The 144,147-nt window shown below is 36.5% G+C and overlaps 5 protein-coding genes, 1 non-coding gene and 1 pseudogene across 17 annotated transcripts; 1 reads left to right on the forward strand and 6 right to left on the reverse strand.

The window, feature by feature from the left end:
• Positions 1–2,378: 2,378 nt before the first annotated feature.
• LOC123818526 (caspase-12-like) lies at positions 2,379–15,578 on the reverse strand. Of its 3 annotated transcripts, XM_045838771.1 has the most exons (12): positions 15,354–15,578; positions 13,926–14,174; positions 12,566–12,622; positions 12,318–12,395; positions 12,029–12,106; positions 8,875–8,969; positions 8,309–8,482; positions 7,314–7,548; positions 6,747–6,893; positions 3,539–3,648; positions 3,046–3,165; positions 2,379–2,462 (listed from the first exon to the last, which is right to left on the reverse strand). In XM_045838771.1, exons 1-11 carry the CDS (start codon positions 15,358–15,360, stop codon positions 3,067–3,069), a joined length of 1,329 nt encoding a protein of 442 aa, XP_045694727.1. In that variant the 5' UTR covers positions 15,361–15,578; the 3' UTR covers positions 2,379–2,462; positions 3,046–3,066. The 3 variants fall into 3 exon arrangements, with proteins under 3 accessions (XP_045694727.1, XP_045694742.1, XP_045694735.1); XM_045838786.1 differs by lacking the exon at positions 12,029–12,106; XM_045838779.1 differs by lacking the exon at positions 2,379–2,462 and having other exon boundaries at positions 3,045–3,165.
• Positions 15,579–22,321: 6,743 nt separating this feature from the next.
• On the forward strand, positions 22,322–22,428 carry LOC123820067. The gene has a single exon (XR_006785880.1). It is a non-coding gene; the product is annotated as a U6 spliceosomal RNA (small nuclear RNA).
• Positions 22,429–30,231: 7,803 nt separating this feature from the next.
• On the reverse strand, positions 30,232–41,878 carry LOC123819902 (caspase-13-like). Of its 9 annotated transcripts, none has more exons than XR_006785869.1 (10): positions 41,803–41,878; positions 40,886–41,152; positions 38,805–38,905; positions 37,838–38,011; positions 36,216–36,450; positions 35,012–35,155; positions 33,755–33,864; positions 32,144–32,247; positions 30,597–30,721; positions 30,232–30,342 (listed from the first exon to the last, which is right to left on the reverse strand). XR_006785869.1 is itself a non-coding variant. In XM_045840502.1 (9 exons), exons 1-8 carry the CDS (start codon positions 41,807–41,809, stop codon positions 32,149–32,151), a joined length of 1,137 nt encoding a protein of 378 aa, XP_045696458.1. In that variant the 5' UTR covers positions 41,810–41,878; the 3' UTR covers positions 30,232–30,342; positions 32,144–32,148. The 9 variants fall into 9 exon arrangements, 4 of the variants coding, with proteins under 4 accessions (XP_045696458.1, XP_045696481.1, XP_045696470.1 ...); XR_006785864.1 differs by lacking the exon at positions 30,597–30,721 and adding an exon at positions 31,833–31,890; XR_006785867.1 differs by lacking the exon at positions 30,597–30,721 and adding an exon at positions 31,833–31,890 and having other exon boundaries at positions 32,080–32,247.
• A 5,090-nt stretch (positions 41,879–46,968) lies between these two features.
• Positions 46,969–65,864, reverse strand: LOC123819792 (caspase-13-like). The gene is made up of 9 exons (XM_045840406.1): positions 65,781–65,864; positions 59,768–60,022; positions 56,251–56,351; positions 55,287–55,460; positions 53,664–53,898; positions 52,461–52,604; positions 51,214–51,323; positions 49,604–49,707; positions 46,969–47,077 (listed from the first exon to the last, which is right to left on the reverse strand). The coding sequence occupies exons 1-8, from the start codon at positions 65,785–65,787 to the stop codon at positions 49,609–49,611; spliced, it is 1,125 nt and encodes a 374-aa protein (XP_045696362.1). The 5' UTR covers positions 65,788–65,864; the 3' UTR covers positions 46,969–47,077; positions 49,604–49,608.
• A 1,337-nt stretch (positions 65,865–67,201) lies between these two features.
• On the reverse strand, positions 67,202–79,276 carry CASP1 (caspase 1). Its single transcript, XM_045840240.1, has 10 exons — positions 79,095–79,276; positions 78,198–78,464; positions 76,033–76,095; positions 72,774–72,871; positions 71,929–72,102; positions 71,290–71,524; positions 70,717–70,860; positions 68,270–68,379; positions 67,718–67,821; positions 67,202–67,307 (listed from the first exon to the last, which is right to left on the reverse strand). Exons 1-9 carry the CDS (start codon positions 79,222–79,224, stop codon positions 67,723–67,725), a joined length of 1,320 nt encoding a protein of 439 aa, XP_045696196.1. The 5' UTR covers positions 79,225–79,276; the 3' UTR covers positions 67,202–67,307; positions 67,718–67,722.
• Positions 79,277–91,648: 12,372 nt separating this feature from the next.
• On the reverse strand, positions 91,649–98,344 carry CARD16 (caspase recruitment domain family member 16). 2 transcript variants are annotated; one of them, XR_006785855.1, is made up of 4 exons: positions 98,220–98,344; positions 97,349–97,615; positions 92,383–92,471; positions 91,649–91,928 (listed from the first exon to the last, which is right to left on the reverse strand). XR_006785855.1 is itself a non-coding variant. In XM_045840252.1 (3 exons), the coding sequence occupies exons 1-2, from the start codon at positions 98,230–98,232 to the stop codon at positions 97,350–97,352; spliced, it is 279 nt and encodes a 92-aa protein (XP_045696208.1). In that variant the 5' UTR covers positions 98,233–98,344; the 3' UTR covers positions 91,649–91,928; position 97,349. The 2 variants fall into 2 exon arrangements, 1 of the variants encoding a protein (XP_045696208.1); XM_045840252.1 differs by lacking the exon at positions 92,383–92,471.
• A 28,732-nt stretch (positions 98,345–127,076) lies between these two features.
• Positions 127,077–142,300, reverse strand: LOC123817450 (annotated as a pseudogene).
• Positions 142,301–144,147: the final 1,847 nt, after the last annotated feature.

A 144,147-nucleotide genomic window follows, 5' to 3' on the forward strand; every position in this document is an offset into this window, starting at 1 on the left:
TCCCTTATAGTCAAAGATTCCTTAACATACATACTAAAATCTAGTATCTTTATTTATATCCTCCAAAAACAAATAGCCCAATGTTAATGTTAAAGACAATATCACATCTGTAAGAAAATGACACGTGATTTATATAGTACATATTTACATTCATTGAAAAAAATTCAATAACAGCACTTAGTTTTATTTATTATTTTTAATTATTTTTTATTGTAGTTCAAGTACAGTTGTCTCCATTTTCTCCCCCCCACATCCCCCCACCTCAGCCATCCCCACCTCCCACCCTCGATCCTACCCCCCTTTGGTTTTGTCCATGTGTCCTTTGTACATGTCCCTGAAAACCCTTTCCCCTTTTCCCGGCATTCTCCCCTCCCACCTCCCATCTGGTTACTGTTAGTTTGTTCTTCATTTCACTGTCTCTGGTTATATTTTGCTTGCTTGTTTGTTTTGTTGATTAGGTTCCATTTATAGGTGAGATCATATGGTATTTGTCTTTCATAACCTGGCTTATCACATTTAGCATAATGCCCTCCAGATCCATCTATGCTGTTGCAAAGGGTAGGAGCTCCTTCTTTCTTTCTGCTGCATAGTATTCCATTGTATAAATGTACCATACTTTTTGATCCATTCATTTACTGATGGGCACTTAGTTTGTTTCCAGTACTTGTCTATTCTAAATTGTGCTACTATGAACACTGGGGTGCATAGATTCTTTTGAATTGGTGTTTCAAGGTTCTTAGGGTGTACATCAATAATATCCTTAATAACAAAAATCCATAGCTCACAGCAAAGAACTTATATATATTTTAGAGAAGGATTAAACAAATCTTAAAATAATTTTAAAAAACTATAGATGAGTAGTATTTAAATTTGAAAAAGAGAAGCAAACAGAAACAAATGTAAATGAATTACTAAAAATTTGAGTGTTTTACATATATCATACATGGAATTTATTACCAAACAACTAACAAAAAAATGCTTGCTAATCTATGACCATTAGCTGAAATGTTATTAAACAGAAAGTTCCTACAAAAGTTAATTTAAAAATGCATAAAACATGTAACAAAATAAAGAACATACAAACTAATAATTTACATAAAAGTAGATAATAAAAATGTTAAAAATCCAATAATAATAAAAATCAATGAAATTTACTATTTTCATCTATTACTGTAGTAACTTTATTAAACATTTTAATTTTTTGTCAGTCATTATCAGATATTTTATGTGCATATAATTTGGCATAAACTTTTGACAATAAAATGTGTAAAAATATTTTATATCTACATCTAGAAATTCCACTTTTAGAAATACATTATAAGAAAACAAACTTATACTTAGACAAAGTAAAAGTATAAAAATAATCATATCACACAGTGTATAGAAAATAAATATTTCAAAGGACATTAAAAGTAAATGAAGTTTAGCCCTGGCTTAGTGGCTTAGTTGGTTGGAACCCTGCCCTGTACACCAAAAGCCAGCAGGTTCCATCACTGGTTGAGGTGTGAACGGGGCAACCAATGCATGCTTCTCTCTCTCCTTCTCTCCCTATTTCTCTGTCTCTCTCCCTCTCCCTTCTCCCGTCCTGCTTCCTCTCTTTCTAAAATCAATAAACATACCCTTGGGTGAGGAGTTAAAAAAAGTAAGTAAAATATGAATAATATATGTTATAATGCTTGATAGAATATTACAAAATCAAAAATAATATTTAGGACATTTTTTACTGTGACTAGTGAAGGTTGTCCTGAAAACAGAAACCGAACTGACTGTCCAAAATTAAGGAAATTTTATAAAAGTTAAGTTGAGTTTTTTTTAACAAAGTTGAGTTACAAAAAGATTAAGAAGTGTTATTTCTTCATTAAAAATCTTTTTATGTTTCTCTATACTTAAACTTTGTTTTTCAATGAGTATAATTTACCTTTTTGATAAAATGAGAAGACAAGCATACTTTTAAAGGAATTTTATTGAGCATTAACTCAACAACAGTATGATAATGACTTCAGCCTGGTATTTGTGGAGGATGGGCAGTTAGGAGTTTGGTACAAAAACTTTCTCTTTTTTCCTGTTTTTACTGAAATGTATTTTGTAACACTGGTTAACAAAATTTTACAGGTTTCAGGTGCACAATTCCACAATACATCATCTGTACACTGTATTGTGTGTTCACCACCGCAAGTTAAGTCTCTGTACAAAAATAGCCTTGATCAAAAAAAATCAACTTTTAGTAAAAGATAGAAAATTGTACTTCAACAACAATTAAAATAAAATTTAAAAAATTTTAAGTAGAAACAAAAAGTTGTGGGGCGGGGGGCTGGGTGGGTGGGCTGTGATGGGAGTAAAAGATAGAAAATTGTACTTCAACAACAAAATAAAATTAAAAAAATAAGTAGAAAAAAATCACTTTTTAAAGTAATAAATTCTTTAGTAAAAAAGTAGAGGCCTTAATGCTTTCATTTTTTTTCCTGGAAAAAGTAGAAAAATAATATTACTATTAGTAACTGGAAGTAAGATATAAATAGAGCTAATCTTCACTGTGAGATATATCTTCACAAAAGGGCTATGTATATGGCAATCGTGCTCAAATGGGAATATGTGTACTAAGTAAGACCTGACTGCCTTAGCTTGGATTCTTCAGTAGTCAGTTACACTGCTGTACTAGCTGGCCTCCTCACAGAGTAGGGATGTGACTCAGTAAAACTGCCTTCTTGGAAAGGAAGCCAAACACTAGCTGTATAAAACCTGTCAAATTATTTTCTTTTGTGTATACATCAGATCTAAATAGTTTCTACTCACTGAGAAGGTTTTTGAGAGAAATATAGAGTGAAGGGTTTTCTATCTGGACTTTTAATTTCTTATGCAATCATCATATTGTGGTCAAAGGCAAACAGAACCAGGGTTTTCCCTGGGGCCATTAAAAAAGGCAGATAAGGAGAACTTTAGTGATGTGTGCACAGCACCACTCTGTCCCTGTCCTCCATTCTATCTGGGCCATATGTATAATCTCTGAGCAGGAAGCACCCAAATCCACTTCTTGTATACATTTACCTGAGAAGTTTCATAATAGCTTTAATTGCCAGGGAAGAGGTAAAAATACCGTGTCATGGACACTCTTTCAATGGTGGGCATCTGAGCCAGCACACTTGGTTTCTCAAATGAACGTTGAACCTAAATTAGTAAAGAAATCCTTTAGAGATTTTTCTAAACAGGAAATCTGAACTTCTCACTTGGAAACAAGAAAATTTATTGTATATATGAAGGCTGTTGCCAGATAATACAAACAGAAGAAATATTTAGCTTTTCCTTCGATATAGTGGGAACTAGTACAAACACAAACATTTGCTGAATGAGCAATTCAGGAAATCAGGATTGGAGAAACACTGATTCTGTGCAGTATTTCATAAAACTTCTTCTTTAAATAAACCTGGGTTACAGGAAGGAGCATCAAGAAGACCTAAAGCTTCAGGACTATAAAAATGTTTTGCAAATCTTTCTACAAAGTTTTCTGGGGCATAGATTAAAAGGACAAGGAGATCCTTACCTTTCGAAAAATCTCCTCCAAATGATGACACCAAGAATATTCTTTGAAGTATTGGATAACTTGGTAAATGAAGAGAGAGCCATTTGTATCCATCCTCCAAGAACTATTATCTGCAAATCAAAAGTATAAAAATATTCAGGGAAGTGGCTTTTGTTTAAGTGTGGAAGATACCTAGAGCCATAGCTTTTGGTTAAAGTTTGATTTTGATGCTTTTGGGGGAGAAAGAGAGGTCAAATCTAGATAGAGCTGGGACTACAGGTTTACAGAACAGCCCTAAGAAAACTATCTTGGACCCTCAATTATTATCCCCTTGACTTTCTTACTATCAGGGCCAAAGTTGTGACTCTTAGGATTGCTAGTAGTATAAAAGACTATGTTTTTTCAAAACTTACCATATATATATATATATTATTTATTTATTTATTTATTTATTTATATTTATATATATATAAATTCAGCTCTTGACATTCTTTGATTCTAGATCTTCTCTTCATCCATAATGTTTCCTAGTATAATTTTTTACCCTTACTGTTTTGTTATATGAATAACTTTTGAGTTACTACTTCTTACCATTGCAATGTGATCAAATCTCCACTGTCATAAAAAAGCAAATATTCTAATTATCAGTTTATCTGCAGCTACCATCCTATTTTTCCTCCCTTTTAATAGTTCAATTTCTCAAAATATTCTATTCACCAACTTCATTTTCTCCTCACCTGCTCACACCCGTCAAGCTTCTCCCTCCCACACTATATTTACCAAATGACTTTCTGTAAGGTTATCCCTGTTCTCCAAGTCATTAAATCTGATGGTAATTTATTGGGCCTTACTTTACCTGATTTGTTGTTCACATTAGAAACTGCTTTATCTCTAGAAGATTCTTTCTAGGTAACTCTGGCAACGCATGCTCTGACCATGTCTTCTGAGTCTATTTTGATGATTAAATCAAACCTCTATCTCTAGTCTTGAACTCCAGACATCTGCAAGCCTCACATACTGTAGGATCTCTTCTCACTCTGTTCTCCATTTCTAGATAATGTTACCTATTTTTAGAATATTAAATATCATCTTTAAGTGAGCATTTCCAAAAACTCTGACACAGATCTCTCCTCTGAAAAATACAACTGTGTAATTCTTTACTCTTCATTTCACCTTAAAATATGCCAAAGGAATCTTATTTTAAGGAATACATCACAGTCATCTATTTTTTTTTTAAAGATTTTATTTATTTATTTTTAGAGAGGGAAGGGAGGGAGATAGAGAGAGAGAGAGAAACATCAATGTGCGGTTGCTGGGGGTTCTGGCCTGCAACCCAGGAATGTACCCTGGCTGGGAATCGAACCTGGGACACTTTGGTTCCCAGCCCGCGCTCAATCCACTGAGCTATGCCAGCCAGGGTACAGTCATCTATTTGTAAACTTGAATAACCTCTATTATCTCTTCTTATTTACCTGCTATAACCACTAAACAACTAAGTTATATTAATTTTTATCTACTAGTTATTTCTTGGATCCAACAACTCACTGCCTTCCAAGACTATCATTATCACCTGTAGCTTGTAACACTGTCATAGCATTTAAACCTGTTTCCTTATGTTTAGTCTTACCAGACTATAATTCATTCCCCACAGAATCCTGAAAGTGATCACTTAGAAATAAAAATATAATTTCCTTGCTTAAATTGCATCAAAATTTCCTATTATTATTAGTGTACAATAATATTAGTAATACAGTACACTAGTATAAAAGACCAAATCCTTCCCTAAGATGAGACCTCAAATTGCATGACTCCTGCCTACCTCTTCAATCTTTTCCTTGGTTGCTCTCCCATGGCTCCATGCTCCAGCCTTACTGGTCCTGTGTTCCTGGCTCCTTTCTTTCTCAGGTCCTCTGTGTACACTGCTTTTTCTGTCTAGAATGTTCCTCTCTTGACCCTGACATGGTTAACTCCTTCATTTTTCAAATGTGGGCACATTTTCTTCTTTAAAACCCTTATCATAGTTGGAGATCATTATTTATTTCTGTTATGTCATATGGATATTGTCCCACCCCCAATTAATTTCTGACCCTCTGGCTTGAGCATACACTCTGTGAGGTACAGTAACCATGTCTGCTATAGTTGTGTATTATGTGTCCTGCCCCCAGCCCAGTGCTAGCACATAGTCGTATTTATTAGAAAGGAATGCAGGAAATTTATATATTAGGCTTTATTCCCTTAACTAAATTAAACAACCTATTAGAGTATGTGACTTTAATGTGTAACTCTTCTTTTAAGTATATAGTTTCCAAAATATAAAATACACTGAAGTAGAACTATTCCAGATGTGCAGGGGCCTGCATGGCCCACTTTCCTATTTCTCCAGGCTAGACTCACAGGATCCTCTCGTTTCTTGCTACTCACTTTTGGTCATGGACCAACAGCACTGGCATCACCATGGAGAGTTTCTGAAAGGTAGAATCTCAGGCCCTGCCCCAGATCTGCTGAATCAGAAATCTACATTTTAATGAGACTCCAAGGAATTCCTATGCACATTAAAGTTTGCAATTGCTACACTAGAGCACTTAAAGCTGTGACTTGTGTAAACTCAGTTTTAAAAATTGCTCTTATTACCTAAATGATTACTGAAACAATATTGTGGATGGCTGTTAAACAGATTTTCTACAGAAGATACAATGAACAATCAAGAATGGCTTTTGTTTTTACCTTTTACTCTTCTATGACTTTTCTACCAAGAAGAATTTTTAATCATTGACTAGATTATTCTGAAGGCAGGCAGTTGAATGTTAACTAATTTCCTAAAAGACTATATTTAAATAAGAAGCCAATATGTTCTAGGATGTGTGGAACAAGTATTACTTTTCTTGGCTCAGTTAATTGCTAGTACAGGATCAGGTGGACCAAACCATAAGAATATGATACATTTCTGTGTGTGGGTATATTTAAAGAGGAAAAAAGAAACCTCTTTATTTATAGTAAGAGTATTTTAAGTCTGGATCCTTACTGAACTCCTGTTTAGTTTGAACGTTTCCTCCAAAGCAGACTTAACTGTTTACTTATGAAAAAAAATTAATATTTTAAATGTATTTACCACAGAAAATGTCTCATTAGAGAGGAAATGTTCTTATATTAGTGATAAGATATGATCATAGCCTAGCCTGTAGTCTAGAAACTAATTGATTAAGAAACTATTCTTTCTGAAGCCACTTACGTGGAGTTGAAGATTTGAAGGCAATGAAGTCCTTCTCCACATGGGTCTTTGTAACCGCATCACTCCAGATGTAACACTGAAAGGTATGGTCATATCTACATGCAGGGGCTCTTCCCATGTCAGTCACCCAAACGGTCCCATCACCTCCTGAGAGAGAGACATCCATGTCATATGAAAGGTGTTATATTTAAACACATACACAGACCCACAAAATCTTTTTTTACCATTATACCATCACTTCAGTACATTTTAATATATCATTTATTAAAAATGAAAGTATCTTACTACTAGAAAAACTGCCTCACTGACTGTGAACCATACAGAGCCCACTTAAATTTAGAATAAATTTGTTGACCTTCTGGTTGCAAGTAATCAAGGCATTCTTAATTATTCTAGGCTGCTTATCATTTCTTTAGGAATGGTACAGAGTTAATTTTTGGTGTGGGACTGAGTAGTACTAAAATAATGTTTTTCTCACTCTTCTCTAGGAAAAAGAAGGCTAGATATCAGGCTAATAGAAGAAAGAAAGTGTAAGGCCACTCCCTGGGTTTCCCAACTCAGACTCACTGCCTCTGCATGCTTGCATGATGATGACTTTGGGTTTGTCTCTTAGACTCTGGCAGTTACGGTTGTTGAAAATCTGGAAGATTGTATCATCGTGAAGTATATCTGGCTCTTGTTCTGAGTGCTTTATCCCACAGATTCCTTCCAGGACACCGTGAGACATAAACACCAAGAATGTACTGTCCGCTGATTGGTGTTCTTTCCGGGCAGCAAACTGTAAGAGCTCTGTTTCCATTTCCTAAAAGAAACTCCAGAATTATTATGAAGACACTCTCCATATATAGCTTGTACTCAAACAGTACAATAGATGAAGTAAACAAAAAAGGTGCAGGCACCAAGGAATCAGGTGATTTGAACTTAAGAAGATGCTAGGGAATGAAATATGATGAGGGGGCAAGCGACATGACAACTCTTCAGTAGGAAGACTTAGCTTTCATCTGTTCTGTTTGTTCGAGTTCGTATAAGTTTTCATTCCAAAAGACAGACAGTTTTCTACTGACAAAAACTATAAACACTTAACAATTTTCTTTAAAATGGAACAGCAGAAAGTTATGTTTAAAGTGGTTTGTCTAAAGTCACCCAAAATATATTAGGGAGAGCCCAAATCATAACTTTGTGTGTATATTTTTTTACTACATACATGGTTTCACATTTATACACATGGTATGAAAATGATCAAAGTCTCAAGAGCTCATAATGTAGGTATCAGGCAATTTAAGGGCCCAGGTCCTCCATCTCACCCATACTATCAAATAATAGATGTCACTCAGACTGAGGCCTTTAGAAAGATGCAACATTTTTAGTGAAATATTAGTACATAAAGGCGCTCTAAAACTATAATGTGAGACTGGGCATTGAGGAGGCTGAAATCCAGGGGATCTTATTCTAGGGCAAATATAATCCCAACAATACATATTTTGTTCTTATAGCTGTTAAGGAAAAAAGTTCAAGACTGTTTAGGGTTGTAGGAAGCTTGTCCCATTCTCCTGGGTCATTACCAGAGCTGTAAGATTCACTTTTACAACCACTGAGTATCCAAGGTTTTCAAGTAGGTCTTGCATCCCCAAAAGATCAACTTCAGAACCATATCGGTTATGAAGATAATCAAACTCTTTGTTGCAGATGATGAGGGCCAGTCGTGTTCTGCCCTCCTTCTCCATTACTGGGTATATCTGCAATTAACAGATACAGAGTTAGTTGCCCCAGGCCTCCGCCCTTTTGCATAAAGTCCATACAAAACAAGCCTTTAAAGTTATAGAGTGGAAGGTCAGAGAGCTTGGGAATGGAACTATGTCCTCAAGAAAAAAGAGACAGAACCATGACTGAAAACATGTAGTGGCAACTTGGCTTTGGTTGGGTGGTAGATAGGAGTTCAGAGTGTGTTCCAGGATGAGGTGGAAGAAACAGGAAATGTAATGTAAGGATCACTTAATTAGATAGCATTCTACACCGTTTGTGGTAGAATCTGACGCCCTTTATAACAAGAACTAAAATTCCCAGTATGTCCCCAGTATCTTTTTTGAGTGGGCAAATTTATGTGTCTCCCTATTCCAAAGCAAAATACCTCATCTGCCTTTGTTGTCTTTAGTCTATGGAGAAGATCAGGAGGACAAAGCTTTAACTTATGATTGGGTTGGGAAGCCTGGGTTTCCAGGGGAGCTAAAAGAAAAAGAAAAAGAAAACCTCACTAAGCAGTAATATCCACTGCTTTGCAATCACACAGCCCTTTTGAATGTATTCCCATTCTTTGGAAATGCTTACTGCCATCCCACCAAAATATTTTATATTTAAAATGTCTACAACCAAAGTTTGAATATTTCTCTTTTTTTCTTTCTTCCTATTACTGAACCCACTATATATTTCTGCTTTTGTTAGTGGTCACGGCATTAACTGATCTTTCAAAGCCAACACATTAAACTCACATAAACACAGTATCTAAGATTTAGAAGGAATCCTAATGTTCATTTAGCCTAGTCAAGTCACTATTCAGATATTTGAACTCAACTTTCAATATCCCTAGTTTATTATTACCACTCTCTGAAATAATCTCCACTAACAGGGAACTTAAAACAGTCTAAAGCATTTTCGAACCATTTTGAAAGACCTTCTAACTCCCAGTATGTATTTCCCACGCTGGGACCATTAAAAAAAAAGATCTAATCCCCCTCCCTGTGAAAGCTCATGAATTCCTCTATGATGTCAATATGTCCCCATTATTTTATATACATGCCTCATATGAACAATTATTGTATTTTATCTTAATAGTGTTTATTATACTATAAGCTTAATTAAGACAGGGAAGGCATCTTTAATCTTTGTATTTCCAGAACCTGGCATAGTATCTGGCACAGATTAATGTTATCTCTCACAGTTTATAACTGCTTGTCAATGAACAGTTGCCTTCAACTTGACAATAGGTATCAAGTATCTCCTGATTCTTTGTTTTTTCTTAGGGCAACAAGCCTCTGTTCTTTTTAATGTTTTTTTTTTTTTTTGCATGAAAGTATTTAATCTTTTAACCAACAAACCCATCAGTTTACCTACATCTCTACCCACCTACTCTATTTTTCCTCCTACTACAAAGACAGACATGATCTTCCTCCTATGTGAGAGTGATACCTCCTCTACTTATGCTCTGAATTCCATTTTCTCTCTCACCCTCAAGGACTTTACTCAAGTAGTCATTTAGTTGTGCCTTCCACTTCATCAGTTTCTCTCACTCTTCCAACTGTGGTATCCCCATTGACATATCAGCCTGCCTTCATATCAGGGTACCTTTTAAAAACACCTTTGCCTAGACCCTGTTTTTTCTCCAGCTGAGGAATTGTGCTGAGGAGTGGGGCAGAGTCTCTGCTGACTTCCCAGCCTAATTCCTTAAAAGCTTTGTCTATTTTCCCTATTTTAATTTTTTTTTCAACTCATTTTTTCTTCTGGATACAATATAGACTGGCTCTTATCCTAATCAATTAAGTGAGGTACTTCTTATCAAGTTTACCAATTTTTTATTTCACATTTAACATGGTTGAACACATCTTGTTTCTTGAAAAAAAAATGTTTTCTAGGCTTCTGTGATGCTGCATTTTCCAATCATTCTTTCTAAATTTGTCTTCAGTATGGCTCTTCCTCTTCTTCCAGACATCCAAAAGTTGGGTTGTTCTACGTGGGGACCTTCATTATTCTCTAATTGTATTTCTCCCCAGGGCCTCTTTCAGTTGCATCATCTTAAATCTATTTATATGCTGATGAGTCCAAACATTTATTTCCATCCCTGATTCCTCTTGTAACTCCTCAGTAGAACATCCACCTGTTTATACAACATGTACCCTTGTATGTGGAACATATTTCAAATTAAACATGTAAAAAGGGCTCCTGATATTTGTCCACAGCTTCAGATCTGTTTCTCCTGACTTTACTATCAGTCACAAGTTTTCTGTATCTCAGTATCTAGTTGCCAAACCAAAAAATCCTAGAATCACTGTCAACTCCCTCATTTCTTTTATTAACGCACACCCAATCCACCTGTATTTCTGTTGATCTTACCTCCCATATAGATCCCAAATTTAACTCCTTGTCATCATCTCTATTACTACAACTCTAATCTAAAAGCTATTATCTCAACTGAAACATACAAGCAGCTTTTAACTAGCCTTTTTGACTCTATGCTTGTTTATCTCTCCTCCATTTAAAAATTTCTAAAAGGTTTCCTACTGCAAATTAAATTCAAAATCTTCCCCACTTTCTGAAAATCCCAAAATTGTGAAGCAATGACTGTCTGACTCTTTAGCTGCTCCTCCTACCACGTTCCCCCTGATTTCCAGGTCTCCAGCCAGGCTGGCCTTTTCCATGACCAGATCATTCCAGACTCAGAGCTTTTTTTCTTGCTCTTGTTTCCGCTTTCCATGGAATGCTTTTGATTTGAATTTTGTCACAACTCCCTCGTTATTGTTCAAGTATGTACTGAAATATCATCTCAAAGGAGTTCTCAAAACTATCCACTCTGGCTCATGTACCCTTCTCTTATCCCAACAACAGCATCTCTTCCTATGACCTAATCCTCTTTTCTCTTGTATGCCCCCTGAAATTGCACTATTGATTTTTTGCATGTTTCTTATATATCCACCCTCACTACAGTGCAAACTCCATGTAAGCAGGATCTTTGAATTGCATTTTGCTATAAACCCAATAATTAGAATAGCATATAGTAGGTTTTCAATTAATGTATGCACATATATAATATGTAAATATATATATATAAATGAGTAAAGATTACAAAGTTTTTATTCTCTCATAAAGAAACTTTGAAGATATGACTCTCAGAAGACAACACTGTCACAACTCTGTGTCTAGACACTATTATTCTTTAAAGTGGCCATACATGTCATCAGGTTCTTTGGTGACCATATAGTATATATGATTCATACTGGTTTTTAATGAACTTTTCTTAATCACACCCTTATTTGGTTTTGTGAAGTTGGTAGTTGCTCATATCATAGATGTTTTATAGATCCTTTTAAAGATATTATTAATCCCATTTAAAAATATGAACCTGAGACAAGCTGAGGTATATATACACACACCAGAGAACATGGTTAGACAATGGCAGATGAGCTTAATGTATAGATTTCTTGTGTTTTACCCCATTTCTCTTTCCATTACACCACAGAGACTTTCTTACATGCCTTAATTTAAATAATGTTATTATGTGTCCATGATATTACCGGTCAGAGGTAGAACCAATGCCTGGCACAATCCAGCATGCTTCCCAGGTTTAGCATCTTCATTTTCACTCCCAGATTCTTAAGAGAATTAAAGACCAGGGATGTATGTGTTAATTTTACTTTTGTTAGGGGCAGAAACTTTGTTAGGGCCAGAAGGAAAATACCTGATTTGTTAAACTTAAATGTTGTGGTCTTTTCAGGACAGACAACATAGGGTCCCTGTATAGCTGCCTTCTCCCAAGTGATGTATGAGGGTTCCCATGAGTCATTGGGTTTTGATGGCATTTACCTGTTGGAGGGACAGCCAATGCCTGCAGTGATCCAGCTTTTTGCTCATCTTCATTTTCTTCATTTTCATTTTCAGATTCTGAGTTGGAATGAACAAGAAGTTAAGCATCAGTGCTCTACTTCAAAAGTTATTTCTAAAGATAAACATTGACTGAGAACATGCATGTCCTAGATCTTTACTAGAATACATTCTGACAACACTAGAAGTCCAAGAGTTTCCAACTATGATGTGAGTTTGAGGGCAGGTACCTGTCAAGGAAGAAGATTCACTGTTCTCAGGCTCATCATCCTCATTTTCAGGATGAGCTGAAATAAAATAAAATAAAAATTTGTTAGCAGAATAAGTTTCTCACACCTATACACTTCAAACTCTTTCCCTTGCACTGATAAGGAAATGACTATGTTCACTATAGGGCTACCTTATGAAGCCTGGAAGTTTGGCTCATTCCCCAAACTCCAGGTTTGTTTGTTTGTTTGTTTTTAGAGAATTATAATATTCTGTCAAATGAAAGAGGAGGCAGACTTTCTGAGAAACAGGGAAGAGTTCATTATCTTTCTGTTTATATACTACAAGGAATACATTCTTTCATCAAGGCTTTTCTGTAAAAGCATTTTTTATTCTGAGGAGCAAAATCACACGCCTTTATGAAAGTTAGTCTTTTGTTGTCTTTCAACAACAAAAATGTAATACTGGAGGGATATTTCAAGGATTTGGAATATACCAATGTATATATTTTACTCTAAAGTAGGGATCAGCAAACTATAGCTTGAAGGCTCAACTCAGCATAAGACCTATTGTAAATAAAGGTTTATTGGAACACATTCACACTCATTTTATAATTACTATACAATATGTTGCAGATGTCATGCTACAACAGAAAATCTGAGTCATTGTGACAGAGATCATATGGTCCACGATGTTTAAAATCTATCTATCCTTTCAAAGCAAAAGCAAGGCCAACCCATGCTCTAGAGAGAAAGATACATTTATGTTCTAGCCTCAAATTACCTACAGTCCTCCTTTAACAAGGAGAAATATAGGTTCTTAGAGATTTAATCCTTGGGATAAGCCATTGCTAAGCAGAAGATGATAGATTTTTTTTTGTATTGAATATTATATGTTTGGGAATGACTCTAATGTCCAAAGTGTATGGGCAGGGTATCCCAGATTAGATAAAAATTGTAATTAAATGTTATACAACTCCAGTACCATTGATTCATTTAACAAATATTTACTCAGCACCTGTCAGGGGCCATTTCTATGAGTTTGAGATATATTCCTGAACCAAGCAAAGATATGTATCTCATGGAATTTACATTTTAGTGGGTAGACATATAATGAATAAGTAAATGCTATAGAATGCTTGAAGATGACAATTGCTAAAAAAATTAAAAAAGGAAAATGTGCATCATTGTAAAGTGATTGGGGATGTTGCAACAGGGATGAAAGTATATCATGGCATTTTGAAGTATCAAATGAGAAAGTCAGGCAATGATTTTAGAGATGTAGATAGTTTGTTCTCCACATGCAATCAGAAATAAGAAGACAATGGGTGTAAATATAGTAAATGAAAAACAAGTTACTAGCCCTTTGGCCTGAGCTACTTACTTAATCTCAGCTGTTTCTTGGTGTTGAAGAGCCGGTCCACAAATATTTTGCCTGCCATTTCAGTTTTCTCAGTGACATCATCAACTAGGCTTTCAGTCCTGTTCACGATGAGTTTCACTCCTTCTCCTAATCTTCGTAACTCATCTCCATTTAACACATTCTTTTCCATCAAATCATCAAAAATGCCATCAAGGAAGTTCTTTGCAAGTGACTTCACCATGTTGATAGGATCTTCTTGAGATAGCTTGTCTGTGAGGAAGGTAGGATTTTAGATGTAGACAGGACCTTCAATATTTGGTTCTAGGCCAGTGGTTCTCAAATTTCAATGTACCAAAAATAAAGCTTGATAATCACAACTCTCTGTACCCCATTCATAAAGATTCTAATTTGATAGGACCTGGCCGAGTAGCTCAGTTGGTTAGAGTGTCCTCCTGATACACCAAGTTGTGGGTTCAACAGTCAGGGCATATGCAAGGAGCAACAATGAGTGTGTAAATGGAACAACAAATGATCTATCTATCTATCATCTGTCTATCTATCTATCATCTATCTATCATCTGTCATTTATCTATCTAAAAAAATTAATCTGATAGATCAGGGTGGAGCTATCAAATTTTCATTTCATTTTACTTCATTTCCTTGAATTTTCCATGAACCCAACAATTCCTGAGATGATGCTGAAGACAACGTTTAAAGTAACACCTACCGGTATCTTGTTCAAGCCTGTGCCTTTTTATAGATGGTGAAACTGAGTTTCAGAGACTTGAAGCAATTTCACTAAGGAGGTTAATGATGGCCGACTTCGTTCAGTCTTTGTATTGACCATCATCTATTCACTTCCTGTCACATTTATCAATGCTTAATTTAAAAACACATTATATTCCATATGTATACCAGTAAAGCATGAACAAATTACAGCTCTAAAAGAATGCATTTTATTTTCATGTGCAGGGCTGAGGGCAACTCTTCAGAGATTGAGAGAGCAAACCATAGCTGGTATGCTTGATGCTGCAAATGAAAGGTCACAGAGAGAACAGAAACATGGAGAAAATGAAAGTCACTCTGTTCCACAGCAAGGCCTTTCACCCGAACAAGAGGACACTCAAAATTGGTGAGAACTCTGGGTGAGTATGACCACACAAAAAAGCCTAAAATCACAGGAAAGTTTTAAGAACATAGGTACAGATTTTTTACACTTTCCCTTCTTTGTAAGAAGCTGTGACTTATTAACTAAAATAGTTTGTGTTATCATAGTCATTACTGTGGCCCAAACTCCTATCATCCACATCCCAGAGCAAAATAGTTTTGCCTGGTTAGTGCCCCCCTCATGGATCTTTTTCTCTCCCTGACCCCATCCTCCAGAGCTGCAACCCCCCACTCCAAAAAAAAGCAGCCATAAACAATGGAAAAAAAAACATAGCTACTCACCAGCCATTGCTGCTTGGGCTCCCTGGACAGGAAAAGCAGTGAAAATGAAAGCAACCTTCTTCCTTCTTTCAGTGGACTCCTGTGTTCACATTGCCTAAATGGGAAACTGCAGCTTCTCAAATTCTATTCTCTGCTAAGATAGAATTTGACTCCTCAGATTTATAGCTTCTTTTCTTTGGAAAACAGCAAAACCTGTCTTCTCACTTTGATATAACAAAGTCTGCAGAATGAAATACACACACATAAAGTTTTTGTTCTGTTTTCCAATCTATTTTTACCACACTTAATAAATCAAATTGACCCTTATTTGTCTGTGTGCCACCCCTTAGCCACTAAATTGGAGGGAGGACCATTCAACCCTGGAGGGGAAGTATTAATGTGGTAAGCTTAAGGGGAGCAAGAAACCAACTGAAAATTGCTGAATTTAGTAAGTGTATCACTGTTTTAAAATCCCAAATAGATAATCTCTTCTTTCTTTCTATTTTTTAGAAAATAAAAAACAACTTTACTTTGTACATTGAAAAAGATAAGTTCCATTTTAGTGAAATGTGCATAAAGATTATTTCTCAGTTTAAATAATAACAATAAATAAGAGAACCTCAGAACTATTACACTGTAATTAAATTCAATTGTATCTGCTGAACAAGAACATTGGCGTCTTCATGTATTTGTAAGAAAATTCCAGTACTCATTTTGAAAATAAATGTTTAGATTGTGGTTTAAAAAATTCAGTTTAGATTTATTAAGCAATTACATATAACAATACCTAGAATAGTGCTTAATTTATAGTATTTGATGAAATAAGATAGTTCATTTCCCCCTAATCAATGAAACTTAGGCAACCTTTTCTCTTTCTTTTCTGATCTCCTTAGTTGTCAGTTCTGGATATTGTTTATCTGCATATTCATGTGTATATTTTTTCTTTGCTGAATGCAAAAAGGACTCTTCCACTTAATTAAAAAAGTAATAGCTTTGCTATTAAAATTAAATAATAGAAAATTTTATAAAATGGACTATGATCATCTAGCTCTTTTCTTTTTGTTTGTATCAATTAAATATTTTTAAATGTCTACATCATTAATATACTTATTTATTTCAAAAACCTACATGCATACATACATGCACACACACAAAAAGCATTTCCATCATTTTATACAATGTTCATTCAGATTCCTCAATACATTAATTTCTTTCTTTGATCTTCATTCCTTCTTGTATCTCAAAAACATGTTAGTATTTTCTTAAAGCAGTTTGCTGGTTTCAACTTCCTTCAATTTTTCTTTCCTAAAAATATCTTTATTTTACCTTTCTTCTCTTTTAAATTTATTTTTATTGTATTTTTTCCATTACCATTTATCCCCCTTATACCCTCTTCCACCTCCATCCATCTGCCTTCCCTAATCATCTAGCTTCTTTAGTCTCACATGACAAAGTTACCACAATTATATGTTTACTTTGCATATTTGTGAATTTTTCCTATGTTTTAAAAAAACACAAAACAATACTGATTTTAGATAGTCCCAACAATTGGCTTCCTTGGATCCATGCTCTTGTCCCTGACTGCAGGCTGGTGTTATGACTTGGTTTAGGCCAACATGATGTGGTAGTGGGACATTGTGTAATTCTGAGCCCAGGTCTTTGGAAGCATTATGAATCTCTCCCTCATGACCACCTGAGCCTCCATGAAAATAAGTCTGCTCTAGATAGCTGAAAGATAAGAAACATCACATAGAGAAGAGCCCAGCTGTGTCAGCCGAGGTTACCTCACCCTACATCACATTTAAGCCAAATGCTTTTCAAACATCTGAGAGATCCCAGTTATTTCACAGAGCCCCAAATCAAGGAGTTACTTAAGTGTTCATGATATTAAAACAAAACAAAACAAAACAAAACACTCAGTGGACTAGCAGATGTGGATATGCTGTTTATAACTCACATACAGGGGAGTGCACCAATGCCAGCGGATTGATGTGAGAGAGACCACACCTCCTCTAGACTGAAGGTCATTATAAGGGGTCTAAGACAAAGGTAGTGTGGGTCCAGGTTGCACAGATCTATGTGTGGCCTGGAACTACATTACATGAGTGTGTATGTGCAGATGGAAAGGGTCAAGAAGCTATCACAGGACAAGAAACCACTCCCAAAAGAAGAAAAGGAAGGAGTTACAATCCATTCCCAAAACAATACAGATTTCTTCTCACCAGAGGCCCTCTGACTACCCTCAGTCACATGAGGGAGAAGGGCCAGGTATTGACACCACACCAACATCAGTGGAGATACCTATCCTATATGCAGGTGATCTCAGACAAATGGGTGATGCCAGAAACAAGAAGACCCACCCATATGACTGGTTAACTTGTGAACCATAGTAAATACCTATTGATATAAACTATTAAGTTTTGGAGTAGTTTGTTATTCAGCCATAAATAACTGACAAATATATACTTACCTATGCCTTTTTTCCCATAGTATCAATAATGTGTTTTTCCAAATTTGACAACAGATGAAAATACTTATAAAAGTCAAAACTCTAAGAACTATCTCAATTTTTGATGATTACATGGTATTAAAAGAGTTTCCAGGTTATACTTTTAGAATATTTTATGAAATTAATAGATATACAACACAATTAATCCAGTAGTACTGAAAAGAGCATAATGAAAAGCATATTCCTCAGTACAACTCTTTCCATTTTTAATCCCACATCCTACATTTCATTTCTCTAAAATATTTTTGTTTTTTTGTTTTCTGGTGCTAGTCTTCAGAACTCTCAATAACATGCTTATTTTATCTTCTTATTTCCTGATATTAAATTGAAACAATGTCTTTGGTACTTTATACAAAAAAGAGATGTAGTTTTCTTACACTGCCTCACCTCTACCAGCTCTACCTAAAATTTGATGATTTGATTTGAATTATTTTCTTGATTAATTTTTCAATACTAAATAGCATTTAACCCTCATTTTTTCTTCCATCAGTGTTGCTCAGTAACAATTCTCCTCTATGTAAGTTGATGATAGTTGCCTACATACAATTCCCTCCATCTTTTCTCACCTCCAATTATACCACCATTTTAACCTATATTTTATTTTACATTATTAAAATTATTAAAATTTTCATTCAATTCTTTATTCACTACCAAGTCTCCTGTGCTCTGTCCATGCAATAACTAAATGTTATTGCAATGAAAAACATGTATATTAGTATTGGAGATATCTCTATTTTATATCTATATATAGATATAGATATATGTAGATATATAAATAGATTCTGTATATATATATGTATCTATATATAGTCTGTCTGGCAAAGTGATACATTAGTACTACATATCCTTCTCTTTGAGCCCAATCTCACAAATATTTTTCCATTCAGAGAAGAATATTTCTAGTCTCAATATCTACCAACTTACCATTACCTGGTCTCATGTAGTTGGGCTTCATTCCTGCAATTCTATCTAAGGCTAAGCCATAATTGTTTATTCTATTCCTTCACCCTCACTTAGTCAAGAACATCCTTTAACAATGGTCCCATTGCTCTTGCATCTCATTGTTTTCCCCCTTAATTATTTCATTGCTATAAACATAAAAAACACTATAGTTCCTCTTTATTAAAAAGAACTCACTTGATCCAATGACAATATTTCGAATGTCTAGTAGTCCTCTCCATTTTGGCATTCCCTACCACCTTTAAGAGTATAATCCTATTTTATTTGAATTATTAAAGCTACTTTCATCCTTCCAGTTATTCAGAGTAGATCTTTCTCAAAACTTTATTCAATTTTGTGGCTTTTCCTTCAAAACATGAAGGTTGTTCACTGCCTTCACTTCTTGCATCCTGATCTTGCATCCTACCATCAAATCTGAATTTTTGCAATAGCCTTCTAAGTATTCTTTCTGCTTCTCATGAGTCCCTATTATTGTCATTTCATCTTAACCTTATAGCTAGAGTGATACTCATAAAATATAACTCCAATAACTAGTTTTATTCTTCTGCTCATAATTTTCCAATAGTTTTTTAACTTTTGAGTAAAAATGAAGTCTATTACCGTAATGGTACCTTGTATGCTGTGGACGTTGGTCCCCTCACTGATCTCATGTCCTAACTTTTCCCTATGCCCTTTGTTCTCCGATTCTAGACAGACTAATTCCCTTGGTATTCCTCAAACACCCCAAGCACATTCTTATCTCAAAGCATTCTTACTTGTTTTCCCTCTGTCTGGACTGTTCACCCTTAACATATCTCATAGCTGGTTATACCTCTTTCTTCAGGTTTCTTCTGATGATAAATTATGTGTTTATTTTATTTTTGTCTATTAACTCGCTCTTCCCTGTTAGGCTTCATATTTTCATGACTTTTCAAAGACAAAGGCTTTGCTTTTTTTTAGATAGCAAATTCCTGATATAGAGTCAATTTTTAATATTTGAGGTTGATTAAATGAATGGATCTTTTGTTGATTATGTGCATTATAAGAGATTCTTCCCCTGGTTTCTACAGCTTGTCTCTTTTTTCTATCTACCATCTATAAATTCACTTTTATTTTTATTTTTTAAGTTTTTTCAAGGTATAGTTTATAAATTAAACATTGCATTTATTTAATGTAAACATTTCAATGAGCTTTGAAGTTTGACTACACTCATGATACCATCACCATGAAGTTTAACATTGTACACAGTGCTCTTAAATCTTATCATAAATTTATTTACAGGTTTCTTTATGCAATGTGCTTTCCAAACCTTATTGGAAAATTCCTCTACATGAATCATATAAAGATACTTTCCTATATTTTTTCTCCTAACAACTTTCAAAAAATTATTTTCACCTTTTGGTCTTTACTGAATCTGGAATATTCTTTTGTGTATGGCTTGAGGTACAAAATATGTGTGTTTTTCTACAAAATAATTTCTTGAATCATTTATTATTTTACTTGTGCAGCATGCCATGTTTTATATTGTTCATTCTAGCCTTTGCATACTTTCCTGTGTATCTATTTGTCTACCCATGTGCTAACTGATGTAACTTTACATTATGTCATGATATCATGATTTGTGTTCAGGTAATTTCTCACCACTTTTTAACTATTTTTTCTAAGCTATTATTACTTATTTACCTTCTAAACAAATAGTATAAGTGAATTGTCAAGTTTAAGAAAATACCTCATTAGATATTCTTTGGCATTCTATTGTGTTTATAGATCAATTTGGGTGAAAATAGAAAATTTTACATTTATTTGTTTTCTCATAAATGGTGGGTCATATTCCTCATGCTTCTTAAATCTTCTTTTATGTCACTCAATAATTCTTAAAATAATTTTCTCTATATATTATAACTATAATTTTCTTTGAGCACCTTTTTAATATTTATTGCTATTGCAAATAGAGGCTTAAAAAGCAAAAATATTTCCTACTTGGCTGTCTTTTGAATGCCAAATGCTATTAAATGTATATTTATTGGAATTTTTGTGAATGTCAAGACTTTATATTAAATTCTAAGAAATTTCAGTGAGGACTTTCTGTCAAGATGGTAGCATAGGTAAATGCAGTACATAAATCCTCCTACAACTTCATCAAAATTATAACTAAATTATAGAATAACTACCATTCAGAACCACCTAAAATCTAGCTGAATGGAAGTCTTACAACAAGGGATGCAAAGAAGAAGATACATCAAGACTGCTAGGAGGGGTGGAGACATGGAATGGCCACTGATGTGTGGCAGATAAAAATTGGGTGGGATGTCTCTGCTGCAGAGGTCCTCCCTGAGGAGTGAGAGGTTCCATCCACCCATCATCCCTAGGATTCCAGTGCCAAGAATAGAAGTCTCGATAATTCCTTGCTGTAAAAACCAGTGGAGATTGTGGCTCAGGGAAATGATGGCTTCTATAGTCCCAAGCAGTTACTTTTAAAGGGCCAGTGCATGGACTTACTCAGACTCACTGGCTCTAGCAGCAGCTCAAAAGTCACCAGGGACATATGGGGAGGGACTGAATTGTCTGGCATAGGGGCAAGAGCTTGGGGGCAGCTTTCTGATGGAAAAAAAGTGCTAGCAGAAGCCATTGTTCCTTTTCTGAAAAACCCTCCACACAGCTGTCAGAAAGGCACCATATCTGAGTCTCCATCAACCTGTCTCACACAGTTAATCTGGCCCTGGTGATTCCCTGAGAACTAGCCCCACTTACCTTGCTGGCCCACCCAGACCGTTTCCAGTGGCTTTTCCATACATCTGGCCTTTCTTGCCTCATGCCTCAGACTTTCTTAAAACCCTCAAACAAGCATTATCTGGCTTCTGTATACCCTGCACACCTGGCTAAGTGGTCTTAGGCCCAGCACTAGTGGCACCCAGCCTCGGTTCACAGCATGGCCTTTCCTGAGCACCTGTGAGCCCAGCACAAACAGCAGTCATCTGCAGATCACTCTGTAGCTAGTGCCAGGTTTCCCCATGCAGGGCATAGGCAATAGCTGACCTTGGACTTCCTAAAAAGTTCCAGAGTCAGGCCACCAAGTGAATAGCTTTAGACCACACCAGATTACAACCCTGTGACTTCCACAAGTGAGGAAGAGGACAGAGTTGGTGAGCACTAAAGGTCCACTGAAGCAAATCCTGCTTCATTGGGTTGATGCTTGCACAGCAGCTCTTCCACTATAGTTGCAGCCAATCCTTGCAGAGGCAGCCAATAGCACAATTAAGGCTCAAATGCAATAGGGCAGTGCACACAGCCCAAATAGGGATGCACCTGGAGCATCCAGCTAGAGTTGACTGGGGAAGTTGAACCACAGTGCCCTACTATACAAAGCCACTCTACCAAGTTTGGGAGATACAACAGCTCTACCTAATATACAGAAACAAAATAGGGAAACAGACAAAAAACAGGTCCTAAATTAAAGAACAGGGCAAATCTCCAGAAAAGAAAAACTACCAGATACAGAGTTCAAAACAATGGTTATAAGAATGCTCAAAGAACTTAGTGAGTGCTCACTTCAGAAGCACATATACGAAAATTGGAATGATACAGAGAATATTAGCATGGCCCCTGCGCAAGGATGACAGGCAAATTCATGAAGTGTTCCATACTTTTAAAGGAAGGAAAAGAGAGAGAGAGAGAGGAACACACGTACATAAAAGACAATGAATAAGAACCTATCAATAATAACCTTAAATGTAAATGGATTAAATGCTCCAATCAAAAGACATAGAATAGCTGAATAGATAAGAAAAAATGACCCACACATATGCTGCCTACAAGAGACCCACTTCAAGATAAAAGACCTGCACAGTCTGAAAGTGAAGGGCTGGAAACAAATCTTCCAAGCAAATGGACAGGAAAAAAAAGCTGGGGTAGCAATATTCATATAAGACAAAATAGACTTCCAAAAATGGTCCATAAAGAGAGACCCAGAGGTCACTTCATAATACTCAAGGGAAGAATCCACCAAGAAGACAAAATATTGTAAATATATATGCACCCAATGGACATATCTTCCAAACAAAATATCAACAAAGATATTGTGGCACTGAACAACACCGTAGATAAATTGGACTTTACTGATGTATACAGAGCCCTCCATCCCAAAGAAGCTAAATACACATTCTTTTCAAATGTACACAGGACATTTTCAAAGATAGACCACATGATAGGACACAAAGCAAGCCTCAGCAATTTCAAGAAAATTGAAATCATACCAAGCATTTTCTAAGATCACAAGGGACTGAAGCTAGAAACCAACCCCAAGGAAAAAAACCCAAAACACTCAAAATCATGGAAATTAAATAGCATGCTATTAAACAATGAATGGGTCAAGAATGATATTAGGGAAGAAATTAAAAGGTTTCTGGAAACAAATGAAAACGAACTCACAACAACCCAAAACTTATGGGACACAGCCAAAGCAGTCCTGAGAGGGAAGTTCATAGCGATACAGGCCCACCTAAAAAAGTTAGAAACATTTCAAACAAACAACCTAACCCTATGTCTACAAAAACTAGAGGAATAACAACAAAGACAGCCCAGAGCAAGCAGAAGGAAGGAAATAACCAAGATCAGAGCAGAATTAAATGACATAGAGACTAAAAGCACAATTTTAAGGATCAATGAATTCAAGAGCTGGTTCTTTGAAAAGATCAACAAACCTTTAAGCAGACTCAACAGGAAAAAAAGAGAGAATACCCAAATAAACACAATCAGAAATAAAAGAGGAGAGATTACAACAGATACCACAGAAATACAAATGATTGAAAGAAATTACTACAGAGAACTGTATGCCAAGAAATTTGAAAAGCTAGGTGAAACTGACAAATTTCTAGAAAAATATACTCTTCCAAAACTCAATAAAAAAGAAGCAGAAAGCCTGAACAAACCAATAACAGCAAAAGAAATTGAAGCAGTAATCAAAAAACTCCCAACACACAAAAGCCCTGGATCAGATGGTTTCACAGGAGAATTCTACAAAGCATTTAAGGAAGAACCAACCCCTATCCTTCACAGACTATTTCAAAAAATCCACAAAAATGGGAGACTCCCAAACTCTTTTTATGAGGCCAACATCATTCTAATTCCAAAACCAGATAAAGACACAACAAAGAAAGAAAACTTCAGGCCAATATCACTGATGAACATTGACACTAAAATCCTCAACAAAATACTGGCAAACCGCATCCGACAGTACATTAAAAAGATTATACACCATGACCAAGTGGGGTTCATTCCAGGGATGCAAGGATGGTACAATATTCGCAAATCAGTAAATGTAATACATCACATAAACAAAAGCAAAGACAAAAATCACATGATCATATCAATAGATGCAGAAAAAGCATTTGATAAGGTACAGCACCCATTTATGATAAAAACACTCGGCAAAGTGGGAATAGAGGGAGCATTCCTCAACATAATAAAGGCCATATATGACAGACCTACAGCCAACATCATACTTAATGGGAAAAAATTAAAATCTTTTCCACTAAGATCAGGAACAAGACAAGGCTGTCCACTTTCACCACTTCTATTCGATATAATGCTGGAAGTTTTAGGCACAGCGATCAGCCAAGAAAAAGAAATAAAAGGCATCCAAATTGGAAAGGAGGAAACAAAATTGCCACTGTTTGTAGATGACATGATAGTGTACATAGAAAATCCTATAGACTCCACCAAAAAACTGCTTGACCTAATAAATGAATTTGGCAAAACAGAGGGATACAAAGTCAATATGCAGAAATCAAAGACATTTCTGTACACCAACAATGAAACAGCAGAAGCAGAAATCAAGAAAAAAAATCCCATTTGAAATAGCAAAAAGAAAAATAAAATATCTAGGAATAAACCTAACCAAACAGGTAAAAGACCTTTATTTAGAAAACTACATAACACTCAGGAAAGAAATCAAGGAAGACACAAACAAATGGAAACATATACCATGTTCATGGATTGAAAGAATATCATCAAAATGTCCATACTACCGAAAGCAATTTACACATTCAATGCAATTCCCATTAAAGTATCAATGGCTTATTTCACAGACATAGAACAAACACTTCAAAAATTTATATGGAATCATAAACAACCCCGAGTAGCTGCTGCAATTTTGAGAAAGAAGAGTAAAGTAGGAGGGATCACAATACCTGACACTAAACTATACTACAAGGCCACTGTAATCAAAACAGCCTGGTACTGGCATTAAAACAGGCAGATGGACCAATGGAACAGAACAGAGAGCCCAGAAATAAATCCAAGTCTCTATGGTCAATTAATATTTGACAAAGGAGGAAGCAACAGACAATGGAGTAAAAATAGCCTCTTCAACAAATGGTGTTTGGAGAACTGGACAGCTATGTGAAAAAAAATGAAACTCGAGCACCAACTTACACCTTATACAAAAACAAATTCAAGGTGGATAAAAGACTTAAATATGAACTGTGATACCATTAAGTCCTAGAGGAGAACATAGGTAGGAAAATCTCAGATATTTCACACAGAAACTTTTTTACTGATATGTCCCCTAGAGCAAGGGACATAAAGGAAAGTATAAACAAATGGGACCTCATCAAAATAAAAAGCTTCTGCATGGCTAAAGAAAACAGTATCAAAATAAAAAGAGAACCAACTGTATGGGAAAACATATTTGCCAATGAAACCTCAGACAAGGGTTTAATCTCCAAAATATATAGAGAACTTACACAACTCCACTCTAAGAAGACAAGCAACCCGATTAAAAAATGGGCAAAGGATTTGAACAGACACTTGTCCAAGGAGGACATACAGAAAATCCAAAGACACATGAAACGATGTTCAATATCGCTAGCTATCAGAGAGATGCAAATTAAAACCACAATGAGATACCACTTCACACCAGTCAGAATGGCCATCATAAACAAAGCAAGAAACAACAAGTTTTGGAGAGGTTGTAGAGGAAAGGCCACCCTAGTGCACTGTTCGTGGAACTGCAGACTGGTGCAACCACTATGGAAAGCAGTATGGAACTTCCTCAGAAAACTAAAAATGGATCTGCCTTTTGACCCTGCAATTCCACTGCTGGGACTATATCCTAAGAACACTAAAACTCCAATCCAAAAGAACCTATGCACCCCGATGTTCATAGCAGCACAATTTACAATAGCTAGGTGCTGGAAGCAGCCTAGATGCCCAGGGTAAATGAATGGATCAAAAAACTATGGTACATTTACACAATGGAATTCTATGCAGCAGAAAGAAAGAAGGATCTCCTACCCTTTGCAACAGCTTGGATGGAGCTGGAAAGCACTATGCTAAGCAAAATAAGCCAGGCAGTGAAAGATAAATACCATACGATCTCACCTTTAACAAGAACCTAAACAACAAAACAAAGAAACAAGCAAAATGTAACCAAAGACACTGAAATAGAGGACAGGCTGACAGTGACCAGAGGGGAGAGAAGAGGAAATTTCAAGGGAGAATGGGAAGGGTTTACAGGAACAAATTTAAAGGACACATGGACAAAAACTAGGGGGAGGGTGGTAATGGGAGGGAAGTGGGGAGGGTTGGGTGGGTGGTCTGGACTGGGAGTAAAAGGGATAAAACTGTACTTGAACAATGATTAAAATTTTAAAAAAGGAAAAAAAGAAGTTAGTGAGAAATTCAATAGCATAAAAAGAAAAAACAGAGAAACCATAAAAAATAACCAGTCAAACATGAAGTATACACTAACTGAAATGAAGATGATGTTACAGGGAATCAATAGTAGAGTTAATGAAGCCAAGAATCAAATCAGCAATTTGGAATACAAAGAAGGAAAAATTTCTAATCAAAACATCAAAAAGAAAAAATGGACCCAAATAAATGAATATAGCATAAAAGCTTCTGGAACAACTTCAAATATACCAGTATTTGTATTGTAAGGGTGCAGGAAGGAAGAGAGAAAAAAATGAAAACCTACTTGAAAAGATAATAACAGAAAATTTCCCTAACATGGTGAAATAAATAGACATACAAGTCCAGGAAGTATAGAGACTTCCAAACAAGATGAACCCAAAGAGGCCCATGCCAAGGCATGTCAGAAGGTAAAGGTTAAAGGTTAAAGACAAAGAAAGAATCTTATAGCAGCAAGACAAAAGTAGTTACCTACAAGGAAACTCCCATAAGACTGTCAGTTGATTTTTCAACAGAAACTTTGCAGACCAGAGGGATTGGCAAGAAGTATTCAGAGTGACAGACAGCACCCTGGCTGGTGTTGCTCAGTGGATTGAGTGACAGACTGCATAGCAAGGGGTTGCCAGTTCACTTCCCGGTCAGGGCACATGCCTGGGTTGCAGGCCAGGTCCCCAGTTGAGGCTGCATGAGAGGCAACCACACACTGATGTTTCCCTCTCTGTTTTCCTCCCTTCCCCTCTCTCTAAAAATAAATAAATAAATATTTTTTAAAAAATTGATGGAAAGCAAGGACCTACAATCAAAATTATTCTACCCAGCAAAGTTATCAGTTACAATCAAAGGACATGTAAAGAGCTTCCCAGACAAGAAATAGATAAAGGAGTTCATTACCACCACCAAACCTGTATTACAACAAATGTAATTATTTGTTATTAAATTATAGTTGCGCTCCCAGAGTAAATTCTAACTATCTAAAAACATTAATACTATAAGATATGTGCCTGGATTTGATTTGCTAACACCTTATTTAGAACAGTTATATCACTGTTTCTGAAAAATCAGACTAAACTTTTTTAACTTTGCCTCCACTTCTCTAGTTCTATAGCAGTGTTGTACCAGCACCATGAGGAATTTAAGAAAGTTACTTCTCTTTTTATTATCTGGAAGTATGTATATAAATTTGAGCTTATCACTTTCTTAGAAGTTTTGTAAGACATTACACCATTCATGTCTGTTAACTTTTTTTTTCAGGTAGATGTGACAAAGAAAAAGTAATCTATTTAGTGTTTATGGATTAATTTGGCTTTTTATTTCTCCATGGATTAATTTTGCTAATTGCTTATCTAGAATTCCACCTATATGTTGTATAATAGTCTCATGTTTTTTCCATACTTGTGTTTGTGTATAGTGTACTTTTTTGTCATCCATACCATCCAAGTGCTAATTCTAATTTTCATACTCCATCTTGCTAAATATCTGCTATTAGTCCTTTCAAAAGCCAGGTTTTGCTTTTAGTGATCCACTCAATATTTTTATCTCATTACCATTTCATTGATTTTTCATTTATTAATATTTATTATTTTCATTTCTTATTTTATTATGAATTTAGTATTTTTCTGACTGGTCAAAATTAATGCTAGGTTCATTTTTTTCTTGTTTTATGTGTATATATATAGATATGTGCATATACAGTTAACATATGTATGTGAAACATAAATATATGCATGTGTCCCTGTGTGTATTTTTTCCAACTATGTGGTGATGTTTGAAAATCTTTATTTTGGCTTTCTACTATCATCATGCAGCAGTAGAATGAAGTCTCTAAAATATATATTTTTTAATCTTTGTTATGTGTCTTGTGTTTCCACATGGAAAAGCTAAGTGACCCACTAATATAAAAATCATGAATCTTTGTACTACTGGTAACCCTTATAATTTGAAATTCAGTTAAACCTCTGATTCAGAACCTTATAATTTCAGTTTTTTATTCCTTTTCAGAAGTGCAGTACCATGGTTCATAAGTCAGGTCCTAGAGCAACTCAAATTGCATTCAAACCCTAGTGTGTTCACCTATAAACTGTGTGACTTTGGGCAAGTCACTTTGCTCTGTATTCTTTTGTTTTGTTGTGGGTAAATGGAGATATTGATAGTAATTACTTTATAGGGTTGCTGTGAATGTTAAATTAGTTGTTTGTATATAAAACCCTTAAAGTACTCAACATCCTTAAAATAACCTTGATATACATTTAATATCCATAAATATTGATGATTATGGCTATAATTTGACACCTAGAGCATTCTCTTATTTTAACTCATTTGAGCTATATACTAAAATAATTATCCAGCATTCTGTGTGTATGTAACAGAAGCGGCACATCTCCTTACTGAGAAGCTCTGATAGCCATGTTGCCAAAATTCCTCTACCAGCATCCACCTTCCCATAAATTTTAACATTCTCTCTTCCATTGCTGACACTCCCCATTCTCTTTCTGTCCTTTATCTGATGATCTTTCTATTTCCATATAAATACAATAAGGTTATACCATCTTGAACCAAAAGCCAAATTATTTTAGACAATTGCTCAAGGCTTGTGAAAGAGTAAACTTTTCCTGAAGTTTGGGAATAGGCACATATCTGGAAAGAACATAATCAACAAGATAGTGTATTTATTTTGTAGAAAGAAGGAAAGAAGAAAGAAAGGGAAAGAAAGAAAGAAAGGGAAAGAAAGAAAGAAAGAAAGAAAGAAAGAAAGAAAGAAAGAAAGAAAGAAAGAAAGAAAGAAAGAAAGAAAGAAAGAAAGAAAGAAAGAAAGAAAGGTACATGGGAATAATTTGCTAAAATTGAGTTTACTGAGGAAAATATTAGCTGAACCTATGATGTTGGTTAAGGAATGAGCTAGAAAACTGCTCTGTACCACTGTAGACCTTAGGGTTGATGAGTACACTGATGAGGAGCTAAGCATTTTGCAGTTCTGGTCTTCCATGTGGGCACCATCTCCTTTCACCCTGTTGCTGAGGGCAAGTCCTGGCCAGTCTTTTCACTCAGTGAAATGCAGATATTATATGAGTCATAAGCTAGAAAATCCAGTTAGCTTCCTCCACGTCATTTCCAGTCACCCACCATTTCAATTGAAATTTGGTGAGGGGAATTGGAGAGATTGAGGAAAACAAGAAAAGAAAAAGAACAAACTCATGGCCATAGACAATACTGTGGGTGCAATGTGGGGAAAGAGGGTAGCTGAGGTGGAAGAGTATATGAGGGAATAATTGGGGTTGGATGGAGACTTGACTTTGGGTGGTGAACACACAATCCAATGTACAGATGATGTGTTGTGGAACTGTGCACCTGAAACCTCTATAATTTTGTTAACCACAGTCATCCTCATAAATTCAATAAAGAAGGAAATAAAGAGCAAAATAAATAAACAAAACAGAAACATACTCATGTATATAAGGAACAAACTGATTGTTTCCAGCTAAAAAGGAACAATTAGAGGACTGAGTAAAACTTATGAAGAGATTAAGAAGTATAAAGTGGTAGTAACGAAACAGTTATGGGATGTAACGTACAGCATAGGGAATATAGTCAGTAATACTGATAGAGCGTGTATGACGTCACATAGGAGCAAGGCTTACCGGGGGAATCAATTCACAAGTTATATAAATATCTAACCATTAGACTGTACACTAAAACTATATAATATATTGAATAACCAGTATAATTGAAAAATAATTTTAAAAAAGAAAAAGGACCCAAAGATACAGTTTATTTGTTTTCATTTTTATTTAAATATAGAGGTTAAATATGTGTGCGGTATTGGTAAAGGTGCTTCTGGAAATTGATAAAGAAGGGCTGGGTGACTTTAATTTCCTGAAGAAGAAAAAAAGAACAGAAGATCAGAATAGTAATTACAAGAAGCCTCAATCCATCCCTTATGATTCTTTTTCTTTTTTCATCCTCTTCCATGTGCTTTCCCCATTTCCCTTGGCTTCAAAAGGTGACAGTTGTTGTGTATTCATAGAAAGTACTCAGGCTGGATTTTGGAAAATCTAATTAGATGATCTCATTTCTCTGGTCAAAATGGTTTACAATTTCATTCAGGATAAAAATTTTAGAACATTTACCATGTGATCACCAAGGCCCACGTGATCAGGATTTTCACCATGTTTCTCAATTTGTCTCTGTCATGTTCCCCACTCTCATTCTCCTCCAGCCCATTACATTTTGGCATGGAGGAAAAATGGGACAACTGTAATAGCATAAACAATAAAATCTTTTTAAAAAATAAAAGAAAAAAAAACATGTGACTACATTTCTGCCTCAGGATTTTGTACTTGATAGTCCCTGCATTGGAACACATTTTCTGTATAGAATCACAGGATTCACTACCCAACTCAATCTATGCTCTGTTCTCATTTCATTATTTTCTTACTTCAAAGAAGACTGTCCTGTGTAATCTATTATAGTACAAACAACACCCATCTCTTTCATTTCTTTAACCTCCTTTATTTTTCTTCTTAGCTCTGATCACTCTCTTACATATATCAGTTTGTGTGTTTAGAGTCTGTCTCCACTCACTACAGTGTGGGCTTCCTGAAAGCAAAGACTCCATTGATTTGGTTCACTGGTATATCCTAAAATTCTAGAACATAATTTGGAACATAGTAAGTGCTTCATAAGTTTTAGTCAAACAAATAGCTTAACCCCAAAATATGGCTCTATTGTACTAATTAGGCAATACAATCTATTCTGATAAGGTAATTATGCCTTTATGTGACAAGTGAGTCAGAAACAAGGGGTAAAGAAAAGGAGAGATTTAAAGGATTGAGATAAACTTACTATAAAAATAATTTTAATTATGTTGCTGAGAGGGAGATTCAAAATATACTTATTACACAATGGTATATAAAGCTGTTGTGAGTAAATTAATTGTTGGGTTTAAACCTGAGGGGCCATTCTAAAATATTTTGACTTAAAAAAAGATATAAATGTTAACATGGGTGTTTACAGGGGTTTCTGAGCAGTACTAAGAATCTGAGAGCAACTCTGAGTGTTCTATGATATATACAGTAAGAGAAGTCAGAGAACCAGTGTCTGCATCAGCACAAGCAATATAGCCCCAGATATGTCTGTCGGTAATGGAAGCTCAAAGTCAGTGATGTGATAACTGTGCTAAAAGTTGCCTCCTTTGTTTTTAGTAGTTTTCAAGATCTGAGGCATGTTTGGTAATGCAGTGTCTGTGAGTTCTTGTGTGTGTGTGTGTGTGTGTGTGTGAGGGAGAGAAAAAGAGAGATGGTGGAGAGAAGGAAGTATAAGTAATAGTGAAAGCATGATTACAGTTTTGTCTTAGAAATTCCTACCCTGTGTCCTTCATTGTTTATTGCTTTCTGCCATCATCAGGCTTATCTCCTTGATGGACTGGCAAATTGATTAATTCATTGTAGAGATGGAGGAGGATCCAGATGGGTATATGTAGAACAACAATAACAAAAAAAAAAACTAATTGCCAAACTATACAAACAAGTAACACTAATTTGACCACACAAGCAATTGGCTATCTTTTGACATTGGACATCACTACCAATATTACTCTTTCACTTAATTCACCTGCCAACAACTGTAACAGTTACTATTTTCAGTTACCAGGACTGCCAACAGCTCTGATATTTACTATTTTCAATTGCCAGGAAACAGGTAGAAATATCTTGTCATGGATAATCGTTCAATGGTGGGCATCTGGGCTTTAACATCTGGTTGTTCAAATGACCGTTGTACCTAAAAAAGAAAAAAGAGGCAATAGATGAAACATAACTCTTAGCCACTCTCAGAGAACATTTTGCACCATGAGCCAACAAATTCTGAGAATGAAAGGTGCTACTAGGGTTGATGGGAGCAAGACCACAGCCATTCTAATGTCCAGTCACTGCTGCCCTACATTTAGAAGTAAGTCCCCATGTTAGAAAAACACTCTATCACAGAACAAATGCCTAATGTCTAATCCAAGGTTTCTCTATCCACATTTCTTCTCTATTTCTTTTCCATCTCTCTTCTACGTATTTGAACTGGATCTCAAATATCCTCTACCCTCAGCCTCCAAGACTAGATCGTCAATTCAATGAGGCACAAAACCTCAACTTTTTACCTTAAAATCTGAACACAACAACTTTCACATCACCACCACCATATTGAATTCTGAAGTTTTGTTTTTGTTTTTTGCTTTTTTTTTGCCATGGACTGATCTATGAGGTTGTATTTCTAATATTCTCTTAGCAATGTCCTTGAAATGACAGTGTCTAATTCCTATTCATCCAGCAGGACTCAACTTCTCGAGTTCCCATTCACAGAGACCCTAACTGACATTACAGTGTGATCTTCTCCATTCTAATAAAGGTGCATTCCTCTTTCCCACAGGACTGTACTGTTCTCTACAGTTTTGAGTTTAGGATAGAAACAGCCACACTTCCTCACATTCTTACTGTCTGTACATTTCTTGCTAAAGAAGAAGGCAGGGGGAGTATCTGTTCATTTACTCATGCCTTGTGTTGAAAAAATATCATTTCCTGTGCCAATATGGTGAGGTCTTGAGCAATTCCTACCTTCATGAGGTTTGCATTCAAGTGAGTAATTACAGGTGAAAAACAAAGTACATGTATACCAAGTGAGTGGTGGTCAGAACTGGGGAGGAAAACAAATTAGGAGGTGGGGGGGATAAGGCATATTCTGATCTGGGAAACATATATAGTCTTCCTTTCTGGACTATTCCATCCAAAGCATCTCTTCTTTATTTTCTTTCAGTGCCCTACAATTTTTTTGTTATGGATTCTATCATAATCTATATTGACACAGTTTGTGTTGGCCTACTTATTAGTACACATCTCTCAAAATAATGTAGGCCATCAGTAGCCTTATGACACAATATCTCATCTAGCCCTGTGTCAGCAAGATCTCGACAATTACACATAGAAACTGAACACATACTTATTTAATAAATTAAGCAACAAAATTAATTGAAAATACTTTCCAATCTTTGCATTTTAAGAAAGTATACTCCACAACATATGAGCTTCTATTTTATATTATTTTGTTCTCTTTTTATTTGCTTCTATGGTGTATTAACATCTTCTTTTACTAAAATCATATTTTAAATCCCAGGTAACAGAAATAAGGGCACCCTTATACTTTCACTTCCCTGACAAAATCAGTCATTGTAACTTGAATTAAGAATAAGAATAATACTTCCTGAAAAAAACAAAAGTGACTAGAGGAGGGAAAAGAAGGTTACCTTCCGAAACACTTCCTCAAGGTGACAGCACCAAGAATATTTCTGAAAGCATGTGATTAGTTGTGAAATAAAGAAGGAACCTTTTTTTATGTCTCTCCAGGATACATTATCTATAAAGAAAAGAAATGGTAAGTCTTTGGCTGTGGCCTCGACTACTTTTTATATTACAATTTTTTTGTTTTATGGTTATATCCTTTAATCATAGTTTGGGAATTAACTTGACATGTTTAAGGTAAAGACTTATATATCTACATTAATTCATTTACAACAAAGAGGAAAAAACTGGCAGAGATTAACTAAAGGGATAGCTGATCAGAATTGCATGGTGACTGCATTATATTCTTGGAACTGACAATTACTTTGGGCCTCATGTTCATTCATTTGATTTGAAAGGTTTGAGATATAACTGGAATTACTACTTTTTCAGTTGAAAGAATAGACACTCAGAAGAGTTCATGAAATTTCCCATGCTCATGCAGTAAACAATAAAAAATGGGCACCAGGTTCCAAGGGTGATTACAGAGTAAAAATCACACTGTCTGTCAGAGTATAATAATCAAGGTAAATGAACAAATCCAAAGGAAACTTTTAAGAGGAGGGAAATTTTAGGACACGGATTGTGGTGATGGTTTCATGGATGTGTACTTATATCTAACTCGTTATGTTACATACATTAAGTATATATGTTTATTTTTGTATGTCAGTTAAACCTCCATGCAGTGGTTAAAAAAACACTCAAAACAGAAATTTTCAAATGAGAAACATTCCAGTGTAAGGCTTCTTAAGATGACTACCTAGAGGTCAAGGACTAAACCCTGATCCCCTTCTATTAGGCCTCATTAGCCCCCGAGTATCATTTTCTACCTCTTTTAAAGGACATTCACGCCCCTCTGAGGCAGGCAATGACACACTCCAACTAGCATCAAATGGGAAATACGGAGAAAGAGCTAGAGTAGAAAACGGAATTGTTCATTTATTTTAAATGGCATATGTTCAACTGGATTACTTGTATTAGGTTGTTTGAATGATTGGTATGCCTCAGCTTATAAAGCACAGCACTTAAAATACAAGTATAATTCAAAAAAGAAGATATATAGAATCTTTGTTTCTATAAAATAATGAGATAAATGTAAGTTATTTTGGCAACATTCAAAATGTGCCTTAGATCATTCCTGCATAGAGCCTATCAATATTCTAGAGTCATTCAGGGGTGGCCTCAGGCCCACAGATCCTTGTGTGCAACTGAAAGACACATACGTGGGGTTGAGGAGCAGAAAGCAATGAAGTCCTTCTCCACATGTGCTCTGTGAACCGCATCCTCCTCCAGGTCCTCATGTGGCTGTGAAGAGCTGTCTGCCAAGGCTGCTGGAGAGTCACTGACCCACAATACCCCACGATTTGCTGGAGAGACAACAACTCTGTAAACACTGTGTACCTTCCTCAGTTTGGCTGTCACAATTGCCCACCTCATTCTCTTTGAACATGTATTTTTTTCCCTGGCCAGGCACCTTGGTTGCTTAGTGTCATCCCAATGGGACAAGGTTGCGGGTTCCATCCCAGTCAGAGCACATACAAGAAGAATCAACTAATGAATGCATAAATAAGTGCAAAAGAAATTCAGTCTCTCTCTCTCTCTCAAATGAACAAATTTTAAAAAGTGAATAACAATAAAGAAATGTTAATTCTCACCACTTTTATAATTGCACAGCAGACACATACACACACTAAACTCTTCCCCCCCCACACACCCATAACTAGGCCTCTGTCTAATGTCTTTGAACAATGTGCCAGGTAGCAGTGAGAGCAGTGAGAGCATCGTGTGTGTAAAGAGTGACAGTAACATAAACCTGACAGAACCCATTTTCTAAGAAGAGCAAAGGAGTTAAAGCCTTATGTGCATAATTTCAGAGCATAGGTATTATTTTTAGCTAAATTATTTCTGTTTTTCTTTCCTAAACATGGCTCCAAAATCCAAGAGCTAACTGGAAGTCAGAAATAACGAAATAAAATTTTGAGAGCAATGCCTAGTACCCTCATTTCCCCACTCAGTTCCCTTTCAATATTGCATGAGGCAAAAAGGGTGCTGCTATTACAGAATAGCTCCACTTTCAAATGAAATTCTTCTCAAGCCAGAGAATGTCAGAATGTTTGTAAACTATTTACAAGTAAAGCTGTTATTAAAATGATTTCACTCCAAGGGTTAAATATTTTTGTTCAACTTTGATTTAGGAATTCCAAAGATCTCCTTCATCACTTTCTTTGGATTAAACTAAATAGATTATTTCTCAGCTGAAAAGGTAACTTCTTATGATTCAAACCACTTAAGTGGAGTTTCCCAAGAATTCAGTTCACTTTGTTTGCCGTGAGCGGGGACTAAGATTGTTTCCCCTAAAATGAAAACATACATCACAGTCCTCAGCAAACAATTCAGGAACTTTGGACTTTCCCTATCAGAACTCACCACCTCTGCAGGCCTGGACAATGATGACCTTTGGTTTGTCCTTTAGGCTGAGGCAGTGGCAGTTGTTGAACATCCGAAAGATGGTGTCATAAGGCAGCACATCTGGTTCTTCATCTCTGTGCAGAGTCCCACAAATTCCTGCCAGGATGCCATGAGACATGAACACCAAGAATGTGCTGTCTGAGGACTTATGCTCTGGGCGGGCAGCAAATGACTCCAGCACTGACTCCATCTCCTGAAAAAGACCACTATGTCTTACTAGAAGAGGTCAAGCATTGACATTAATCTGATCTCCTACTTATCATGAGCAGTCCAAGAAACATCTATACTGCCCTGGCTGGTGTGGCTCAGTGGTTTGAGTGCCAGCCTGTGAAGCAAAGGGTCACTGGTTCAATTCCTAGTCAGGGCACATGCCTGGGTTGCAGACCAGGTCCCTAGTTGGGGGCATGTGAGTGGCAACCACGCATTGATGTTTCGCTCCCTCTTTCTCCATCCCCTCCTCAAAAACAAACAAAGGAACAAATACATAAATAAAGTATTTTTGAAAAAGAAGAGAAACCTCTTTATGTTCCTATCACTGTGCCTTCATATAGTGGTTACTCAATGGTAGTTGCTTACCTTTTCTTTCAACAGTGTAACGGGGGTTCAACTGTTTGTTCCTGGTAATATTATTTGAGCTGTCCTCCTGATATATTTTACATTGCCTTATTTTCACTTACATACTTTTTTCTATTACTCTCATTTATCTCATTAATTAATAGGAGTCTTGGGTCACAAATTTATCATACCACTTTCCTTCAAACACCATTCTCTCTGTACTGAGAACAAAATCAAACTTCTGACTAATGTATACTTCTTCCAGTCTGTCCTGTTTCTCCTGCAAGCTCTTATCACTCTGGTCTTCTGTGTTTTTCATGTTCCTATTTTATATATAGCATCGGTATATCATATACAGTTATCCTTCCTGGAATGTATTTTATTCACAAATTTTCAGATCTGTCTTGTTACTGATAGTCTTCTGTCAGCTTTAGTATATTCTCCTACTAAGACTTATCTTTTCCATTGCATTGAAACAAGTAGTACATGATCACCAGTTTTCTCTTTTTTTCCCCCACCAACTTTCATCTGTCTTTTCACTCTTACAGAGAGTCATGTAGACATACCAAATCTCTGAAATTTTCTGTTTTGCTTGTAGTTGGATTGCCCACACCAGTAAATATAAAACAGTCCGAGCTCCTTGCCTCATTCACAGACCTGCCCCCAGCACCAGGAATAGGCCCTGGGACAAAGTCAGGACTCAGAATTTGTATGGTGAGTACATGCCTGCTAAACATTCATTATTTAAGAATTGTCTGGGAATATTTGGTCTGAATCCCCATCATCTCTCTTAGGAACTGAGAATTGTGTGGGTACACATGCCAATCACTTTTTGTCTCTTTTTATAGAATTGAGAAGATTTGGTGCTCAAGAGACAGAGCTTTCACCTATCTAATACTTTCATTTTATATATACACATACATTGTTAAGGTGTTTGGCTGAGATTGTAAAGTTAATTTGATTGTGGGAGGATATGTGCTGAATATGTAACATATACAGGTTTGGGGTGGGTGAGTAGCCCTTACCTTGGCTGTGAGGTTCTCTTGCACTTCCACACTGTAGCCAAGGCCCTCAAGCAGCCCCTTCATCCCTGTGATGTCAAGCTCAGCCCCTTCCCTCCTAGGAAGATGATGAAACTCTCTGTTGCATATGATGAGAGCCAGACGAGTGCGGTCCTTTCTCTCCTTTATTGAATAGATCTGCAGGAAGTGGGTATGCAGTGACTTTGATTTGCCTAAATCTCTTTTAAACTCTCATTCACTAATCACTGTTGCTTTGGCACAGGCTCATATAGCTGCCCTCTCCCTCTCCTGTACCAGAGACCTGCCATTTTCTATGTAATGAATTGAATTGACAATAGAGAGTGATTTAGAACCTTTACATTATTTAAAAAATAAAAGATATACACTGAAAAAAAATGAAAGTGATTCATTTTTTTCAAGAGCCCGAGACTGGACCCAGAACGTATTTGGGATAGTTACTCAGGAATCTTGAGGAGACTAGAACAATTTCTACCCTAACTTTCTCTTTTATCCTCTTCACCTAGACAAATCATTCTTACTCTTCAAGGTTCAGATCAAATTTCATGAAAACCAGGAAACATTTGCTATTGGCTCAGGCTTTGATTATATTTTTGAAACATGGTTCATGTCCAGGCTTTTCAAGTATTATGCAAATAATAACTACTCAGTCCTGCTATCTTATACTCATAAATATTTCTATTTTATGACTGTAACTTAACTATAGTAAATCCCAAATAAGTATGAGGGCAAAAGAGCATACTGAAAGATCCATATTTTATCATGGGACTGAAAGAAAATTGGAATTTGCATGAGGCTACACTATTTCCTCCTTGCTCAAAGCATCTAAGAAAGAGATTAGCGCTGTCTGCACCTCACCTCTCTGCCATTAGTGCTCTAAGAGATCGAGTATTCACGATTTGAAAGCAATTGTTTCTCTCTCTTTCTCTAGTTTGTCTACACAACACAGTACCTCTCCAGCCCTTTCTTTACATAGTTTCAGGAATGCTTCACGAGGACAAAGCTTGAGGGTATCTGTAGATTCTTCTGCTGCCTCAGCTGGTCCAGCCATGTCTGTAGGAACCAAAGGATATACCACATGACATCATATGACAGAAATTTTAACATCTGCATCTGTGAACCAAGTATCACTTAAGGATACTGACAAAGAAGGTAAATCCTGAGAAGTTTTTCAAAATATATTTATGTAAGAATTATCATTGTACTGACTAACCACTAGTATGAAGAGATATATTTTGAGTGGTAAAGAAGGGAGAAATCCTTGTTAGCAGATCCACCCAAAAATATAATGATGAATTCTGGTTATTATGAAGAAAACACCTTGATGATTTGGGTCAAATTTAGTCTTTTTTATGGCCATTAAGACAGTTTGATTTTAGCAACATTTTACTCTAGAAACTCATGAACCTAAGTGAACTTTTTCTTGTCAATGAGCAAAAGTATATATTGAGTAAATATTTATCAGAATGCTATCCATTACAAATATAATGTAATATCTCACAATTGATTTTCCATATTTTTGCTGCCATAAACTAATGGTGTTGACCACAAATTTGAAATCCTCTGAGTCTGATTCCATAGTTTCTGTTGAAGACAAGATTTCAAAACACAAAAATTGGTCTATTTCCTTGCTCTGATTGAGGAAGAGCCATAGGCTACACCACAAAATGTCCGGCTCAAAAAACAGGTGACTTGTCCTATGCTTCCCATCTAGACTACTGGACTGAATTCAGAAACAATAAATTCAAGAACATTTTTAGAGGAGGCTTTGTTATGGTGGTAGTATACATGCCAATAACTTTCTTTTAGAAAGATTTGTCCAATTATGTTTCTACTGATTCTTCCATTAGAGTCATTCAGGGCCACAAAGTATGGCATATTGTGTGGCCCTGAAAAAAAATTTGGCAAGTACATGGGGGAGAGATAAATCCATGACATCCCTGATTGAAGAGGCATCTTTTGACAACTGGTGAGGCTGTTTTCCAATGTTAGAGTTATCACAGTGGGTGCACAAGTGCCATTAGAATGCAATGACTAGGAATGGAAAGGAATATGGTAAGGAAGAAGAAACAAGTATTTTGAACCTTTACTGTTATTTATTATTGTCTTTCATTTGGGTGAGTGTTAAATGGAAAAGATGTACTAAAAGAAAAACAAGAAATGTACCATAGAGGAGTTTCCTATGTCATTAAAACAGGCATAGCCTTCTGTAGTCCCTAAGAAAAAAGGATTCTTGCTTTCAAAGAAAAAACTTCCCTTCTGATTTCACATGGGAAGCATAAGAGACCAGCTGCTGGGAGTTCATCTGAACATCTGTGTGTGCTGTGTGGAGGGACTAAGGGACTAAAGAAGGTGCCAGTCTATTGCCTGTATCAAGGTCTCAGGAGGATGGGAGGCAACAGGGGTGGGCCTTACACAGTGGTCCACAGCCTAGTTCCATGATAGTAGACATTGTTTCTCAAAAGAAAATGCAGGAGGGCAATTAGAAGAAAGGGTCTACTTTTAAAATCTTGACTTTTCTACAAGCATTGAATTTATTCTCTGAGTACTTCACCATCATTGAAATGTGTTTTATTCCTCCTGGAGAGCAAAATTTGGATGAGTAAGTACAAAAAGTATTTGATTACAGACCTTATGTCTTCATGTCAGATAACTATATAAATTTCTAAGAACCCCTAGACTTACCTAAATTATTAATAACTAATTGAATAAATAAATAAGCAATGCATCTTGCTAGGACTGGAACATATAGTCTAAAGTTTTACAGACTGCTCTCATGAACTTCAACAACTGAAATGCTACATAGTTAGGATGGTAAATGAGTTTCATCAAAAGAAGGCTATTGAGGCTAAAGCAGTAAGAACAAAGAGTAAAAGGACAGGGAACAAACAATAGTGCCATGGATTTAGAAATGGGGCCCTGAAGCCAGACATAAAGAAGTTGTCTGCAAACTAACAGGACCAATGAAGAAATCAGATATGGGTATAAATGTACAAGGCCTACATGAAATTTAGTCTGAGTTGTTGATCTTACCTGAGGAGAGCCCCAGCTTCTTTTCAAGGTGGGGGTCACATGCATTAATTTGAATGATAAATATTTGGCTTGCATGGTGTCCTTTCCGAATGACGGAGTCAATCAAATCTCGGGCCTTATCCATAGCTGTGTAATTTTCATATTTTACTGTCTCCATCTCCTCCTGATTCAGCACATTTTTGTCTAATAGTTCATCCAATAAGCTGTTTATTGTGCCGATACTCACTGATTGGATAAACACCTTCCTTTTTGACTTCAGGACCATGTCTGTTTGAAGCACAGAGATTCCTCAGGTCACTAAAACAACCTCATTCCCCTCTCATGTCAGCAAAAGAGGATAGGATCCTTTAGATTTCATCCATTAAATGTTCCCTGTCATTCAGTCACCCTGAGGATCACCACATCTCTTATTCTTCCCTCAGTATTACCAATGGTTTCACAGTATTACCATTCACTGAATGGCCTGAAGCCTGAGATTTACGATCACTAATTAATGCCTGAACACCAGGGATGATCCTGACATTTAGTCATGTTTATTCAACTCTGCATTTAAAATGATGAAACAGTGATAGGCCATTTCCCTTGGGGACCACAGCTACCTGTTTCTATCTTACTCGGTTGTGCACCATCTGTTGGATTATTCAGTTAGATTGCAAAATGACAGCAGAATACCAGTAACCCCAGTTCCTTTCTGGCTCATGCTTTTTCCTTCTGAAAGTTCTGATAGTCCTCTCCACCCCACTCTACTCCCTTTGCCTCCTTCCTCTTTCTTCCCTCTCCCTCATTGCTGCTTACTTAAACATTCACCAAACTTAATTATGACTTCCCAAAAAGCCAGCTATCTTTCAAAATTTTTCCTCAAGACATTTCCTTTTAGACAGTAAAAAAACAAAATAACAAAAAAAACAAAAACTCACCAGCCATGGCTTTCCTCTCTTGTTCTTGCGCTTAGAAAGTGAAAGTATGTTCAAACTTCCTTTTCATCATCCTGCGTGTACATATTAGGAAAGACCAACTAACTGCTCATGCAAATACTTGTCTGTGGTTTGTTTCTTCTTTCTCCATAGTAACAAACAGATTGCTTAACCTTGGAGTGCATCAGTGAGTATATTCTAGGGAAATTCCTTCATCAGCCCTTTGATAAGGTCAGGGTAGGAAGAGAGTAGAGCCTAGAGAATAAGAAGGAAGAAAGAAAACATGCAATTAAACTCAAACAATGATGAATCTTTCATTTCTTAGAAAGTGTAATCTGGAAAAGTAATTCATCCATCAGTGTCATAGTCCATTCATGGTACTATAAAAAAAAATCCACAGATTGGGTGTCTTACAAACAAAGGAATTTATTCTTCACAGTTCCGTAGTTTGGAAGCACTAGATCAGGATGCCAGTGTGGTAGGGTGGTGGTAAAAGCCCTTTTCTGGGTTGCAGACTGTTGACTTCTTACCATGTGCTTATAATAGCAGGAAGTTTGAGATATCTCACTGGAGTCTTTGGTATAAGGCCATGAATCCCTTTCATGAGGTTTCTGCTGTCATGATCAAGTCAATTCCCTAAAGTCCTAGCTCTTAATACTGTCGCCTAATAATGTCACCAATACTGGCATGAAGTTTTAAATTATGAATATTGGAAAAATGCATACATTTAATATATAACCTTTGAAGAATTTTAACCATTGTGACCCCTGCCCCCATCCTACCTGTCTGCTCTGTGTCCTAGGAATTACATGTTCCTGAGAAGCAGTTTTGCTATCACAAGTAGAGGAATTTTTCACCACAATAAAATATTTTTTTAAGATTTTATTTATTTTTAGAGAGAGGGGAAGGGAGGGAGAAAGAGAAGGAGAGAAACATCAATGTGTGGTTGCCTCTTGTGTGCCCACAACTGGGGACATGGCCTGCAACCCAGGCATGTGCACTGACTAGGTATTGAACCAGTGACCCTTTGGTTCAAAGGCCAGCACTCAGTCCACTGAGCCACACCAGCGAGGGCTCAAATATTTTCTTATTTAACACTCTTTTCAGATGATTTTGTGCTGTGAGATACTGTAGAGACTAACAGCTCAGGCTCTGGACTCAGAATGTCCAGTGTAGCAACTTAACCTTCCATTTCTGGGCAATGTATTGATCTTTCCCATTCTTTGGTTCCTCTATTTGTAAAATAATTTAATTAATAGTATATATCTACACATTTCTCAACACTAATTGAATAACTATGTGGAAACTGCCATAGAATATTATCTGGCACATCATAAGCCTACTATATTATTATTCATTAATACTATTATTTTCCATTTAAATATTTATAAATTAAAATTTAAATAACTGGACAGTGTGAGTTTTCTTGCAGATTATCTAGTTAAATTTATCTTTGGTGAGAATCCTCATGCATCTTATTCATTCATTCACTTATCAAATAGATATGAATGACCTACTTCATGTTAGACACGTTGTAGGTGCCAGGAGTTCAGTCAAACAAGCAGTGGTCTCTTGCCCTCAGCTTCGCGTTCAAGGACAGAAGACAAACAAGAAACCCCATATGTAACTGGGATAGTGTCAGAGTATGATAAGTGCTAACGAGAAGAAATTAATGAGAGAACTGGTTTATGAAATATTGGAAGATGTTAAATCTGAAGAAAGAGGAGCCCAGGAAGGTCTACAGAGGTAAGCACTTTTAGAGGTCACATGTTCAATTGCTAGTCCCCACAAAAAACTCAACATAACCAATTCATGTTATAGATATGGTTGATGGAAGATGGACTAATAACAAAATGTCTATTAGTCTTTCAAAGTTATCAATTTATTTACTAACAATGCCCATGGGGTTATCACCTTAGTTTCTTCTGAGAATAACAATCTGGATTTAACAAACATTAAAAGTGCATGTGTGTGGGGGCATACATGCAGGAAATATCTAAATTAAATATTGATAACTGTATTACATTTATTTTGAAACTCTATGCCATTAAAAAAATTGCATTTTAATATGTGGGCCATTAATTTTCCCTGTGTTCTAGGCCAAGTGTTAAATTTATTTCTAATTAGACTAGAATTCTTTGCATAGACTTTAATCTAAGGGTTTTCTCAGGGTATTTTTTTTACTTCACTACTTACCTGATCCAGTTTGTAACACAGTCCTGTGCTTCTTGCCACAGAGATACTTGGTGTAGGGAAGAAAACAGAGATTGCAGGTACATTGCTTTCTTTACACATTTATCTTTATTCATTTATTTCTGAAATGTTAAGGGCTTCACATGAGGGTTTCTCTATAAGCCAAGGTCACACACCACTGAACTGAAACAGGCTGAGGTGGCATTAGAGCCACAAAAGGATGGTTGGGCAGTATGCCTGGGGATGTGGAACCATGAGCACTGACCCTGGGAAGCTAAATAGGGAAACATTACATAGCAATGGCCCACTGTGTCCTCAAAAATGAAGATACTGAAAACTGAAAATATTCTAAATATCTACTATAGGTGCATGCATGAGTAAACAAATTGTGCTAAAAGCATACACAATGATACAATACAGTAATAAAACAGGGATGATTTACTAATATAACTAATACATGTAATAACTTGACAAAAACATTATGCTCGTATTATGAGTGAAAGAAGCCATATACAATAAAATACATACCTTATAATTCAAATTATTTAAAGTTCCAGATAGGAACAACTAATATATTTTGATATAAATCAGATCATGGTTTTCCTGAGGAGGAAATGGAGAGGAATTGAGGGCAAGGGCATAAAGGGGCATTCTGGGTGACAGAAATGTTCAACATCTTGATAATGTTATAATAGAGCATGCATTTTTACAAAATAATCAGATTGTATCCTTAAAAGGAATATATTTTATGCTATATAAATTATACTACAATAATGTTGAATTTCAAAAACTAAAATCAATGGTCATAATGATATACTGCATTGGAAATAGTTTGCTGTCTTTTATTTTTATGGACAACATACTCAAACATCAAAAAAATTGGTTGAAACTCCGCTAAGAGAAAGTTTTCTGTAGTGACTAAAACGGAATCACCCACAGTTGGATGTGGATATTTAGATGGAATGGAAATAAAAATTTAGAGATGTTGTTCATCAATTCAGATATGTACCAAGAAAATAGTATTACATAGATAGACTATCACATGGATAAAATCATATAATAACTTAATGGAACAGTTCAATTACAAGTAGTATTTAAAAGAAAGCACACTGATTTAAAAATCCTCATCTCAGAATTGCCTATGATAGCTTGTAAAAATATCATTTTTAATAATAGTAGGTAATATAAAAATCATGAATTTTTGTAGTGTTAATTAACCCTTATAATTCGAGATTCAGTTAAACCTCAGAAGTGAGAACACTTATTGTTTCAGTTTTTCACTGATTTGCAGAAAGTTCAGTACAGTGGTTAATAACTCAGATTCTAGAGCAAGTCAAATTGCATTCAAATCCTGGTGTGTTCTCCTATACACTGTGTGACTTTGGGCAAGTCATTAAAGCTCTCTATTCTTTTATTTTGTTGTGGGTAAAATGGAGATATTGATAGTAATTACTTTATAGTGTTGCTGTGAAAGTTAAATTAGTTGTTTGCATATAAAACCCTTAAAGTACTCAACATCCTTAAAATAACCTTGATATACATTTAATATCCATAAATATTGATGATTATGGCTATATTTGACACCCAGAGCATTCTCTTATTTTAATTCATTTGAGCTATATACTAAAATAATTATCCAGCATTCTGTGTGTATGTAACAGATGTGGTACATCTCCTTACTGAGAAGCTCTGATAGCCATGTTGCCAAAATTCCTCTACCAGCATCCACCCTCCCATAAATTTTAACATTCTCTCTTCCATTACTGATACTCCCCATTCTCTTTCAGTCCTTTATCTGATGATATTTCTATTTCCATATAAATACAATAAGGTTATACCATCTTGAACCAAAAGCCAAATTATTTTAGACAATTGCTCAAGGCTTGTGAAAGAGTAAACTTTTCCTGAAGTTTGGGAATAGGCACATATCTGGAAAGAACATAATCAACAAGAGAGTGTATTTATTTTGTAGAAAGAAAGGTACATGGGAATATGTATTTAATTTGCTAAAATTGAGTTTACTGAGGAAAATATTAGCTGAACCTATGATGTTGGTTAAGGAATGAGCTAGAAAACTGCTCTGTACCACTGTAGACCTTAGGGTTGATGAGTACACTGATGAGGAGCTGAGCATTTTGCAGTTCTGGTCTTCCATGTGGGCACCATCTCCTTTCACCCTGTTGCTGAGGGCAAGTCCTGGCAAGTCTTTTCACTCAGTGAAATGCAGATATTATATGAGTCATAAGCTAGAAAATCCAGTTAGCTTCCTCCACTTCATTTCCAGTCACCCACCATTTCAATTGAAATTTGGCGAGGGAAGTTGGAGATTGAGGGTCAAAAGAAATAAAGAACAAACTGATGGACACAGACTATGTCTATTACTGGAAATGGACATGGACATAGTGCGGGGGCTATGGGGGGAAAGAGAGTAGCTGAGTTGGAAGAGTGTATGAGGAAGTAAATGCGGTTGGACAGAGACTTGACTTGGAGTGGTGAGCACAGAATACAATGTATAGATGATGTGTTGTGGAATTGTGCACCTGAAACCTCTATAATTTTGTTAACCACAGTCATCCTAATAAATTCAGTAAAGAAGGAAATAAAGAACAAAGGAAACAAACAAAACAGAAACATACTCATGGATATAAGGAACAAACTGATTGTTCCCAGATGGAAGGGGAAATGGAGGGTTGGGTGAAAAATGTGAATAGGTTAAGAAGTACAAAGTGGTGGCAACAAAACAGTCATGGAATGTAATGTATAGCATAGGTATAGCACCTATCAGTATAGTCAGTATTACTGATAGAGCATGTATGATGTCACACAGGAGCAAGACTTACCGGGGGGAATCAGTTCACAAGTTATGTAAATATCTAACCATTATACTATACACTGAAACTAAAATATACACTGAATGTCCACTACAATTGAAAATATTTGTAAAAGAAACCAAAATCTAGAAAAAGAGACCAAAGATACAGTTTGTTTCATTTTTATTTAAATACAAAAGATTAAATATTTGTGCCATTCTGGAAAAGGTGCTACTTCTGGAAGTTAAAAATAGAGCTGGACCTCCTGTAATTTCCTGAAGAAGAAAAAAGAACAGAAGGTCAGTATAGTATTTGGTTGGCCCAAAGTTCATTTAGTTTTTTTTTTCCCATAAAACAAAAGACACATTTTTATTTTCACCAATAACTTTATTGATTTGGATATTTTGAGTATGTTGGCTGTCTGCCATCTCGTATAATATTGATTGCTCTCAATTAATGTCTCAATTTGATCACTAATAGCTTCATTGGTCTACTTGAGTGCAGAGCATTGTCCAGAGAGAAATCTCCAGCACACAAACCACTTTTGACACATCCGATCAGTCAGAGCACTTTCTCCATTCACTGCACAAATCATTTTTTGCATTTTTTATGTTTTTACTTTTCTTAAAATAGTAAAGAATACTATGTCAAAAATGTTGTTTATTTCCTTTCATAAATATTACAATAGCCACACAAGCATTCACCAATTTGGTAATTATTTTTTAAATTTTATTTATTTATTTATTTATTTATTTATTTATTTATTTATTATTCAAGAGTGAGAGGGAGGAAGAAAGAGATGGAGAGAAACATCAATGTGTGATTCCCTCCCATGAGCTCTAGACTGGGGACCTGTCCTGCAACCCAGGCAAGTGCCCCAGACTAAGAATCAAATCAGTGACCCCTGTGTTCTTAGGCCAGCACTCAATCCACTGAGTCACAACAGTCAGGGTTAATAAGTATTTTTTTAAACACATGCTGATATGACAGCTGTCACACATAATCTAACAAATTTGTTTCAAATGAAATTAAAAACAACTAAGTTACTAGAGCCAGCTGACAGGTGAAAAAAAAACCACTTTTTGGCCAGTCTAGTAATTCCCAGAAGCCTCAGTATATCCCTTATGATGATTCTTTTTCATCTTCTTCCATAGGTTTTTACCACGACCTTGGTATCAAACTCTACCCATTGCAGTATATTCATAAAAATTACTAAGGGTGATCTTTGGAAAACCTAAGTAGATTCTCATTCCTCTGGTCAAAAGGGTTTCCTTTCTCACCCAGTATAAAACTTTTAGAACATTTACCATGAGATTACCAAGGCCCATGTAGTTGAGCTTTTCACGATATTTCTGTTATTTTCTGTTAAATTTTTCTGTTATTTTCCCCACTCTTATTATCCTCCAGCCCATTGTCTTTTGGCAGAGCTTCAAAAATGTGAGCACATATCTGCCTCGGGGATTTTTTACATGCTAGTCCCTGCACTGAATCTGCATAGAATCACAGGGTACCCTACCTGACTCTTTCCACTCTTTGTTATGATTTGATTATTTTCCTACTCTAAGAAGCCTGTTCTAAATAATCTATTATAATACAAACAATACCCATCTCTTCAATCTTCTTTATTTTCCTTCTTAGATCTGATCACTCTCTGGCACATATCATTTTGTATATTTAGAATCTGTCTCTGCTCACTAAGTATGAGCTTTCAGAGAGCAAGAACTCCATTGTTTTTGTACACTGGTATATTCCAAGCCTTTAGAACTGAACTTGAAACCTAGTAAGTGCTTGATAAATATTAGTCAAATAGCTCAATCCCAAAATGTGGTTCTATTGTACTAATTAGGCAATAAAAGCTACTCTGATGAAGTATTTATGCAATTATTCAACCAGAGGCACAGAAACCAGGAATAAGAGATGGCGAAGAAAGATTTAAAGTATTGACATAAAATTTACTATACAACTGTAATTATGTGGCTGAGAGGGAAATTAATAATATACTTATTATACATATACTTATTATACAGTATGGTATGAAGCAGTTGCGAGTAAAATAATTGTTGGGTTTAAACTTGATGGGCCCATTTTAAATATTTTGACCAAAAAATGTGTCAGTGTTAACATGGAGGCTTACAGGGGTTTCTGACCAATAACTGAAAATCTGAGAGGAGACTCTAAATGTTCTGTGATGTACACAGTAAGAAAAGTCAGAGAACCAGAATCTGCATCAGCACAGACATTGCAGCCCAGGATATGTTTTATACCATCTGGTAACAGGAGCTCAATGTCAGTAATGTGGTAACTCAAAGTCAGCTCCTCTGTTTTTAACATTTTTCAGAATCTGAGGCAAATTTGGTACCTCAGTGTCTGTGAGTACCTGTGTTTGTCCATATGTGTGTCAGGGAGAAAGAGAGAGAGTGCTAGAGAGAGAGAGAAGAAGAAAAGGAAGTGTAACTAGTAATGGAAACATGATTACTGTATTGTTTTAGTAATTGCTACCCTGTGTCCTTCATTGTTTATTGCTTTTTGCCTTCATCAGGCTTATCTCCTTGATGGACTGACAGATTGACTAATTGATTGTGGAGATGGAGAAGGAAGCAGACAAGTTTATGTAAAACAATAAAAAATTCTAATTCCCTAACTATACAAACAAGTAACACCAATTTGTCAACACAAGCAATTGGCTATCTTTTGACATTGGACATCACTACCAATATTACTCTTTCACTTAATTCACCTGCCAACAACTGTAACAGTTACTATTTTCAGTTACCAGGACTGCCAACAACTCTGATATTTACTATTTTCAATTGCCAGGAAACAGGTAGAAATATCTTGTCATGGATAATCGTTCAATGGTGGGCATCTGGGCTTTAACATCTGGTTGTTCAAATGACCGTTGTACCTAAAAAGAAAAAGAGGCAATAGATGAAACATAACTCTTAGCCACTCTCAGAGAACATTTTGCACCATGAGCCAACAAATTCTGAGAATGAAAGGTGCTACTAGGGTTGATGGGAGCAAGACCACAGCCATTCTAATGTCCAGTCACTGCTGCCCTACATTTAGAAGTAAGTCCCCATGTTAGAAAACACTCTATCACAGAACAAATGCCTAATGTCTAATCCAAGGTTTCTCTATCCACATTTCTTCTCTATTTCTTTTCCATCTCTCTTCTACGTATTTGAACTGGATCTCAAATATCCTCTACCCTCAGCCTCCAAGACTAGATCGTCAATTCAATGAGGCACAAAACCCCAACTTTTTACCTTAAAATCTGAACACAACAACTTTCACATCACCACCACCATATTGAATTCTGAAGTTTTGTTTTTGTTTTTGCTTTTTTTTTTTTGCCATGGACTGATCTATGAGGTTGTATTTCTAATATTCTCTTAGCAATGTCCTTGAAATGACAGTGTCTAATTCCTATTCATCCAGCAGGACTCAACTTCTCGAGTTCCCATTCACAGAGACCCTAACTGACATTACAGTGTGATCTTCTCCATTCTAATAAAGGTGCATTCCTCTTTCCCACAGGACTGTACTGTTCTCTACAGTTTTGAGTTTAGGATAGAAACAGCCACACTTCCTCACATTCTTACTGTCTGTACATTTCTTGCTAAAGAAGAAGGCAGGGGGAGTATCTGTTCATTTACTCATGCCTTGTGTTGAAAAAATATCATTTCCTGTGCCAATATGGTGAGGTCTTGAGCAATTCCTACCTTCATGAGGTTTGCATTCAAGTGAGTAATTACAGGTGAAAAACAAAGTACATGTATACCAAGTGAGTGGTGGTCAGAACTGGGGAGGAAAACAAATTAGGAGGCGGGGGGAATAAGGCATATTCTGATCTGGGAAAGATATATAGTCTTCCTTTCTGGACTATTCCATCCAAAAAATGTCTTCTTTATTTTTTTTCAGTGCCCTACATTTTTTTTGTTATGGATTATATCACAGTCTATATTGACACAGTTTGTGTTGGCCTACTTATTAGTACACATCTCTCACAATAATGTAGGCCATCAGTAGCCTTATGACACAATGTCTCATCTAGCCCTGTGTCAGCAAGATCACGACAATTACACATAGAAACCGAAAACATACTTATTTAATAAATTAAGCAACAAAATTAATTGAAAATACTTTCCATTCTTTGCATTTTAAGAAAGTATACTCCATAACATATGAGCTTCTATTTTATATTATTTTGTTCTCTTTTCATTTGCTTCTATGGTGTATTAACATCTTCTTTTACTAAAATCATATTTTAAATCCCAGGTAACAGAAATAAGGGCACCCTTATACTTTCACTTCCCTGACAAAATCAGTCATTGTAACTTGAATTAAGAATAAGAATAATACTTCCTGAAAAAAACAAAAGTGACTAGAGGAGGGAAAAGAAGGTTACCTTCCGAAACACTTCCTCAAGGTGACAGCGCCAAGAATATTTCTGAAAGCATGTGATGAGTTGTGAAATAAAGAAGGAACCCTTTTTGATGTCTCTCCAGGATACATTATCTATAAAGAGAAGAAGTGGTAAGTCTTCGGCTGTGGCCTTGACTACTTTTTATATTACATTTTTTTGTTTTATGGGTATATCCTTTAAGCATAGCTTGGGAATTAACTTGACATGTTTAAGATAAAAACTGATATATCTACATTAATTCATTTATAACAAAGTGGGAAAAACTGGCAGAGATTAACTAAAGGGATAGCTGATCAGAATTGCATGGTGACTGCCTTATATTCTTGGAACTGACACTTACTTTGGGCCTCATCGTCATTCGTTTCATTTGAAAAGATTGAGATACAACTGGAATTACTGCTTTTTCAGTTGAAAGAATAGACACTCAAAGGGTTAAGGAATTTTCCCATGCTCATGCAGTAAACAATAAAAAATGGGCACCAGGCTCCAAGGGTGATTACAGAGTAAAAATCACACTGTCTGTCAGAGTATAATAATCAAGGTAAATGAACAAATCCAAAGGAAACTTTTAAGAGGAGGGAAACTTTAGGACATGGATTGTGGTGATGGTTTCATGGATGTGTACTTATATACAACTCGTTATGTTACATACATTAAGTATATATGTTTATTTTTGTATGTCAGTTAAACCTCCATGCAGTGGTTAAAAAAACACTCAAAACAGAAATTTTCAAATGAGAAACATTCCAGTGTAAGGCTTCTTAAGATGACTACCTAGAGGTCAAGGACTAAACCCTGATCCCCTTCTATTAGGCCTCATTAGCCCCCGAGTATCATTTTCTACCTCTTTTAAGGACATTCACGCCCCTCTGAGGCAGGCAATGACACACTCCAACTAGCATCAAATGGGAAATACGGAGAAAGAGCTAGAGTAGAAAACGGAATTGTTCATTTATTTTAAATGGCATATGTTCAACTGGATTACTTGTATTAGGTTGTTTGAATGATTGGTATGCCTCAGCTTATAAAGCACAGCACTTAAAATACAAGTATAATTCAAAAAAGAAGATATATAGAATCTTTGTTTCTATAAAATAATGAGTAAGTTATTTTGGCAACATTCAAAATGTGCCTTAGATCATTCCTGCATAGAGCCTATCAATATTCTAGAGTCATTCAGGGGTGGCCTCAGGCCCACAGATCCTTGTGTGCAACTGAAAGACACATACGTGGGGTTGAGGAGCAGAAAGCAATGAAGTCCTTCTCCACATGTGCTCTGTGAACCGCATCCTCCTCCAGGTCCTCATGTGGCTGTGAAGAGCTGTCTGCCAAGGCTGCTGGAGAGTCACTGACCCACAATACCCCACGATTTGCTGGAGAGACAACAACTCTGTAAACACTGTGTACCTTCCTCAGTTTGGCTGTCACAATTGCCCACCTCATTCTCTTTGAACATGTATTTTTTCCCTGGCCAGGCACCTCGGTTGCTTAGTGTCATCCCAATGGGACAAGGTTGCGGGTTCCATCCCAGTCAGAGCACATACAAGAAGAATCAACTAATGAATGCATAAATAAGTGCAAAAGAAATTCAGTCTCTCTCTCTCTCTCAAATGAACAAATTTTAAAAAGTGAATAACAATAAAGAAATGTTAATTCTCACCACTTTTATAATTGCACAGCAGACACATACACACACTAAACTCTTCCCCCCCACACACCCATAACTAGGCCTCTGTCTAATGTCTTTGAACAATGTGCCAGGTAGCAGTGAGAGCAGTGAGAGCATCGTGTGTGTAAAGAGTGACAGTAACATAAACCTGACAGAACCCATTTTCTAAGAAGAGCAAAGGAGTTAAAGCCTTATGTGCATAATTTCAGAGCATAGGTATTATTTTTAGCTAAATTATTTCTGTTTTTCTTTCCTAAACATGGCTCCAAAATCCAAGAGCTAACTGGAAGTCAGAAATAACGAAATAAAATTTTGAGAGCAATGCCTAGTACCCTCATTTCCCCACTCAGTTCCCTTTCAATATTGCATGAGGCAAAAAAGGGTGCTGCTATTACAGAATAGCTCCACTTTCAAATGAAATTCTTCTCAAGCCAGAGAATGTCAGAATGTTTGTAAACTATTTACAAGTAAAGCTGTTATTAAAATGATTTCACTCCAAGGGTTAAATATTTTTGTTCAACTTTGATTTAGGAATTCCAAAGATCTCCTTCATCACTTTCTTTGGATTAAACTAAATAGATTATTTCTCAGCTGAAAAGGTAACTTCTTATGATTCAAACCACTTAAGTGGAGTTTCCCAAGAATTCAGTTCACTTTGTTTGCCGTGAGCGGGGACTAAGATTGTTTCCCCTAAAATGAAAACATACATCACAGTCCTCAGCAAACAATTCAGGAACTTTGGACTTTCCCTATCAGAACTCACCACCTCTGCAGGCCTGGACAATGATGACCTTTGGTTTGTCCTTTAGGCTGAGGCAGTGGCAGTTGTTGAACATCCGAAAGATGGTGTCATAAGGCAGCACATCTGGTTCTTCATCTCTGTGCAGAGTCCCACAAATTCCTGCCAGGATGCCATGAGACATGAACACCAAGAATGTGCTGTCTGAGGACTTATGCTCTGGGCGGGCAGCAAATGACTCCAGCACTGACTCCATCTCCTGAAAAAGACCACTATGTCTTACTAGAAGAGGTCAAGCATTGACATTAATCTGATCTCCTACTTATCATGAGCAGTCCAAGAAACATCTATACTGCCCTGGCTGGTGTGGCTCAGTGGTTTGAGTGCCAGCCTGTGAAGCAAAGGGTCACTGGTTCAATTCCTAGTCAGGGCACATGCCTGGGTTGCAGACCAGGTCCCTAGTTGGGGGCATGTGAGTGGCAACCACGCATTGATGTTTCGCTCCCTCTTTCTCCATCCCCTCCTCAAAAACAAACAAAGGAACAAATACATAAATAAAGTATTTTTGAAAAAGAAGAGAAACCTCTTTATGTTCCTATCACTGTGCCTTCATATAGTGGTTACTCAATGGTAGTTGCTTACCTTTTCTTTCAACAGTGTAACAGGGGGTTCAACTGTTTGTTCCTGGTAATATTATTTGAGCTGTCCTCCTGATATATTTTACATTGCCTTATTTTCACTTACATACTTTTTTCTATTACTCTCATTTATCTCATTAATTAATAGGAGTCTTGGGTCACAAATTTATCATACCACTTTCCTTCAAACACCATTCTCTCTGTACTGAGAACAAAATCAAACTTCTGACTAATGTATACTTCTTCCAGTCTGTCCTGTTTCTCCTGCAAGCTCTTATCACTCTGGTCTTCTGTGTTTTTCATGTTCCTATTTTATATATAGCATCGGTATATCATATACAGTTATCCTTCCTGGAATGTATTTTATTCACAAATTTTCAGATCTGTCTTGTTACTGATAGTCTTCTGTCAGCTTTAGTATATTCTCCTACTAAGACTTATCTTTTCCATTGCATTGAAACAAGTAGTACATGATCACCAGTTTTCTCTTTTTTCCCCCACCAACTTTCATCTGTCTTTTCACTCTTACAGAGAGTCATGTAGACATACCAAATCTCTGAAATTTTCTGTTTTGCTTGTAGTTGGATTGCCCACACCAGTAAATATAAAACAGTCCGAGCTCCTTGCCTCATTCACAGACCTGCCCCCAGCACCAGGAATAGGCCCTGGGACAAAGTCAGGACTCAGAATTTGTATGGTGAGTACATGCCTGCTAAACATTCATTATTTAAGAATTGTCTGGGAATATTTGGTCTGAATCCCCATCATCTCTCTTAGGAACTGAGAATTGTGTGGGTACACATGCCAATCACTTTTTGTCTCTTTTTTATAGAATTGAGAAGATTTGGTGCTCAAGAGACAGAGCTTTCACCTATCTAATACTTTCATTTTATATATACACATACATTGTTAAGGTGTTTGGCTGAGATTGTAAAGTTAATTTGATTGTGGGAGGATATGTGCTGAATATGTAACATATACAGGTTTGGGGTGGGTGAGTAGCCCTTACCTTGGCTGTGAGGTTCTCTTGCACTTCCACACTGTAGCCAAGGCCCTCAAGCAGCCCCTTCATCCCTGTGATGTCAAGCTCAGCCCCTTCCCTCCTAGGAAGATGATGAAACTCTCTGTTGCATATGATGAGAGCCAGACGAGTGCGGTCCTTTCTCTCCTTTATTGAATAGATCTGCAGGAAGTGGGTATGCAGTGACTTTGATTTGCCTAAATCTCTTTTAAACTCTCATTCACTAATCACTGTTGCTTTGGCACAGGCTCATATAGCTGCCCTCTCCCCTCTCCTGTACCAGAGACCTGCCATTTTCTATGTAATGAATTGAATTGACAATAGAGAGTGATTTAGAACCTTTACATTATTTAAAAATAAAAGATATACACTGAAAAAATGAAAGTGATTCATTTTTTCAAGAGCCCGGGACTGGACCCAGAACGTATTTGGGATAGTTACTCAGGAATCTTGAGGAGACTAGAACAATTTCTACCCTAACTTTCTCTTTTATCCTCTTCACCTAGACAAATCATTCTTACTCTTCAAGGTTCAGATCAAATTTCATGAAAACCAGGAAACATTTGCTATTGGCTCAGGCTTTGATTATATTTTTGAAACATGGTTCATGTCCAGGCTTTTCAAGTATTATGCAAATAATAACTACTCAGTCCTGCTATCTTATACTCATAAATATTTCTATTTTATGACTGTAACTTAACTATAGTAAATCCCAAATAAGTATGAGGGCAAAAGAGCATACTGAAAGATCCATATTTTATCATGGGACTGAAAGAAAATTGGAATTTGCATGAGGCTACACTATTTCCTCCTTGCTCAAAGCATCTAAGAAAGAGATTAGCGCTGTCTGCACCTCACCTCTCTGCCATTAGTGCTCTAAGAGATCGAGTATTCACGATTTGAAAGCAATTGTTTCTCTCTCTTTCTCTAGTTTGTCTACACAACACAGTACCTCTCCAGCCCTTTCTTTACATAGTTTCAGGAATGCTTCACGAGGACAAAGCTTGAGGGTATCTGTAGATTCTTCTGCTGCCTCAGCTGGTCCAGCCATGTCTGTAGGAACCAAAGGATATACCACATGACATCATATGACAGAAATTTTAACATCTGCATCTGTGAACCAAGTATCACTTAAGGATACTGACAAAGAAGGTAAATCCTGAGAAGTTTTTCAAAATATATTTATGTAAGAATTATCATTGTACTGACTAACCACTAGTATGAAGAGATATATTTTGAGTGGTAAAGAAGGGAGAAATCCTTGTTAGCAGATCCACCCAAAATATAATGATGAATTCTGGTTATTATGAAGAAAACACCTTGATGATTTGGGTCAAATTTAGTCTTTTTTATGGTCATTAAGACAGTTTGATTTTAGCAACATTTTACTCTAGAAATCTCATGCACCTAAGTGAACTTTTTCTTGTCAATGAGCAAGAGTGTGTATTGAGTAAATATCAGATTCGTATCTGAAATACAGTTGAGTCACATATGCAATGAAACATTTTCTAATTTCACATTAAAAAGTAAAAATAAACAACTAAAATTAATTTCAACAACATTTTTTAACAATATATCCAAGCTACTATCATTTCAACATGTGTCACTACCCACAATTTAAGCACTACTAGTTATCGTATAGCTAGTAGCTATATATTGGATCATATGACATCCCACGCCTACTCCTAATTTACAGAGAATAGATACACACATACACACACTTAACATTTAATAGCATCCTGAATCCTGTACCATCCAGATATTATTTTTCCCTGCAACCTCAGCCTGAATCCTTAACTTTTCCACAGGAGTTGAGCTTCTTTGATTCTTTGCCAAGTTGTGAAGTTAGCTATCTCAAGGAGAAATTCTCTATGGCAACCAGAATGCTGATCCCACTGCCAGAGGGACAGCATTTTGGTCAGAGATTCTAATATACACTGTATGTCCTTGCCTCCAAAATGCTGAACTGCCAGTATTAAATTTTCAACCCATGTTTTAAAATGTGAAGTAATAACTCCTCCCAGTTGGAAAAGTTTTTTCTCTGATTCATCCTGGCCTAATCCTTAAGAGAAATGAAATATTTCCCAATACTCCTTGGCAGCATTTGACTGAGATTTTGCAAGAGACTGGGAAAGTCCAGAGCCCTCCCCTCTGTGAGGATGGAAGAATTAATAAACTAGAAGAGGTTTACTGTGATTTTGTTAACAAGATTTTTGTCCATGGTAGGAATAAACCTTGATGTTTAGTTATATGAACCAACCAAATTGATCTCTGATTTTATTTAATTTAAAGGAAAAAGGTAATATTATTCTGTATAAAAATTTCAGTTTTTATATTTTATATTACCTTTACTCATTTATTTTCATTATTTTTCATAATATTTTTGATAAATGTCTTTCTAAAATATATTTTAAAAACTTAAGCTCAAGAGATGCAGCAAATTGTAAGTCTTTAAGGAAACCAATCTTCCTGAACTTTTAAAAATAGATTAAACAGCGACACGTTCTCCATTCCCACTGCAGCAGAGTTTGCCAATGTAAAGACTCCCTGGTTCCTGAGACATGTCAGAGGATATGTCTCTCCTCAAACCTCCTCTTTTTCCCATTTATTTACAAGTTCAGTGAACTCTCTAACTTAAGAAATGTCATCTCCTAATGACTGTTATGTATCTATATATAGATGTAGTGTTTGCAGTTAAAATTGGGAATTAATATTTCTATGTTGCATCTAAAATTATATTTAGTAAGAAAACAATTCCTTACAACATATGCTATCATTACAACACATAAATATTATAGTGCAGCCTTCTATACAAAAGTTTATAGTAAATGGCAGTGCAGTAGAAAGAAATGGGAGAATTTGGGGTTTAGATAAAATGTTTAATATCTCAGTCTCTTCTGTTACCTAATGAAATACTCTGAAACCTCCTTCAATTAATGCAAAAAGGAAGAGATTGGCTCAAGATTAGATAAAGCTATCTCCTTTGGTGTGTCAAAAATTTACAGATATTTTGACATTCTCTAGCTTTGTATTTGAGTACTTATCTCTCTGATGAAATAACAGTACTTGACAGTACTTGGCACCATATACATTTACATAAAACATGGCAGGCCTTATGTCTACCTCCTGCCTACCACTGTCTCTGCTGATGCAGTGGTTTTCCTCAGTTTGGTGTAATGCTCATTGGGGAAACTAAAATTATTTTGAAGTTTCCATTTCTTCAGTTCTGATTCCCAATTGCAGATTTCTCATTTTTGAACGAAATCAAAATTGTCCCCATCCCATCCCAGATTAAAGAGAAAATAATAAACCTGAGAAAATAATAAGAAGGGCCAGTGTAAATATTAATGTGAATGCAGCTTAGCCACAGTCTTGGTCATCTAACACATGTCCGGCCTGCTGGTGGGAATTTCCCTTCTACCTAGCAAAGGGCTAATTAAAGAAGTTATATGTTCTAGTGAGTGCTATATAATGTATGTTGTTTTTTTAAATTTAGTATTATTAATAAATTCCAGTATTTGGGGTTGGGATTTCAGGTTAAAGTCTGTAGCATATAGTAGATTCTTTCACTGGCGAACTTGGACTTGCGGATATATAAGCTCTTAATAACATTCATAATTCAATGTAAGTCAAAAGTTTTGAAATATTTTAATATATTAGACACTGTTTAGGTGTTCCCCTGGTCATATTTCATAGCTTACAGAAATGAGTTAAGCACTAGAAAGTTCTAAATATTATAAGCCAAATAATAATTATGTAATTAATTAATTCATATTTTCCATCTATCTATTCATCTAATATTTATTATGTGCCTGCTTTGTGTCTGACACTCTTCTAAGAGCTATTATTCATAGGCAAAGAAAATAGTTGTACTCTGGATTAAGAAAATTGGTGGATTGGTGGATAGTTCTAATGAGATAGAAAGGGGATAGAAGTGGAATACATTTGATGGGGGGCATCAAGTGTGTCATTTCAGACATCTTCATTTTTGAAGCCAGGGTAGTATTTGAATGGAATGTTGAATATGCAGCTAGAGCTAACTACATCTGGAGCTTGGAGAGCGCAATAGATGAGAGCTAAAATCTTAGGAGTTGTCAGCATATTCCTACCAGTATGATCCTAGCCTTACAAACCCCACAGAGTTACTGAAATTTCCACATGTCAATGATGCTGAGACTGATACTTAAGGAGGTTAAGAAACTTGAAGGAAAGCACACAGTGTCCAAAATGTCTCTACAGTGAGCTATTACCATGAGTTAACTAAACACAAAGGTTAAGCTTCTTAGGTGATTGGAAATCAAATCCCTTCTCACAAAAGCCAAGTAGCCTGTAAAATGACAATGATAGGGTTAGTGAAAGTAATGTTTTAGTAATTTAAGGATGGGAGCATTGAAGACACTGGAGAGGCACTGGAGCTAAATACATTGATGGAAATTTGGGATATTTGTTGTAAATGACTAAATACTTACCTTTCGTTCCAATGGAGAGATTTTCTGGGTTAAGGAAGGTTCGGAGAAGGATTTGACCTGCTTCATCATGTTTTTGTCGCACAACGCCCGCTAGGACTGAGGCCTTGTCTCTAAGTTTGGCATCATAAATTTTTTTCTTTTCAGTTTCCTCCAATTTGAGAATGTTTGTTTTCACCAAGCCATCCAAAAACTCAGTTAAGATTTCTTTACCAATAGATTCCAAAGACTTAAGTGTGTTTTTGTTGTATCTGTCTTCTGTAAGAAACACAAAGATTCCTTCAACTGTGGGCAAAATATAAAGGGTGTTGCCCTAAATATAGGGCTCCCTGTAATGTGAGGTACTCCTGAAATACCTTCTGATTATTTCACTGTTTCATCAGCAAAGTACATACTATTTCATTATAGCCCTGGGATTGTCTCAGTGCATCAAATACATACTTTGTATTTGGGCTTTGTTTAATGACTTTTTGTCACTTAAGATTTTTCATACCTTCTCATCTCCTTTATGTGACATGGGGCCTAATGTCATCCACTTTCTTATATTTATCTTTCTATTTTTCTCCTTCTTATAGTGATGGCAATGGTCTACCTGAAATGTATGCTCCAAGAAAAGTCCATGTTCTTGACTATACTGCACACTTTTTCCACTCTATTAGTGATTATCTACTGATGTGCCTCAAGAATTTCTAAAACATGCAATACCTGACTATTTAGTCAGGGACACTGACCTCTTTTCCTTTAAAAGGTCAATGAAAAAAAATAATGATTGGTAGGGCAGAGGAGAGTGGTGGTGGTGGGGGAAATGGAGACAACTGTACTTGAACTACAATAGAAAATAAATAAATAAAATAAAGTAAAACATGACATCAGCCAATACAACAATCGCCATCCATGTGAAAGATTCAAATGTATGCCTATTTTTTGTCAGATTGGCAAAAAATATATATTTTGGGGTGTCTCACAGAATTGTAGTAATTGGTTTATGTGCGCCATGAGTGGAAAGACATTGACAATCATGGAGCTTGGCAATAGGTCCTACTCCTTCCCCTGTATTTAGTTTCCTTGGTGAAAATACTATGCTTTTGAATCCACATTTTTGTATTCAAAAACAGAATTATATGTATGTGAATACAAAATACATGAAAGATTTTACTCACATCTTTGTACTTAAAAACTTAAAAAATACATATAGGATTGCTGAATACATGAATTAATGAATAAGTGAATACGTGCATCCAGGGTCCTAACACTTTAAAATCTTGTCTCAATCAAAATTCAGAGTTGAAAATAATCTGAAGGCTAATTTTTCAACTGGTAGATTAATTTGATACCAGGTTAATTTATTACTGTCTAGGATAATTTGCATTTTTATAAAGGAATATAAGAGTCAAAGTATTAAATCTTTTTTTTAATACCACAAGTATGATTTGGACATATATATGGGAAGGCAGGATATCTCATCAATTCTCAATTAATTCTAAGGTAATTATCCAGTCCATCTAGATATAAGAATAGCCTTGGCACAGAATGACACTTCCTAAAGAAAATGTGCCAGGATATTGAACAAGAACTTGGGTCTAGAAACAACAGCCTCCTTTTCCATGTTATATCGAATAACTTTTTCAGTAAATGTTTATTGGGCAATGATTATAATAAAGAAACCAGGAAGTTATGAAACCTGAATTAAGAGTTACTTAAATCAATTAATAACAGCTAACATGTCTTGCTTGCTTATAATGATTAAAAAGGAAATACATAAAAAGTAATGCAAATCATCATCATTGTTATTATTATTTCCAATTTCTTTACTAAATACAAACATTAATGTGTTATATCCTCATAATAACCCAATGAGATTATTCCCCCCATTTTACAGATCATTTACCCCAAATCACACAAACTGAGAATTCACATTCTCTTCTTACACTTCAGTAATAATACTTAATATTGATCCCCTACCAATGTTAAATGCTATACATGAATCTTCTCACTTAAAATTTACCAAAACTCCATGTAACTGGTATATTAATAACTTTATTGTATTAAAAAGCAAACAGACACAGATAAGTTAGTTAAGTTATGACCCAAACCATATGTAGAGTACATTGCATATATAGTAAGTGGGGAAAAGGGATTCAAACTCAGGGGGTCAGATCCTCCCACTCTTAAGTCATCATAGTACATTACATGATACTTGGTAAGGAGTTACTTAAAATAACACAAAATGCTGCAGGGACTAGAAGTCTGGGTAAGTTTCTGCATATGAGGCCACAAAGGTTTCTTTTAAAAGGTAGTAGAGACACTAAGATGCAATATAGTAATCAGATGTTAGAACAGAGAGTTTGAAGAATTGCAACAGCATGCAGGATAGTGCATGGAACATTTAGTTTCCCTGAGTTCTGGGTTTCAGTTTCACTTCTCTGTGAAGTTTCACTTCTCCAGTTGAATCTCCGTGTTGAGTGCACTCAACAAGGTGGTATAGAGTGGACAGAACAAATGGCATGGGAAAAAATAAGGTGAACAGTAAAACCAAAGAGGTTTGGTCTTAGGTCTTCTTGTTATCTATATATTCTCATAGCTTCATTATGAATTACTCCCAAATTTATAGATTCATCCCAGATGTAGATACCAAAATCGAGACTCATATATTCATCTCTTCTCAGGGTGCCACAACCTTGTTAAACTCGCCTTTATAAAGTTGACCTGTTTGCTTTTTATTCACCTGTTTTGTCTCTTGTACTAATAAATGATATCTAAACACCAAGTACATCAGACCAATAAAACATGGTAATAGTGAATATCTACCACTTTCTGAATACGTTATGTTCAATCTCACATCAAATTGTATTGATTTTATGTGTTAAATATTTTTTGAATCTAACTGCTTCTCTGCATTCTAATTGTACATTATTCTATTTCAGGCCCACATTCTTCCTTTTTTAATTACTTCAAGAACCTTATAAAGCTATTTTTTCCCTTTCCTGATTCATTCTTTGCATGAAACATAGTGTTCTAAAAATCTAGATTTAATAATGAAATCTCTGGGCTAACTCTAATTTTTTTAAAGATTTTTTATTTATTTATTTTTAGAGAGGGGAAGGGAGGGAGAAAGAGAGAGAGAGAATCAATGTGTGGTTATCTCACGGCCCCCACTGGGGACCTGGCCTGCAACCCAGGCATGTGCCCTGACTGGGAATTGAACCTGCGGATGCTTTGGTTCGCAGCCCACGCTCAATGCACTGAGCTACGCCAGCCAGGGCTAGCTTACTCTAATTTAGATAGTCTTATTTATTCATTCTCATCCTCCATAATTCTACCCACCTCATTCATTACATTTGAAACCTTGTGCTCTTCTTTTAGTTTCTAGGAAGCCCTTACTTAAGGATCTCTATGTGGGCAGTCTCCTAACCCCACCCTTTTTCTTATTCCCCTACTGCTCTATTTATTCTTTATTTCTCAGGTTAGATGTGACTTCTTCCAGGGAATCCTACCTGATACTCCCAGACTAGACAAAGTATCAGAGGAATATGCTCCCAGTATACCTTGTTTCTCACTGGGCAAGCCATTTTTTCTTGTAGTTAATTATTTAATAATGTCTAATCAAACTCAGTCATTTATATGTGTTGGTCAATTTTACTTGTTTTCTTTTTATAGTGCCTTTCAGTTTCTCACATTTATTATCTAATTATGCCCTCATTGCAATCTAATAATCTGTGAGGCCAGCCTACCTGGTCAAAAATGCAGCCATGAGCGTGTACTTAATCTATTACTCTCCAGCCAAATGATGGATTAGTGTTGTGAAGAAAAGCAAAGAAAACAATCAATCCTTTATTTCAGGAATTTAAGTTAAATGTTGTGAGATGGGTCATAAAACCTGGAAATAATTATAACAGGGAAGGAAACAAAGAGAAAAGAAAAGAGCAAGGAAGTATGAGTAAGGGAAATACAAAAGTTATCATTTGTTTGTGAAGCTGAAGTCATCTTTTAGAGGGATTAATGGAAAAATGGATAAATATATTTAGAAAGGTAGGAAAACCTGTCTGAAAAGTTCAGAAATTTTAAAGCAGCAATAGGGAACGACTGTAGTTCCTGAGTAAAACCATTGCATGCATAGATACCTAGAATGTGAGAACTAAAAGATAGATAATTAATCATTTTTCCTAATGATTCTAATCTGGAAAAAAACTATGCCAGACCAGTTATATGAGAATTATCTGTAGATATGTTAAAGGTTATAAATGTCTATGGTCTATTCACAGTGCGTACCACTCACGAGTTTTCTTATGTTTCATGCGCCATCTGTTAAGGACCGCTCAAGAGTTTTCCCGTGTTTCACAGGCCTCAATTCACAAGCAAAAATGAAGTATAAACAGTTTCTGCTATCAGAAGAGTCTCACAAACAATGGGAAGACAAAGAAACAATTCCCAAATGAAAGGAAAGGAGGAAGCCTCAGAAAGAATTCTAAATGAAATAGAGGCAACTCAACTATCAGATACTGAGTTCAAAGCAATGATTGTCATGAAGCTCAATGAGCTCACAATGAGCTACCAGAAACTACAGGGAAGCTATAATGAGCTCACTACAAACTATATCAACATAACAAAGGAAATAGAAACTATCAACAAGGGTCAAGAGGAAATGGAGAACAGTTTCTGCTATCAGTGGTGAGAGACTGGATAACAGATGACAATAATGAAGGCTCTCCAGAACCAGAGACAAATCTGTGCAGCCCTTCTCCTGGGAGTACAAGGAGAGCACCTCGGAAAGATCCACCCAAAATGTTGTCAGGTGATATGAAGCAGCATGAACGTATGTATATTCCAGCGAGTGGAAAGAAAAATTTTCCTACGAGAGCCTGCAGACTTTGTTTGTGCTGCCCATGGAAAAAGGAGCGAATCTAGATACTTATGTAAATTTTGTTTGGTCCCTCTTCATAGAGGAAAATGTTTTATGCAGTACCATACGTTAAAAAAAGTAGTAGGAAATTTAATTGTTTAATTAGTTGTTTAATTGTTTTTGTAAATAAAAATGTTATAATTATTGAAAAACAACACCTAAAGTGCATTATGATCTGTAGTTATGATGATTTAAATAACGTGCAGTTTGCCCAAAAACGTGTGGTCCCCAGCGTATGTCTTAGAGATTTCTATGCGGTATGCAATGTGTTAAGAAACACAAGGTCAGTATAATTTGAATAAATTGAAATTTAAAATATGATTACAGATTATTCAGATTTGCTGATCTAGTTGAATCTCTTCCATTTCAGATCAGGAAAATGAAGCTAAGAATATATGACATGTTTGAATACTAGCTGCATAAATAGCTAATAATTCTATCTCTTTTGCTTTTTCAGCTTCTGAGTATAAGAAATATGACCCGAAAGTACACAGGATGGCCAGTAGTACAATATGACCAGTAGTACACAGGATGGATTGGGGGATTACATCCTGGTGAGAGCAAAACCAATTAAAAAACTGTGGTAACAATCCAGGAAAAAACTGCACTAGAGTCAGTAGCACCAGGACTAGAGAGACAGGAGAAAAAATAGTCACCTTAAAAGACCAAGTATGCAATTCAATATAGGCAATGGCAAAGAGGATAGAATAAAAGGCTCATTTACATGATTCTGGGAGCAGTGTTTATTACCTAAATGATTAATTCAAAATCAACAGGAAGTGAGATCTCAGAGTGCATTTAGAACTTTCAGAAATTGTCTCATACACAAATAACTTACTCTGTTTGTCTCTGCCCTCCCCTTCATTGCTATAAACTGAAAGGAAGGAATTAACTATCCCTGGGTCTAAAATATCTGGAAATCTTTCTTCCCTCCAGCCTCTCTAAGGCAATGTCCCCCAATGATTCAAATTACATAGAATTAATAGGGGGAAAGATTCAGCTTGCAAACCACACAAGTTCTTCCCTTTCATTATTTCTGTTTGCCCCAGAGCAATGAATAAAGTGTTTCCTAAAACCTAAGTCCCTGACCCTCAGTCAGAAAAGACCCCTACTCACCAGCCATAGATAACAGCCTCAGGCCCTTCCTGCTGCTGTAAGTGAGCCACAGCCTGAAAAATGAAAGCTACTGGGCATTTCTTTAGTGCAGGGGGCGGGGACATCTAATCACAGATTGTGCAACTGCTGCTTGGAACTTCAGGGTTCACGTCCATCTGGAATTCCCCAGTAGTCAACAAAGGTGTTTATTAGCCCTTTGGGGAGAAAAGTTTCCTCCTTTAGGAAGAAAGAAAATGTGAATGACAGAATATTTTTCTATGGACTACCAACTCTGACTGTTTTTTCCCTCCTTTTCCTTCTCTCACTTTATTTTCCCCCACATTTCCTTCTCCCTGTTCTTTTTCTGATCTCTCAGTATTGCTTCTAAAGGAGTTTAAACTAACAGGTCTCATTTCACTTTCAGATAAGAATTACCCAAATTAACTGTTTCCTGTTTCAACTCTTGTGGCTTTGTCCCCTCCCTGTTTCCCTTTGAGTTTTTATGGATAAATTCTTATTTATTTATTTATTTATTTTTAATTTTATTTTAATCATTGTTCAAGTACAGTTTTCTCCCACTTACTCCCATTCCAGCCTTAAAGAATCTTCATCTTCACTTCCCTCATGCATTTCTTTAACTGCCTGTCTTCCTTTACATTTAATTTTTACTGAAGCTGAATTCTGACTATGCTATTTTGATAGTCTCCAAACAGTGAGTGATAATAGAGGCAGTCATAGGTTGTAGTAGAACAAATGCATGGCAGTACAGAAATGATATGCCCAGAAGAATAATTAGTGGGGGGAAAAAAAGACTGTGATATCCACCTTTGAAAGTCTTCTAAAGGCCAGAAATTCACCTTTACCCCTAATGGGTTAGGATTAGAAAGGGCTCATAATTGCCAGTAAAAAGCTACTCCTTCAGTCTTTCCTAAATGTAACATTGCTGAATGGAGGATTTCACCCCAAATTCATTACCACTGCATTAACAAGAACATTACTTAGTATACAACACATCCTACTGCTTTTTCATAGAGTGACATGTACTGTGAGCTAATTGTTTCATGTTTGTTGACTTCTTGTCTTCTTAATAAGACTATAAACTATGAGTTCCCTGAGTTCGAATCAAAATTGCTTTTCATCTCTAAAATACCTTATGGAAAGGCAGACATATATAATTTCCAGCCAAGGCTTTGGTAGTAGTAAACTCCAGTTAAGTCACTTATCACACTCCACATTTCTCCTGCTGAGCTCCAAAATTCTCTGAAGATAAATATCTACTGTGAGATTTGCATCAGTATCCCTGAAACTGACAGCCCAGAAAATGGTTTCTAGAAAGAAAGAATGGTACTGTTAGGCAGTTCAGCTCTCATGGATCAGTTACTTGTTCCAAACCCACCCCCTATGGTCTCAGAATGGAAAAACACCCATAGCAACTCTTCTGGTTTTTTTTCTTTTTTATTTCAGATTTATTGGAATGTTTAAAGAAATATCTGTTTCCTGCTGAAATAATTCCCAAAACAGGAAGAGAATGACAGAACTCCTGGTTTCCTACAAGAAAAAGAAATTTAAAAAAAACATTAGAAACACAGTTCTACTAAAAATTACAAGTTTAAAAATCACTTCATTTATGAGGACATACACACTCATGAAAAGGAAGAAGCCATGCTGTGTCTAAATATTGCTCTGTTGAGTGAAAGGGAGCAACTAAAACCAAATTTTCATCATCTAATGGGCCACATCTCAATCTCTCTCAGCTGACCCTGAGAAAGGGCCATCTAGCTCTGCTGACTTTAAAGAAGAGCAATGTGCTCTGCACTGAACCAGCAGAGGCTTATTTTCAGTGGCTCACATTTATTTTAATAGAACTTGAGACCTGGGCCAGGATGAAGTTTTGGCCGTCCCCACAATACTATGACTTCCACCATACACTTCTGCCCTTTGACACTAATATAACTTACTTATATTAATGTCCTGGAAAGAGGTAGAAACATCTTGTCAAAGTCACTCTTTCTGTGGTGGGCATCTGTACCCTAACATCTGGTTGCTCAAATGAAAATCGAACCTATAGGAAGAAAGAGAGTGTATTTTTTTTTCAGGGTGGAAGAATCTTCAATTAAGCTGGAAAATTTACCAAAAGTATGGCAAAATAAAAAGTCTGTGCATCTGTAACAATCATAGTGATATGGATATCAAAGCATGGTACTGACGAGACCTTTTAAATTTGTTGCTGAATCTAATAGCTATTGACATAGACTAATTGGAGTCCATTTCTTTGTGTATTCAGACTGGGGGAGGGGTTAAAATAAATTGTTATTTTTAGAGGTTGATTTCTAGATCATAGTAGGTTGGATCTAGCTTTCAAGTTTGCTGACTCACCAAGGACCCTCAAAGTTCTTTTGGAAAGAAGTACATTTCTGGATGATAAACACAGCCAGAGCTGTCCCTAGGTTTCCAACTAGAATAGTAAAATATCCAGGGAAGTAGAGTATGAGAAATATCTAGAGCCTTACCTTTCGGAATATTTCCTCCAGGTCACAGGACCAAGCAAATTCTTGCAAATGTTCAATGAGTTTCATAATAAACAGTGAGCCCTTTTTGGGGTGTCTCCAAGAAACATTATCTGTAAATAAAGCACATCCCAAATCTCATGCAAAACTCTTGTCTGGACAGAAAGATAGAAGCTAGGATTTTAACTTCAGCTGAAGATGTTTGTTGTGGTCATGCTGTTTTCTATACACTGTATGCCATTATTTAGTGACTATGTTCAATGTTAGTGAATATATTTTTACTGATACTTGACAACTGTTATGTCATATGAAGAATGACACATATGTTACAAAAGCTAGGTTGGCATTGTATCTTATTTCAAGGACTAGCAAATTTGATAGAGAGAGAGGGAAAGGAAGAATGGGGTAGAGGGAAGTGATTGGGCCTTGGCAAAGAAATAACTGTGAGTGGATCTCATGAGTGCTGTTTACTAACTATGAACCAAGTTAATCATATACTCTAAATGCAAAGGCCTTGATTACAAAGGCTAGAGTAATAATTTCTGCCATAAAATATATTTAAAGCTTAGACGCAATGTATTATAAGTGTCTGGGAGAATATAAGATATGTTATATCTGGTCTATACAGGGTAATTATGTTAATAACTTTTTAAATATCTACATTGTAAATAATTTAATTGAAATCAAATAATAGTGGTCATAAGGTATTTGTACAAAGAAAATGTTAACTATGAAAATGTTAAATATGAAAATGGTACAAATATAAAAGAAGTTCAAGCCTAGAAAAAGTTTAAGAGAGAAAGATTCTACTATAGGACAAAAGTCTTATAAAAGAGAATACTGAAGAGTTATATTAACTAAATAAAGAGTAGAGACATAGAAATCATGAAGCCATTTTAAAATTGGACAAAGAAATATATGAAGTGGCATAACTAGCTATGCATATAACCCAAAACACAAGTGTTAATATCTTTTAGCCAATAACAATGGTACTAAAATATATAATGATAACAGTTTAAAATTCTATTTAAAACCACAGCTATTTTATGATGCTGGTTCCAGATAAAGGAAGGAGAGAGATGGTGGAGGCAAAAATCTTCTCAAGTTCTTTGTAAACTTAAGGAAGTAATGGTCATGTGTCTTCAGGAGAGCACTACAGTGCAGTAGGGGTTAACTCCAGAAAATGTGGAGCTAAGTTTACTAGTGGAAAATAATTAGCTGAAGATGATAGAATTGATGATCTGAGGGGCCATCTGCAGTGGAGGGGTGAGGAAAGTAAAAGGAAAGAAGAAAGAAATCAGGACAATAGAAGACAGTGGTATATAAAGGACTGTAGAGTTAGAGGTAAATCTTTGTAGAATGCTAGGGTCAAAGGATTTGAAAGAATAGTTTTGTCTAATGCTAAAGTCAGCTAAGTACACTCAAGCTGCAAATGTATGGGACTTTTTGCCTAGTGTCATTGTTTTTGATTTCTGCAAAAAAAGTTTTGATTTCTAGATTAGGACATCATCAGCACAGTGAAGAAACAGGCTATGCCCTGAGAGTAGGTACCTCATTAAAGGAAATAATTGAATCTGTAAATTAATCTATTTGAGCAGAGGCAAGGCCGTAAGGCCATAGGTAATCAAAGAAAAAATGTGAATGCCCCCAAAATTTCAAAACATAGTAGATAAAAGAATTGAAATGACTTTTATTTAAACCTTCAGCTATGGAGCAACTCAAGGTAAAAGCCTTGAGTTAAGTTACAAATGGATACATCTTTAATAATAGCAATTATTTAATGTGTGTTTTACTCTGTATCATCTTCAATATTTCACATATATTACCTTATTTAATTCTTAGAACAATGACATTTGTATTTACATATATCAGTGAGAAATTCAAAGAAAGCCCAGAGAGGAGAAATAACTAGAACTAGTTTATAAATACTAGAGGCAGGGTCAGAATATAATTGGCAGTACTCTTAATCAATAGCCTAGATTTAGAAATCATTAAGGTTTCTTCTTTTCATTCATTCTATACTTCTATTTAAAACCAATTTAATTTAAAGCCTCAAACTGCCTCATCTGCTTTTCTACCTCTCCCTTTCCCTGCAAAGTCTACTTTTCTGTAAATACATGAAATCTAGGCAAATTGAACTGCTGAATGAGCCCAACATTGTGAACTTTTTCCATGTGGAGTCAGATCCTAATTTATTCAGTGTAGATATTTCTCTATCCCTCACAGTTCCAGGAGACTAATTTTGCACCATGGGAGTTTACTAAGTACTAACTTAATAAAAATATATGCACATTTGATCAGAGTAATTAAAGGTTTAAACTGGGAGGACTGCTTGAGTTGTTCTTCAGAAGTTTCAAGTAAAGTTCGACAGATGCTCATTCTCTACTGAGTGTGTGTGGATTCCTGCATTAGTACTTCCCTCAGAGGTGCCCTACACAGGAACTCATTACCTGGTGTTGAAGAGCAGAAAGCAATGAAATCCTTCTCTACATGTGCTTTCTTAATGGCATCATACTTAAAATCTTCTGGAGCCTGTGAAGAGCTGTTTCCAAAATCTCCTACTGAATCTTTTAATAACACCACCCCTTCATTCTCTAGAAAGACAAGATATTGTTTCTTGTAACTTCCAACAGCCAAAAGAATTGCTTTCTCCCTTAAACTTCTCTTCAACCATATTTACTAATTTATTTGTCTCCATCTTTCATTTATATGCATATATACACATACATCCCATTAACTATCTTTTTAAGAACTCTTATTTCTAGTAATCCTTAAATAAATTCAAATGACAATTGAAATATCAAAGTCTTAAGGCTAAAAATATTCTATTTTAGTTTAAAATAGAATAAATATCTACTAAACATTCATACAACTCATAGCAGCTATAATTTTGTTTGGTGACAGTAGGTATTCTCTGACATTAAATAACAAACTCACACACACAAAAGAAAAAATAGTGGATATATATGAATGATGAAGTCAATACTTGTATATCTTGTGTTCAGTCAGACATCAGCACTCACCACCACGGCAGGCCTGGATGATGATCACCTTGGGTTTGTCCTTCAAACTTGGACAGTTCCTAGTGTTCAAAATTTGAAAGACAGTGTTGATGGATAATATGTCTGAAACTTCCTCAGAGTGTTTCTTTCCACAAATGCCTTCTCGAATACCATGAGACATGAACACCAAGAAAGTACTGTCAGCAGTCTTGTGTTCCTTGCGGGCAGCGAATGCCTTCAGCTCTGTAGTCATGTCCTAGAAGAGACCATATAATTGATTTTGGACAATGAGATTCATTATCATGGGACCCTGGGAATTCAATAAAGAGACATTTAAGAAATTCCTGGGTGATATAAAAATCAATGGGAACAAAAATTTTCAGTTTCAATTCAAAGAAAGGTGATGTAGCAGTGTAGCATGCCACTCAGGAATTTTTAGTAGACTGGAAAGGGTATTATTGTTTTAATAGAACAATTCCCAAATAAAAGTTCTATAAGACTCTTGCTAAAACCTCTATGTTAGAAGGAATTACTGTAGCATTAAGCACACTCCAAGTGAGATTTTAAATTTTAGGCTATCAAGAGGTTAAGATTCTAGTGCTTCAACCAGAACTTTCATGAAGGGGGTGCTCATTGCCCTGGCATTCAGGAAGAATTTACCAGAGAAGTGAGGTTTTTTTTCACATCCACGGTGTATCCCAGATCTTCTAGCAACTTCTCCATACCATTGATATCAACTTCAGCTCCAGCTCTTCTAGAAAGCTTCTCAAATTCTATGTTGCAGATAATGAGGGCAAGACGTGTGCGAGTGGCCTTTCCCATCATTGGGTAAATCTGTAGGAAATGCAGATTGCATAAACAGTCTTGTTCTCTTCAACTAAATATTTACCCTGATGATGTAAGACCATTTCTCTTTCCCTAGTTTTATCTAGAAACCAAATCTTAAGAATCATAGATTAAAAACTTGGGTTGGGGGGGCAAATGAATCTTACTATAGGAGTTAAAATAGAGTTTACAAATGTCCAGATGAGAACTGCTCGTTTAATTTAATTATTTTGAAAGCTAATATTGTGTGAGAAAACAGGCTTTGAAACAAGAATGGTAGAATTTAAAACTGACTCCTCAGCTTACTGCTTTTTCCAAATTATTTTATAATCCATGCCTCAGTTTCCTGATCTATAAAATGGGCTATTTTGAGTCTTTAAGGTATTACTATAGCCAACATTCCTTGGATAGTATCTGACTCATATTAAGAATTCAGTGGATGCCATTGTTGTTATTATTATAATGTTGTGCCTAGAGAGTTGTGTCAATCTTGGAAGTCCATACATAAGCCTGGGATTCTAAGAGATAGGAATCTTTTATGTAAGGGAAACAGCAGGATAATTTTTCCAGAATCTCTCAAGGAAACTGGTTGTAAGAAAGTGCCACTGCCCTTTACAGTGGTGTCCAGTGTTGTTGTTTTTTTTTTTTTCACCCAGATCCTTATGTTCTAGGTACAGCACCTCTCCTGACTTTTCTTTCCTTATTCTTTCTGCTATTTCTGCAGGACAAAGCTTGACACTCCCTCCTGGACCTCGGTTGCCTTGCACTGCCTCAGGAGCTGCAACAGACAAGAGATATTATGAATAATGACATCCCTGAGGGTCCAATCGCAGCAGCATCTGTGTATGAAGCTACAGGGGAGGCAATAAATCCTTAAAAGAAAAATGCTGGACAAGTTGTTAACACTGCTATAGGAACATATCTCAAACCAAAGGAGATTTCCAGTGGTAAGATACAAGGATCTACCTTTATCTCTTAGGATCATCCATTGTACAAATACTTTAAAATAAAAAATAAAATGGAAAATTTTCAAGGCCATGCATGAGAGATCCCTCAAAAAATAATACGTTAAATGAAATAGTTAAAATATAAAATTATTTCAACTGATTTAAGGTTGAGAATAAAATTTAATGGAGGAAGGAGTATTTCAAAATAAATCTGTTTACTATTTATTTATTTAGTTACTAGGTATGACAGTAGGCATTAGAGATGGAAGAAAAGAAAGGAGGAAGGAAGGAAGGAAGGAAGGAAGGAAGGAAGGAAGGAAGTGTGGTAGGGGAGAGAGGGTTAGAGAAAGAAGCAAGGAGAGAATGAAGGAAGGTAAGAAAGAAAAGGGAAGAAAGGGAGGGAAGGAAGGACAGAAGGAAAGAGTAAGATGATGTAGGAGAGAGAGGAAGACAGATGAAGAAAAGACAAAAGAAGAAAGAAAGAAAAAATGGAGGAAGAAAGGGTTTTTGTCTAGTTCTTCAGGCTTTCTCAACTGTATGTACATATGAGGAGGAGAATGAAGAATATTAAATGTATTAACTAGAATGAATATGAAATAGAATGCTAAATGCTAAAATCAAGATGCATACTAGATGGATTCATGACACTAAACATTGATTATGTAAATATATGAGGAAGAGCTTTCATAGTGTTCTATGTACTAAAGCTTTTAGGGTTTATTTTCATTACAAGTTTAACACCATCCAACAATGTGATGTACTTGCTAGAGAAGTAACATAAACTCTCTATCAAAATAAATATGTTTTTTCAATATTTGGGTGATCTGTCAGAAACTAAACTATTTACATAAGAAAGTTATATTCAATTTTGAGGGGAAATTTGAAGAAATGATAGTATATTTGTTTAGATAAACCCAGACATCATGAAATATGCTTACTGTGGGTAAAGTAAAAGAGAATTAGAATAAACATATTATACAAAAGTATAGATATCATTATTAGGAGAAAGAAACATTCTCTTTCATGATACACAAGTCCAGAGAACAAAGAAAAATAATAAAGAGAAACAGCTGGATTATATCAGAGTTATTTTCCTTGGTTAAGGAAAAGGCCTTTGTTTAAATAGGGGATGTCCTATCTACTGAAATACCTAAGAAAACATGCATGGGATAACCATCCTTAATAGACTTATTACAGAAATTTCTAAGTTTGATGACATATTTACTTGCTTGGCCTCAAAATTTTTCCAAATCTAAGGTCTTCTTACTTCAAGAGAAAAGAGTCACTTTCCAATGAAATAATTTGAGAATTGTGGGTGAACTACTTTTCCAGAACAAATAAAACAATGATTATTTAGTAAGAAAGAAGCTAGATTCATACAAAAATAATGTTTGCTAATAAGGAATCTAGCACATATTGACCTTGTCAAGACTCAATAAATCTGAGACCATTTTTTTCAGAGTAGAGTCCTGAGACATTTTTAAGGTCTTCCTTGTTATCTTGGTCCTGGGATTTCCTTGGGCCACCTTCAATACTGTGTGAAATGAAACATTTTGCATTTAAATGTTTGTGGCAGAGACTGGCTAGCTATTCAACAACATTCTGTCTTCTTCTTCCTGCACACACAGCTAGTCTGTGCTGCCAACCACCCTAGCAGTTCAGTTTGGCCATGTGACTGAGTTCAAGACAAGGAATGCAGGCAGGATGGTGTGACATATCCAGGCCAAGCCCAGCACAATCTCTCACCAATGATTTTCCATATTTCTTCCAATGCCATTATTTGATGGTTGAGACCAAGTTGTTTGGGCATTTTTACAGGCATCTGAGTTTGCACTCTGTGGAGAGATGTGTGCTGATGAAGTTCGCCTACTCACAAATGAGGCATAGGCTTCTATTAAATCCATGCCATAAATGGAGACAACTGTATTTGAACATTAATAAAAAAATAAAAATAAATTATCAAAAACATCTAACTAATTTGAAGAAAAGTGTTTGAATTGTTACATCATTCCATATCATCTTAACTGATACAGGTGTGTGTAGGGTTATATTCATCCTTAAATTCTTGGCTAACTTTAACTGGTGGTGGGGATTCTTAAATACTTAGTCATTCATAACTTGTATATAAAAACAGGAACCTCTTTGTCTTGCTAGTTACACTTGAAACAATCTATAGATCAAGGTCTGTGACACAGTGGCCATATGCTAAATATTGTTCTAATGGTGTAGCAAATAGTAGCAATATTGATGCAATTACTCAGTAAAATAGCATTTTAACAAATATTTATTTCATGCATACTATGAATCGATTACTGTTAGATGGGATCATTCTTATGAAGAAATCAAAGATGTCCAATTTTCTCATAAAGCTTAAAGCCTATTGAGAGACAATGATGGCTTCATTTTTTAAAACTCAAGAGAAAATATAATGAGAGTCATGACTAGGAGTCACAGGGGCCTGTGGAGTAGGGTCTCAGATCTATAATAATAAAATTAGAAGTGGATAGATGGATCTGGACTTGAGAGTGGAATCAATAAAATTTGGCCACTGCTTGCAGGGTGTGAGGGAAAAGAAAAAGCTAAAGAGCTAATTTAGGATTTTGGTTCAAATAACTTGGTGATGGTGACACCATTAACCAAAGGAGGAGCAATGTACAGGAAAGAATAAATGCAAATCCAGCTCTCGATATTTATAAACAATGGGGTCTGTTGGAGATGAGTGCATATGTTCAGCAGGCACTATAGTAGTGAAGTATGGCATTCAAATGGGTAGTCAGAACTTAAGACACAGATTCATAATTTGTTAGTATAATCGTGGTAGTGTAACTGCAAGAATGACTTCTGTGAAAGGTGAATAGGAAAAAGAAAAAAGGCATATGATTAATCCAGGAAAATTACCTATTGTATCCTAACTCTAGGTTTATCACACAAATCTGTGCTTAATATCAAGGAAGTCAAGCTTCAAAATGTTCTTGCTTTGAGCATATCATACCTGGAATGGGTGGTATCTCTGCTTGAGAGTCTTGTGTATTATGACAATTTTCTGATTGTGGACCTAAGAAAAGATAAACAACATTAAAATAGTCACTTAACATGTTTGAAGTATGTTGACCTAATGTTTTGGAAGCTGTCTGTTGAAAATAACTTCCACAACTTTTAATACTGTTCAAAATGTGATTTACCTAGAACCACACTGTTTACTGGGAAATAAAGCCTCACCACATGAATTACTGGACTTTAACATTTGAAGCAGAACAAAGGAGTATCTATAAGTGAATCCCTTGATTTCTGCTTTTTATGATGAGGTAGAGTTGAGATTCGATCAGCTACAGAATCAAGAATTCTCTTAATGTGCATGTTTCAAGGTGGCTTCTGAGGTGACCACTACTATGTAACAGGTATGTGAAAAGTGAGTTGTCTAACTCAGGTGACCTGGGCTTTGGAGAAAAGTAAGGTATCTAATCTTTGACAGTTAAAGTCACTGTAGATTTTTGTGTATGACAAGAGCATTAACCACATTTACTGTAATCTGCACTTGTCATACACAGTGTTACACTACACAAAAACACTAAAGAGCCTCAGTGTTTTTGCACTCTATTTGGTGCATTAAATCAATCAAACCTATAATGTACCATCTGAGGTCATGATTCATTATGATTGTCAATTTGAAGAATTAAATTTAAAGTTTTTAAGTTTATAGGGATCTCAATATAGCAATATATGCTGAAGAAGATTATTCCAGAAACTTTAAGAATCAGCAGAAGCTCACAAATGTGACATACTTTTTAGTCTGTATTACATAGTTCCTATTGAAGATAAGTTTCCTTAGACATAAGGTCTGTTTCCCTGCTCTGAAAGAGGGAGAGCCATAGCCTCCCACAAAATGTCAACCCCAAGTTAGCAGGCTGCAACTTGTCCCATCCTCGCATCTAGACTGCTGGACTAAATTGAGCATCAATAAATTCAAGAACATTTTCTGGTGGAGGCCTTGTTTTGACAGTAGTGTACATACTAAGAACTTTCTTTTAGAAAGATCTTTCCCATTAGAGTCATTCAAATAGGACATCTAATTACCATCTATCTTAGCAAGTCAAGGGAATCTATCGCTCCCTCATTGGAGAGACAAATTCATGATAGCACTGACTGAAGAGGTATCTTTTGACAAATGGAGAGGCTGAATCCAGGTGTTAGAGTTACACAGTGGGTGCACAAGTGCCTCTGGAATTCAAGGACTAGGAACTGAAAGGAATAGGACAAGGAAGAAAAACTGTTTTCTGAATCCTTATTGTTATTTATTGCTTTTAAACTGGGGGAAAGTGTTATTGAAAAAGTGGTAGTGAATGAAAAACAAGAAATTATCCAGAGTTAAACTTTTTCTATCAGTAGGAGAGGCATAGAGGCAAGTCCCTAGGAAAAATGGCTTCTAGCTTTCAAAGAACATTGTTCATCTGACTGGACCTATAAAAGAGACCAGTGGCTGAGAGTTCTCCTGAGATCCCAACTCTGCTGTGTGGAGGGACTTAGGGACTGTAGAAGGGGCAGGTCAGTTGCCTGAGTCCTGAATCAGGGCCTAAGCAAGATGGAAGGTAGATGGGTGGCTTTACACAGTGGTCCACAGCCTAGTTCTTTGGTAGTGGACAATGTTATTCAAAAGAAAATAGAGAGGACAATTAGAAAAAAGAGTCCACTTTTAAAATCCTAGCTTTTCTGTAAGTATTGGATTTATTCTCTGAGTGCTTAACCATCATTGAAATGTGTTTTATTCATCCTGAAGAGCAAAATTTGGAGAGAAATAATAAACTTTATTTGATTACACACCTAAGTCCCCATGTCAGATAACTCTATAAATTTATAAGGAGCCCTAGACTTAACTATGTAAGAAATTAACTAAATAAATAATGTGCCTTGCCAGGAGGACTGGAAGATATGGTATGAAGCTTCTACTGCTTATTAGGATGAAAAATTAGTTTTAATCCAAAGAAGGCTACTGAGGCTAAAGAATTAAAAAAAAAAAAGTAAAGAGATAGGGGATAAGATTTATAAGTGGGGCCCTGAAGCCAGACATAAAGTTGTCAGCAAACTAGCATGACCAGTGAAGAAATCAGATATGGGTACAAAGACACAAGCTGCATGAACTCCAGTCTGAGTTGTTCTTACCTGAGGCGAGCCCCAGCTTGCCAGCCAGTTGCAGGTCAACTTCAACAATCTGATTGATAAGTATTTGGCTTGCCTGGTGTCCTTTCCGAATGACTGAATCAAACAAATCTCGGGCCTTATCCATAGGTGTGTCATTCTCATTTCTTACTTTCTCCATCTCCTCCTGATTCAGCACTCTTTCCTCTAATAATCCATCCAACAAGCCATTTATCGTGCCAGTGGTCACTGAGTGGATAAACACCTTCCTCTTTGACTTCAGGAACCTGTCTATTTAAAGCACAAATATTCTTCAAGTCACTAAAACAACCTCAATTTCTTCTCATGTCAGCAGTAGGGAAGAGCCTTCTTTAGATTTAGCCCATTAAATGTCTCCTCCACACAGTTCAGTCATCCTGAGGATATTCACATCTCTCATTCTTCCCTCAGTGTTACCCAGGTATGCTCACTGAATGCCCTGAAGTCTTACATTTACTATGGCTGTTAGTGCCTGAAAACCAGCCTGATGGTAACTCATGCTTATTCAACTTTGCATAATATAAGAATGTGAGTGAAGGCTATTCCACTTGGGGACAATAGCTGCAGACACCTATCTTATGCATTGTGCATTGTGCTTCCCCATCACATAATTCTGCTAAGATTGCAAAATGACAGCAGAATACTAGTAAAGCCCAGTTCTTCTCTAACTCATGCTTTTTATTTCTGAAAGCTCTGAAAGTCTTCTGGGCCCCACTCAACTTCCCTTTGCCTCCCTCCTCTTTCTTCCCTCTCTCTCAGTTCTGCTCCCCCAAACATTCACAGAAGCTAATTATGGCTTCCCCAAAAGCCATCTGCTTTCAAAATTTTCCCCCAAGATGGGCCCTTTTAGACAGTAAAACAATCAAACTAACAAAAACTCACCTGCCATGGCCATGGCTTTTCTCTCTTGCCCTTGCAAATGTACGGTTTGAAACTGAAAGCTTGTTCCACCTTCCTGTTCAGCAGGGTGTGTACATATATTAGGAAGTACCAACTGCTCCTGCAAATGCATGCCTTTTTTTTTTCCCAAGTAGAAATCAGAGTGCTTAACCGTAGATTGTATCAGGGATTATATCCTTGAAAAATAACTCCACCAGCCCTTAGATCTAGAAATAAGACAGAAATAAGAAAGTATGTATACAATTAAATTCACACAATAATGAATCTCCCATTCATTAGATAATGTAATCTGGAAAAGTAACTCATCTGTCAGTGTCAGAGTCCATTCATGGTGCTATAAAACCACAGACAGGGTGGCTTATAAACAAGAGGAATCTATACCACACATTTCTGCAGCCTGAGGATAAGAGCAAGGTGCCAGCATGGTTAGGTGGTGGTTGGAAGGTCCTTTCCTGGGTTGCAGACTACTTAACTTTGCACCATGCCCTTATATAGCAGATAGAGTGTGGTATTTTTCTGGAGTGACCAGTATAAGGGCATGAAAACCTCTCATGAGGCTTCTGCCCTCATGACCAGTGTAACTTCCGAAAGCCCCAACTCTGAATACTGTCAGGTTGGACATTAAGTTTCAAAATATGAATATTGGGAAGCTACATACATTCAATCTACAGCATTTGAAGAAGTTGAACCATTGTGACCCCTGCCCACATCCTGCCTGTCTGTGCTGTGTCCTAGAAACTATGTGTTTCTGAGAAGCAGTTCTGCTATTAAGAATGAAAACATTTTTCACCAGAATCAAATATCTTCTTATCTAACACTCTTTATTTTCAGATAGTTCTGTTTTATCAAGAAATTAACTGCTCAGACTCTGGAGTCAGAACAACCTTCCATTCCTGGGCAAAGTATTGAACTGTCCCCTTCTTTTGTTCCTCTATTTGTAAAATAGTTTAATTAATAGCACATAGCTACATACCTCAGTATTAAGTGAATAAAAATGTGTAAACTGCATAAAACATTCTCTGGCACATTGTAAGCACATGATGTTATTATTTGTTAATACTATTATTTTTATTTTAATATTTATAAATTTACAATAAAATGACTAGGCAGGGTTAGTTTATTTGAAGATTATCTTGTTAAATTTATCTTTTGTGAGAATCCTCGTGCATCTCATTCATTCATTCATACAGCATACCTACATGAATGACCTACTCCATGTTAGATACATTGTAGGTGCCAGGGGTTCAGTCAAAGAGGCAGTGTTCCCTTGCCCTCATAGCTACACACATTCAAGGAGAGAAGACAAACAGTAAACCTCATATGTAAGTGGGATAATGTCAGAGCATGGTAAGTGCTAAGGAGAAGAAATTAATGAGAGAACTGGTATGAAATATTGGAAGACATTACATCTAAAGACAAAGGAGCCCAGGAAGGTCTACAGAGGTCACCACTTTTAGTAAGCACATGTTCAATTACTAATCCCCACAAAAAACTCAACATAGCCAATTTATTTTATAGATATGGTTGATGGAAGATGGACTAATAACAAAATGCCTATTAGTCTTTCAAAGTCATCAATTTATTTACTAAACATACTCATACTTAATTTCTTCTGAGAATAACAATCCAGAGTTACTAAAACATTCAATGTGTGTGCAAATGTGTGTGTGTGGGTATGCATATGCATAAATGCAGGATATACCTAAATTTTTTAAAAAGTTGTATTACTGTTATTTTAAAACTCTATACTATTAAAAACGAACTCGCATTTTGACATGTGGGCCACCAGTTTCTTCCTGTGTTCTAGGCTAAGTGTTAAATTTATTTTTAATTAAAATGAAATTCACCATGTAGATTTTTAAAAACTTATTTGTTGTATATTTTTAAGTTTATTTGATTTTTATCGAATTTATTGGGGTGACATTGGTTAACAAAATTACACAGTTTTCAGGTGCACCATTCTATAACACATCATCTGTACATTGTATTGTATGTTCATAACCCCAAGTCAAGCCTCCTTCCATAACCATTTATTGGCCCTGTGTCCTCCTGGACCTCCCTGCACTCCAACCCTCCACATGGCCATCACTGTACTCTCGTCCATGCCATGAGTTTCTTTTTTCTCTTTTTCCATCACCTTTCTTAGCCCCTTAACCTCCGTACCCCAGTAAACGTCAGCCTGCATTCTATCTTTGAAACTGTTTTGCTTGTTAATTCATTTGGCTCAATAGATTCCATATACAACTAAAATGATATGGTGCTTGTCTTTTTCCAACTGGCTTATTTCACTTAGCATAATGCTCTCCAGGTCCATCTACACGGTCCCAAATGGTAAGAGTTCCTTTTTTATGACCTAATGGTATTTCATCATGTAAATGTAGCACAGCTTTGTGTTTTTACATTTTTATTTTACTTTATTTAGAATGTTATTAAATAACAAATTAAAAAAGACCATGACAAGATGAGAGACTAAGAAAGAAAGAACTTGTCTACATAAGACACACTTTTGCTCTTTTTTGAACAAAAGACTAAAGGTTTTCATTTTGCACTGAACTCTGCAAATTATGTAGCTAGCTCTGGCTCAGATGACTTTTTCCCACTAAACTTTTTTTGGTTCTTACCACTTCCCATTCAAAATTAATTGTTCCTTGCCTTTCACTTCTCATTATTTATTTTCATTTTTCATTGTTGTTTAAGTACAGTTGTTCCCATTTTCCCCTTCTTACTCTCCCCTGTTCTACCCACCTCTAATTCCCAAATTCCGTACTCCCCCCATTGTCTTTGCCCATGGATCCTTTATACATGTTCCTTCATGACCCTTCCCTATCTTTACCCCATTATCCCCCTTCCAACCCCCCTGGTTACTGTCAGTTTGTTCTTTACTAACATGTTTATTCTTATATTTTGCTCACTTTTTGGTTTTGTTGTTTAGCTTACACTTATAGGTGAGATCATATGGTATTTGTCTTTCATCACCTGGCTTATTTCACTTAGCATAATTCTCTCCAGTTCCATCCATGCTGTCATAAAGGGAAGGAGTTCCTTCTTCCTTTCTGCTGGATAGTATTCCATTGTGTAAATGTACCACAGTTGTTTGATCCACTCATTTACTGATGGTCATTTAGGTTGCTTCCAATACTTGGCTATTGTAAATTGTGCTGCTATGAACATTGAAGTGCATAGTTTCTTTTGATTTGGTGTTTCAGGATTCTTTGGGTATAATCCCAGCAGTGGAATTGCCAGAAGAAAAGGCAGTTCCATTCTTAGTTTTCTGAGGAAATTCCATACTGTTTTCCACAGTGGCTGCACCAGTCTGCATTCCCACCAACAGTACACTAGGGTTCCCTTTACTTCACAGCCTTGTCTGCACTTGTTGTTTGTTGATTTGTTTATGATGGACAAGACACCCTGACAGGTATGAAGTGGTATCTCACTGTGGTTTTAATTTTCATCTCTCTGATGGCTAGTGATACTGATCATCCTTCATGTGTTTCTGGGCCTTCTATATATCCTCCTTGGAGAAGTGTCTGTTCAGGTGCTTTGCTCAATTTTAATTGGATTGTTTGTCTTTCTGATGTGGTGTCATATGAGTTCTTTATATATTTTAGGGATCAAACCCTTGTCCAAGGTATCATTGGCAAATACATTTTCCATATGTTGGTTCCCTTTTCATATTACTAATATTTTCTTTAGCCATGCAGAAGCTTTGTATTTTGATGTAGTCCCATTTGTTTATTCTTTCCTTTGTGTCCCTTGCTCTAGGGAACATATCGTTAAAAACATTGTTGTGTGGAATATCTAAAATTCTGTGGCCTATGTTCTCCTTTAGGATTTTTATGGTGTTGGGATATCTATTTAAGCCTTTTATCTATCTTGAGTTTATTTTTCTGTATGGTATAAGTTGGTAGTCAAGTTTTTTTTCTTTTCTTTCCTTTTTTTTATTTCATATAGCTGTCTAGATCTCCTAACACCATTTGTTGAAGAGGTGTTTTTATTACATTTTATGTTCCTGCCCCCTTGGTCGAATATAATTGATCATAAAGACATAGGTTTACTTCTGGGCTCTCAATTCTGTTCCACTGATCTATGTATCTGTTCTTATAACAGTACCAGACTCTTTTGATTACAATGGCCTTCTAATATAGTTTTATATAAGGTATTGTGATCCCTCCTACTTTGTTCTTCTTTCTTAAGATTGCTGAGGCTATTCAGGGTGATTTATGGTTCCATATAAACTTTTGAAATATTTGTTCTGCATCTGTGAATTGTGTCATTGGTATTTTAATAAGGATTTCATTGAATCTATATATTTCTTTGGATAATATGGACATTTTGATGATTTTAATTCTTCCAATCCATGACACGGTATCTGCTTCCATTTTTTGTGTGTCTTCAGTGTTGTGTAGTTTTCGGAGTACAGGTCTTTTACCTCCTTTGTTAGGTTTATTCCTAGGTACTTTATTTTTCTTGTTGTTATAGCAAATAAGATATTTTTCCTGGTATCTGTTTCTGATATGTTGTTTTAGTGTCCAAATGCCCTCAATTTCTGAATATTGCCTTTGTATACCACTGTTTTGACAAATTCACTTATTAGGTCTAATAGTTTCTTAGTGAAGTCTATAGGGTTTTCTATGTACACTATCATGTCATCTGCAAATAATGACAGTTTTACTTCCTTCTTTACAATTTGGTGTCTTTTATTTCTTTTCTTATCTGATCACTGTGGCTAAAACTTCCAATACTATGTTGAATAAAACTGAAAGCAGGCATCATTGTCTTGTTCTTGATCTTATTGGGAAAGTTTTAGATTTTGCCCATTGAGTATGATGTTGGCTGTAGGTTTCTCGTATGTGGCTTTCATTATGTTGAGGGTGTTCTCTCTACTCCCACTTTGCTGAGTGTTTTTAACATAAATGGTTGCTGTACTTTATCAAATGTTTTTCCACATCTATTGTTATGATCATGTGATTTTTGTCTTTTCTTTATGTGATATATTACATTTATGCATTTGTGAATATTGTACCATCCTTGCATCCCTGGGATGAATCCCATTTGGTAACAGTGTATGACTGTTTAATGTGTTGCTGGATGCAGTTTGCCAATATTTTGTTGAAGATTTTAAAATCTATGTTAATCAGCAATATTGGCCTGTAGTTTTGTTTCTTTGTTGTGTCTTTATCTGTTTTTGAGATTAGGATGATGCTGGCTTCATGAAATGAGTTTGGGAGTCTTCCCTCCATGGATTTTTGGAATAGTCTGACCATAGGCATTAGCTTTTCCTTAAATGTTTTATAAAATTCTCCTGTGAAACTGTCCAGTCCAGGGTTTTTGTATGCTGGGAGTCTTCTGATTACTGCTTCCATCTCACTAGTTGTTGGTTTAGTCAGGCTTTCTGCTTCTTCTTGATTCAATTTTGGAAGATTATATTTTTCTAGAAATTTGTCCTTTTCACCCAGGTTTTCAAATTTCTTGGCATATAGGTGTTCATAGTAATCTCTTACAATCCTTTGTATTTCTGTGGTATCAGTTCTAATCTCTCCTATTTCATTTCTGATTTCATTTATTTGGGTCCTTTATCTTTTTTTCTTGGTGAGTCTGCTTACAGGCTTGTCAATTTTGTTTATCTTTTCAAAGAACCAGCTCCTGGATTTATTGTTCTTTTTGTCTCCATGTCATTTAATTCTACTCTGACCTTGATTATTTCCTTCCTTTTATTCACTCTGGACAATGTTTGTCATTGTTGCTCCAATTCTTGTAGCTGTAGGGGTAAAGTTGTTTATTTGAAATGTTTCTATCTTTTTTAAGTAGGCCTGTTCATTATAAATTTTCCTCTCAGGCATGGCTTCACTGTGTCTCATAAGTTTTGGATGTTGCGTGTTCATTTTCATTTGTTTACAGAAGCTTTTTGATTTCTTACTTGGTCTCATTCTTAACTATTAAACATTCATTGTTTAATAGTATACTATTCAATCTCCACGAGTTTGACTGTTTTTGAGTTTTTTCCTTGAGGTTGGTTTCTAGTTTCAGGCCCTTGTGGTCCAAGAAAATGCTTGATATGACTTTAATTTTCTTGGATTTTTTGAGGCTTGTTTGATGTCCTATCATGTGGTCTATCTTTGAAATGTTCCATGTACATTTGAAAAAATGTGCATTTTGTTTCTTTGGCATGAAAGTTTATATATATATATCTGTTAAGTCTATTTGATCCAGGGCATTGTTCAATGCCACAATAACCTTGTTGATACTTTCTGGAAGATATGTCCATCGTTGATATTGGGGTGTTAAAATCCTCTACTATAAGTGTGTTGCTGTCTCTATCTTTTTTGAAGTCCTCCTAGATTTTTCTTATATATCTGGATGCTCCTATATTGGGTGCATATATGTTTACAATGTTCATTTGTTTTTGATGGATTCTTCCCTTGAGTATTATGAAGTGTCCTTCTGTGTCTCTTTTTATAGCCTTTGTTTTCAGTCTATTTTGTCTGATATAAGTGTTGTCTGATGTAAGTTGCTACTCCACCTTTTTTTATCCTGTCCACTTCATTGGAATATTTTTTCCAATTCTTCACTTTCAATTTGTGTAGGTCTTTTGTTCTGAGGTGGGTCTCCTGTAAGCAGCATGTATGCTGGTCACGTTTTCTTATCTATTCATCTACCCTATGTCCTTTGATTGGAGCAATTAATCCATTTACATTTAAGGCTATTATTGTTAGGTATTTATTTATTTTTCACCTTTGTACCTGTGTTCCTCTCTCTTTCACTCTTTTTCTTCCTGTTCTTAAAGAAGTCCCTTTAGCATGTCTTTCATTGCTGGTTTGGTGGATACATATTCATTTAGCCTTCTTTTGTCTGGGAAACACTTCATTTCACCTTCCATTTCATTGAGAGCCTTGCTGGGTAGAGTAGTCTTGGTTACAGATGTTTGTTTTTATTACTTGGAATAATTCTTGCCATTCCCTTCTGGTTTGTAGTGTTTCTTTGAGACATCTGCTGCTAGCCTTATCAGAGCTCCTTTGCATGTTACTTCCCATTTCTCCTTTATTGGTTTTAAGATTCTCTCTTTGTCTTTAAAATATGGCATTTTAACCATGATGTGTCTTGGAGTAGGCCTCTTCAAGCTCATCTTGATTGGGACCCTGTGTGCTTACTGAATTTGCATGGGTTTTCCTCTATCCATGTTAATGAAATTTTATGCCATAATTTTTTCAAACAGGTTTTCTATCCCTTGCTTCTTTTCTTCTCTGTCTGGTATTCCTATGATTCAAATGTTGTTGAGTTTCATGTTGTCCTATAGTTCCCTTAAGTTATCTTCATATTTTTTTAGTCTTTTTTTTGTGTGTGTGCTGTTCCTCTACCTGGATATTTCATTCTACCTTGTCTTCCAGTTCACTAATTCAGTCCTCTGCTTCATCCAGCTGCTTTTAATTCCTTCTAGTTTATTTTTTAAATTCAGATATTGTATTCTTCATTTCTTCCAGGTTCTTGTTTACAGTTTCTCTTTCCTTTTTCATGTTGTTGTAGTTTCCACTCAGTTCCTTGTAGTTGTGACTGTGTTCCTTGAACATCCTTATAACCATTGCTTTGAATTCTATGTCTGATAGTTTGCTTGCCTCCATTTTATTTAGCTCATTTACTGGGGTTCTTCTTTTCAATTGGGAGTTCTTTCCTTGTCTCCCAATTTTAGGTGACTTTTTTTTCTGTGATTCTGTATGCTCTACTTTTCAAGCTGTCTTTGTGGGGTGAACTTCTGTGTTAGGATTGCTTTGTGACTCAGTGGTGCAGTCACTTTAATCTCTTTGTCTGGATGCTATCAGGTTGCCCTTTCTTATGTTTGTGTGGGCTCTTTTGTTGCACTTGTGCATTATCTGTTGGTGGCTTCTTTCTTGGAGGGTTCTTCCCTCCAGTGGACTTATTGGAAGTGGCAACTCTCACCTGTTCTTGTATGTTGTTGTACACGTGTTTTTTTTAACAAAGCAGTGTTACCAAACAACTAAACCTACACCAGTGAAAAGGACCCCTTACCACATTAGAAATCTCATCTTCAGTTGCACTAAGATTGATACATGTTGAAGAGAAGTTGCAGATATTATAAGAAATGTCAAAGGGAATATGAGATGACTAAAAAAGGGGGAAATGCTATTGTGTGATAAGAGGGAGGAGAACTGATAAGAACTGAGATAGAATCAAGGTGAAGAAATGGATAGAGCACAATTTAAAACACAAGTAAAACAAGTAAGAAGGGCAACAGGAACATTGGTGTATGAAAAGGAAAGAGTATATTATGAGGTATGAAGTAAAATTGAAAAGATTCTGGACCAACAGGAGTAAAATTGCAGAAAAACCACAGCAGGGTCAATGGCTACAACAGCTGAATGAAGTTTTATAAAGGTGGAACAGGAATAAGAATATTGTAGGAAAGCAAAATGTGAATATAAGATGTCTACAGTAAAGAAAATGATTTTGAGAGGATGGAGGAAGCAACTTAATAAGAGTAAGGAGTAACAAGCCCAGGTTGAGAGAGGGATAAAACAAAAGGGAGAGAGACAACAGTGAAATAAAATCCCTCACTTGACTGATCAGGAGCAGAGGGAAGGCAAAATGAAATAATACAGTGGGAGAGAGTTTTATGGGATTTAAAGTACAAGCAAATAGTGAACAACAAGGATTACCTTTGGAGAAGTACAGCAATAACTGTGGTATTTCACCCAATTAACCACTGTTTATAAAAGGTGGAAAAGAAATAAGGCTCTTATTAGAGGGGAAAAGAATGTGAGCTGGCTTAAGGAAGAAGAACACTTATGAGAGGTTAGATGGAGGAGAAACAGTGAGTGTAAGGGATAGAAACTTTGTGTAGTATGTGAGAAAATAAAGTTTACACAATCATAATAAAGCTCGGGAAGATAGTGAAATGGATTAAGCCCAGGGAAGTGTGTTATTTACGATGTGGAATAGCAATAGTATGATAAAAAATATATAATCTGTATAAAATTATACAAATTAAAAGATCAAGAGTAGTGAGTTATTTGGAATATGAGTGACGTGAAAGATGAAAAATTAAAATGCAATATGAAAGGAAGAATAATAAAAAAATAAGCAGAAAGATGAAAGATATTTTTTAAATGTGCAAGTTCTGCTGAAGACCAAAGTGAAATTTGTCTCAGCTGTTGTTGTTCACCTTCTGACTTTTTTCTAGATCTGTCTCTGTTTTTTTCTCAGTTCCAGAGAGAAGTCCAGATCTTACTGTCTTACTGTCAGTTCTGGATCTTACTGTCTTACTCTTGAGAAAGAGAAAAAAAAGAAAAGAAAAAGAAAAAGAAAACCTGCCCAGCTGGTTTTGTAAATCTTCCAGGATCCTGCAGGCAGAGGGGGGTTGGGCTCTGTTTTTTCCTTTCCTGTGGTTCAGCAAGGATGGGGACTCGGTCTGGGCTACAGTAATCACAGGTGCCCACTCCCTCAGAGCAATGTGCAGCCCTCACTCTCCACTCTGTGTATTTTCACCTGTCGGGCATGGATAAGCCACCTCATTCTGTACCTCTTTGATCAGTCTGTGAGGTAAACTGAACTGAAGTGAGAGAAAATCACACCCCTGTCCTCCCTCTTTTATGTCCTGGCTGAGGTCCCTGCACTGAGCATCTCTGTTTCCTATTTGAGAAAAAAGTCTCTTTATGTACAGCTGCTGCTCCAAGCCTCCGCCTGGTTTTCGACACAGTCCAACCCTTAGGCAAGTCCAGAGTCTATCTGGGTCAACCCGGGTCATGCCCCATCTCTTCTTCCAGATCCAGTTGTGAACAGGATCTCCCAAATTTTCTGGCAATGTCTGGGTCTATGACTACAGCCCTAGCCTGGATACTCTGCTGGCTGTATATCCCTTGCTACCTTGCCCCTTCCCCAGAGACTTTACGCATCCATGTCTCTGCTGGTGCATGTCTGGGACTTCCAGCCCTGGGAGGTAAGGGAGCTGCTAGACTTCTATCATTGACCCAGTTCTCCTCCAATCCAGTATCAGTCCAGGGGATCTTCTCATTAGCCTATAAATCCTCCTTATTGCCTGTTTTGAAGTATCTTCTGCACAATTTGGCTTCTAAACTTCATATCAGCTAAGATTCTTTTGGCTGTTCACTTTGTTTTTCTGAAAATTGGTTAAGTGTTCCAGTTGGATGTACGAGCAAGGGGGCTCAGCTCCCACCTACATCACCGCCATCTTCAACTCAGCCCACTGTGTAGAGTTTAATCTAAGGGTTTTCTCAAGGTGTTTTTATCTTTATGTTGCTACTTACCTGATCCAGTTTGCAGCACAATCTTTTGCTTCTTGCCACAGGGACACTTGTAGGGAGTAAACCAGAAATTGTAGGCACATTGCTTTCTTTACATATTTATACCTATTAATTATTTTTGAAACATTAAGGGCTTCACATGAGGGTTTCTCTATAAGCCAAGGTCATGCTGAGGTTGCATTAAAACCACAGAAAGGATAGCCAGGCCTTATACCTGAGGATGTGGAACCATAAGCATTGATCCTGGGAAGCTAAGTAGGGAAATACTACATAACAAAGGAGCACTGTGTCCTCAAAATGAAGATACTAAAAACTTGGAAACATTCCAAATATATATTACAGATACTTACATAAGTAAACAACTCATGTTAAATGCATACACAGTGGTACTACTTGGCAATAAAAATGGAGCAAATTACTGATATATGTAATGACCTTGATGAAAACATTATGCTCATATTATGAGTGAAAGAAGCCATCTACAATAAGATACATACTCTATGATTCCAATTATAAAAATTCTAGAATAAGAACAGCTAATGAATTTGATAGAAATAATATCACTCTTTCCTTGTCAAGGAGGTGGAGAGAAATTGAGTGCAAAGGACATGAAGAGACATTCTAGGGTGGTGGAAATGTTTTGCAACTTGAGGGTATTATTCTGTGGAATACATTTATCCAAAATAATTAGATTAAATCCTTAAAAGAAATATATTTTATGTTATATAAATTATGCTATAATATTGAATTTCAAAAACTAAAATCAGTGGTCATAATGATATACTGCATTGGAAAGAATTTGTCACCATTATTTTTATGAACATAATCAAGTCTCAAAAAAAGTTGAAACTCAGCTCATAGACAGAACTTTCTATAGGGAACCTATCCATGTGGAATGGCAAATGTAGCCCAGCCCTATTGGAAAGCCCATAGGCTTGTGTAGGCATGCAGTACACCAAACCCACATATTGTCTTTCCCATGGGAAACCAGGCCTGTATTATACCTAGGCTGTTTGTGACTTGCTTTTGCTAAAACTCCCTCACCCTGGATTGAAGCAGCAAATGCTTACTGCATATCTTTAAAGTAACTTCTTGAAGTCTGTGCTATTTCTCCCAAGGATTGAAGTGTAACCAAACTAATTCCTCTTATCATTCCCTTGCATTTGCAACATTTTTTCCTTGTTAATCTTTAGGAAGTAATAAGTAACTTCCTTTCTGTTAGTATCTGTAAAAAGTAATTACCTAAAGCAAACCTAAGTATAATGAATGAGAACTTTCTTTGATATATGCTATAAGAAAGCCAATAAAAGTCTGTTCAAGGCAAGGGTTGGGGGGCTCTCCTCTTGAGAGAATAGCTGAAGCACTCCGAGGCACTCTCCCCTTGAGAGAGTGGCTGTGCTATACCTTTTTCTCCACAGGACTCAGTAGTCCATGTGAATTTGTGTTGCCTTATCCACAATGCCACGGACACTGCTGGTCAGAGTCCGCATCAACTTTCTATGGTGACTAAAATGGAATTACCTACAGCTGGATGGGTACTTGTAGATGGAATGGATATAAAATTGAGAAATGACACATTTATCAACTCAGATATGTACCTAGAAAATAGTTATATACATATAATATTACATTGAAAAAAACATAAATAAATTAATGGAGCAGTCTAGTTACTAGTAGTGTTTTGAAGGAAGCATACTGAAAAAAATCCTAATGTTAGAATTTCCTGTGATAGCATGTACAACAATATCATTTTTTATAACAGTAGATAGTATGAAAAGCTGTTATATAGGAGGCAGATGTCTTCTGTATCTTGTTCTGGTTGTGCCATTTTCAACCCTTTGAAAGATACTTACACTCTCAGTTTATGTATCTCTGGTTCTTTATTATTTTAAGACTCTTGGGGTACTGTGACTAATACATCTTAGGAAGGGCACTAACTTAAATGCATGTAAATTTATTGTTCCTTTGTCCAAAACCTTCTCTTTCATGCCGCTTATCAGAATAGACTTTGAGAAATAAAACCTTGGGATCAAATTCCATTCATTATATAAAGACTTTTGGGAATTTATTTAATATGTTTGTGCTTCTGTTATCTCACCTGTGTGTGTGTGTGTGTGTGTGTATAGGTGGGGTGAGGATTCATAATTATTCTAACTTTTTGTGGTAGAATGGTATGGGTAAGACCACACCACAATGCCTGCTGTGTATAGTAGTAATGAGCCATATTTCTGAAGCTTGGAATGTCAAAACATACTTTGTCAATTGCTTCAAAATTTTTCATATGCTTTATTTCATTATCTGTCATGAAAAATGTGTCCATTAAACAGGTTAAATATACACTGCTTCCATTTTATGAATAAGAAGACCAGTTTAAAAGAAATAGTTGGTTCAGAAACTTGGCAAACACAAATTGCAGAGCTTGGGTGAGAAGCGTGCTCTCCTCCTGATTCAGTTGAGACATGTGCCACATAACGATGCTTCAGTGAAAAATGAGCACCATGCATGAGGGTTGTCCCTGAAGATTATAACAAAGCTGAATTTCCTAAAAGAAATGGAAGAATACATGCTTGTAGGCAACTTTTTAAAAAAATTATAGTTGACATACAATATTATATTAGTTTTAGGTGTACATCCGATAATTAGATGTTTATATAACTGGGTTATGATCACCCTGAGAAATCTAGTACCCATCTGAAACCCTATATAGATATTACAATATTCTCAACTATATTTTCTGTGCTTTGCTTTATAGCCCAAGGATTACTCTGTAACAACCAATTGAACTTCTAAATCCTTTCAACTCTTTTACCTACCCTCCCAACCCTCCTTCCATCTGGCAACGAATATTTCTCTGTATCTGAGTCTGTTTCTGTACTTCTTGTTCAAGATATAAATTTATTTTAATTGCCTTAAAATTAATAATAAATTTAATGGAGGTAGAGGGTAATTAATGTATGTCTTATTTTTTAAACATATATATCCATTTATTTACTTACATAATTAATAGACCTGACAGTAGGCATTAGAGATGAAAGGAAGAAAGGGTGGAATGAAGAGTTTCTTTCTGTTCTTCAGAATCTGTCTACTGTATGTATATATGGGGAGGAGAATAAAGAATATTAAATGGATTAAGTAGAATGGACTATGAACAGAATACTAAATGCTAAAATCAAGAAGCACCCTAGATAGACTCATGACACTAAACATTGATTATATAAATATATGAGGAAGAGCTTTCACAGGCGTTTATATAAGTAAAGCTTTTAGGGTTTATTTTATTACAAGTTTAACACCATCCAACAGTGTGATGTACTTGTTAAAGAAGTAACATAACCTCTGTATCAAAATAAATATTTTTTCTCAATATTTGGATGATCTGTCAAAAACTAAAGTATTTGTAAAGGAAAGTTATATTCAATTTAGAAGGGAAATTTGAAAAAATGATAGTGTATTTGCCCAGACAACATGAAATAGGGTTACTGTGAGTAAAGTTAAAGATAATTACAATAAATATATTGGACAAAACTATAGAAATCATCATTAGGAGGAAGAGAGGAAAGAATACTCTATTTCTTGATGTACATGTCTGGAAAACAATGAAAATATTAAAGAGAAAGAGGTGGGTTATATTGGAGTTAATTTTTCTTAGTTAAGGAATAGGGACTTTGTTTATATAGTGAATGTCCCATCCACTGAATTACCTAAGAAAACATGCATGGGATAACCACCCTTAATAGATTTATTACAGAAATTTCTAAGTTTGATGACATATTTACTTCCTTGGCCTCAAAATGTTTCCAAATCTAAGGTCTTCTTACTTTAAGAGAAAAGAGTCACTTTCTGATGAGATAATTTGAGAATTATGGGTGAAATACTTTTCTAGGACAAATAAAACAATGATTATTTAGTAAGAAGTTGGATTCATACAAAAATAATGTTTGCTAATAAGGAATCTAGCAATACTGACTTTGTCAAGATTCAAAAAAGCTGAAATCATTTTATCAGGGGAGAGGCCTGAAACATTTTTTAGGTCTTCCTTGTTATCTTGGTCCTGGGATTTCCGTGGGCCACCTTCAATGCTGTGTGAAATGAAACATTTTGCATTTAAATGTTTGTGGCAGAGACTGGCTAGCTATTCAACAACATTCTGTCTTCTTCTTCCTGCACACACAGCTAGTCTGTGCTGCCAACCACCCTAGCAGTTCAGTTTGGCCATGTGACTGAGTTCAAGACAAGGAATGCAGGCAGGATGGTGTGACATATCCAGGCCAAGCCCAGCACAATCTCTCACCAATGATTTTCCATATTTCTTCCAATGTCATTAATTGATGGTTGAGACCAAGTTGTTTGGGCATTTTTACAGGCATCTGAGTTTGTACTCGGTGGAGAGATGTGTGCTGATGAAGTTCGCCTACTCATAAATGAGGCATAGGCTTCTATTAAATCCATGCCATAAATGGAGACAACTGTATTTGAACATTAATTAAAAAAATAAAAATAAATTATAAAAAACAACTAACTAATTTGAAGAAAAGTGTTTGAATTGTTACAGCATTCCATATCATCTTAACTGATACGGGTGTGTGTAAGATTATATTCATCCTTAAATTCTTGGCTAACTTTAACTGGTGGTGGGGATTCTTAAATACTTAGTCATTCATAACTTGTATATAAAAACAGGAACCTTCTTTGTCTTGCTAGTTACACTCAAAACAGTCCTTAGATTAAGGTCTGTGACAGAGTGGCCATATGCTAAATATTGTTAGTGGTGTAGCAAATAATAGTAATTTTGATGAAATTATTCAGTAAAATCATATTTTGACAAATGTTCATTACATGCACACTATGAATCAATTACTGTTAGATGGGATCGTTCTTATGAATAAGTCAAAGATGTCCAATTTTCTCATAAAGCTTAAAGCCTATTGAGGGACAATGATGACTTCATTTTTTAAAACTCAAGAGAAAATATAATGAGTCATGACTAGGAGTCACAGGGGCCTGTGGGAGTAGGGTCTCAGATCTATAATAATAAAATTAGAAGTGGATAGATGGATCTGGACTTGAGAGTGGAATCAATAAAATTTGGCTGCTGCTTGAAGGGTGTGAGCAAAAAGTAAAAGCTAAAGAGCTAATTTAGGATTTTGGTTCAAATAACTTGGTGATGGTGGCACCATTAACCAAATAGTGAAAACCAAAGAAGGCGCAATGTATGGGAAAGAATAAATGCAAATCCAGCTTCGATATTTATAAACAATGGGGTCTGTTGGAAATAAGTGCATATGTTCAGCAGGCACTACAGTAGTGAAGTATGGCATTCAAATGGGTAGTCAGAACTTAAGACACAGATTCATAATTTGTTAGTATAAACATGGCAGTGAAACTTTAAGAATTATTCTGAGAAAGCAACATAGGCAAAAAGAAAAAAGGCATATGACCAAACCAGGAGAATTACCCATTGTATCCTCTCTATGTTTGTCACACAAATCTGTAGTTAACATCAAGGAAGAATAGGTTCAAAAATGTTCTTCCTTTGAACATACCATCCCTGGAAAAGGAAGAATCTCTGCTTGGTAGTCTTGTGTAGTATAATAATTTCCTTGTTGTGAATTTAAGGAAAGATAAAAGGCATTAAAATAGTCACATATCATCTCTGAAGAATACTATCTAAATGTATTTTAAACACCCTATTGAAAACAATTTCCACACATTGCGATCCTGTTCAAAATGTGATTTACCTGGAACCACAATTTTTACTGGGAAACAAAAGCCTCTCTACATGTATTATTGGACATTAACATTTGAGGCAAAGCAAAAGTGTGCCTACAATGAATCCCTTGATTTCTGCATTCTACAATGAGGTGGAGCTGAGATTCCATCAGCCACAGAATCAAGAATTCTCTTAATGTGCATGTTTCAAGGTGGCTCCTGAGGTGACCACTACTATGTAAAAGGTATGTGCAAAGTGAAGTTGTCTAAGTCAGAGCTGACTTGGACTAAGAAAAGGCACCTGAACTTTGACAGTTAGCCTTGCCAAGATTTATCACAACAGAAAATGATGATGAGGTGACTCACTGGTCTACCCTCAATCACTGGTAAGTCAACTTCCTAAGTGCCAGAGAATAGGAAAGTGGTAGAGTCAGGATGTAAATATGAATCTGTCTTGCTTTTATTCCCAGGCTCTTTTTCATGACTGTTCTGGTGGCCCAGTTGGGACACTATAAATTGATGCCTGTGAAAGGAACCCTGATCACAGTCACTATAATCTGCATTTGCCCTACTCAGAGTCACACTCTGAGAAAAACATTAAAAAGCCTAAAGTCACTCTATTTGGTTTATTAAATCAATCAAATTTATAATGTACCATCTGAGGTCACGATTCATCATGATTGTCAATTTCAAAAATTAAATTTAAATTTATTTGAGATTTTATAAAGATATCAATATAACAATACATACTGGAGAAGCTTTTTCCACAAATTTTAAGAATTGCCAGGAGCTAACAAATGTAAAATACTCTTGATTCTGATTACGTAGTTCCTATTGAAGACAAGATTTTCATAGATACAACGTGGTCTATTTACCTACCCTGAATGAGGGAAAACCATAGGCTTCCCAGAAAATGTCAACCCCAAGTTAACAGGCTGCAACTTATCCCATCCTTCACATCTAGACTGCTGGAGAAAATTGACCATCAATAAGTACAAGAACACTTTCTGGAAGTGGCCTTGTTTTGGCAGTAGTGTACATGCCAAGAACTTTCTTTTAGAAAGATCTCTCCTATTAGAGTCTCTCAAATATGACATGTAATTGCCATATTATGCAGTCCTTAAAAAAATTGGCAAGTAGATGAGGCAGAGAACAGTCTGTAACAACCCTGACTGAGGAGACGTTTGACAAGAGGCGAGGTTGGCTCCCAGTGTTAGAGTTACACAATGGGTGCACAAGTGCCTCTGAAATTCAAGGACTAAGAATTGAAAGGAATAGGGCAATGGAGAAAAGACAATTATTTTGAACTTTCGTAGTTATTTATTGTCTTTAATTTGGAAGGAGTGTTAATACCCATAGATGGCATTTCCTTGTCAGTAAGACACACATAGCCTTTCCTAGTCCCTAGGAAAAATGTCTTTTTGCTTTCAAAGAACGACTTTTCCCTCTCATTGCACATAGAAAGCATAAAAGAGAAGCATAAAAGTGTCTGGGAATCCACCTGTGCTCCTGTCGCTGCTGCGTGGAGGGAATAAGGGACTATAGAGGAAGCAGGTCAGTTGCGTAGGTCCTGTATCCGGGATTTAGAAGAATAGCCATAGGAGAGGTGGGCCTTTCACAATAGCCTACAGCCTAGACCATGCTAGTAGACAATGTTACTCAAAAGAAAATACAGAGGACAATTAGAGGAAAGAGTCCACTTTTAAAAACCTAGTTTTTTGTAATCATTGAATTATTCTCTGAGTGCTTCACCATCATGAAATATATTTTATTACTCCTAGGGAGCAACATTTGGGTGAGAAATTATAAAAATTATTTTAATACAGGCCTAAGTCTTCATGTCAGATAACTATATAAGTTTCTAAGGATCACTACATTCAACTAACTAACTTTTTTAGTTAACTAAAGAATTTAATAATGTGCCATGCCAAGAGTGATATAGAATGCAGTATGAAGTTTTTCAGACTATTGTCATGAACTTCAACAACTGAGCTATTGCACACTTAGGGTGGGAGATGAGTTTTAAACCAAAAAGTAATACTGAGTCTGAAGGAATAAGACCTAAGAGTAAAGACACAAATGACATACAATAGTGCCAAATATTTAGAAATGGGGCCTTGAAGCTAAATGTAAAGAAGTTGTCTGCAAACTAGCATGACCAATGAAGAAATCAGACATACAATCAGACCCAGAAGAAAGCAGGTACAAAGGCACAGGATCTACATGAACTCCAGTTTGAGTTGTTGACCTTACCTTAGGATAATCCCAGATTGTGTGCAAGTTGAGGGTCAACTTCAACAATTTGATTGATAAATATTTGGCTTGCCTGGTGCCCTTTCCGAATGACTGAATCAATCAAATCTCGGGCCTTATCCATAGCTGTGTAATTTTCTCTTCTTACTTTCTCCATCTCCTCCTGGTTCAGTACTCTTTCCTCTAATAATCCATCCAACAAGCCATTTATCGTGCCTGTAGTCACTGATTGTATAAAATCCCTCCTCTTCGACTTCAGAAACCTGTCTGAAGCACAAAGATTCCTCAGGTCACTAAAACATCATTTCCTCTCATGTCAGGAACAGGGAAGAGCCTCCTTTAGACTTAATCCATTAAATGTCCCCCTCCACACTGTTCACTCATACTGAGAATATGCACATCACTCATTCTCCCTCAGTATTATCCATGTATGCTCACAGTATTGCCTGGATTCTGAGATTTGCTGTTTCTAAGTCAGTGCCCGAAAACCAGACAGCATCCTGACAGTGATGCGTGTTTATTCTCCTTGGCAAAATAAAAGAATGAAACAAACGGTAGTCTCTTTTCCATGAGTACAACAGCTGCTCTAGTACTTATTTTATAGGGATAATCCAATTAAGATTGCAAAATGACATCAGAATACAAGTAATGTCCCAGTTCCTTGCGGCCCTTGTCTTTCTTCTCCAAAAGCTCTGAAAGGCTCCTGGGTCCCATTTCTACTTACCTTTGCCTCCCTCCTCTTTCTTCCCTCTCCCTCATTGCTGCTCACTTAAATGTTCACAGAACCTAATTATGGTTTCCAAAAAAGACAGTTACTTTCATTTTTTGCCCCAAGGCATGCCCTTTTAGGCTGTAAAAGACAAAAACTTACCCGCATTTTCCATGGCTTTTCTTTCTTGTCTTTAACGTTCAATGTGAAAGTGAAAGTATGTTCAAACTTCCTTTTTAGCAGGCTGTGTTTGCATATTAAGAAGCAAACAACTGCTCATGGAAATGCATGCCTATGTTTTTTCTTCATAGTAGTAATCAGATTGCTTAAACTTAAAGAGCATCAGGGAGTAAGTATATCCTCAGGAAATTTCCTCACCAGCGTTTAGATCAGGTCAGCATAGGTAGGGAGTGGAGCTTAGAGAATAAGAAAGGAATAAGAAAGTGTGTATATAATTAAAGTTACACAATAACGAGTATCTCATTTGTTAGGAAGTATAATCTGGAAAAGTAACTCTTCCATTGGTGTCTTCATCTATACATGGTGCTATTTAAAAAAAAACAGACGGTGGCTTATAAAAAAAAAGGAATTTTTCCTCACAGTTCTGCAGTCTGGAAGCACAAGAGAAGGTGCCAGTAGAGTCAAATATCTTCTTATCTAAAAGTCTATTTTCAGATGGTTCTCTTTGTAGGAGGGTGCAGCCAGAGGGTCCCCAAAAGAAGGACTTGTAATGGGGTTCAGAACTCAAGGTGTCCAGGAAATATTAGAAAGATATATAGGATGTCCTCACCCTCCACCACAGGTATGAGTTGAGGGAAGGGACACATGGAGCAGGGCCATTCAGAGCTGTTTTGCATAGCAACTAACCTTTGCAGCTAACCTCTAGCGTGGTCATTTAACATATCTATAACTTTTAACTGGTTGCGTAGATATGTTAAATAGCTGTGGCCATGCTCTGATCCAGGGGGATGGAAGGAACTTCCCCCCAAGATGTAACTGGGAGGCAACTCCCCCTAGTTACAGCACCTGCATGAGAGCTTGGAGATGATTGGCTCCATGACATGGGGCCACCCCTGGGCAGACTCATGGATAGCAGCCCAGTAAAACTGGAAGGATATTTAAACCCAGACTCAGCAGCCATTGGAGAGAACCATGCGGTTTTGGCTGAGTGGAGATTTCTGCAGCCATGTAAGGAGGGAGCCATGTGGCTGTGGCTGTGGCAGTGTAGAGAGGATCGTGTACTTTTGGACCCCCCCTCCCCCCAGCCCCTGCAGCCGTGAGAGGAATCACCACGCGACTTTAGCTGGAGATCCCAGCAACACAGCTGATGGTGCTGAGAACTGAGGAAGGCCTACCAGCTGAGGACAGATTACTGGGAAGAACTGGGAGCTGCCTGAACCATGGACTTCTATTTCTTTCCCTGAGATATGGTACCCCAGACTGGGCAAAAGGGGGAAGGAAGGATTGTGTATGTTTGTGGGTGTTTTAAGGGACTTTGGGATTTTAATGAAGACGTTAAGTCATTACTCTTAAGTATGTATAATTTGAATAAATAATTCCTTTCCTTTTCACCAATCCCTAACATGGAGAGCTATAATTCTCTGGCAAAGGGAAAGATGAACCTAGTACAGGGGGACCCCAGGAGAAACAGGGGTCAATTTGGTATCGTCGTGGGACCCTCTTCCCTGGTGGCCAATCGGGGAGGATCATGGAAGACCACATGTGCAGTAGCTTTAAAGTAATACAACTACTTGTACATGCTCAGTAAAAGCCCACCAAAACTAGCCAGGAAGAATCCGCCCTACAAGAATAGAGTCCCTACAGCCCATGAGGTCGATCTCTGCTTGGAGTTGGCCTGCTCCCATGTTCTCTGCTATAAACTCTGGGTGTTCAGTTCAATTCTTTGTCCTGATCACTAAGAACCTGGTTACCTGTGCCCACCTGTGACATCTTTGTGGAAACACTGTAGAGACTAACAGCTCAGGCTCTGGAATCAGAACGTCTGATTTAGCTTATTAATCTTCATTTGGGGCAAGGTATTGAACTGTCTCATTATTTGGTTTCTCTATTTGTAAAATAATTTAATTAATAACATATAGCTACACACCTTTCAGCATTAAGTGAATAAAAATGTGGAAACTGCCACAGAACATTTTCTGGCACATTGTTAAACGCACGATGTTATTTGTTAATATTATTATTTTTAATTTAAAGACTTCTAAATTAAAAATTAAACAACTAGCCAAGGTTGGTTTTTTCCATATTATCTAGTTAAATTTTTATTTTGTGAGAATCCTACTCATGCATCTCATTCATTCATTCATTTTGCAAGTGACATACTCCATGTTAGACATTGTGTTAGACTGTGGTAGGTGCCAGGGATGTAGTCAAAACAGGCAGCAGCCCCTTGCCCTCATGACTTCACATTCAAGGAGAGAAGACAAACATGAAACCAAATATGTAACTGGGATAATGATACAGTGTGGTAATTGTTAAGGAGAACAAATTAATTAGGGAAGTACTTCATGAAATATTGGAGGGTGTTAAATTGAAGACAGAGGAGCCCAGGAAGGCCAATGATGTCACCATTTTTGGTAAGCACATGTTCAATTGCTAGTACCCACAAAAAACTCAACATAACCAAATTATTTCATAGATATGTTCGATGGAAGATGGTCTGACAATAAAATGCTTATTAGCCTTTCAATATTATCAATTTATTTACTAAAATTACTGGTAGGATTATTTCCTTCTTTCCCCATGAGAATAATAATCCAGACTTAATAAAATATTCAGTGTGTGTTTGTGTGTGTACACATATGCATAAGTGCAGGATATATCTAAATTAAATATTAATGGCTATATTACTGTTATTTTAAAGCTCTTTATTATTAAAAATAAAATTACATTTTGACATGTGAGCAAGACAGTTTCTCCCTGTTCCCTAGACTGTTAAATTTATTTTTAATTAGAATAAAATTTACTGTGTAAATTTTAATCTAAGGGTTTTCTCTGGGTGTTGTTATCTTTACTTTGCTACCTACCTGACCAGTTTGTAGCACAATAATGTGCTTCTTGCCACAGGAAGACTTGTTATAGGGAAGAAAACAGAAATTGCAGGTACATTGCTTCCTTTACACATTTATGCTTACTCATTTATTTCTGAAATGGTAAGTGCTTCACATGAGGATTTCTCTATAAGCCAAGGTCACACACCACTGAGTTGAAACAGACTGATGTGGCATTTGAGCCACAGAAAGGATGGCTGGGCAGTATGCCTGAGGATGTGGAACCATAAGCATTGACCTTGGGAAGCTAAGTAGGGAAACACTACATACCAAGGTCCTACTGTGTCCTCAAAATGAAAATACTGAAAACTTGGAAACATTCCAAATATATATTACAGGTACTTTCATGAGTAAACGAATTGTATTAAATGCATACACAGTGATACTACTTAGCAATAAAAAAAGGAGAAAATTACTGATACATGTAATGACCTTGATGAAAATATTATGCTCATATTATGAGTGAAAGTAGCCATATACAATAGAATACATATTCTATGATTCCAATTATATAAAGTTCTATAATAGGAACAACTAGTGAATTTGATAGAAATAATATCACTATTTCCCTGAGGAGCAGGTGGAAAGAAATTGAGTGCAAAGGGCATAAAGGGACATTCTGGGGTGATGGAAATGTTCTGCATCTTGAGAGTGTTATTCTACAGCATACATTTGTCCAAAATAATTTGTCCAAAATCAGATTATGTCCTTAAAAGGAATATAGCTTATATTATATAAATTATACTACAATAATATTGAATTTCAAAAACTAAAATCAATGGTCATAATGATATACTGTTTTGGAAAGAATTAGTCATCCTTATTTTTATGAACATACTCAGGCCTAAAAAACCAGTTGAAACTCTGGTAAGAGAAGGAGCTTCCATAGTGACTAAAATGGTACTACCCAGAGTTGGATGGGGATTTGCAGACAGAATGGAAATACATTTAGAACTGATGTTTGTCAACTCAGATATATACTTAGAAAATAGTATTACATACATAAACTATTACATAAGTAAAATCATAGAATAAATAGAATAGAATAGAATAAATATAAATGAGTAGAATAAATTAATGAGTAGTCCAATTATAAATAGGTTGTAAAGGAAGCATACTGATTTAAAAATCCTCATGTCAGAATGCCTATGATAGTCTGTACAACAATATCAATTTTAATAAAGTAGGTAGTATGAAAAGCTCTTACACAAGAATGCAGAAGGACTTCTAGCCAAAGTGGAGGCATAGGTAGATACATTTGCCTCCTTGCACAACCAAAAGGAGGACAACAACAAATTTAAAAACAAAAAAACAACCAAAAGTGCCAGAAAATTTAACCGTATGGAAGCCCTACAACCAATGAGTTAAAGAAGAAACATTCATCCAGACAAGTAGGAGGGGTGGAGATGGGCAGCCAGGGTGGAGAGCACTCATGGTAAGGCGGCAGCTGGAGGACCAAAGTGGGCAAGGTGATGGCTCAGGGGCTGGGCAAGGTGGTTGCTGAAGAAGCAAGCAGTCCAACATTCATGTGTGGATAAAATGGGAGGAACAACTGGGGAGCAAGACAGACCAAGCAATCCAGGGTTCCAGCACAGGGAAATAAAGCCTCCAAACCTCTGATTGAAAAAAAAAACCCTGTGGGGATTGCAGCAGCAGAAGAAACTCCCATTCTCACAGGAGATTTCATTGGAGAGACACACAGGGCCCTAGAACATACACAAACCCATCCACCCAGAAATCAGCCCAGAAGAGCCAGTTTGCTTGTGGGTAGCAAAGGAAGTGACTAAATTCAAGCTGTCCAAGAGCTGAGCAAGCAGCATTGTTCCTTTTTGGAACCCTCCCCCATGTACAGCACCACAACGCAGCAACATGGGTTGCCCTGCCCTGGCAAATACCTAAGGCTCTGTCCCTTACTACATAACAGGTTTGCCAAGACAAAAAAATGATGCAAATGAAAGAACAGATCAAAGCTCCAGAAAAAATACAACTAAGCAATAGATAGCCAACCTATCAGATGCACAGTTGAAAACACTGGTAATCAGGATGCTTACAGAAATGGGTGAGTAGGATTGCAAAGTAGAGGAAAGCATGAGGGCTATTAAAAGTGAATTTAAAAAATGCATAGGGAATGGGAAGGAAACTGGGGATCAAATCAATGGTTTGGACCAGAAGGAAGAAATAAACTTTCAACCAGAATAGAATGAAGAAACAAGAACTCAAAAGAATGAGAAGCTTAGGAATCTCTTGGATATACTTCATTTAAATGTTGGAACTTTAAACATTCCAACATCCAAATCATAAGAATGCCAGAAGGAGAAAAGGAAGAGCAAGAAATTGAAAACTTATTTGAAGAAATAATGAAGGAGAGCTTCCCCAATCTGGCAAAGAAAATAGACTTCCAGTAAGTTCAGGAAGCTTAGAGAGTCCCAAAGAGGTTGGGCCCAAGGAAGCACACAGCAAAGCACATCATAATTACATTATACAAGATTAAAGATAAGCAGAGAATCTTAAAGACAGCAAGAGAAAAGGAGACACTTACCTACAAAGGAGTTCCCATAAAACTATCAGCTGATTTCTTAAAAGAAAACTTGCAGGCCAGAAGGGGCTGGAAAGAAATATTTCAAGTCATGAAAGGCAAAGACCTACATCCAAGATTACGCTATCCAGCAAAGCTATCACTTAGAATGGAAGGACAGATAAGTGCTTCCCAGATAATGTCAAGTTATAGGAGTTCACCATCAGCAAGCCCTTATTATATGAAATGTTAAGGGGATTTATCCAAGGAAAAGGAGATCAAAAACTCTGAACAGTAAAATTACAACGGACTCACAATTATCAACAATGGAACCTAAAAAAAAAACGAACTAAGCAAACAACTAGAACAGGAACAGAATCACAGAAATGGAGATCACATGGAGGGTTATCAGTGGGGAGGGTGAAGGAGAAGAATAGAAGAATGGTGTAAAAGGTTCAGGGAATAGGAAGCATAAATAATAGGTAGAAAATAGCCAAGGGAGGTTAAGAATATATATATATATATTCTTTTTTAAAAGATTTTATTTATATTTTATTTATATTTAGTTTTAAAAAGGGAAGGGAGGAAGAAAGAAAGAGAGAGAGAAACATCAATGTGCGGTTGCTGGGGGCCATAGCCTGCAACCCAGGCATATGCCCTGACTGGGAATCGAACCTGCGATGCTTTGGTTCACAGCCTGCGCTCAATCCACTGAGCTATGCCAGACAGGGCTAGGTTAAGAATATTATAAAAAATGTAGAAGCCAAAGAACTTATATGTATGACCCATGGACATGAAGTAAGGGAAGGGGAGAATGTGGGTTGGAGCAGGCACTGCAAGGTGGAGTGGAATAAAGGGGGGGGGGATGGGACAATTCTAATAGCATAATCAACACAAATATAAAAAACCCCTGTTTTCCACCTGAAACTAAAAAAAGAAAAGAAAGAAAGAAAGAAAGATAGAAAGAGAAAGAAAGGAGAAAATAACAAAAAAGTCATTCTTTCTTTGTGATCTAATGAGTGTTCATAGTGGCACACTTTGATTCTTTTCTTTTTATCACTTTTTGTCCATTATAGGCTTTGCTGTGTGATTACTATAAGGCTCTCATAATACATCTTATAGTTATGACAGTTAATTAAAAAATAAGAAGGCAGAAGACCCCTGTGTTGCATTCTGTTTGTGCCATTTTAAACCCTTTGAAAGCCACTCATACTCGGTTTATATATCTCTTGTTTTTTATTATTTTAAGACCGTTAGGACATTTTGATTAATAAATCTTTTAGGAAAATTGGAGGTGTAGGTAAACACAGCTTGCTTCTTCACACAGCCACAGAAAAAATTACACCAAGGCTACAAAAGAAATATTACCCAGAATCATCAGAAAATTGAGCTATATGCAAGTCTGGCAACCAAGGAATTAAAGAAGCCCCATTCTTCCAGATGGGTTTGGAGGGGCAGAGACATGTAGAAGCACAGAGAGGCATGGAAATGTGGAATAGGCTGTCCTACACCCATGTGTGGTAGATAATACTCAGGAGCAATACCTCAGGAGTGACAGATCCTAGCTCCACACCAAACCACACTGCTCAGGGTTTCAGTGCCAAAAAGAAAAGTCCCTATAACATCTGATTGTAAAAGCCAATGGGGACTTGAGCAGTGAAAGAAACTGTGGAATTCTCAGGAGTCTCCTCTAAATGGGCTCACAGCAGACTTAGGACTTATGCAGATTCACTCCCTCTGGGCTTCAGCACCAGGGCAAAACTGGAAGGGCACCAGCGGAATAGCCTCAGGCTTTGCCAGGGGGAGAGCTTCCCCCAAGACAAAACTCCTAAGGCCAGGCAGAGACATTGTCCCCTCTCTGAGTCCTCCAAACAGAGCCACAGAATGGCAAACCAGGTTGCCCTGCCTTGTTGAGTACATAAGGCTCTGTCCCATCTAATTTACCAGTGCACTTTTCAGCAATAGACCATGCTACTAAAACAGGGACTCAAAGCAGCTCTACCTAATACACAGAACCAAACACAGGGAAGGTGACAAAATAAGGAGGCAAAAAAAAATATGGCCTAAGTGGAAGAACAGAACAAAACACCAGAGAAAAACTAAATGAAATGGAAATAAGCAATCTAACAGATGCAGAGTTCAAAACACTGGTTATTAAGATGTTCAAGGACTTCACTGAGTACTTCAACAGCATAAAAAAAAAAACCCAGACAGAAATGAAGGTCAAACTAAGTGAAATACAGAGTAATTTACAGGGAACCAACAGTGGAGTGATCAAACCAAGAATCAAATCAATGATTTGAAACATAAGGAAGAGAAAAAAAACATTCAATCAGAATAACAAGAAGGAAAAAGAATCTAAAAACATGAGGATAGGCTAAGGGTCTCTGGGACAAGTTCAAACACACCAGCATCCAAATCATAAGGATGCCAGAAAGAGAAAAGAACGAGCAAGAAACGGAAAAATTATTTGAAAAAATAGTTGAAAGAAAACTTTCCTAGTTTGTTGAAAGAAGTAAACTTATAAGTCGAGGAAGCACAGAGAGTCCCAAAAAAGTTGGACTCAAAGAGGTCCACACCAAGACACACCATAATTAAAGTGCCAAAGGTTAAAGATAAAGAGTCCTAAAAACATCAAGAGAACACATAATTACCTAAGCAGAGTTCCCATAAGACTGTCAGCTGATATTTCAAAGAAACTATGCAGACTAGAAGGGATTGGCAAAAAGTATTCAAAGTTATGAAAAGGAAGTGTGTACACCCAAGATTACTCTATCCAGCAAAGCTATCATTTAGAATTGAAAGGCAGATAAAGTGCTTCCCAGACAAGGCAAAGCTAAAAGAATTTATCATCATGAAGCCATTATTGTATGAAATTTTAAAGAGACTGGTAAAGAAAAAGAAGATCAGAACTATGAACATTAAAATGACAATAAATTCACAACTATCAATAATTGAATCTAAAAAAAATACCAAGCAAGAAAGCAAAACAGAAACAGAATCATAGATATGGAGATCATTTGGAGGATTATTGGTTGGGATGGGGAAGGGGAAGAAATGAGGAATAAGAAGTACAAATTAGTAGGTACAAAATAGACAGGGAGTTGTTAAAACAGTATAGTAAATGTGGAGTAGCCAAAGAACTTACATGCATGACTTATGGACATAAAATAAGGGGGGATTGCTGGAGAGAATGGAGGATGCCAGGTGGAGAGGGGAAAGGGGAAAAAACTGGGACAAGTGTAATAGCATAACCAATAAAATATATTTTAAAATATACCTTAGTAAGAGCACTAACCATCACCTTTTCATTTATTTTCCTTGTGTAAAATCTTCTCTTTTGTACAGCTTCTCTGCATGTACTTTGAGATCCAAAAGCCCTGGGATCAATTTTCATTCATTAGCTGTAGACCTTGAACAATTTATTTAATGTCTCTGTGCTTCTGTTTTATAATGTCTGTGTGTATATATATGGATGGGTTGTGAATTCATAATTGTTCTTACTTCTTGTGATAGAATGGTATGAATTAAGGCCATGCCTCAGTGCCTTCTTTATATAGTAGGCATGAACCATATTTCAGAGGTCAGGAATATCAAAATATAATTCTTCATGAAGTTTTTCATATACTTCATTCATTGTCTATCATGAAAACTGTTTAAGTTAAGCAGGTTGAATAAGAATTCTATGAATAAGCACCCTGGCTGGTGTAGCTCAGTGGATTGAGTGTGGGCTATGAACCAAAGTATCGCGGTTCAATTCCCAGTCAGGGTGCATGCCTGGGTTGCAGGCCATGACCCCCAGCAGCTGCACATTGATGTTTCTTTCTCTATCTCTTTCTCCCTCACTTCCCTCTCTAAAAATAAATAAATAAAATCTTTAAAAAAAAGAATTCTATGAATAAGAATATTGGTTTAAAAACAAGTTGGTTCAGAATCTTGGCAAATGCAAATGGCAAACTTGGGTGAGAAGCGTGCTCTCCACCTCATTCAATACAGGCATGTGCCACATAACGATGCTTCAGGTAACTAAGGACAGCATATATGAGGGTGGCCCCTTAAGATCACAATTAAGCTGAATTTCCTGGAAGAAAAGGAAGGATATGTGGTTCCAGAGAATTTGTTTTTTAACTTTAGTTGACATACAATATTATATTAGCCTTAGGTATACATCCCCATGATTAGATGTTTTATCAAACTTGGGATGTGATCACTCTGATAAATCTAGTACCTATCTGACACCATATATTGTTATTACAATATTGTCAACTATATTCCCTATGCTGTACTTTATATTCCATTGAGTATTGTGTCACTTCCAATTTGGACTTCTAAATCCTTTCACTTTTTCAGCTCTCCCTATAGTTCCCCTCCCATTTGGCAATCCTAAAAATGTTGTCTGTGTCTACGAGTCTGTATTTGTACTTCTTGTTAATTGATTTTTATTTTCATTTTTGTTGTTAATGAGGTTTTTTTTACATGTTAAATATTACAGTCATCCCAGTTGCCCCCCCCCCTTTGTCTCCTCTACCCAGCCCACCCTCACACTACCTCAGGCAATGCCTATACCACATTTCACACTGTGGATCATGCTTATGAGTTCTTTGGCGACTCCATTTCTAATACTGTATTTTACATTCCAATGGCCATTCTTTAACTACTTATTTGTACTTCTTAATCCTCTCACCTCTTCAGCAATTCCCTCAAACCCCTCCTGACCCATCTGACAACCTTCAAAAAGATCTTTGTATCTATGATTCTGTTTCTGTTTTGCCTGTTTATTTTTCTCAGTCATTTTTAAAACTTTATTTATTTTTAGAGAGAGGTGAAGGGACAGAGAAAGTGAGGGAGAGAAACATCAATCTGTGGTTGCCTCTTATGTGCCCCCTACTGTGTACCTGGCAACTCAGGCATGTGCCCTGACTAGGAATTGAACTGGTAACCCTTTGCTTCATAGTCCAGCATTCAATTCACTGGGCCACACCAGCCAGGGCTGCTTATTTTTTTAGAATCATCTGTTGGTATATATGTATTTATGACCTTTTATTTTTCATAATTTTGATCTTCTTCTTAAAGAAGACCTTTTAACCTTTTATAATACTGATTTGGTGCTGATGGACTTTAACTTTTTCTTAGCTTTTTTTTCTGGGAAACTCTTTGTGTCCTTTGCTTCTAAATGATCATTTTTCTGGGTGCAGTTATCTTGGCTATAGGTCTTTGCTTTTCATCACTTTGAATATTTATTGCCAGTCCCTTCTGGCCTGCAAAGTTTCTGTTGAGAAATAAGTTGACAGTCTTGAAGATTTTAAAATTCTCTCTCATTTTTAACCTTTGTGACTTTAATTATTCAATTAAAGAGCTTTAATTATTATGTGTTTTGGTGTGGGCCTATTTGGGTTCATCTTATTAAGGACTCTCTGCACTTCCTGGACTTTTATGTCTTTTTCCTTCATCAGCTTAAGGAAGTTTTCCATTATTATTTTTTTCAAATTGAGTTTCTATTTCTTGTTCTTTGTCATCTCCTCCAGACACACTCATGATACAAATGTATCATACTTGAGGTTTTCCCTTAGGTTCCTTACACTATTTTCATGTTTTGAATTTTTTCCTGTTCTATATTTTCTAATTTCTTATTTTCTTTTTTTTTTAAGATTTTATTTATTCATTTTTAGAGAGGGAAGGGGGGGAGAGAGAGAGAGAGAGAGAGAGAGAGAGAGAGAGAGAGAGAGAGAGAGAGAGAGAGAAACATCAGTGTGCGGTTGCTGGGGGTTATGGCCTGCAACCCAGGAATGTACCCTGGCTGGGAATCGAACCTGGGACACTTTGGTTCCCAGCCCGCGCTCAATCCACTGAGCTATGCCAGCCAGGTAATTTCTTATTTTCCAAATCACTTATTTGATCATCCACTCTACTATTGAGTCCCTGTAATGTAGCCTTCATTTCACTTATTGTATTCTTCATTTCTGACTGTTTTTTTATGGTTTCCATGTCTTTTCTTTTTTATGCTGTTGAAATTCTTACTAAGTTCCTTGAGCATCCTTATAAACATTGTTTTTAATTCTGTATCTGGTATTTTGTCTTACTCTAGTTGATATAGTTTTCTTCCAGAGATTTCTCCTGTTTTTTTTTTTTTCATTTAGAACTTGTTTCTTTCTCTCCTCAACTTGACTGCTCCCTTCTGTTTGTTTCCATATATTAGGTAGAGTTTCTGAGCATCCCAGTCTTGGCAGAGTGGCTTTATGCAATAGGTATTCTGTAGGGACCAGTGATGAAGGTTCCTTGTCACCTGGGTTGGGTGCTCTAGGGGTAACACATGTGGGCTGTCTGCGTTGTTCTATTGTAGTTGAGTCTTGATGGCTTTTGGCGTGTAACTGAGAGGGATTGACAGGCCGCTTGGCTGTGAGAACTGACTGTGACTAGAGAGGAGCTGCTACTCTGCAGGGATCAACCCCATGGAGCTGGACTCATTTCAATGTAGCTTCAGTGCTCACTGAATCTGCACCTTGAGTGTATTTCGTGTGGAGGAGGATGGTTTCTAATCTGATGTGGTAGAGATTTCCCACTGGGTGCCTTGACCAAGGCCACCTGGCATAATCTACAAAGCAATCTGCAGATGGCAACTACTTGTGTTGAACTTGAAGAAGCCCAAAAGAATCAAAGCTGCAAACTGAGTCTGACTGCTGTTAGCACTGGGCCTGAGTCCACTTAGCAAGTGGTATGGAGCACACAAGGCCAGATGCTGCTGGTTTGAAAGATTTGGAAAAGTGTAAAGCATGAGCAAAGGCAGGCACTTTTAATGGAAAATCCACTAAAAATATCCTGGGTGAGCCCTAAGGTTGGGATGGGTGGAGACTCAGAAAATCACCAGGGTCAAGTGAATAGTGTTAGCTGTATTGATGGAGATGAATATATGGAGACTGACTGCCAGCTCTCTGGGGAGAGAGGTCAGCAAAGGAACAATGGTCTCTGCCAGCACTTCTGTCTGTGAGAAAGCTGTCACTCCAGCCCATCATCCTGAAGCCAGACAATTCAGTTCATCTCCAGATATCTCTGGCTCCTTTCTATGGAGCTGCAGCTCTGAGTGAGTCAGTGTATGGGCACTTTATGAGGAAGGCCTGAGACTCCAGGAAACTTGGATCTCACTCAGCCACAACCCCTGCTGGTTTTCACAATCAGAAGTTTTGGGGAGTTCTCATCTCAGCAGTGAAACCATGGACTGGGAGTTCTGTTGTGGGGCTTGGACCCTTGGCTCCTCAGGGGTAACCTCCACAGCTGAGATACCCCTTCCAACTTTTAACAGCCACATGTGGACTTTAGGTCAGTCTGTTTTGTGTCTCTGCCCTTCCTATCAGTTTCATATGGCTTCTTCTTTATATCCTTAGTTATAAGACTTCTGTTCAGCTAGATTTAATGCCATTCTAAGTGATGATTGTACAGTAACTTACTTTAGTTGTAATTTTGATATGGTTGTGGGAGTTTCTGAGTATATACACCACCATCTTGACCAGAAGCCCAGGTGGCATTTTTTTTCTCTGACAGGAGCTATATCTGAGAATCTTGGCAATTGACTCCTTCTTACTCACAGCACCTCAATTTTGGGAGCACAGATTACATCCCAATCAGTCAGCCATTGATCTGTTTCAGCACAGAGATGCCTGACTCCTCAGAGCAAAATATACAGAGGGCACTACAGCCCTCTAAGATCTAGCTTGATGGTCTTCAGAGTACATTGTGTAAAGTCTTTGTTGAGGACCTAAGATCCTGGACAAGGACACAGGTCCACAGCAGCTATTGTAGCAGATATTGAGTGCCACTGCTATGTTAGGAAAGTCTTTCTGTGTTAGTATGGAGGCAGCTTGTCCCTGGATGGTGAAAAGTATTTTCAGGTTGTAATGATGTAAAGTATAAGTGAGTTTTATTTTTCCATCAGTTCAATGTCATAGAGAGCTCTTTGTGTAAAATAGAGTCAATGGAACCAAAAGCAAATTTCCAAAGTCAAAATATTGAGTCCTCACTGTTATATAATCTGTCCATGTTAAATATCTTTTTGATCACTACCACAAAGTTTCTTAGTTTTATCACTGCTTTAATATGCAATAGCCAAAACCACATTGTCATGACAATCTCTATGTTCCTTTATCTCTTCATTCTGAGTTATTCTTAGTGGTCCTCAAATCACATTTCATTCCCTCCTTACAGTCACTATTATGGTAATCTATGCTTTAACCAGCCAGTTTCTCTTTAATATGTTCAATCAGTTCAGTCCACCTTTCTGTTTGTGGAACGTGATTGACAGTTTTGAAGTTTTATTTCTGACAGTGTTGGAAAGAAGTGGGGGTGGGGCCTGTGAAGCAATGTTTATTAATCTGCAGTAGTGCATAATAGTGTCCTAGGCCTTCACATCCTCTCACTACTCACCTAGTGACTCACTAGAGCAACTTCCAGTCAAATAATGTTATCTGTGGCAAGTACCCTATACACGTGTACCATATTTTAAATCTTATATACTATCACTCTACTTTTTCTATGTTTATATACACAAATAGTTAACATTGTGTTACAGTTATCTACACTATTTAGTATAGTAACATTCTCTGCAGGTTTATAGCTCATGACAGGGGCAAGAGGCCAAACCATGTAACCTAGGCATGTAGTAGACAATACCATCTAGATTTGTGTGAGTATACTCCATGATGCCCAAACAATGACAAAATTATTTTAAAACACATTTTTCAGAAATATCCCCATTTTTAAGTGAGGCATGACTATACTTGTTCTATGTGTTACTCCCCAATCTGGTATTACTCTAAGTAATATGTAGTATAAAAGCAGGGAATAGGATTATCCACATATTTCTGTGGATATAAAGATAATTTTAGGAGATAAAATATAAACATTGACATGGTTTCAATACATGCCAATACAATGGTATTGGTAGTAAATTAGGATGTATACAAAAGTGCTGGGAGATATCAGAAGACAGTGCATTAAATATGACTTGAATAGTCAGGGAAGGCTACACAGGCTGGCCTATTATAATCTGTAGCTGCAGGAGGGATGGTTTTTGCATTGGTGATGGAGGAGAGAAAGGATAATTAACTTTCTGAGACATTTCTGTGGTGTAAATACTGAAAATGGACTTTTCACCCACTAAACATACTGAAAAACTTATTAGCTCATTTTTAGATTAGAAATTGAAGGTTAGAATGGATGTCTCTTTCTCAATACCAGAGCCCGTGAATACAATGTGTAATACATTGCTTTATTCTAAAGTTAATGATTTTCTTTGTTTTGATATGAAAAAAATCCAGCAAGTAGAATAATATAAACAAAATACCAAGGCCAGACTAATGAGGAGAATAATATAAACAAAATGCTGAGACTAGGATCATAATAAAAATTATATCAAAGGTAGCTTGTTTGGAATCAGTGGGATGTGAGTTTTGAGAGATAGATTGGGTCAGATTATGATGATTTAAAACAATAAGTCTCAGTGAGGAATTTAAACTGGTGAGACAGACAATAGGTAACCAATGTAGCTTCTTAAAAAGAGGAGTCATGTGAATATGCCTCTAAAGTAACTATTTTGTATTGAGTGTTTAATGATAACTAGACCCTGGGATAAGTACTTGATCTACATTCATTTTTCAAGTAAAAGCTTTAGATCATACTGATATTCAGACTTGCTCTAGATTATTGAATCAGAATATCCAAGGGTGAAGTTCTGGGTTATGAATACATAAAAATAACCCTGGATGTCTTTTATGTATACCCTTTATCCCACATTATAACTGAACACCCTAATCTATTATCAGAGGTAACTAGGAGCTCTCTGAGACCCCCATGTACCATAAGATTGTGAATTTATTAGGATGTGCACTTTGAGGCATCGCTGGCCCATGTGAACCAGAACCTGGGCTCTGAGTGGCCAGGGTATTAATACCAAAAGATGTAATGGGAACATCTGGGGTAAGGGTTGGCTGGGAGAAGAAGCTTAACAGATTTTGAGCCAGAGAGGAACATCAAAGAGCTTGTGTGGACTAGCAGGCAGCCAAAAGGGGTGTAGTCTCCATGTATCAGATTTTTATATCGACAGTATTATAAAAATACTGAATTATGGGACCTCTGCAAGGTGGAAAGACTGACCTTAGAATCACATTGTAACCAAATCCTTGAGAGGGGATGAATGAGATCTTGAAGCAGGAGTTCCACATGCCATGAGAAGAAGAAATTCTCCTCCCATTTCAAACCAAGGTCTTCTTCTCATTATAAGAACTATACCTCAGATGAAGTTTATAAACATACTAAAAGCAAGCTAATATAATAATATATAAGAAGGAAAAAACAATAAATCAATGTCTACAAGGATAATCAAATATTGTATTAATCATACATAGAATATAGAATGACAATGGATGAGGGGTTCAAATAAAGGAAGCAAAATACAATTATTTTATGGTAAGGGATAAGCAGAGCAGTTTAATGGTGTAAGTATATCAGTTGCAATTAATAGTGATTAAGTTAAAAGAGAAACAAATAAAGTTTGTGATAGTATAAGTGATATCACTTTATCACTTTATCACAGTATAAGTGATATTCTTTGGATATAAGAGAAATCCAAAGAATAACGACTTTGTAACAGCCCTGTGAGTGAGCCAATGTTATGAGATGAATTGTGTTCCACAAAATATAGGGGTGGGCACAATTAGGTTTATTTGTTTGTATTAAAAAATACATGCAGGTTATAATTATAATAATATAAAAATTAACTCTGTTTCACATACAATTGTAACCCTATTTGTTTATGTTATTAGTTTTCCTAAATTTTCCCACTCTACGCCCTCCCCTGCCTACTCCCCATTCCCACAATCAATCCCCACACTGTTGTTCATATCCATGGGTCATACAATTATGTTCTTTGTCTAATCCCTTCACAGTTTTTCAACCAGTCCACACTTCCTCACTCCTCTCTTACAGCTGCCAGTCTGTTACATGCTTCTGTGCCTCTGATCCTATTTTGCTTGTTTATTTTGTTCATTGGATTCCATTTATAAGTGAGATCATATGGTATTTGTCTTTCATTAACTCTTATTTCACTTATCATAGTAGACTACAGTTCCATCCATACTGTCACAAAAGGTAAGAATTCCTTAGTTTTTATTGTTATGTAGTATTTCAGTGTATAAATGTACCATTGCTTTTTTATCTACTAATCTGCTTATGGGAACTTAGGCTCTATCCAAATATTGTTACTGTAAATAACATTGGTATGAATATAGGGGTATATATACTCTTTTGAATTGGTGTTTCAGGATTCTTTGGATATATTCCCAGAAGTGAAATCACTGGGTCAAAAAATAGTCCCATTATTAATTTTTTGAAGAAACTCCATACCATTTTGCAGAGTGTTACACCAGTCTGCATTCCCACCAGCAGTGCTCTAGGATTCCCTTTTCTCCACAATCTCACCAGCACTTGTTTGCTGATTTATTAATTATAGCCATTTTGGCAGGTGTGAGGTGATATTTCACTGTGGTTTTAATTTGCAACTCTCAGTATATTTTATACTGAGGTTTAGTTTTGTATTTGTTCTAGTGTATCATATAAGTTGGTGGACTAGTTTCATTTTTTTGCAGATGCTAGTCCAATTCTCCCAAACACCATTTATTGAAAAGACTGTCTTTACTCCATTGTATGTTCTTGCCTCTTTTTTCAAATATTAATTTATCATAAAGTCATGGGTTTATTTCTGGGGTCTCTATTTTGTTTCATTGATCTATGTATCTTTCCTTATGCTAGTAGCAGACTGTTTTGATTACAGTGGTTTTGTAGTATAGTTTGATATCAAGTATTGTGATCCCTCCAACTTTGTTCTTCTTTGTCAAGATTGCTGAGGCTATTTGCAGCTATTTATGGTCCCATAAAAATTTTTGAAGTATTTGTTCTAAATTTGTGAAATATGACATTGGTATTTCAATAGGAATTACATTGAACCTATAGATTGTTTATGGTAGTATGCACATTTTAAAGATGTTAATTCTTCCAATCCTTTAACAGGGTATATGCTTCTAAATTTTGTATCTTCCTCAGATTCTTTCTTCAGTGTCCTATAGTTTTCCAAATACAAGTCATTTATTTCCTTGGTTAACTTTATTCCTAGGTAACTCATTTTTTTGTTGCAATAGTAAATAGAATTATTTCTTTTTCTGATAGTTCATTATTGCTGTATAGAAATGCCATCAATTTTTGAGTATTGATTTTGTGTTCAGCTACTTTGCTGTATTAATTTATTAGGTCTGGTGCTTTTTGGTGGAGCCTATAGAGTTTTCTATGTACAATATCATGCTATCTGTGAATAATGAAAGTTTTATTTCTTTCTTTACAATTTAGATGCTTTTTATTTCTTTTTCGTGTTTGATCAGTGTGGCTAAGACTTCCAATACTATTTCAAGTTAGAGTTGTGAAAGCAGACTTCTCTGTTATGTTTTTTTTTTAAGATTTTATTTATTTATTTTTAGAGAGGGAAAGGGAAGGAAAAAGAGAGGGAGATAAACATCAATGTGTGGTTACCTCCTAAGCAACCCCTACTGGGAACCTGGCCCACAATCCAGTCATGTATGCTAGACTGGGAATGGAATCAGTGACCCATTGGTTCATAGGCCAGCACTCAATACACTGAGTTGCATTAGCCAGTTATTTGAGATTTTTACACTGAGGTCAATTCTATAAATTTCATGATGTTGATCCAAGAAAATGCTTAATATGATTTCAATTTTCTTAAATTTGTTAAGGCTTATTTTGTGCACTATGATGTGGTCTTTCTTTGAGAATTATCCATGTGCACTTGAGAAGAATGTGTATTCTGATGACTGAAATGTTGTGTAAGCATCAATCAAATCCATTTCATCTAGTATGTCTTTTAAGGCTGATATTTTCTTGTTGATTTTTTTGTCTGGAAGACTTATCCAGTGGTGACAGTGGGGTGTTAAAGTGCCCTACTATGACTGTACTGCTGTTGATCTCTTATTTAAAGTCCACCATGATTTTCTTTATATTTCTGTGTGCTCTTATATAGGGCACAAATATGTTTACAATGCCTATATCCTCTTGTTGGATTGATCCCTTTAGTGTTATGTGGTGACCTATGGTGTCCCTTTTTGTACCTTTTATTTTGAAGTTACTGTTGTCAGATATAACAGGTTTTTTTTCATTTCCATTTTCATGGATTATTTTTGCCATCTGCTCACTTTAAGCTTGTGTAAATATTTTGTTCTGATGTTGGTCTCTGGTAGACAGCATATAATTGGGTCCTGTTTTATTTTCTATTGAGCTATCATATTTCTTTTTATTGGGACATTTAATTCATTGCCATTTTATTTCTTTATACCTATGTTCCTCTTTCTCTATATATCACTTCTCCTTAAAGTAGTCCTTTAACATCTCTTACAATGCTGCTTTGGGGTTAATAACTCCTTTTTTTTTCTTTTTTGGTCTTGGAAGCTGTTTATTTTACCTTCAATTTTAAATGATAGCTGGGCTGGATAGAATAGTCTTGGTTCAGATCCTCGTTTTGCATTAATTTGAATACTTCATGCCAATGCCTTCTGGCTTAAAGTGTTTCCGTTAAAAAATCAATTGACAGTCTCATTGAAATCCCCTTGTAGGTAATTGATTGCTTCTCTGATGCTGCCTTTAAAATTCTCTCTTTGTTTTTAAACTTTGCCATTTTAATTATGATGTGTCTTGGTGTGGATCTCTTTGGATTAGTCTTGATTGGGACTCTGTGATTCCTGAACTTATGTGACCATTTCCTTCACTAGGTTAGGGAAATTTTCTGTCATTTCTTCCAAGAGGTTTTCTCTCCATTTTTCACTTTCTTTTCTTTCTGCTATCCTTATGTGTGGATTGTGCTACATTTCATGCTGTCCAAAGTTCCTCTAAAGCATTGTCATTCTTTTTAGTTTTCTTTTCTTTTTGATGCTTTTTAGGTGCTTATTTTCTACATTGTCTTCCAAATCACTGATATGATCCTCTGTTTTGACCCTCTGCTTCATCTAGCCTGCTTTTAATTCCCTCTAGTTATTTTCAGTTCAGATATTGCATTCTTAATTTCCAACTGATTTTTAATCATGGCATCTGTGTCCATTTTCTGTGCTAATATAGTTATCACTAAGTTCCTGTAGTTATCACTAAGTTCTTTAAGCATCCTTGTAACCATTATTTTGAACACAATGTCTGAAATATTGCCTGCCTCAATTTTAATTAACTCTTTTTCCATGGATTCCTCCTTTTCTATCATTTGATGGTTGTTTTTTTTTGTATCCCAATTTTAGCTGACTTTTTTTGTTTGTTTCTATATGTTAGAAATATCTTGTTTGACTTCATGTCTTTGTTGGGTAGTCTTATGTGGTAGGTGTTCTGTGGGACTCAGTGGTGTGGTCTTCTTGATCTCCTGAGCTGGATGTTGTAGGAATGACATTTTTGCAGATTATGTGAGCTCTCCTGCTGCATTTGGGTCTTGATTACTGTTAGTTTATTCATTGTGGACTCTCCCCCACAGCTCTCTGTCAGAGGCTACACCACAGACATCTTGTATGCTGTTGTACAGGTGCTGACAGAACAAAACAAAAACAACACAGAATGCACACTCAAGCAAAAAAAGAACAAAGAAAATCAACAACAACAACAACAACATCAACATCAATGACAAAAGAGAAAAGGATAATAAAAATGGAAAGAAAAATAGAATATAGTGTTTGGCAGAAGTAAGGCCTGCTTGAATATGGCTGGTAGGGTAATGATATGGGTGTAAGAATATATAGTTTAATTTGAACACATCACCTAAAATGTCATATGGTATGCTTGAGCGTGGTATTATATTATTACAGAATCACATGCTTATGATTTTGTAATTAAGATTTAGTAATTAAAAAGGGATTTTATTTGTGCTGGACCTTATATTGAAAGAAAAAAAGAAAATACAAGACTAAAGGAAAGAAAAAATGATTATGAGAGCATACAGGGAGAACTAGTTAGAGTAAGGAATAAAAGCAGGGAATTGCCAGAAAAGAAGAAAGAAAGTGAAAAAATAGAATTAAAAACAATAAGAAAAAGAAGGAATAAGGCAAAATGGAATAATAAAAGGGATGAGTAAACTACAAAATTTGAAAGAAAAAATAGAGAAATATTAAGAAAAAAACTGAAGAAAAATATAAAAAGCTATGCCTAATAAAAATAATAAAAATAATGAGAAATAATGAAGTGGAATTTGGATCAGCAGGATTTAATGCTTGCCTGCTGGGTTCTCCTTTTGGATATGATCTGATGTTGTCTGAAGTTGGTATAAGCCAATGTCAAATGTTGTCTACATCTAGCTCTGTTTGAAGCCACAAGCAATCCACAACTTGTGGCTGTCTTCTTTGGGGTTGGTTTCACACAGGATGGGCCTTGCTTCTCTGCAAGCCTGGCTTTTTATCAGCACAGGGTCCGGGGTGGGTCAATTGACAACTGAAGACACTTCAGTATCTGCCTCTACCTGCCTTTGCCTTTTGTCCTGCCCTAAGTCTTAGTCTATCCACTTACCTGTCTATTTCTGAGAGGGCTTCCAGCAGAACTGGGAATGTGGAACCCCCTGAACCTCCTATGGGAGGTGTCATTCAGACTTCAGGGAAGATGGTGGTTGTGTTTTCCTTCCCCATGCCACATGTCTCAGCCTGCCCTGGAAAATTTCCCCAAATTAGACAGGGCAAATTCCATAGTAGAAAAGTGAGTGGGGTCTCCAGAGCACATAGTTTGGGTTTGCTGGAAACTGGGAGGACATTTTTAGGCTCTCCTGTGAGGGGATAGCACCAGTCTGGTTCTCAGGAAAGTGTACAGAACTGCCATTCCCTAATTCCATCTCTAACACCCCTGAGTCTGCTTATGGTGCTGTCTCCTCAGCATGAAATAAGATGCAGGTTGGGGAAAAGTAGTAAAAAAAAAAAGAAAAGGATGCAGGGTAGGGTGAGCAGCATTCCAGAGGGTGGGCTGAGTGGTTTCCTATAGGGTGGGGCAATTGTTTTGTCTCAATGAGAGGCTTGCTCTTCTCAAGAAAAATTCTGCGTAGTTATGGAGGTAAGTCCTAGCACAGAGAACCCACCAGCCATTTCCCCATGCTTCTCCTCAAAGACTCCCACTCCAGACTCTCCTTGTTCAAATCCTGACCATGCTGCCCTTCCCAAGCCCAAGGTCAGTGGCTGAGAACACTAAATCTATGCATTGGCCTCTTAGAACAAAAAATATGGGAAAAAAAAGAAACAAAATGGCTTTGCCTCCAGTAGTCTTCCTCTCTCTCCAGCAAGCAAAAACCCCATAGCCTCCCACTATTAGATGCTGTGTGGGTGGGTAATCCTGGAACTGGCACTCTGTGCTGGGGAGCCTATTCTGGACACCAGGTTTCACTCCCTTAAGGGGAAAGCTCCTACAGCGATGTTGCAATGTTAGCCCTTTGTGCTGGCTCCTTTCATGTCCCTGCCTTTTCTACTGATCTTGAGATGTTTTCTGCCCATCTTTGGTTCAGTAGTCTTCAAGACTTTTTTTTTTATGGTGGATGTCCCCCTCTTTATTTTGATTTTCAATTTGAATCTTAGAGGCAATTCAAGACAAATCCTTCTACTCTGCTGCCAATTTGCCCCCTTCTGTAAACTTACTTTTGCCCACCACCATCTATATATTGAAGTCTTAACCCACAGTAACTCAGGACGTGCCCTTATTTGGAAAAAGAGTTCTTGCAAATGTAATCAGTTTAGTAAGGTTATATTGAATTAGAGTGAACCCTTCACCCATTATTACTGATGTTGTTATGAAAGGAAGAGCAACTCGGGAAGAGAAGTAGTTGGAGGGAATAACATATGAAAACATACACACAGAGGGAAGGTAGCAATACCATGATGAAAGCAGAGATTGGAGTTATGCAGCTGTAAGCTAAGGAATGTCATGGATTGCCAAGAAGAACCAGAAGTTGGCAGAGAGGGCATGGTTCCGCTCACATCTTGTTTCAGACTTCTAGACTCCAGAAATGTAAAAGAATACATTTCTGTTTCAAGCCTCCAGTTTGCCGTATTTTGTAACAGCAAACCTAGAAAAGGACTGTAGGCATTATTGCTCTCATTTTTCAGATTATTCACAGGAAGATGAACTATTAACTCTTTGTCAAAATGACTGAAGAGCACTTTTAGCCTGATGGATTGAAAAAGTAACAGTAGAACAGAGACTGTATGGATTAGCACAGAAGCCAAAAATTGGTGACCTACAGCCTCAAATATCAGCAGAAATGTGTTTTTATTTGATTCTCACAACTTCTGTATAATTTCCTTTGTCGCTGTTTCACAGAATTTAAAAACTGGGAAATTTCAATTAAAATTTGGGATTACAGTCACTCTTGCCTGAATTTCCATATGACAATAGTTACCTGAAACTGAGTCCATAATGCTACATTCATACATTTATATGTTCTCCCATCTTTCCTGTCCCTACATAACCTGACTATCTTATTGTATTTATGTTTGTTACCAGACCTATAAAGTGTTTACATTGTGGCCTCTGTTGGGAAAATTAAAAGCAAGACCTTGAACTCAACCATTCTTAATACACTGGTGTAATTATTGATACAATAGGTATTTAACTCAAGTGTCAAGTTCCCTATGTGTAAACTACCTGCTTTGGGGAAATTGTTGACTTTAATTTAATGTTTAAAAATCAATATCACCTATTCAACAGTGAACATACAGTAATGCTAATTATTACATTAATATAATTATTCACCTATCTATATTTCTATTAGAATAAAAGAAGTATATTAAGAGAAAACTTTTCATTAGACAAAATCAGCATATTTTCAGTTTTTAAAAGAGTGAAAAATTACATCTATTTCAAGGGTAGAGGGAGAGTGGAGTGACATGCAGATTATACTGATTAAAAAAAGAAAAGAAATATAAGGTATAAACAATGTAAGTTTAATAAGCAATGCAGTGTATATTGTTAATTTGCACCATGAATTGAAGAAACAATTTTCATCACATGTCACAGCCCATTAGCCCACCTGATGTGAATGCTGCTATTGTGGAACATTCCCTGTATGTGCCTAGTGTCCCACATCAAGCTGCTATGCCTCAGCTCTTTCTGCTTTCCTTCTAGGGATGTTCACCAAAGTACTGAGGGCAAGCTTCAACCTAAGAAAGATGGTAATCAGCTGATAAATGTCCATTCTCCCCAATTCTCCATCTTCTAGAAAGGTAGATTCTACATAATTTCAGAGGATCCCCAATAAGTTTGAAATCTAGTTGCTAAGAATAGAAATGAGCTCAATAATACAATTTTGGAGAGTGATTTTCTCCCTTTCATCTCCCTTCTCCACACTCTTACTACTGCTTGCTGGAAATCTCCTCCAAATAAGTTACCTTCATGAAAATCTGCAACTCTGTCTCTGCTTTCAGGAGCATCTAAATTGAGACACTTGAAATCATCATCATCATCATAGTTATCGTTATTGAATACTTTCTGTATGGAAGGCACTATTAATTTCCTACATATATCATCTCATGTAACCCTTACTATACTATGATATTGGTAGCATTGACTCACCTCACAGATAAAAATATGTAGTTAAGATTAATTACACATATAATCACATATCTAATAACAAGGATGAGACAAAAGTGGATATGAATAAATATATATATTAATTTAATTCACAGAGTCTAATCTATACAGAGTACTAGACTCATTTATTTTTAGTAATGCATGCATCTCAGAATAACATTTTTTTAACCTTAGCTTTTGAAACCTGAAACTTTGTTCCTAATATGTCATACTTATTCCCCCAGTGCTCTGCACAATATTTATTCACTAACTTTAGCAGAACCAAAGTACTAAATAATTCCTAAAGTAGTTGTCTGACTAGGAACTACCAAGCTTTTTTTTTTTTTTAGTTTTGTTTTTGTCTGAGGGTCTCTATATATTCATCTGGTGACAGATAAACTGCATGTGGCAGGAATATACAGGCATATTTTATGCGGATAAGCAGAACCAAAGATAACACAGTGTTGAATACATGAAATAATATGCAAGAATCACTGTAAAAATAAAGTGTTCATTGCCGCTATCTAAATTTATTCACTTATATCTACATACTTCACACCCCCTTATTCCTTCCATTTTGGGATTTCTTGAAGTTTGGGACTTGATGACCTCCACTCAAAGAAGGTGTCTAGATAATTGCTTCCTTGAGATTAAAGGACAGAGGGAAAAAATAATTTTACCCATGAGCTGTGTTAATGGAATCACATGGGTCCCCTCAAAAAGTAATCTCAGGTATTCTAGTGACTACTTCACTTATTCAGCCATTCATTGTATTATTACAGATCACATTGTGGTTTTGCTTAGTAGCAACTGAGAAAATAATCAAGAAAATGATGTAGTCATTTTCATATTTTCTTTATTTCTCATAATCCCCTTTTACCTTCATCATTGTCTCCCTACTCTTTCTACCAACCCTCATATATTTCTCTCTCTCTCCCTCTCTTCTCTCTCCCCCACAGAGACACATATACACTCACTCAAATCCTGCTTCTCCACTCTCCCACCAATGACAGAAATGGTATCCTTAAAAGAAAGCCTATTTAACACAGTAGGCCTTGAAAACACATATAAAAAACTCACCTCCAGTAATAAAATATGGGATTAAACATTCACCTCCAAGCTCATCAGTAACTCGATAGAAGGATTAGTGGGGCAAGAAGGTTAGATTCCAAGAAGCAACATACACATTTTTTGATCTTCAGATTGTAAATACCATTGGATACAATGATAAACAGTGGATAACAAAAAGATCATTGCAAATTTTATGTCCCCTGCACTAAAGTAACAGAACTCACACAACATAGATTTAGATGATGATGACTTCAGCTTGTCCTTGAAATGTGAATGGTTCCAGGTATACCACATGTGAAAATTGTGTTACAGCAATATTGTAGAATTCACTAGATCCCTAGTAGTCTGATGTTGGGAACTGCACGGTTTCAGAAGCTGTAACTCCCCATGGCAAAGACTGAGTGAGAGACCTTGGCACCATAAGCTACTAAGGAGACAAAGCTCATCTCCCTGGCAGGGGTGCCACCTCTGCCTCCTTTTACTTCAAGCTGCTTGGCCCCGGGCAGATGACTAGTTAGCCAATGATATGTAAAATTCCTCAAGGGAGGGATGATCTAAGACAGGCATGGTCATGAAGGGGCCCTCAGGGAAGGACTTGGGGAGCTATAGAAAAAGGGGGTGATGGACCCCTGCCCCTCAGATTTGACATAGCCTGAGTCCTCATTCTTTCTGCATGAAGTCTTCTAATCTTTTGGCTTCCTCACTTTCCCTGCCTGACTTAAGCTAGAAACAATGACAAAGGGCAGTGCAGCCCTGGGCAGGAATGGGCAGTTCCCCAGGGCTAGCAGGCCTAAGAAAGAATGTATAAAATCCTGTGAGACTTGCTTTGCTAATACCCTCAATTTTCTGATAAGGGTCCAAGCATAAGATAAGTTTGTTTTCCAAAGTTTTATGGCCCTTTAGCTAACTGACCCTGACTCAGAATAAGCCCTCATAGTTAGTTCTATGAATGTTATCTATTGTTTGATCATTACTGCCTGACAGTGATGAATGAAGACCTTTCTTGATATAATGCTCCCAGAAAGGCAATAAAAGCCTGTCCAGGCAAAGGTCAGGGTGCTCTCTCACTCAGAAAGTGGCTATAGTATCCCTTTTTCTCCATAGGACTTCTGCAGTCGATGTGAATTTGTTCATCACATCTACAACACTGTGCATACCACTGGTTGGAGTCTGCATCAGTCCAAGATCATATTTACTGTAGAAGTATTGAAATTAGCTATAGTTCAGTAGAAATTCCCCACCCAGACCTGCTGAATCTGAGTTTGCATTTTAACAAGATTTCCAGGTGGTTTATGGTCTATTTAAAATTTAGAACACTACTCTAAATGCTTCTTCTCACTAACATCTCCTGAGATTGTACAATATATAAACACAAGAAAAATTACCAACAGCAATCTAAGGTTACTGGAAGGCAGCAGAAAAATTTTAACACTAAAATTATATCTTGAAAAGATTTCAGAGTCACTGAATTTGGATTCAGCTAAAGTACAACTTATTCATTAGTGTGAATTGGATAGACAGTGAATGAATCTTAAATTAGTAAATCCTCTCCCTTAATCTCAAGGTTTCATTTATCCACTTTATATACACAATGGTATTTCCAGTTAAATAATTCAAAATGCAGAGAGTTAATTTATTTTATATTTTATTCCAAATACAGCAAGAAATAACATAAACTTGGAAGACTGGTAAATTGGCTTCTACTAGAGAGGGTAGGACTGTCATTTGGTGAACAAAAAAAAGGAGAAAGGAGAAGCTTGGCAATGCTTCTTTCAACCATTTTCTGAATTAACAACACATGCACTATTAGTTTTCCATCATCAAACATATCTTTATTAATCAAAGAATGATGAGAAATTACAAAGACTGATTTGCAGTGTTATGTAGCAACATTAACTCCCAATATCTAGGAGTGTTCAACAAATCTTGACAAAAATGGTAATTTCTGTGACTGAGTTATTGATGAAGGATACTAGAAGTACAATTAGGTGACTTATGGAAGGTAAGATTTAGTTGGTGGCATAGAAAGACCCTGAATTCACCTTCTCTCATGGACACACCAAATATACACATATATAGAGTACAATTCCTCCTGAAGAAGAACTGAGGGCTGATTGAACATCATCTGTACAAAAACAAAAAAGGCACATCATAGAGAAGAGTAGGAGAGATGGAGATGAGGGAAGCTCAGAATAACACTCTCACGTGGTGACTGGCAATAGGGAGGGGTGTCATCCAGGGACAAACACGCAGAAGTTGCCTGCCTTAGGGCACAGTAATTTAAAAAAAAAGTGCTTTAAGGGCACCTAATCTCAACCAGAAAGAAATCCATTTACTAACTTCAAAGCATCTACCAAACATGTAAAAGCTGCTGGAACTCTCCACAATCTGAGGTGTCAGTGAATGCAATTGTTTGTATAACCATCCAACCTGAATAACTCAAGTGTGAGCTCAGTCCAGGTGCTCAGCCAGCCTATAAGACTGCTGCAACACACCTGGGTCCTCTCACCCACTCCATTTTTATCACTTCCCTTCAGTACAAACTGTCATGGTGGCTGTGGAACTTGTTGGCCCATGACTGCTTCAGACACCTCTGCCTACACCTGCTCCATCCAACCCTTCCAGGGCAGCTTGGTGCATGTGTGAGCCATGATATCTCAAATTGTGCCTGCTACATATCTACCTCTCACCATATTCAGTGGGATTCAAACCCACTCTAGCTTAGTCACTCAGCCAAGACACCCAGATGCAACACATCCCAAATCTGCTAAAATGGTGCCCATTCTAGGCTAAAGTCATTTAAAAAATAGATTTAATTTCTTTAGTTTTAGACAGAGGGAAAGGGAGGGAGAAAAAGAGGAAGAGGAGGGAGAAAAAGAGGAAGAGGAGGGAGAAAAAGAGGAAGAGAGGAAAGAGGAAGCATCGATGGGAGAGAGAAACATTAATGCGTTGTGTTTCCCATATGCCCAAACCAGGAAAAACCCATAACCCAGGCATGTGCCCTGACCAGGAATCCAGCCAGCGATCTTTTCTTTTGCAGAACAATGCCCAACCATCACAGCCACATTGGTTAGGGCCAGATCAAAGCCATTTTTCTTAAAAGTTTATGTTGGATCAAATTAGTTTATTTCCATATAGTAAATAAAAACTCGCTTTTAGTTGTTGGGGGAACATAACTGCTTACAGATAACTTCTCTTTCACAGAGACTCTGAGAGACCACAGGTGCCTTAGACAGAGTGGCAAGATGCATTTAATCTTGTTAAGGAAAGTCCAAGCTTCTTTTTCATGATAAGTAAGGAACTGACTTTCCTTATGCCTGTATTCTTCTATTCAGTCTTCCATGAATATGATGTCACTAGTATTTTTACAGGTGGAGAATGAAGGTGACATCCTATTGCTCAACATTTTTCTAATGATCACTTTGTAATTCATACCCTCCACAAAAATTTGTCTTTGGATATCTCAGTGACTTCATGCCACTCACCCTTGGTACATCAACTAAACTCATCAGGTTGCACTTTCTCCTTTTGCCCTCCATGGACTCTTCTGTTCCCTTTATCATTTTTATTCCATAGAAACTTTGTTTTTAGAGAAACTAGTTTTTGGTACTACTTTATGTATATCAATTCAGTTAAAGAGTTTTTGGTGGCAAATATAAAATTTTAAAAAGACTTATCTTAGAGAAGGATTAATGGAGCACAAATAGAAACTTTGTGTATAGGACATAAGGATAGCCAGGTATTAAATAATCAAAAATGTTCTTCATACATATTAGATTGAATGCTGATTAACATTTTATATTTAATTATCAACATTTCACATTTTTTCTGTTCAACCAATTTCAGAACTTCATGAAAAATTTGAGTGGTAGGTTGGGTAAGAGGATGATAACTCAATGGGAATCTTTTTTCCAAGACTGGTATGTGAGTGAAGTACCTGAATTCTTTTCTATAGTCATTCCTAAGATACTCAGCTGAAGTTTTCCTGCCCTGCAGCCTGCTCTTGAGAATGTAAAACTGTTGGTGTAATAGAACCGCCTGTCTGAGGCTTAGCAGCTGAAATGAAGGTGAAAACCCCTTCACCACTTGTTTTGCAATACTGGCCACAAAAGCAATATAGTGGGATGACTTTGTAGAAAGGACATCATATAGCTAATAGCAGGCTTTGTTGATCTCAATCTAAGACTTCTCTGATGACAGACAAGGAGTGTGTCATATAAAAGTGCTGTAACTGTATCTGTATATTCCAGGACAAACTTCTGTATCTTGGTATCAAACAAGGACATTTCAACTAAAGTTCAACCACCCACCAAATGGAGATAAAACACAGGACAAGACTTAGGAATCTGAGGCCTGTTACTTAAAAGTATCAAGAGGTTAAATGCTGTTCACTTCTTAGCAGACAGTGGGTCTAGCTGACAATTCAGTTTCTATTGCTCTAAACTTCAGTCCCAGACTCTGTGTAATTTCAATACAAGCCACCAGCTCATTAGCTCTTTGGATTTTATTCTGAAGTGCATTCTTATCCCTAGACTTTTGTAAGTACTCATGAATTTTTTCACTAGGAAGTAAAAAAGGTCACCAGTTTTCTAGGAAAAAAAAGCTCTCAGAATAGTTTTTCTGGGCTGCTACTTTAAATTTGTAATTAAACAAATTGTCTTCCTCAAGTATTGTCTTTAAGAAAAAAGTTCAGACATAAGTTGACTAGAGTGCTTAATTTTCTCTTCATATCTGTATGGCTTTTGACCTCCAATAGCAGGACTAAGCTCACTGACATATAGGAGATCTTGTAAAAGAGTAGCTTCATAATGTTATTGTTACATTAACTTTATAAGTATAGAAACATTGATAAAGTTTTGGATATTAAGTACAAATGAAGTTCTGACTCCTTTGTTTTCTAAGTTGGGTTGCTCAGTAAAGTAGAGACCAGGGAGGGATCTCTTAAGCAAAGCTCATTTTCATTCCCATTATACTAGAAAGGGATTTCAGTTAGAGAATCTTTGTGATCTTGAAGTCCCTCTGGGTTCTTTTGTATTTGTTGTGCAAGATGGCACACTGACAGCCTTGCCAATGGCTGATATGGACTGACAGCTTATCCTGGAGGGGGTAGTAAGGGTGGAAAGACACTTTGGCTATGAATGGAAGCTTCTTGAGGTTTGAAGGAGGACAGAGAGTTCAGTCCTTGGATGGTGTTCTGCTACCTTGATGGTACGTGACAGGATTCATGCAGACTACTAGGCTCTTTACCTCCAAAGATATGCTGTTATTCTCTTCTTTGACTGTTTTGTTGTTAGCCTTGGAATGATGAAATGGAAATCAGAATTTCCTGATACTTTTTGATTTTGCACGCTCTTTCTTTTTCAAAACAGTTAAATAAAAGATACAAGTGTATTGGTTGGTTTCTCCATCTTCTGGACTCATAAATTTTGAGTAATCATCAATCAGGTCAATGGCCACTGTGTCCCTCAGTGCCATTACTCTACAAAGTGTACTTGGGAAGGTTCTAGGTCAGGGAGATGAGTCTGAAGCTGATGTCATGTATTTTCAGATGTGTTTCTCTGAATCAGATACCACAATGCATGGTTCTTGTAGGCATGAACAGTGTGAAACATCTCAGTGCCAGATGTTTCCACAGGAAATCATGCAGGTAGCAGTTCATGTGCACAGGGAAGATGGAGCCTATCAGGCTAGCAATGCTGGGCAGTGGATGCCTCTACTTAGCCCCACCTCCCTACCCTTCCTGGTAGAATCCACAAAAGCCACAAAGCCACTATCTCTTCTACTGCTACCTCCCCTGGACACAGCAACCCAGAACCCAAAATTTGTAACTCAGATTAAAGTCATTTAAAGATACCTCTACACTCTGTTGATCAAAGATGTGGCTTCTCTGTAGTTGGCAATCTCTTTTGAATCAGTATCTAATAGTCCCACTAGTAATAGTGTGTGCATGTGGTTTTGTTACATGGGTATGAATGAATAAATAGCTATTTGAAAATATTGCCCTTTTCACTACAGAAATGTTATTGCTTTATTTATTTATTTATTTATTTATTTATTTATTTATTTATTTATACAAAAACTGATACCAGGAAAACACAAGAAAAGAAAAAAAACAGCATTTAAATTCAATCATCACCATATTGCTAGTGGTCAGTCCATATGACCCAAATTACTGTATATTGCATCTTCTACTGTAGTCCCTCATGTAAGTTGCCAGCAGCAGCTATTGATATCATGAAGCCTTTATGATATCTCCAGAGCCCAGTTAAGAAGTCATAACTCCCCAGGGAAGCACAAAGCCAAGAACACCTGCACTAGAACAGGTAAGATATGCTGTTGCATTTTTATCTGTGATAAACTTCCTCCCAATTGGCACAGATTGGTTGATAATTGGAAGAACACACCAAAAATGCAACTTCTCTCTCAGGAGTTAGAGAGAAGAGTAAAATGTATATATAAAAATGGCTTTTGTGGGGACTACTCAAGGTACTGGTTTCTGAGCACTGACAGGCAAACAATGATTTGGCATACCTGACAGCCACTTGGAAAAAAGGTAAATTTATGTGGCTTTTCACAGTGCAAAAGGCCCTGCAATACTACAGATAGACACCACAGACAGGAAGAGGATATGAAGTCTTAACAAAGAACTCAGCAAACCCTTCTCTCTGGGACATTAAATGCGTAAGACCAGAAAAAATGCATTCCCCAGAAAATGTTAGAGAGGCCCATAGAAACTATAGTGGGGCTGATTGTTGAAGGTTTTGCCCTTTTTAAACCCAGTCTATAAAAACTGGAGGAGGTAGTACTTTTTAAAATATCTCAAATTCTAGGAAAAAATAATGAGGAATACAACCCCCCCCAAAAAAAAAAACATGACCCAATCAAAGGAACAAATAAATCCTCAGACACTGACCTTAAAGAAATAGAAATCTCTGGATTACCTCACAATTGAAAATAACTGTCTTAAAGAAGCTCAGCAAACTAAAAGAGAACATGGATACAAAGCTAAATGAAATCATAGCTATGATACATAAATATAATGTGAAGTTAAACAGAGAATTATTTAAAAAACAGAAATTCTGTAGGTGAATAATATAATAACTGAATTCAAGAAATTACTAGATAGGATTAATGACAATTTTTATTAAACAGAAGGCAAAATCAGCGAACTCAAAGACAATTTTTTTTTAATTATTGAGTCAGAGAAGCAAATAAAAAATAAATGGAGAAAACCTAAGACACAGAAAAACATCAAGCAGACCAATATATGCATTATGGTAGCCTAGGAGGAGAAGAAAGAAAGACTGTCAGAGTTTATTTGAAGAAATACTGGCAAAATACTTTCCATCTCTGAAGAATGAAAGGGATATCCAAATACAAACAGTTCTGTAGACTCTATCTAGGGTAAGTCCAATGAAACCCATACCAAAACATATCACAGTCATGTAGTCAAAAATCAAAGGCAGAGAAGCTTGAAAGAATTAATGTAAAATTAACTCATCATTTGTAAGGTGGTCCCCCATAATATTATCAGTGGATTTCTCAGTACAAACCTTACAGGCAAAAAAGTAGTGAAATAATATATTTAAAGCAATAAAAAAATTTCAAACAAAAATATTATATGTGCCAAAACTCTCTTTGAAAAATGAAGGCAAAATAAAGACTTTCCTACATATATTGGAGGTGAGGGAATTCATCACAATTAGAAATGCTTTATAAGATATACTAAAGAGTGTTTTCTAAGTTTCAATGAAACTTACACAACACACTAGACAATAACATGAAAGTACACATCCAAGGCAAGATGGTGGAGGAATAAATGGAAGCCACACTAACCTCCTCCCAGGCCCAATCTGGAATTACAACTAAAGTGATTGAAATTCCAGTGAAGAAATCACCCAGAACAAACAAGTGAACAATAGCAAGAGAGAAGTCTTATAACCTTGGACAGATAAAAGAATCATCTTCATCACTAACTGACTGGTAAGGAGTTCAGTGGAGACTTGAAAAGGCTGGCTGGGGGCCCATAGGCAGTAGTACTGAAGGGATAATTAAGCAACTGGTTGGATCCCCCTGAGAAGTGTGTGGTCTAAACCCTAAACTGGAATCCCCAGCCTTGAGCAACAGATCCCAAAAAGCACATAGATTACAACCAGTGGTGAAAAGTGGCAGGGTTTCTCTCTGCCACAGATGGATGGCTGGAGATGCAAAGAGCCTGTTAAAGGGTCAATGCACAGATTTTTTATTTGCAGCCATTTACCAGGGGCTCCAGCAAAGTTGGGGGCAGAGTGGGCTAGAGATGTCTGAGGAGAGACTGGGGACAGAAGCTTTGGGGAGAGAACTAAAAGAGTAACCACTAGGATCCTGGTGCTGAGTCATCCCCCGTATTCCAGCAGTCATCCAGCTCAGGCAGACCACTCCCCTCTAAACAGCAGCAACCTGAGGGGAAACAATACCCCTCACCCCAGGGGAGACTCTGCCCTGGCTCTGTGGTACTTGAGCCTGACTGCTGAGTGCAGAGTGCCTGTATTAACAACTGAAGGAGTTATCCACAGACTATAGATCCCTGGCAGTCTTGGAGCAAGCTGCCTACTGTCAGATGAGGTCAACATGTGACATCACCAGAGGTGGATCCAGAAAGGAAAAACAGTGGCAAATACTACAGGCTTCCAAGACAAAATCCACTGTGATCTTCATGATCTGGGATATTTTCTTTCCTGCATAGCTAGTTTTTTAACATTCATTTCTTGTTCATTGAGTTTGTGCATATTAAGTTTCTAGATTTTATCCTATAGTTTATTTCTCTCCTTTCTTATAATAGTCTTAATTTCTTTACACCCTTATTAATACTGGCTCTTTGGCTGTTGATAGTGGGATTGCAGTGGGGGAATATTTTTGCACATGTAGGTTTGTTCCCTGGGCTTTGTGGTTTTGTTCTCATATCACCTTAATAACACCATACAAGATATGATGGGCAGGGTGACCCTCAGTCAACCAGCTGGAGGGAAGGACCCACCAAAGAACAATGCAACAACAATAAAAACCCAATTACCTCAAGAGAGGAAACACAAATGGCATGAAAGGCACCCCAGAGCATCAAGTTCAAGAGATCAAGGAGAATGCACTACCGAATCACACAGGTTTCCTACCATAGATGTTTATGTCACAAACTCAGGGAGTCAAAACAGATCAACTTAAAAGGCAGAGGCCAACAAGAAGAGTTTCATAAATAATGTGAAGACAAACAAACAAGCCCCAAATGAAAGAAATGAAGGAAACCTCAGAAAGAATGGTAAATGAAATAGAGGCAAGTTAACTATCAGACATTGAGTTCAAAACAATGGTTACAAGGAAGCTTAATGAGCTCAGTGAGAATTACTGAAAACTACAGGGAAGCTACAAAGAATGTACTACGAGCTACATCAGCATGAAAAAAGAACATAGAAACTATCAACGAGAGCCAAGAGGAAATGAAAGCTACAATTTCTGAATTGAAGAACATAGAGGAAGGAATCAAAAGCAGGCTAAATAAAGTAGAGGACCAAATCAACAAGCTGGAGGACAAGGTAGAAAAATTCTCCCAGGAAGAGAAAGAATAGGAAGACTCAAAAAGAATGAAGAGGGGTTAAGGGAAATGCAGGACAACGGGAAATGTAATAATATCTGTATAATAGGGATACCAGAAGAAGAAGAGGATCAAGGGGTAGAAAATCTGTTTGAAAAAATAATCATGAGAAACTTCCCTAATTTGATGAGAGAAAAGGTCACACAAATTCAGGAAGCACAGAGTCCCAATAAAGAGGCACTCAAAGTGGCCCACTCCAAGACACATCATAATTAAAATGGCAAAATTCCAAAACAAAGAGATAATCTTAAAGGCAGCAGGGAGAAACTAGAAATAACATACAAGGGAGTCCTGAAGAGGATAGCAGCTGACTTCTCAATGGAAATACTACTAGCCAGAAGGGAATGGCAGGAAAGATTTTAAGCAATGAAAAGTGAAGCGCTTCAAACAAGACTACCCAGAAAGGCTGTCAAAAACAATGGAAAGTGAAATAAGGAGCTTCCCAGACAAAAGAAGGATGAAAGAACATACCTCCATCAAATAAGCACTGCAAGATATGCTAAAGGGACTGCTATAAGAACAGGAAAAAAAAGAGTGAGAGAGAAACACAGGTATGAAGGGAGTAAAATGGCTATGAATAAATACCTATCTATAAACTTAAATGAAAATGGAATAAATGTTCCAATCAACACACATAGGGTAGCTGAATAGATAAGAAAGCATGACCCACACATATACTACCTACAAGAGATCCACCTCAGAACAAAATACCTACACAGACTGAAAATGAAAGTTTGTAAAAATATATTCCAAGGAAATGGACTGGAAAAAAATCCAGGGCAGCAGTACTTATATCACACAAAATAGACTTCAAAGGAACCAAAAGAGACCCAGAAGGTCACTTCATAATACTCAAGGGAAGAACCTGTCAAGAAGACAAACAATGTAAACATATATGCACCCAACATAGGAGCACCCAACTATATGTGGAAAATCTCACAGACTTCAAAAAAGATACAGACAGAAACACAATAATAGTAGGAGATTTTAACACTCCACTGTCAAAAATGGACAGATCTTCCAAACAAAATATCAACAAAGATATTGTGACATTGAACAATGTCCCAGATTAAATAGACTTAACTGATATGTATAGAGCCTTTCATCCCAAAGAATCAAAATATGCATTCTTTACAAATGCACATGGAACATTTTCAAAGATAGACCACATAATAAGACACAAAACAAGCTTCAACAAATTCAGGAAAATTGAAATTATAACAAGCGCTTTCTCTGATCACAAGGGACTGAAACTAGAAACCAACCTCAATGAAAAAAACCCAAACCTTCAAATTCATAGTTATTGAATACCATGCTATTAAACAATGAATGAGTGAAGAAGGAGATTAAGGAAGCAATCAAAAAGTTTCTGGAAACAAATGAACATGAACTTACAAAAATTCAAAAATTATGGGACACAGCAAAGGCAGTCCTGAGGGAAGTTCATAGCAATACAGGCCTACCTAAAAAAGATAGAAACATTTCAGATAAACAACCTAACCTTACACATACAAGAACTGGAGGAACAACAACAAAGACAACCCAGAACAAGTAGAAGGAAGGAAACAACCAAGATCAGAGCAGAAATAAATGATATAGAGACTAAAAGAACAATTCTAAGGATCAATGAATCCAGGAAGTGGTTCTTTGAAAAGATAGACAAAATCAACAAGCCCTGAAGCAGGCTCATTAAGAAAAAAAGAGAGAGGACCCTAATAAACACAATCAGAAAGGAAAGTAAAGAGATTACAACTGATACCACAGAAATACAAAGGATTGCAAGAAATTACTATGAAGAACTATATGCCAAGAAATTTGAAAACCTAGGTGAAATGGACAAATTTCTAGAAAAAAATATAACCTTCCAAAACTCACTGAAGAAGAAGCAGAAAGCCTGAACAGACGAATAACATCTAATGAAATTGAAAGAGTAATATAAAAGCTTCTGACACACAAAAGCCCTGGACAAGATGGTTTCACAAGAGAAATGTACAAAGCACTTAAGGAAGACCTAACCCCCATCCTCCACAAATCATTTCAAAAAATTCAAGACAATGGAAGACTCCCAATCTCTTTTTATGAAGCCAGCATCATCCTAATCCCAAAATCAGATAAAAACATAACAAAGAAAGAAAACTTCAGGCCAATATCGCTGATGAACATAGATGCTAAAATCCTCTACAAAATATTGGCAGACCACATCCAGCAATATGTTAAAAGGATCATACACCATGATCAAGTGGGATTCATCTCAGGGATGCAAGGATGATACAATGTTTGAAAGTCAGTAAACATAATATACCACATAAACAAAATGAAAGATAAAAATCACATGATCACATCAATAGATGTGGAAAAACATTTGATAAGATACAGTAACAATTGATGATAAAAAACACTTAGCAACATGGGAATAGAGAAAGCATTCCTCAACATAATAAGGGCCATCTATGAGAGACTCACAGTCAACATCATATCAACTGGTAAAAACTAAAAGCTTTTTCACTAAGATAAGGAATAAGACAAGGATGTCTGCTTTTACCACTTCTATTCAACATAGTATTAGAAGTCCTAGCTATAGCAATCAGACAAGAAATAGAAATAAAAGGCATCCAAATTGGTAAAGAGGAAGCAAAACTGTCATTGTTTGTAGATAAAATAACAGTGTATACAGAAAATCCTGTAGATTCCACCAAAATAACTACTGGACCTAATAAGTAACTTTGGCAAAACAGCGGGATACAAAGTCAATATGAAGATATTGAAAGCAGTTTTGTACATCAACAATGAAATATCAGAAACTGAAATCAGGAAACAATCACATTTGATATAGCAACACAAAAAATAAAGTACCTAGCAATAAACCTAAACATAAAGGTAAAAGACCTGTACACAGAAAACTATACAACACAAATGAAAGAAATTAAGGAAGACACAAACAAATGGAAGCATATACAATGTTCATGGGTTAGAAGAATTAACATCATCAAAATGTCCATAGTACCCAAAGCAATTTATAGATTCAACACAATCCCTATTAAAATACCAATGACAAATTTCACAGATACAGAACAAATATTTCAAAAATTTACATGGAACCATGACTCCAAATAGCTGCAGCAATTTTGAGAAAGAAGAGCAAAGTAGGAGGGACCACAATACCTGTCATCGAAGTATATTACAAGGTCATAGTAATCAAAACATTCTGGTACTGGCACTAGAACAGACATATAGATCAATGGAAGAGAATAGAGAGCTCAGAAATAAACCCAAGTCTCTATGGTCAATTAGTCTTTGACAAAGGGGGCATAAGCATAAAATAAAGTAAGAACAGCTTCTTCAACAAATGGTGTTGGAGAATCTGGACAGCTACATGCAAAAAAATGAAACTAGATAACCAACTCATACCATACACAAAATAAACTCAAGATGGATAAAAGACTTAAATATAAGCTGTGGCACTATGAAAGTCCTAGAGGAGAACATAGCCAGAAAAGTCTCAAAATATTCCTTGCAGCAATATTTTCACCAATATATCCCCTAGAGCAAGGGACACAAAGGAAAGAATAAACAAATGGGACTTCATTAAAATAAAAAGCTTCTGCATGGCTAAAAAAAATCAGCAAAATAAAAAGAGAACCAACCGTATGGGAAAATATATTTGCTAATGATACCTCAGACAAGGGTTTGATCCCCAAAATGCATAAAGAACTCATATGACTCCACTCCAGAAAGACAAAAAGCCCAATTAAGAAAAGGGGAAAGGACCTGAATAGACTTTTCTGTAAGGAAGACATTCAGAGGACCCAGAGACATATGAAAGGATGTTCAGCATCACTAGACAACAGAGAGATGCAAATTAAAACCATAATGAGATACCACTTCACAGCTGACAGAGTGGCCATCATTACCAAATCAACAAACCACAAGTGCTGGCAAGGTTGTTGAGAAAAGGGAACCCCAGTACACTGTTGGTGGGAATGCAGAATGGTGCAGCCACTGTGTAAGCAGTATGAAATTTCATCAGAAAACTGAAAATGGAATGCCTTTTGACCTGGGAATTCCACTGCTGGGATTCTACCCTAAGAATCCTGAAACACCAAATCAAAAGAAACTATGCACCTCAAGGTTCATAGCAGCATAATTTACAATAGCCAAAGGTTGGAAGCAACCTAAGTGACCATCAATTGGTGCCATTAATTGGTGCATGACTACATTGACAAAGTGTTGATTCATCTGAATTACATAGCAATTATAAATATATATGCAACTAACATCAGAGAACTCAAATATATGAAACATAGACATGATTAATAGGAAAGAAAGATATTATCACTGTAATAGTGAGAGATTTTAATACTCCATTTCAATAATGGATAGAAAAAAGATCAATAAGGAAACACAGGTCTTGAACAATGCTATAGACCAATTGAACCTAACACACATGCAGAACACTCCACCCAACAACAGTAATGCACTTTCTCCTCAATCCCAGGTAGAACATCCTCTAGGATAGATAACATGTTAAGGCCAAAACACAAATATTAACATATTTAAGGAGATTAAATCATGTCAAATTACTCTTCTAACCACAATGAAATGAAAATAAAAGTAAATGCCAAAGAAAAAATTGAAAATTTTAAAAATATGTGAAAATTAACATACTCTACAAATGAGTCAATGAAGAAATCACAAGGAGAATTATAAAATTACTTGAGACAAAGGGAAGTGAACATACAACATGCTAACTTATCAGATGAAGCATAAGCACAACTATGAGTGAAGTTTATAGCTGTAATATATCTATGGTACTATAGCTACGAGGAAAACAGGCATGTTTATTGTCCTCAATAGAATGTAAGAGTCTAGTGAAGAAGAACAATGGATTTCAAAATATAACAGAAATAAATGTTATCATATAGCATACTAGGTATGATACTGTAGGAGCATGGACTCTAAAATAGGGTGATGGTAGGGAGGGTGAAAAAATTGGGATACAGTGATTAAAGAATCAAAGAAATTGTCACTGCTTGAATGCTAAGAATACAGGTGAAAAAAAGGCCCAGGGAGAATCTACAGTTTTTGTTTGAAATGCTAGGCATATGATGGTGCTATTTATAGATGGGGTAAATTGAGGGAAAATGATGAGTTTATCTTTGAGCATGCTCAGTTCAAGGTTGTTGAAGATATCAGGTAGGAAGCTAAAGAGAGATGGTGGAAACTCTGAAATGTGGTCTAAACTTGAGATTTTGAGGTAGGCAAAGTCGTGTATTGATTAAAACTTAAGCCATGAGAAAGGATGAAACAGGTCAGAGAGAGTTCTGTGAGTGAAGACTAGAATCCATCCCTAAGAAACTTCTATTTTCTTCTCACCATAGACTACTGTATGAATCAATGGTTAATACCAAGGGAGGAAGGCCTCCAAAGGATGTACTTGCTTTGGAAGCACCATTCGCTACCAGCGAGGAAGGAACACTGCTGGGGAGCCTTTAAATTAGAGTCAATTCCAGAATGGGTTTCTAAGGAAAAGTAAAAGTATTTAAATAGTCACTTATTGATTGTAATGACTATTTCCCTAAATATACTTGATATTTTTATTGACAATTCTTTTATTAGGCTGGATAATAATCTATTACAAAGTATGACTATCTGGAAATAATGGATTTTGCTGATGTCTTAAAACTCATCTCTTGAATGGGTATGTCTTGGTAGCTCTGAAACTGAGCACAAATTCATGACAATGATTTTCAATACAAAGTTGTAAAGTTCAGAGATGACTAGGCTATGGGAAAGAAATATGAATAAAAGTGGCACCTACCCTAGGAACCCAGTCTTGAAAAGATTCATTGCAGAAGCATGTAGTTATACAGTCCTCTTGCACAAATATCACTGATGATTGGCTGCTGTTGTCCAATGGGACTTGAAAAGGCCTTTAGACCCTTATTGACTCTAAAGGTTTCATTGATGGGGGTATTCTAGAGGCACATTATACCAGTCATGTAATCCTCACATCAAGGATAGGTATTTATTATATTGATTTGGTTATTTGTAATATTTGAACTGTACATGGAGTTAAGAAAAAATTATTTGTGGCATCTACAATGTGGGTTATAATTCTAATTCCATGGACTTTCTATCCTTTTCTCAGAATTATGATTCTGTGTCTCTATAAACAAAAATAATGATAAAATTGTTATATTTGCATGTAAAATTTATTGCTTTTCCATTCAATGACAAATATTTGGATTACCCCTTTACAAGCTTGTTTAGTTCTCTTAGGGATTCTGCATGGGTGGTGCTGTTAATTCCATTTTATGAATGAGGAAACTGAGCCTGAGAAAGGTTAAATAACTTTTCAAATGTTTATATAGCTTATGACAGACCTATCTTGACCTCAAAACTACTATTGATCACTGAGCACACTGGTGGACCATACTCAAAATACCATTTCTTCAAGAAAGTATGTTTCTTCAGAGAAACTATCTGATTATTACCCATTATGGAAATGGAGCCCTGACCTCAATATCTGGTGATGCAGACACCGACCCACAGTGATACAGACACTGGCCCACAGTCTCTGAGTCATTATGGATGAAATGAGACATTCACACAGACTACTGAGTCCGGTGGAGAAAAGGGGACAGTAAAGCTTTTCTCTCAAGGGGAGCAAAAGCCATGACATCCGTCATGACAGGTCTTTATTTCTATCTCTGGGCACATTACATGAAGGTCCTCATTTCCTACATACAGGTTTGCTTTAGGTGGTTACCTGGTACAGAAAACAAAGGACCCAATGCTGCTAATCACATCACAGAAGAGGGATATTTGCAAATGAAAAGGCAAAAGTGGTTGAACTGGTTACACTGGTCCTTGGAAAGTTTAGCATGGATTTTAGGAAGTTACTTTGTAGTAAATGTCCTCAATTCAGGGTAAGGGAGTTTTTTAGCAAAAGCAAGACTCAAAGTGGCCTAGGCACATTGCAGGCCTGATTCCCCATGGGAAAACCTATCAGTAGGCATGGGTCCTGTGCATCTCCGAGAGGGAGCTGGGACCACACCACGCAGAACAGTCTCCTACACTCTGGTATCTCAGAGACAAATACAAACTGTCAGTGGTGTATATATCTTAGGTGGCGAAAAGCATTAAAAAACCTTCGCATCTGCATTTGGTATCCACCCAAATGATTTTTCCCCAACTTGTTACTGACAAACTCAAAATGAAAATAACCATGTTGAGGTTTATTTCAGCTTTATAAAAAGCTCATTAAAATTGTCCAAACCTGAAAAAATTAGTAAATATTTTGGTTTTAGTTCCTGGCACCCAATTTTTTGCAAATTCTATGCTGAAAATTGTAGGAGTTAGCATGAGATAATAAACAGAAACTCTCTCAAGACTTCTCAAAAGTAATAGTTCATTATTTATTACTCTATGTACAAGGAAAACACAGCTTAGGCAAAATAAATGGCTATTTCCCTGTTGTAAAGCACGTAGAGCCGTGACATGTCATAATGCTATGATGACTCCACAAATCTTCATTCCTCCGGCAGCAAGCCCCATCTTGTTCCACCTTGCACATTTGGGCTTGATAGGCAGTATTTACTATCAGTACTTTCATGAATATTTTTGAAGGGAGCTTGGTTTCTGGCAATGGAATATTTTTCCATGGATTTTATCTAGTGTTCTCTGTGCAAGGAAGGTCTGTTTATTACATTGGCTAGTTACCATAGATAGAAAAAAACTAGCCAAAAAATGAGTGCATTAGAAAGAGTCAATGCTATTGAAGATTCTAACTGAGGGTGTCATTTGTTTTCCACGTTACAGTAGAATCCAAAGTGAGCTGTATGTGTGCCTACTGCATTATAAGGGAACAAAACAATAAGCAAAGGAAGGAGGGGTAACACTATCAATTAGATTAGAGTTATCCATGGCCTTCATTGTTATTCATGGATTATTCACGGATGGAGAGGGGGAATAAGAAACAAGCATTGTAACAGAGTGACAAATTTATTAAAATTAGATGGTGACTAGTTTTAATAAATTTAGACATTTATTATTTAGACATTTAGTTTAATAAATAGAGACATTAATCACTTATGATTAAGAAAAAGACTCTTTTTCTTCCTCAATAACTAATAACTCTTCCTCTGAAATGCCTTTGGGAAATGCTGGTATTCTAGTACAGATAGTCCACAGGAGATCCCATCTTTGTTCTGTGAAGGGAGCAAAAAGTTATAATGGGCCGACTCAGATATCAGCACCTGGAACTGGGTTCTTAGGAGGATTGGTGGTAGAGAGGATAGCTCTCATTGAACCACCCACAGACTGTCACATGCAAGTGGAAAACACTGCTTAAAATAAGAAACAGAGGAGGTGACTAGAAAACAGAATCCATGTGTAATTTAATGCAAATGCAGTTATTTAATGTACTCTTTTTACTCAATTTGCTCCAACAATTCTGCTGTCGCTTCGTAATTTGTCAGTGGCAGTGAGAATGGTGTCATGTGTTAGACTGGTGTGGTCAGACCAGATCTTGGTTCAACAAACTCAGTACTTGAGTTCTGGCTAGGAAAGAATTCAGAGTCAAGACTCAAGCCGTAAGAGAAAGTTTATGTAGAAAGTCACAGAGGTACAAGAAGTGAGCTCTAGAATAAATAGGCTAAGGAAACAAGTTACAGAGGCAAAAAGAAGGCTCCTTGGAACTTAAGATAGAGAAGGATAAAGATAATGCACTTGTAGAGAAGAGGCAGGGGAGGTAGGGGAGAAAGGCACCATAATGTTCAGGGGTGGGGTTGGGGGAGAGCAGGCTAGAGCCTCCATATGAAGGTATTTACCTAGAGGTGTTAGGGGAGGATCCCAATAGAATATTTATCAGCTTTCCAGGTGTGTCCTTTCAGGGTTGTGAAGGGTTGTGATCTCCACTGATTGGTTGGTACCAGAGCAGGGGGTCATTAGTCAATGCAGCTGATCCTGAGGTCAGTCTTGACATCACTTGTCTAGTTTTGCTGCTTTTCTGAGCCTGGAGCTGAAACACAACTGAGGCCTGGATGTATTTGATGCAGGTCAGAACTTCACTGGGGGGCTTACTGCCTAATAGCTATTCTCTGACCTCCTTGTTTGTTCCCCCTCTAAGGGGTCTAACTTACGTGACTAGCAACATGGCAAGGGAGGAAAGGTAAAGGGAAGGTCTGAACTGCATAACCAGTGATTTAAAAGGTCAGGGGTTCTGAACTGCATGACCAGTGATATGTTAGGGGAGGAATGCTTACCCTGGGGTCCTTGTTTTCCTAGTTTTTCTCATTGCCAGGCACCTGGGGCTTTCTGCTCTGGTGACCTCCTTTACCTGGCCCATTGTCACTGCCTTGCTTATGTTTGATTAACTGCTTACCAGATGTTAAAAAGTAATCTAATAGAAAGATGAAGTCAGAGCAGGCTGATAGGTAGATAAAGAGCTTATATATTGTCTAGAGGCAAGGGAACATGTACTAGGGCCACACAGGAATAAAGTCTGAGGTTGAGATGATAGGAATCTTATACTAAGCTGACAAGACAAATAAAAATAACAGGTACTGGGCTGAAGATACAGGGACTACTAGGACTTTAGGTTGAATCATTGGGCCTTACCTTAGTAAAGATGCTGTCCCATCTTTAATGAAAGTTCAGGATATTCTTCATAGAGATGTTTAATAAATGTCTGGCAGTCCTGGCATCCTTTCTCAATAGTAAGGTCAATAAAGACTCAAGCCTTATCCATGACTGTGTCATTTTCATCTCTTTGCATATCTCCCCCGGCTAATCACTTTGCCCTCTAATAGGTCATCCAGCAAGGTGTTTGTTGCATTCTGGCCCAATGAGTATATGAACAGCCTACCCTTCTGAATCAGAACTTTGTTGGAAACACAAAGATCCCCTATGTAATAAATACAGCCCTATTTCCCTCTCAATTCACCAACAAGGAAGCAATCATTTTAGTCTTTTTTAACCAAACTTTTCTTTCCATGAGGTTCAGTAGTCTAGAGGAATCATCTAATGCCTTTGAATCTTGAACTATATGCAATTCTTTCTCACTCTAGAATTACCTACATATGGTCACTGAGTAATCTGAAAGAGTTGATTTCATGAGTTTTCTGCTAGCTTCCTGAAAATCAGAGGTCATTCTGCTGACACACTCCATCTTCTTAAACTGGGAAGAGGATGCCAGGCTTTTTCCTTTGGAAACAACTGCTGCTGATACCCATCTTGTGCCCATTCTCACCCTCAGGTGATTCATAGTTTCAAATTCAGGTAACACTAGCCAAATGATAGGACACCAATAGAATCCTACACTCTCCTTGCCTTTACCTTTTATTAAAAAAATGCAGTGAAAGGCTACCTGAGTTCCCTCCCTTCCTCCTTCTATTCCCTCTCCACATAAACCGTTTAGGTTTAAGTTGCTAATATATGCTTTCACCAAGCCTAATGTGGAAGGCTGCCCTTTCTCAAAGGATTTTTTCCCCATGAGTTCTCATACTAGAAAGACTCACCAGCCACGGCCTCTCACACTTGTCTTGGGTGTGCAGTTGAAATGGCAAGCAAGTTGGCCCCATCTCTTTTTTATATAGGAGATGTAGATATGTTCAGAGATTGAGAAATAATGATTACACTTACCTATAATGTTAATATTATTATTTCATAATAAGTGTCTTATTGTCAGGAAATAATTGCTAGAAATAAATAATAAATGACAGTAATTATTGTCATTTCTTGAAATGTTTTTAGATCACTGATCTTTAGCTTACAGCAGACTTGTGCTAATAAGACATTTGCTTCACCACTCCTTGGGACTGAAAAGTAAAAATATAAAACAAAAGAGAAAGCACACACAGAATTAAATATATGCAATAAAGAATTATCAGTTCACTGAGTTTTAAATAGAAAGTCAAGCCAGAATACAAAAAGTTTTGCCACATAAATCAAGTACTAAGAATTTTTTAATTGTGTTAAAATACACATAACATAAACTTACCAGATTAACCATTTTAAGTGTTCATGTCAATGGCATTAAGTACACATATGTTGTTGTGTAGCTATAACCACCATACATCTCCAGACTCTTTTCATTTCCAACTGCAACTATACCCATTAAGCAGTAACTCCTCATTTTTCCCTTCTACCAGCCCTTGGCAACCATCATTTTACTTTCTGTCTCTATGAATTTGA

Source organism: Phyllostomus hastatus, unplaced genomic scaffold (genome assembly GCF_019186645.2).
Source record: "Phyllostomus hastatus isolate PE091 unplaced genomic scaffold, TTU_PhHast_1.1 phas_contig_113, whole genome shotgun sequence".
Lineage (NCBI taxonomy): Eukaryota > Metazoa > Chordata > Mammalia > Chiroptera > Phyllostomidae > Phyllostomus > Phyllostomus hastatus.

Coding starts and splice junctions, on each gene's coding strand:
- LOC123819792 (XM_045840406.1), bottom strand. Junction 55,461..56,250: donor GTAAAGAAAGGGCTGGAGAG/GTACTGTGTTGT, acceptor CACTTCCTGCAG/ATCTATTCAATAAAGGAGAG. Junction 53,899..55,286: donor AAGAGAACCTCACAGCCAAG/GTAAGGGCTACT, acceptor GGTCTTTTTCAG/GAGATGGAGTCAGTGCTGGA.
- CASP1 (XM_045840240.1), bottom strand. CDS start 79,224: ATGCATTTGCAGGAGCAGTTGGTACTTCCTAATATATGTACACACCCT. Junction 76,096..78,197: donor CAAGCTGGGGCTCGCCTCAG/GTAAGAACAACT, acceptor ATCTTTTCTTAG/GTCCACAATCAGAAAATTGT. Junction 72,872..76,032: donor AGAGATACCACCCATTCCAG/GTATGATATGCT, acceptor TGTCTGTTGCAG/CTCCTGAGGCAGTGCAAGGC.
- LOC123818526 (XM_045838771.1), bottom strand. Junction 12,396..12,565: donor TGAATCTTCTTCCTTGACAG/GTACCTGCCCTC, acceptor ATTCCAACTCAG/AATCTGAAAATGAAAATGAA. Junction 3,166..3,538: donor TGGAGGAGATTTTTCGAAAG/GTAAGGATCTCC, acceptor TTACTAATTTAG/GTTCAACGTTCATTTGAGAA.
- LOC123819902 (XM_045840502.1), bottom strand. Junction 38,012..38,804: donor GTAAAGAAAGGGCTGGAGAG/GTACTGTGTTGT, acceptor CACTTCCTGCAG/ATCTATTCAATAAAGGAGAG. Junction 36,451..37,837: donor AAGAGAACCTCACAGCCAAG/GTAAGGGCTACT, acceptor GGTCTTTTTCAG/GAGATGGAGTCAGTGCTGGA.